Source organism: Salmo trutta, chromosome 7 (assembly GCF_901001165.1).
Source record: "Salmo trutta chromosome 7, fSalTru1.1, whole genome shotgun sequence".
Lineage (NCBI taxonomy): Eukaryota > Metazoa > Chordata > Actinopteri > Salmoniformes > Salmonidae > Salmo > Salmo trutta.
Window position 1 is genome coordinate 20736214 of NC_042963.1, and position 144179 is coordinate 20880392.

Below are 144179 nucleotides of genomic sequence, written 5' to 3' on the forward strand. Positions count from 1 at the left end.
CATGCATGTTAACATTAGAAGCCTCCTCCCTAAGTTTGTTGTATTCACTGCTTTAGCACACTCTGCCAACCCGGATGTCCTAGCCGTGTCTGAATCCTGGCTGAGGAAGTCCACCAAAAACTCTGAAATCTTCATTCCTAACTACAACATTTTCAGACAAGATAGAACGGACAAAGGGGGCGGTGTTGCAATCTACTGCAGAGATAGCCTGCAGAGTTCTGTCCTACTATCCAGGTCTGTACCCAAACAATTTGAACTTCTACTTTTAAAAATCCATCTATCTAAAAACAAGTCTCTCACCGTTGCCGCCTGCTATAGACCACCCTCGGCCCCCAGCTGTGCTCTGGACACCATATTTACATTTACATTTAAGTCATTTAGCAGACGCTCTTATCCAGAGCGACTTACAAATTGGTGCATTCACCTTATGATATCCAGTGGAACAACCACTTTACAATAGTGCATCTAAATCTTTTAAGGGGGGGGGGTTAGAAGGATTACTTTATCCTATCCCAGGTATTCCTTAAAGAGGTGGGGTTTCAGGTGTCTCCGGAAGGTGGTGATTGACTCCGCTGTCCTGGCGTCGTGAGGGAGCTTGTTCCACCATTGGGGTGCCAGAGCAGCGAACAGTTTTGACTGGGCTGAGCGGGAACTGTGCTTCCTCAGAGGTAGGGAGGCGAGCAGGCCAGAGGTGGATGAACGCAGTGCCCTTGTTTGGGTGTAGGGCCTGATCAGAGCCTGAAGGTACGGAGGTGCCTTCATCTATCTTCAGAGCTCGTGCTGCTAGGTGACCTAAACTGGGACATGCTTAACACCCCAGCCATCCTACAATCCAAGCTTGATGCCCTCAATCTCACACAAATTATTAATGAACCCACCAGGTACCATCCCAAAGCCGTAAACACGGGCACCCTCATAGATATCATCCTAACCAACTCGCCCTCTAAATACACCTCTGCTGTTTTCAACCAAGATCTCAGCCTCATTGCCTGCATCCGTAATGGGTCAGCGACCCACTCATCACTGTCAAACGCTCCCTGAAACATTTCAGCGAGCAAGCCTTTCTAATCGACCTGGCCCGGGTATCCTGGAAGGATATTGACCTCATCCCATCAGTAGAGGATGCCTGGTTATTTAAAAAAAAAAAACTTAAATGCCTTCCTCTCCATCTTAAATAAACATGCCCCATTCAAGAAATTTAGAACCAGGAACAGATATAGCCATTGGTTCTCTCCAGACTTGACTGCTCTTAACCAACACAAAAACTTCCTGTGGCATTCTGCATTAGCGTCGAGCAGCCCCCGTGATATGCAACTTTTCAGGGAAGTTAGAAACAATATTAACAGGTAGTCAGAAAAGCCAAGGCTAGCTTTTTCAAGCAGAAATTTGCTTCCTGCAACAAACTCTAAAAAGTTCTGGGACACTGTAAAGTCCATGGAGAATAAGAACACCTCCTCCCTGCTGCCCACTGCACTGAGGATAGGAAACTATCACCACCGATAAACCCACTATAATTGAGAATTTCAATAAGCATTTTTCTCAGCTGGCCATGCTTTCCACCTGGCTACCTCTACCGCAGTCAACAGCACTGCAACCCCACAGCGACTCACCCAAGCCTTCCCCATTTCTCCTTCTCCCAAATCCATTCAGCTGATGTTCTGAAAGAGCTACAAAATCTGGACCCCTACAAATCAGCCGGGCTAGACAATCTGGACCCTTTCTTTCTAAAATTATCTGCCGAAATTGTTGCAACCCCTATTACTAGCCTGTTCAACCTCTCTTTCGTGTCGTCTGAGATTCCAAAAGATTGGAAAGCAGCTGCTGTCATCCCCCTCTTCAAAGGAGGGGACACTCTTGACCCAAACTGCTACAGACCTATATCTATCCTACCCTGCCTTTCTAAGGTCTTCGAAAGCCAAGTCAACAAACAGATTCCCGACCATTTCGAATCCCACCGCACCTTCTCCGCTATGCAATCTGGTTTCAGAGCTGGTCATGGGTGCACCTCAGCCACGCTCAAGGTCCTAAACGATATCGTAACCGCCATCGATAAGAAACAATACTGTGCTGCCGTATTCATTGACCTGGCCAAAGCTTTCGATTCTGTCAATCACCACATCCTCATCGGCAGACTCAATAGCCTTGGTTTCTCAAATGATTGCCTCACCTGATTCACCAACTACTTCTCTGATAGAGTTCAGTGTGTCAAATCGGAGGGCCTGTTGTCCGGGCCTCTGGTAGTCTCTATGGGGGTGCTACAGGGTTCAATTCTTGGGCCAACTCTTTTCTCTGTATACATCAATGATGTCGCTCTTGCTGCTGGTGAGTCTCTGATCCACCTCTACGCAGACGACACCATTCTGTATACTTCTGGCCCTTCTTTGGACACTTAACAACCCTCCAGACAAGCTTCAATGCCATACAACTCTCCTTCCGTGGCCTCCAACTGCTCTTAAATACAACTAAAACCAAATGCATCCTCTTCAACCGATCGCTGCCTGCACCTGCCCGCCTGTCCAGCATCACTACTCTGGACGGTTCTTACTTAGAATATGTGGACAACTACAAATACCTAGGTGTCTGGTTAGACTGTAAACTCTCCTTCCAGACTCACATCAAACATCTCCAATCCAAAGTTAAATCTAGAATTGGCTTCCTATTTCGCAACAAAGCATCCTTCACTCATGCTGCCAAACATACCCTCGTAAAACTGACTCCTATCGATCCTCGACGATGTCATTTACAAAATAGCCTCCAATACCCTACTCAACAAACTGGATGCAGTCTATCACAGTGCCAGCCAAAGCCCCATATACTACCCACCACTGCGACCTGTACGCTCTCGTTGGATGGCCCTCGCTTCATACTCGTCGCCAAACCCACTGGCTCCAGGTCATCTACAAGACCCTGCTAGGTAAAGTCCCCCCTTATCTCCGCTCACTGGTCACCATACCAGCACCCACCTGTAGCACACGCTCCAGCAGGTATATCTCTCTGGTCACCCCCAAAGCCAATTCCTCCTTTGGCCGTCTCTCCTTCCAGTTCTCTACTGCCAATGACTGGAACGAACTACAAAAAATCTCTGAAACTGGAAACACTTATCTCCCTCACTAGCTTTAAGCACCAGCTGTCAGAGCAGCTCACAGATCACTGCACCTGTACATAGCCCATCTATAATTTAGCCCAAACTACTACCTCTTCCCCTACTGTATTTATTTATTTATTTAGCTCCTTTGCACCCCATTATTTCTACTTTGCACTTTCTTCTACTACAAATCTACCATTCCAGTGTTTTACTTGCTATATTGCATTTACTTTGCCACTATGGCCTTTTTGCCTTTACCTCCCTTATCTCACCTCATTTGCTCACATTGTATATAGACTTATTTTTCTACTGTATGTTTCTTTTACTCCATGTGTAACTCTGTGTTGTTGTATGTGTCGAACTGCTTTGCTTTATCTTGGCCAGGTCGCAATTGTAAATGAGAACTTGTTCTCAACTTGCCTACCTGGTTAAATAAAGGTGAAATAAAATTAAAATAAAAACATACATACACACTCAGCAAAAAAATAAATGTCCTCTCACTGTCAACTGTTTATTTTCAGCAAACTTAACATGTGTAAATATTTATATGAACATAACAGATTCAACAACAGACATAAACTTAACAAGTTTCACAGACATGTTACTAACAGAAATGGAATAATGTGTCCCTGAACAAAGGGAGGGTCAAAATCAAAAGTAACAGTCAGTATCTGGTGTGGCCACAAGCTGCATTAAGTACTGCAGTGCATCTCCTCCTCATGGACTGCACCAGATTTGCCAGTTCTTGCTGTGAGATGTTACCCCACTCTTCCACCAAGGCACCTGCAAGTTCCCAGACATTTCTGGGGGGAATGGCCCTAGCCCTCACCCTCCGATCCAACAGGACACAGACGTGCTCAATGGGATTGAGATCCAGGCTCTTCGCTGGCCATGGCAGAACACTGACATTCCTGTCTTGCAGGAAATCACACACAGAACGAGCAGTATGGCTGGTGGCATTGTCATGAGGGTCATGTCAGGATGAGCCTGCAGGAAGGGTACCACAAGAGGGAGGAGGATGTCTTCCCTGTAGCGCACAGCATTGAGATTGCCTGCAATGACAACAAGCTCAGTCCGATTATGCTGTGACACACCGCCCCAGACCATGACAGACCCTCCACCTCAATCCCTCTCCAGAGTACAGGCCTCAGTGTAACGCTCATTGCTTTGACGATAAATGCGAATCCGACCACCACCCCTGGTGAGACAAAACCGCGACTCGTCAGTGAAGAGCACTTTTTGCCAGTCCTGTCTGGTCCAGCAACGGTGGGTTTGTGCCCATAGGCTACGTTGTTGCCGGTGATGTCTGGTGAGGACCTGCCTTACAACAGGCCTACAAGCCCTCAGTCCAGCCTCTCTCAGCCTATTGCGGACAGTCTGAGCACTGATGGAGGAATTATGCGTTCCTGGTGTAACTCGGGCAGTTGTTGTTGCCATCCTGTACCCGTCACGCAGGTGTGATGATCGGATGTACCGATCCGGTGCATGTGTTGTTACATGTGGTCTGCCACTGCGAGGATGATCAGCTGTCCGTCCTGTCTTCCTGTAGCGCTGTGTTAGGCATCTCACAGTACGGACATTGCAATTTATTGCCCTGGCCACATCTGCAGTCCTCATGCCTCCTTGCAGCATGCCTAAGACACGTTTACGCAGATGAGCAGGGACCCTGGGCACCTTTCTTTTGGTGTTTTTCAGAGTCAGTAGAAAGGCCTCTTTAGTGTCCTAAGTTTTTATAACTGTGACCTTAATTGCCTACCGTCTGTAAGCTGTTAGTCTCTTAACGACCATTCCACAGGTGCATGTTCATTATTTGTTTATGGTTCATTGAACAAGCATGGGAAACAGTGTTTAAACCCTTTACAATGAAGATCTGTGAAGTTATTTGGATTTTTATGAATTACCTTTGAAAGACAGTGTCCTGGATTTTTCTGCTGAATATAAAAAAAAGATGGACACCTGTCTGATTCATGCATGTCTCGGTGGACTAATCCATTGGAGGCCGCAGGATGGCACACCAGTATCACCAGTTGTACATTTACCACTAATTCCGCTAATATTATTATTAGTATTTTACCGTTCTTATTGTCGGAGTGGACACGTTGTTTGCGGACCGCACAACCTAGGCTACACTTGTGAGGAACAAGTTTTGGTTTATTTCATTCCATTTACGAGTTGTCAATGTATTCATTGTATTGTATTTTATTTGTAGAACTCCGGTCAATGCTGAGTAAGGACTCGCACCTGATTATGCATAGAAGTTGGCCTAGGCTACCTGGCCTGCATCCAAATGTAGGCCTATAAAATGTGCCCATTTTTGGATCTGATAGTATTTCTGATTGTCTTAACGCAACACCACTGTGGAGCTTCTCAAAGTCATTGAGGATGACAATAGTTCCTCAACGTAGCCTATTTGAAAAATCGTTCCAGCTCTTTCGATAACCACTTGGTGTGAAAGGGGGGAAAAAATGTAATACTCTGATCCGGTGGAAACGTCATAAAATAGGCCTACTTGATTACTTTTTATCCCTTGCTCAAATAGCCTACAGCTGTGTCTGTCCGGAGATCAATGGCACTGGAAACTGAGGGCGCAGAATATTTTATACAATTTTGCAAGTGTAAGCTTCAGGCAAGACTAAGTTGATACAATGTTTCAAGTTCCTTACAGACAGGCCATGCGTAGCCAATGTGATTTATAGGATATTTATTATCAGGATATTTTCTACCTGCAGGCTTCAATGTTTTTATTTGTTGGCTTTATGTAGGCTATTTTTACATTGTTTCTAATGGCAATAGAGTCACTTTTGGAATTTTGATATAGGAAGAGTATTATAAATGAAACTGTTCCACGAAAATGTGCATATGACAATCATAACTGGCATGCAGATCAGTATAAATGTTAAGATAAATTGGCACTCCAAATGGAAAAGGATGCCGACCCTTGGTGTAGCCTATTACCGACAACTTCAGGAGCTTAAATGGCAGAACCTGCCAAGGCCAGCAGCTGCTGGAGGAGGGGGGAGGTGGGGGAAAATCGGGAACAGGTTTTTTTATTCTGGTTAGGCGATCTTGATCTCTGGCTCCCTCGAGTCATTGGTGTGCCTTAATTATTTAATCACAGTGTGGTAAAAGCATCAGACAAGCTCAGTAGCCTACATCTGGTTGATTTTATTAACACATAGAGTGTCTATTTAGGGAAAAATATGTGTTAAAAAATGTTGACTAATAGGTCGAAAGAACAGACTACTCTCAACCAACCATGATAATTGTTTAGTCGGGGACAGTCCTAGTGTTGATACAGTTGCATGTAACCTTTGTTGAGGTGTCACCTCTCCACGCCATAACAACTTTAGCCTGTCTTCCCTGCTGAGAATGACATCACTGTGGTATTTCATGAGGATTGACCAAGGCCCATAGCGACTCGACATGGGCTTTGAGAGGACTGTTGCTCAATGTCGCCAATTAAGAGTTGTTGGGGAATGTGGGTCTCTATGACCATGTCTTCCCTCACTATGAGACATTGACACAGTGTAGAGCAGAATACAAGCTAGGACTAAGGTACCATATTCCCTATAGAGGTAGGCCAAGTTTGGAGATCTCCTTCTGCAGTCACCTATTGCGCTCTTTGCTGAATAGCTTGATGGTTTTCCCCTTTAAGGCTCCTTGGGGGTTCAGGTTAATATCAAAAAATGTTAAACTAACCCATGTGCTTTGTAGAGTATGGACATGGTTCCTTACAATAAAATGGCATGATGCTATAATATAGTTACTATAGATAATGAATACATTGTTGCTCTGGAAAGTGCCGTTTCCCCCTCATCAAAACGCTTATGATGCCCATCCTGCAAGCATCTCCATACACCAAACGCAACCACACTGAATAAGCCCTGTTGACCAGTGGCAAATAACGCAGTGGCTACATGTGTAACAATACAAGTCAAAGAGTAATTACACCCCCACCCCCCACGACATGGAAGGCAACTAGTCAGATAAAAAGTAACTAAACCAAATGCGTCACGTTCACTGTTGCTTGTCCATTGAGAATGTGACACTGTATTATTATAACGTTACACGTTTGATAGGTGGGGTCAACAAATCTAACCGACCTAGTACCTAACAGTTTTGGGGAAAATGTGTTACGTTTCTGTTTTAAAACCGCAATCATGACATAATCAAAGGCAAAGGGGTGAAAACGATGATTTTTCGAGCCTGTTTGGGTGACTGAGCTAGTGGTTTTCGACCACACAAAGCAAACCTAAAGATAACCTGAATGTTGTCACGTTATTTTCTCGACGTAATAACGTTACTACCCTACCAAGAGTCTGTGTGTTGGAATTGAACGGCCACGATAGATGTGCCATTCAACGCTATGCAGCGAGACAGCAGCTTGAAAGAGCGATTTGACATTCGACTTGATGCCATTAGCCGTGCACAGGGACAGTTAGGTAGATTTGGTACTTGCCATAGACGATATAATCTATGCCCTCGTATGTAAAGTGTGAGTAACGTTATCAAACGGGTTTACCTCCACTGTTGCTTGAATCCACTCCTGTAGTCCAGCTCCCGATACCTTTTCTAATGAGGAAGGCGTGCGCTCCGTCTGCTTACAAATACACTACCGCACTCAAACCCATACTAATTCTCTTTCCACGAATGACAATGTGACTGCTTTCCAAACGGCACCCCCTGGTTAGCTTCTTCAATATAAATCTTACTCAGTACAGGTGTCAACTAGTAGAGAATCCAAATTTCCTTTCTTTTTTTTTCTCCAGAATATTGCGTATTTGAGAGCTTTGTGTCACGTCACCAGCCACCAGCTTGGTATTTTTCGTGTTAATAGGTGTAAACTTCTGAGCGCGCGCGACCTCTATTTTATCATTTCATTGTATCGTATTATGGGAGGTAGCCTACAGTTTGGTGGGAGGGAGTTGTGCTGGTAATGGGCGTCAACAAGGGAGGGGTCTCCAGAGTAATACAACCTGAAGATAGGGTACTGTATCATATACATTCTGAAAATTAAGAGTAAGCTTTCTGCTTTTGCTGTAGCCTATAGTATCCCAGGCATGTGATATGACTAGATATACACTCAGTGGCCAGTTTATTAGGTACACTCATCTAGTACCAGGTCAGACTCCCCTTTACCTCCAGAACAGCCTGAATTCTTAGGGGCATGGAAACGTTGCTCAGTTGGTATCAAGGGACCTAATGTGTGCCAGGGAGACATTTCCCACAGCATTACACCACCAGCCTGTATCGTTGACACCAGGCAGGATGGGGCCTTGGACTCATGCTGCTTACGCCAAATCTTGACTCTGCCATCAGCTAACGCAACATGATGATGACGCCGGAGGGTAGGGCTGCCGTCTTATCGGCTCTCAAACAAGCATATGATTTTCTTTGTTTTTTTGTGTTGTTCGTAACTAGTTTTGTACATTTTGTTGCTGCTACCGTCTCTTATGACCGAAAAGAGCTTCTGGACATCAGAACTGGGATTATTCACCTCAAATTGGACGAGGGGTTCTTCTTCAATGAGTCAGACGTGAGGGATATACTGTAGACACCTGACCAGGCCCCGATTCCAGTGATTTGCTGGAGAAGGAAACAGCAATTTTGAGGCAAAAGATCAGGGTGCCTTGCGAGGATCAGGTGACAAGTGGCTAATCTGCTTTTACCTTCCGTTCTGCTAGCTAACGTTCAATCGCTGGAAAATAAATGGGGTGAACTGAAAGCACGTATATCCTACCAACGGGACATTAAAAACTGTAATATCTTATGTTTCAATGAGTCGTGGCTGAATGACGACATTAAGAACATACAGCTGGTGGGTTATACACTCTATCGGCAAGACAGAACAGCCTCTGGTAAGACACGGGCGGGGGCCTATTCATTTATGTAAACAACAGCTGGTGCACGATATCTAAGGAAGTCTCCAAGTTTTGCTCGCCTGTGGTAGAGTATCTCATGATAAGCTGTAGACCACACTATCTACCAAGAGAGTTTATATCTGTATTTTTCGTAGCTGTCTACATATCAGTGAGGTTGGCACTAAAACCGCACTCAATGAGCTGTATTCCGCCATAAGCAAACAGGAAAACGCTCATCCAGAGGCGGTGCTCCTAGTGGCCGGTAACTTTAATGCAGGGAAACTTAAATTCGTTTTTCCGAATTTCTATCAGCATGTTAAATGTGCAACCAGAGGGGAAGAAAATTCTAGACCACCTTCACTCCACACACAGATACACGTACAAAGCTCTCCCTTGCCCTCCATTTGGCAAATCTGACCATAACTCTATTCTCCTGATTCCTACTTACAAACAAAAATTTAAGCAGGAAGCAGCAGTGACTCGGTCTATAAAAAAGTGGTCAGATGAAGCAGATGCTAAACTACAGGACTGTTTTGCTAGCACAGACTGGAATATGTTCCGGGATTCTTCCGATGGCATTGAGGAGTACACCACATCAGTCACTGGCTTTATCAATAAGTACATCGATGACGTTGTCCCCACAGTGACTGTACATACATACCCCAACCAGATGCCATGGATTACAAGCAACATTTGCACTGAGCTAAAGGATAGAGCTGACGCTGTTAAGGAGCGGGACTCTAACCCAGAAGCTTATAAGAAATCCCGCTATGCCCTGCGATGAACCATCAAACAGACAAAGCATCAATACAGGACTCAGATTAAATCGTATTACACCAACTCCGATGCTCGTCGGATATGGCAGGGCTTGCAAACTATTACAGACTACAAAGGGAAGCACAGCCGAGAGCTGCCCAGTGACACGAGCCTACCAGACGAGCTAAATAACTTCTATCCTCGCTTCAGGGCAAGTAACACTAAAACATGCATGAGAGAGTCAGCTGTTCCGGATGACTGTGTGATCCCGCTCTCCGCAGCCAATGTGAGTAAGACCTTCAAACAGGTCAACATTCACAAGACCGCTGGGCCAGACTGAATACCAGGACGTGTACCCCGAGCATGCGCTGACCAACTGGCAAGTGTCTTCACTGACATTTTCAATCTCTCCCTGTCTGAGTCTGTAATACTAACATGTTTCAAGCAGACCACCATAGTCCCTGTGCCCAAGAACACTAACGTAACCTGCCTAAATGACTATGGACCCATAGCACTCACGTCTGCAGCCATGAAATGCTTTGAAAGGCAGGTCATGGGTCACATCAACACCATTATCCCAGAAACCCTAGACCCACTCCAATTTGCATACCTCACCAACAGATCCACAGATGAAGAAATCTCTACTGCACTCCACACTGCCCTTTCCCACCTGGACAAAAGGAACACCTATGTGAGAATGCTATTCATTGACTACAGCTCAGCGTTCAACACCATAGTGCCTTCAACGCTCATCACTAAGCTAAGGACCCTGGGACTAAACACCTCCCTCTGCAACTGGATCCTAGATTTCCTGACGGGCCACCCCCCAGGTGGTAAGGGTAGGTAGCAACACATCCGCCACACTGATCCTCAACACGGGGGCCCCTCAGGGGTGCGTGCTCAGTCCCCTCCTGCACTCCCTGTTCACTCATGACTGCGCGGCCAGGCACAACTCCAACACCATCATCAAGTTTGCTGATGACACAACAGTGGTAGGCCTGATCACCAACAACGATGAGACAGCCTATAGGGAGGAGGTCAGAGACCTCACCTGGTGGTGCAAGGACAACAACCTCTCCCTCAACGTGATCAAGACTAAGGAGATGATTGTGGACTACAGGAAAAGGAGGACCGAGCATGCCCCATTCTCATCGACGGGGCTGTAGTGGAGCAGGTTGAGAGCTTCAAGTTCCTTGGCGTCCACATCACCAACAACCTATGGTCCAAGCACACCAAGACAGTCGTGAAGAGGGCACGACAAAACCTTTTCCCCCTCAGGAGACTGAAAATATTTGGCATGGGTCCTCAGATCCTCAAAAGGTTTTACAGCTGCACCATCGAAAGCATCCTGACGGGTTGCATCACTGCCTGGTATGGCAATGCTCAACCTCCGACTGCAAGGCACTACAGAGGGTAGTGCGTACGGCCCAGTACATCACCGGAGCCAAGCTTCCTGCCATCCAGGACCTCTATACCAGGCGGTGTCAGAGGAAGGCCCTAACAATTGTTAAAGACTCCAGGCACCCTAGTCATAGACTGTTCTCTCTGCTACCACATGGCAAGCGATACCAGAGCGCCAAGTCTAGGTCCAAGATGCTTCTAAACAGCTTCTACCCCCAAGCCATAAGACTCCTGAACAGCTAATCAAATTGCTACCCAGACTATTTGCACCCCCACCCCACCCCTATGCTGCTACTACTCTCTGTTATCATCTATGCATAGCTACTTTAATAACCTTACCTGCATGTACATAATTACCTTAACTACCTCGACACCGGTGCCCCTGCACATTGACACATTGACTCTGAACCGGTACCCCCTGTATATAGCGCCGCTATTGTTTTTTTTACTGCTGCTCTTTAATTATTTGTTTTTCTTATCTCTTTCTTTTTAATTTTTAATATTTTTTCGGTATTTTCTTAAAACTGTGTTGTTGGTTAAGGGCTCGTAAGTAAGCATTTCACTGTAAGGTCTACACCTGTTATTCGAGCATGTGACAAATAACATTTGATTTGATTTGAACTGGCAATTCGTCAGACCTGGTGATTGTTTTTCCACTCCTCAGCTGTCCAGTGTTGGTGATCGCTTGCCCACTGGAGACGCTTCTCCTTGTTTTTTGCTGATAGGAGTGGAACCCGGTGTGGCCGTCTGCTGCAGTAACCCATCCGTCAAAAAGGATTGACGAGTTGTGCGGACGCAATTGGGAAGGTGGAATCAATCAGTGACCAGGAGGGGTGTGGTGTTGATTTATTGTACGTCAGGAGAACAAAAGGAAAGTGCATTGTATCTCAGGGAATTTTCAGAAAAAGATGTCATCTCTAGCGTCGCGGTGTAAATTGTTATTATGCACCACATACCAGGAGTGGAAGCATGTCAATTGAACCATATGGTGAATGGAAGGAAAGAGGAAGTGCTAATTACACCATGAGATTCGGGGGTCTCTATTGAGTGCACGCACATTCTTTTCTTTATGGGCCTATTAATAAAGATGTAATTTAAACGGTAAAAATTTGGCATGAACATAATCAGTCATGATATTTTCGAGCGAATCACTTCAAAAAGGGCATGTTTGTCCACTCCCAAATAATTCCAGCATCCAAACTGCATGTACTGTATACTCACGCTATTTAATGAGTGGAAATAGACATCTGTTACAAAATGCCAAAATGTTTGCATAATGACTGCCTGTAGCTCAGGCCCTAAAGCAAGGATATGCATATTCTTGGTACCATTTGAAAGGAAACACTTTGAAGTTTGTGGAAATGTGGATTGAATGTAAGAGAATATAACACAATAGATCTAGTAGAAGAAAATACAAAGAATAAAACAATCGTTTTAATTTTTTCTACCACCATCTTTGAAGTGCAACAGAAAGGCCCCAAATCTAGCCATCACTCTGGTTGTAATTCCGATGCAGTACACAAGATGGCAGCAGTGTATGTGCAAAGTTTCAGACGGATAACTTGAAGTATGAGCAAACTACATGATATTTAGTGTGAAGTCACCCAGGTACATTTGGGCAAATTGTGAAGGAGACATTTACATTCAAATTACATTTTTCTGCAAGAATATCGTCAAATCTGTATACTTGGGCCTTGATTTAGCTTTTCCAGCATTAGTAGCCATTTAAGTTCAACATTTGGAAAACACCCAGTTTTCATAGCTTCATAACTCTCCATATTCTTATAATTTCTGTCCAAAAGGAAAAGGCTTGCTGTCGCACAAGGTTAGCAGCAACATTCTGCGACAGAGACGGGATTTGTTTACATCCCTGTTAGTGAGCATTTCTCCTTTGCTTTGATAATCCATCCACCTGACAGGTGTGGCATATCAATAAGTTGATTAAAAAGCATGATCATTACAGAGGTGCACCTTGTGCTGGGGACAATAAAAGGCCACTCTTAAATGTGCAGTTTTGTCACACAAGACAATGCCACAGATGTCTCAAGTTTTGTCGGAGTATGCAATTGGCATGCTGACTGCAGGAATGTCCACCAGAGCTGTTGCCAGAGAATTTAATGTTAATTTCTCCACTATAAGACACCTCCAACATCGATTTAGAGAACTTGGCAGTACATCCAACCGACCTCACAACTGCAGACCACGTGTAACCACGCTAGCCCTGACCTCCACATCCGGCTACTTCACCTGCGGGATTGTCTGAGGGGAGAGGGGGGTATTTTCTGTCTGTCTGTTGTGGGGAAAAATGTATTCTGATTGGCTGGGCCTGGCTCCGTAGTGGGTGGGCCTTTTCCCTCCCACGCCCACCCATGGCTACGCCTCTGCCCAGTCATATGAAATCCATAGATTAGGGCCTAATGAATTTATTTCAATTGACTGATTTCCTTATATGAACTGTAACTCAGTAATATTGTTAATTGTTGCATGTTGCGTATATATTTTTGTTCAGTATAAAACATTGAACTTGAACCCTGTATGAATCATGGATCTTGGAGATCTCAGAAAATGCGCTGCAAGTGTAACTATGCCTACATAACATTTAATTATGTTTAGCTGTGATTCAAAATTCAAATGGCACTCCCACATCTGAGATATCTTTCTTTCAGGTGCATGGTAACAATTGAATAAAATGAGAGAAAAAAGAAACCGCACACAGCTCTTGCTAGTATCACTGTTCTTAATTAAGCTTTACGTATCGGCCTCAAGGCCTTCGTCAGAGCTTCTGTGAGTGTTTTTAATGTGTACCCTTATGTAGACATTGCTCCACCCACATCCGTTCAATGCATCGAATGGGGTGTGGGTGGAGCAATGTCCCCCTTCATTCGCTATTTGCGGGGCTGGTAGGAGTGAGCCAACAAACGGAGGGTTACTGGCATCAATATCTCAGACAGATCTCAGGTGCCACCTACTGCCTGCCGATGTTCCCATGAGCAAGGAAATTAACCACCTAAACTGCTCGTTGGGTGCTGCACTGCGGCTGCCTTCTGATCCAGTGGTTCAAACCTGATGTGTGTGTGTATATCGGAGGGGTTGGGTTAAAAGCAGCGGAAAAATGTCCATCATGTATGGACTAATAAGGTATATCTCACTCTTATTTGTTGTGGACAATTTAACTGTATTGTCAATTTTTGGACACAGGTCCAACTTCCTAGCCGCTGGGGTACCTACCGGCCCTAATAGTAGTTCAATTATCAAGGATTATTATTATTGGCAATCCAAACAAACTGTCTCAGCCAGATGAAAATAGCAAATACTCATCAGCAGCAAGTGTCTAACAAAACTGGTTGTACTCTTGGATGTGTATTGACATAAGCGGAGGCTCCTCAGAAGAGGAAGGGGAGGACCATCCTCAGTGAATTTCATAAAAATTCAAGTAGTGAAACATTTAAAAATGATAATTTTTAGATAAAACTATTAAATATATTCACGTCACCAAATAATTGATTAAAACACTGTTTTGCAATGGTCTACAGTGGCCTCAACAGCACTCTGTAGGGTAACACCCTGGTGTAGCTGTAGGACAGCTAGTTTCTGTCCTCCTATGGTTAAATTGACTTCAATACTTCAATGTCTTCTCATGAGAGCCAGGTCTGCCTTCGACGGGCCTTTCTCAATAGCAAGGCTATGCTCACTGATTCTGTACATAGTCAAAGATTTCCTTAATTTTGGGTCAGTCACATTATTTGGTGTTTTACGTTGTACAGTACATGGAGGATATTTTTGCATAACTGCATGCAGTCTCAATTTAGTGATTGTCCCATTTTGTGAATTCTTGGTTGGTGAGCGGACCCCAGACCTATCAACCATAAAGGGCAATGGGTTCTATAACTTTCAAGTATTTTTAGCCAGATCCTAATTGATATGTCAAATTTTATTTTACTTTTGATGGCATAGAAGGCCCTTCTTGCCTTGTCTCTCAGATCGTTCACAGCTTTGTGGATGTTACCTGTGGCGCTGATGTTTAGGCCGAGGTATGTATAGTTTTTGTGTGCTCTAGGGCAACGGTGTCTAGATTGAATTTGTATTTGTGGTCCTGGCAACTGGACCTTTTTTGGAACGCCATTATTTTTGTCTTACAGAACTTTACTGTCAGGACCCAGTTCTGACAGAATCTGTGCAGAAGATCTAGGTGCTGCTGTAGATCCTCCTTGGTTGGGGACAGAAGCACCATATCATCAGCACACCTTAGACATTTTACTTCAGATTCTAGTAGGGTGAGGCCGGGTGCTGCAGACTGTTCTAGTGCCCTCACCAATTCGTTGATATGTTGAAGAGGGTGGGGCTTAAGCTGCATCCCTGTCTCACACCCCGGCCCTGTGGAAAGAAATGTTTTTTTGCCAATTTTAACAGCACACTTGTTTGTGTACATAGATTTCATAATGCTGTATGTTTTTCCCCCAACACCACTTTCCATCAATTTGTATAGTAGGCCCTAATGCCAAATTGAGTCGAAAGCTTTTTTGAGATCAACAAAGCATGAGAAGAATTTGCCTTGGTTTTGGTTTGTTTGTTTGTCAATTAGGGTGTGCATTGTGAATATGTGGACTGTCTTACGGTAATTTGGTAAAAAGCCAATTTTTACATTTGCTCAGTACATTGTTTTCGCTCAGGAAATGTACGAGTCTGCTGTTAATGATAATGCAGAGGATTTTCCCAAGGTTGCTGTTGACGCATATCCCACAGTAGTTATTGGGGTCAAATTTGTTCTAAATATTGCAGAATATGCCAGAGCTGAGGATAATGTTAAAGAGTTTTGTCATGGCTGTTAGAAGGAGCGGACCAAGATGCAGCGTTTTCGTAGTTCCACATATTTATTTAACCAGTGAAACCGAATGCAACAATTAAACACTTCAAAATATACACAAAACAACAAACCGTGACGCAGGAGGATCAAATACACTCACAACGAATAATCACCCACAAACACATGTGGGACAAACATCAACTTAAATAGGACCTCCAATTAGACACAATGACAACCTGCTGCCTCTAATTGGAGGTCATGCCAAAGAACACTAACATAGAAATGCAAAACTAGAAACTGAACATAGACATACAAAAACAGACAAACACCCCCTGTCACGCCCTGACCACTCTACCATAGAAAATAACCACTCACTATGGTCAGGACGTGACAAGTTTAAGTATAGCCAATTGGAATTTGTGGTCTGTATATTTTATCATTTAGGATACCATCAACCCCACAGGCCTTTTTGGGTTGGAGGGTTTGTATTTTGTCCTGTCGTTCATTCATTGTAATTGGAGAATCTAGTGGGTTGTGGTAGTTTTTAATAGTTGATTGTAATATTTGTATTTGATAATGTATATGTTTTGGCTGTTTGTTCTTTGTTATAGAGCCAAAAAGACTGGCGAAGTGGTTTATCCATACATCTCCGTTTTGGATAGATAACTCTTCGTGTTGTTGTTTGTTTAGAGTTTTCCAATTTTCCCAGAAGTGGTTAGATTCTATGGATTCTTCAATTACATTGAGCTGATTTCTGACGTGCTGCTCCTTCTTTTTCTGCCGTGTATTTCTGTATTGTTTTAGCGATTCACCATAATGAAGGCGTAGACTAAGGTTTTCTAGGTCTCTATGCCTAGGTTTGATTGATTTCTCAATTTCTTTCGTAGGTTTTTGCATTCTTCATCTAACCATTTCTCATACATTTTCTTAGGTTGTCTGCTTGAAATGTTTAGATTTGATAGGGAAGCTGAGATGTCAAATATACTATCTAGGTTTTCTACTGCTAAGTTTACACCTTCACTATTACAGTGAAATATTTTGTCCAGGAAATTGTCTAGAAGGGATTGCATTTGTTGTTGCCTAATAGTTTTTTGGTACATTTCCACTCTAATTTTCTTGCATCTATAGCATTTCTTAATAGTATTCAGTTCCCTTGTCTTTGATGACTCATGATTGAGCATAGCTCTGTTCAAGTAGTGTGTTATTTTGCTGTGATTTGATAGGGGTGTCAGTGGACTGACTGTGAACCCTTTGGGTTGAGGTCAGTGATAATGTACTCTTTTTTTATTTAACCAGGTAAGTTAACTGAGAACACATTCTCATTTACAGCAACAACCTGAGGAAAAATGACAGGGGAGCGATGAATGAGCCAATTATAAGGATTAGGTGGCCATGAAGGTATGAATGCCAGAGTGGGAATTACAATAAATGCCATGTGATCTTTAGTGACCACAGAGAGTCAGGACACCCATTTAACATCCCATCCAAAAGACAGCACCCTACACTACACATTGCAATATCCAAATTCACTTCCCTGGGAAAAATGTTTTATACCAGAGGAAAGGGTGCCTCTTACATGCCTTCCAACACCACTTCCAGAAGCATCTGGTCTCCCATCCGGGGACTGACCAGAACCAACCCTGCTTAGCTTCAGAAACAAACAAGCAGTGGAATTCAGGCTAGTATACAGTACTACTGCCAAATTGTGTACCTACCAAAGGAGTCCCCTTGAAGCCTACCATTGACTATGTACATACCCAGTGTCCGACAGAGCTGCAGGAGTTGTAACCCATTTCTGTTGGTTATGTTGTCGTGGTTGTGTCTAGGGGGGCATATGGGGGAGGGAATGTTGTCATCTCCAGGCAGGTGTTTGTTCCCCTGTGTGTTAAGGGTGTCAGACTAGTACATGTCCCTGGGGCTGGAAATGTTTTATCTCCCCCTCTCGGATGGAGAAGCTGTCATCGTTAAAGTATGGGGATTCTATTGGTGTGATATAGGTAGCACACATGAGGATATTTCTCTCTGTTGAAGTCATTTCCTTATTCATTTCTAGCCAGATGTAAAATGTTCCTGTTTTGACTAATTTAATAGAGTGGGTTAGGTCTGCTCTATGTCAAATTAGCATATCCCCTGAGTCTCTTCCCTGTTTCACACTTGATAGATATATACCATGTTTCTTCTCTCTCTCTCTCTCCACTATGTATGTATGTATGTACGTATGTATGTACGTATGTATGTATGTACGTATGTGTGATGTATGTGTGATGTATATATATGGTATATATATGTATATATATGACAAAATAAAGGAAACACTTTAGTAAATGAGAGATACAAAGTATATTGAAAGCAGGTGCTTTTAATTAAGCTATTAGCATCCCGTCATGTATAAATTATTTTGGCTACCATTGCTAGAAAAAGAGATCTCAGTGACATTGAAAGAGGGCTCTCAAAGGAGCATAAGGGGTTTAAAGTGTGTGTGTCAGTCATTCACCAGATCTCAACCCAATAGAACACTTATGGGAGATCCTGCAACTACGTTTTTCCACCACCATCAACAAAACACAAAATTATGGAATTTCTTATGGAAGAAAATGGTCACATCCCTCCAATAGAGTTCCACTTGTAGAATCTATGCCAAGGCACACTGAAGCTGTTCTGGTGGCTCATGGTGGCCAAACGCCCTATTAGGAAGCTTTATGTTGGTGTTTATTTTGGCAGTTACCAGTATATTTTATTGGATCCCTTGATAAAGATGAGCAAATAAAAATGGTATAAAACTGTATACGTATTGTACGGTCAAAATGTTATCAATTATACACTTTTATTTAATACAATTGCTTAGAGGGAGATTTTGATTTTGTTTATACAGTTTATACAGTTCATTGCACGCAGAGTCAGGGTATATGCAACAGTTTGGGCCACCTGGCTCGTTGTGAACTAATTTGCCAGAATATTACATAATTATGACATAACATTGAAGGTTGTGCAATGTAACAGCAATATTTAGACTTATGGATGGCACCCGTTAGATGAAATACGGAACGGTTCCGTATTTCACTGAATGAATAAACGTTTTGTTTTGGAAATGATAGTTTCCGGATTTGACCATATTTAATGACGTATTTCTGTGTGTTATTATATTATAATTAAGTCTATGATTTGATAGAGCAGTCTGACTGAGCAGTGGTAGGCAGCAGCATGCTCGTAAGCATTCAAGCCTATCAACTCCCGAGATTAGGCTGTCAATACTAAAGTACCTATTAGAATATTCAATAGTCAAAAAGTATATGAAATACAAAATGGTATAGAGAGAAATAGTCCTATGACTACAACCTAAAACTTCTTACCTGGGAATATTGCAAACTCATGTTAAAAGGAACCACCAGCTTTCATATGTTCTCATGTCCTGAGCAAGGATTTTAAACGTTAGCTTTTTAACATGGCACATATTCCACTTTTACTTTCATTTCCAACACTGTGTTTTTGCATTATTTAAACCAAATTGAACATGTTTCATTATTTATTTGGGACCAAATTGATTTTATTGATGTATTATATTAAGTTAAAATAAAAGTGTTCATTGTTCATTCAGTATTGTTGTAATTGTCATTTTTACAAATATATAAAAAAATATATATATAAATTTTTTTTTTTTTTTTTATAAAAAAACAAAAAAAAAACAGCCGATTAATCAGAATCGGCTTTTTTGGGTCCTCCAATAATCGGTATTGAAAAATCATAATCGGTCGACCTCTAGTATATACAGTTGAAGTCGGAAGTTTACACACACACCTTAGCCAAATACATTTAAAATCAGTTTCACAATTCCTGACATTTAATCCTAGTAAAAATTCCCCGTCTTAGGGTAGTTAGGATCACCACTTTATTTTAAGAAAGGGAAATGTCAGAATAATAGTAGAGAGATGTAACGGTTGTCGTCGGGAATGGAGGACCAAAACGCAGCAGGAATGTGGATGCTCATCTTGTATTTATTTTAAAATAAAGTGAACACCAAAATAACAAAAACGAAGAACTCACGAACAACAAAACAGTCTTGTCATGCTCACACAGGCAAAACAAGAAACAATCTCCCACCAACACTAAACCAAACACATACCCATATATAGGACTCTCAATCAGAGGCAACTAGAAAACACCTGCCAACCAATTGAGAGTCCAACCCCAATAAACTAGACAAAGAAATACAAAAGACTAGAGACCACATAGAAATACAAACCTAGAACATAACCCCAAAAACCCGGAAATAATAAATCAAACACCCTACTACATAAAACACCACCCCGAACCACATAAACAAAATACCCTCTGCCACGTCCTGACCAAACTACAATAACAAATAACCCTTATACTGGTCAGGACGTGACAGTACCCCCCCATAAAGGTGCAGACCCCGGATGCACCTCATAAATAAACCAAAAAAAACAAAACAACAACAAAAAATCCCCCTAAACTAAAGGGAGGGAAGGGAGGGTGGCTGCCGTCACCGACAGCACTTGTGCTACACCCCCCTCCCCAACCCACCTATACAGGAGGTGGTTCTGGCTCCGGCCTACTGTCCTCCAGAATGCAGACAGACTTGCTCAGTTTCGGCCGTAGGCAGACTCCCATCATTCCGGATCGTAGGCAGACCTCTTCCGTTCCACACTGTAGGCAGACTCATTTGATACACAGTTAATCATTTTAAGTTCCGGATCATCAACAGACTTACTAAGTTCCGGGTTGCTGATAGACTCCCTTGGTTCCGGGTCATAGGCAGACTCACCCGGTTCCGGGTCGCAGGCAGACTCCCTCGGTTCCGGGTCGCAGGCAGACTCCCTCGGTTCCGGGTCGCAGGCAGACTCCCTCGGTTCCGGGTCGCAGGCAGACTCCCTCGGTTCCGGGTCGCAGGCAGATTCCCTCGGTTCCGGGTCGCAGGCAGACTCCCTCGGTTCCCGGTTCGCAGGCAGACTCCCTCGGTTCCGGGTCGCAGGCAGATTCCCTCGGTTCCGGGTCGCAGGCAGATTCCCTCGGTTCCGGGTCGCAGGCAGACTCCCTCGGTTCCGGGTCGCAGGCAGATTCCCTCGGTTCCGGGTCGCAGGCAGTCTCCCTCGGTTCCGGACTAGACACTGGTGCCGGATACTCTGGACTGCACACTGGTGCCGGATACTCTGGACTGCACACTGGTGCCGGATACTCTGGACTGCACACTGGTGCCGGATACTCTGGACTGCACACTGGTGCTGAACTCTCCAGGCTGGGCTGACGCACAGGAAGCCTGATGCGTGGTACTGGTACTAGATGTGCCAGTCTGGGGACACGCACCTCAGGGCTAGTGCGGGGAGCGGGAACAGGCCGAGTCGGACTAGGTTGACGCACTGGAAGCCTGATGCGTGGTGCTGGTACTGGAGGTATCAGCCTGGGAACACGCACCTCAGGGCTAGTGCGGGGAGCGGGAACAGGACGAGTCGGACTGGGCTGACGCACTGGAAGCCTGATGCGTGGTGCTGGTACTGGAGGTATCAGCCTGGGAACACGCACCTCAGGGCTAGTGCGGGGAGCAGGAACAGGACGAGTCGGACAGGGCTGACGCACTGGACCGTAGAGGCGTACAGGCGGTCTCGAGCGCAGAACTGGCATCACTCTTACTGGCTGGATGCCCACTTCCCCCTGGCAAATGACCCTTATACTGGTCAGGACGTGACAAGAGAATGATTTAGTTCAGCTTTTATTTATTTAGTCACATTCCCAGTGGGTCAGAAGTTTACATACACTCAATTAGTATTTGGTAGCATTGCCCTTAAATGGTTTAACTTGGGTCAAATGTTTTGGGTAGCCTTCCACAAGCTTCCCACAATAAGTTGGGTGAATTTTGGCTCATTCCTCCTGACAGAGCTGGTGTAACTGAGTCAGGTTTGTAGGCCTCCTTGCTCGCACACGCTTCTTCAGTTCTGCCAACAAATGTTCAATTGGATTGAGGTCAGGGCTTTGTGATGGGCACTCCAATACCTTGACTTTGTTTTCCTTAAGCCATTTTGCCACAACTTTGGAAGTATGCTTGGGGTCATTGTCCATTTGGAAGACCCATTTGCGACCAAGCTTTAACTTCCTGACTGATGTCTTTGGATGTTGCTTCAATATATCCACAGAACTTTTTGTTGCTTCTTCCTTGCTGAGTGGCCTTTCACGATATGTCGATATAGGACTCGTTTTACTATGGATATAGATACTTTTGTACCTGTTTCCTCCAGCATCTTCACAAGGTCCTTTGCTGTTGTTCAGGGTTTGATTTGCACTTTTGGCACCAAAGTACGTTCATCTCTAGGAGACAGAACGCGTCTCCTTCCTGAGCAGTATAACAGCTGTGCGGTCCCATGATGTTAATACTTGCGTATTATTGTTTGCACAGATGAATGTGGTACCTTCAGGCGTTCGGAAATTGCTCCCAAAGATGAACCAGACTTGTGGAGGTCTACAATTTCGTTTCTGAGGTCTTGGCTGATTTCTTTTGATTTTCCAATGATGTCAAGCAAAGAGGCACTGAGTTTGAAGGTAGGCCTTGAAATACATCCACAGGTACACCTTCAATTGACTCAAATGATGTCAATTAGCCTATCAGAAGCTTCTAAAGCCGTGACATAATTTTCTGGAATTTTCCAAGCTGTTTAAGGTACAATCAACTTAGTGTATGTAAACTTCTGACCAACTGGAATTGTGATACAGTGAATTATAAGTAAAATAATCTGTCTGTAAACAATTGTTGGAAAAATTACTTGTGTCATGCACAAAGTAGATGTTCTAACCGACTTGCCAAAACTATAGTTTGTTAACTATAAATTTGTGGAGTGGTTGAAAAATGAGCTTTAATGACTCCAACCTAAGTGTATGTAAACTTCCGACTTCAACTGTATGTCCTGGATGGCAGGAAGCTTGGCCCCAGTGATGTACTGGGCCGTACGCACTACCCTCTGTAGTGCCTTACGATCAGATGCTGAGCAGTTGTCATACCAGGCGGTGATGCAACCAGTCAGGATACTCTCGATGGTGTAGCTGTAGAACCTTTTGAGGATCTGGGAACCCATGCCAAATCTTTTCGGTCTCCTGAGGGGGAAAAGGTGTTGTCGTGCCCTCTAACAACTGTATTGGTGTGTTTGGACCATGATAGTTTGTTGGTGATGTGGACACCAAGGAACTTGAAACTCTCAACCTGCTCCACTACAGCCCCGTAGATGTTAATGGGGGCATGTTCGGCCAACCTTTTCCTGTAGTCCACGATCAGCTCCTTTGTCTTTCTCACATTGAGGGAGAAGTTGATGTCCTGGCACTACACAGCCAGGTCTCTGACCTCCTCTCTATAGGTTGTCTCATCGTTGTCGGTGATCAGGCCTACCACTGTTGTGTCGTCAACAAACTTAATGTTGGTATTCAGTCGGGGACTAAATACACACCCCTGAGGTGCCCCAGTGTTGAGGATCAGCATGGCAGACATGTTGTTGCCGACTCTTACCTACCCTACCCTTGTTCTGTCTATTCTGGTGGATTAAACAGAAATTGCAACCAACTTCGCATTGCTTGTTTTTTTGTTTTTTTTATTGACATTTTGGAGATTATTTCATTTTCAAATAACCAAAAGTGAGAGGTTGTATCTAAATAAAGGGAAAAGGGCATTCTTGAACATGGGGTGAGACATTCTTACTAATCTGCCAGAGAACTTTTGTATGACTGAAGCCTTTAGTGAGAGGTATAACGCTTTAATATTTAATCATTTCTGCCCTCTGAATTCATATTCATGATATAAATAGGCCTGTTAGTTTTTTTTGTCTGGTTTGCCATTCCAAATATACTGGAGTCGCTAGCTGTAGGCAAGGCCGTCAGCAAATAGGTAAACTGGGATATGACTAAAGAGTTAATCAGGGTGATTTTTTCCCACAAATTGACAGGTATATTCCTTTCCATGGTAACAAGATCTTATATATACTCCTCACAAGTCCTCAACTGGCGCTTCATTAAATAGTACCCGCAAAACACCAGTCTCAACGTCAATAGTGAAGAGGCGACTCCGGGATGCTGGCCTTCTAGGCAGAGTTCCTCTGTCCAGTGTCTGTGTTCTTTTACCCATCTTAATCTTTTCTTTTTATTGGCCAGTCTGAGATATGGCTTTTTCTTTGCAACTCTGCCTAGAAGGCCAGCATCCCGGAGTCGCCTCTTCACTGTTGACGTTGAGACTGGTGTTTGCGGGTACTATTTATTTAATTTATTGATGGCCCCTAACTATCCCCACAGATATCCAAAGTGAATCAGTCGATATAATCGAGAACTATTAGAAATCACACGATATGAATCAGACACATGGGCGTAATGCAGTTTCTCTGGACCCCCGCGAGGTCGGAACTCACCCCTCCCCTAAAAAAATAAATAATGCGTCAGCCAATCACAAAGTTGGCCTATAGACTACCAATCACTGTCCATGGTGCTGAAACGTGTCTATGATGCTGCATGCCTATCGAATCAATGATAGGCTCTCTGTGTTGCCAGGGTTTATATAGCTTTGCTTTAGCAAATGGATAAATGTTTATTGGTAGGCCTATATGGTCATAATTTTCTCCATGTTAAGCATAACATAGCAATGGTGTCATTTTTAGACTGCTGCTTACTTGCTCAGTAATTAAAGTTGGAGATGCTCATGTACATCGCAGATTGTACATGAGCATGACTAAGCCGTCTGTGGTCAACAATGCGCACCTCTTCTCTGAATCGATATTTGGTTTTAATGCAGACGAGAGCACTGAATCCAGCTTCACACAGATATGAGCTGGTGAAGGGTAGCCTACCATGAGTTTTATGGTGCTTTCAAGACCCCTGGAAACTGAAAAATACTAGATCAAATCATGATGTCAGTGATCTTTAGGTCGGAAAGTCAGAGCTCTAGAAACAGGTCGGAGTTCCTGAGTTGGAGTTCCGAGTTGGATAATCGTTCAAAAATATTTTTTCCAGTTGGAGCTCGTTTCTTTCAGAGATCCCAGTCATCTTGAACGCACTGAAGTCAAAGTTCCGAGTTCCAAGTTGTTTTGACAGCAGGGTGTTCCGTTTTGAGTCAGGAACCAAAACTCCTCCATAGTGACCTGTGAATGCGTTCTCTGCAGCATTCGATCAACTGTTCGATTTCACTTACCGGCATATCAACTGAGCCAGGATCACAGCCAAACGGATTTGGAAGTAGGTCCCAAAGTGCTATTCCAAGCGAGGGAGAAGAGCAGTCATCACTCGTGTGGGTCACTTACTGATGCATCTCCCAAATATATAGTGAACAAAAGTCAATGCTTCGGCATCTCTGCCCTCACAGCCAACGTCCACTTGGAGAGCATAAGCCAGAGAGTTTGAGTCATTAAGTCATAGCATAAGTTCTTTCTTTAACAGTGTTATGTGAAAAAGGTATTGATGTGAGTTTCTGTGCCTCTGCCTTCCCCACACATTGTTTTCACCATATCAATTGCGGCCGGTATTATCAAAGTCTCTGCAATTATCAGACCTCAGGATAAGACCCAAATGCAGACAGTTTGAAGTAACAAAAGTTTATAACAAAAACAGGGGGCAGGCAAACGACAGGTCAAGGGCAGGCAGAGGTCAGTAATCCAGAGCAGAGTCCAAAAGGAACAGAACAGCAGGCAGTCTCAGGGCAGGCAGAGATCAATAATACAGGGTAGTGTCACAAGGTATAGAATGGAAGGCAGGCTCAGGGCAGGCAGAATGGTCAAAACTGAGAAAACAGGGACTAGAGCAAAAACAGGAGTACGGGAAAACCACTGGGAGGCTTGACGAGACAAGACAAACTGGCAACAGACAAACAGAGAACATAGGTATAAATACACAGGGTGTAACGGGCATCGTAAGGATTGGACCAAGGTGCAGCGGGAATGTGTATACTCATCTTCTTTATTAATTAAAAGGAAAAAACAAACAAATCACGTATACAAAACAACGAACGACACTAATAGTCCTGTCAGGTGCAAAGACACAAAACAGGAGACAACTACCCACAAATCCCATCACAAAAACACCCCTCTTAAATAAGACCTTCAATTAGAAGCAACGAGGAGCAGCTGCTTCCAATTGAAGGTCAACCCCATTAACTAAACATAGAAAGACTAGAACTAACATAGTTTATTTCTAACAAGAACATAGCCCAAAAACCCCGGAACACTCTACAAACACCCCTCTTACATAATAACATAACCCAACAAACCCCGAACCACATAAAACAAACACCCCCTGCCACGTCCTGACCAAACTACAATAATAAATAACCCCTTTACTGGTCAGAACGTGACAGTACCCTCCCCCCCAAAGGTGCAGACCCCGGATGCACCTAAAACAACAAAACAAAACCTAATCCAATAATTCTAAACATAAACAAAAAAAGAATCCCCAACTAAAGGGAGGGAAGGGAGGGTGGCCACCGTCACCAACGGTTCTTGTGCTACACCCCCCCCCCCTCCCCAACCCACCTACTATGGAGGTGGCTCAGGCCTTACTCCCCAACCTAACCTGTCCACCCCCGCTAAATACTTATTAAATTTTACCCCTCCCGAAGTCTCTGGGCTATGGCGCGTCGCTGAAGACCTCGGGCTGATGTACGTTGCTGAAGACCTTGGGCTGATGCGCATCGCTGGAGACCCCGAGCTTAAGGGCGACTCTGGCTGTGCCGATTCCAGACTGTAGGGCGACTCTGGCTGCGCCGATTCCAGACTGTAGGCCGTCTCTCTCGGTTCCGGACTGTGGGCCGTCTCTCTCGGCTCCGGACTGTGGGCCGTCTCTCTCGGCTCCGGACTGTGGGCCGTCTCTGCTGGCTCCGGACTGTGGGCCGTCTCTCTCGGTTCCGGACTGTGGACCGGCTCTGGAAGGGACACTGTCGCCGGACGCTCTCGGCGAGAAACTGTCGCCGGACGCTCTGGGCGAGGCACTGTCGCCGGACGCTCTGGGCGAGGCACTGTCGCCGGACGCTCTGGGCGAGGCACTGTCGCCGGACGCTCTGGGCGAGGCACTGTCGCCAGACGCTCTGGACGAGGCACTGTCGCCGGAAGCTCTGGACGAGGCACTGTCACCGGAAGCTCTGGATGGGGATTGCGCACTGAAGACCTGATGCGTGGAGCTGGCTTAGGAAGTGCCAGACTAGGGACACGCACCACAGGGCTAGTGCGAGGAGCAGGAGCAGGACGAGCTGGACTGGACTGACTCACTGGAGGCCTGGTGCGTGGGGCTGGTAGTGGAGGTACCAGACTGGAGACACGCACCTCAGGGCTAGTACGAGGCGCAGGAACTGGATACACCGGGCCATGGGTAAGCACTGGAGGTCTGGAGCGCACCTCCTGCACAACTCGTCCTGGCTGGATGGTAACAGCAGCCCTGCATGAGCGGAGGGCTGGCACAGGGCGAACTGGGCTGTGCAGAGGCTTGATGGTTGCCGTGCATAGAGCAGGCATAGGGTAGCCTGGGCCTAGGAGGCGCACTGGTGGCCAGATGCGCTGCGCAGGCATCCTCCTTCCAGGCTGGATGCCCACTCTAGCACGGCACTTGCGAGGGGCTGGGATCACTCGCACCGGACTGTGCGTGCGCATGGGCGAGATCGTGCGCACTTCCGCATACACCGGCGCTCTCGTCTCCACGCTCCCCATAATAAGCACGGGGAGTTGGCTTAGGGCTCACCCTTGGCTCAGCCAAACTACCCGTGTGCCCCCCCAAACATTTTTCTTGCGGGTGCCTCTCGTGCTTCCCAATCGGTGCGTATAAAGCCTCATAACGGCGCCGCTCCGCCTTGGCTGCCTCTATCTCATCCGGTGGGCGACGGTATTCACCAGCCTGGTGCCATGGTCCAGCCCCATCCAGAATTTCCTCCCATGTCCACGACTCCCTGTAGTCCACCTGCTGCTCCTTCCTCCGCTGCTTGGTCCTTTGGTGGTGGATGGTTCTGTAACGGGCGTCGTAAGGATTGGACCAAGGTGCAGCGGGAATGTGTATACTCATCTTCTTTATTAATCAAAAGAAGGAAAAACAAACAAATCACATATACAAAACAACGAACGACACTAACAGTCCTGTCAGGTGCACAGACACAAAACAGGAGACAACTACCCACAAATCCCATGACAAAAACACCCCTCTTAAATAAGACCTTCAATTAGAAGCAACGAGGAGCAGCTGCTTCCAATTGAAGGTCAACCCCATTAACTAAACATAGACATAGAAAGACTAGAACTAACATAGAAATAAACTAACAAGAACATAGCCCAAAAACCCCGGAACACTCTAAACAAACACCCCTCTTACATAATAACATAACCCAACAAACCCCGAACCACATAAAACAAACACCCCTTGCCACGTCCTGACCAAACTACAATAACAAATAACCCCTTTACTGGTCAGAACGTGACACAGGGGATAATGGGGCAAATGGGCGACACCTGGAGGGGGGTGGAGACAAGCACGAACACAGGTGAAACAGATCAGAGTGGGACAGCAATAATGTGTGGTTTCATAGCATAGCGGGCCTAGCAATTTACCATGGGAATGATTTAAGTGTAACGGACAATTGCAGCCTTTTCCCATGATCTAATAGCGCTCTCTGGTTGAATTTAATCTTTGAGATTTTAATCATTTTCATTTAGATTTTTACGTGTTCAGTATATATCTGTCTGATCTTGTCTTGTGAAGTATGTCATGTGATATGTGTTGTATTTAGGTGAAGTGTTTAATGTCATGTGATGTTACATGTGACATTATTCCTAAACAAATACCGCTATGGAACAATGAAGTATGAATGAATGAATGAATTCCATTCATGCACTCCCCACGCCTACCCCTTCCCCTTGTCTAGCTATCAGAGAGATAGGACTTCAAATTCATGAAAAAATAAGAGGCAAATCCTGGATCCTATTCTCTGCTGTTGTGATAATGTTGATTAATCTTATGTTATTTAACTTTTCCCAGTAGCTCTTTGTGTTTTGCCTCTAGTTTCATAACCCCTCACTGCCCCTCTGGTTGTGACACAATTTAGATAAATCACAGTGGTGAGTCTCTATAAGGGCTGCTTTTTCAATCATCTGCAAGATAAAAAAGTGTTGCAAGATAAAAAGCTTGGTCGCAAATGGGTCTTCCAAATGGACAATGACCCCAAGCATACTTCCAAAGTTGTGGCAAAATGGCTTAAGGACATCAAAGTCAAGGTATTGGAGTGGCCTTCACAAAGCCCTGACCTCAATCCTATAGAAAATGTGTGGGCAGAACTGAAAAGCGTGTGCGATCAAGGAGGCCCACAAACCTGATTCAGTTACACCAGCTCTGTCAGGAGGAATGGGCCAAAATTCACCCAACTTATTGTGGGAAGCTTGTGGAAGGCTACCCGAAACGTTTCACCCAAGTTAAACAATTTAAAGGCACTGCTAACAAATACTAATTGAGTGTATGTGAACTTCTGACCCACTGGGAATGTGATGAAATAAATAAAAGCTGAAATAAATCATTCTCTCTACTATTATTCTGACATTTCATATTCTTAAAATAAAGTGGTGATCCTAACTACCCTAAGACTACCCTAATTTTTACTAGGATTAAATGTCAGGAATTGTGAAAAACTGAGTTTAAATGTATTTGGCTAAGGTGTATGTAAACTTCCGACTTCAACTGTATATACCAGAGGTCGACCGATTATGATTTTTCAACACTGATACCAATACCGAATTAACTAAACACATTTATGTGATTCAACAATGAAATAACTGTCCTGCTGCATTTAAGCAAGCCTAAAGTGGAACTGACAGCGTTTTAGCAACATGAAATGTTATTCAAATCTGTTCAAAGAATGTATTCAAAACATTCATAGAATGTTTGGGAATGACAGAGTAAGGCATTTGTGAAAATTCGGTTAACTGATTGTGTCAGTGTGTGCGGCCGAGTTGATGGCCATGATTCTAGGTTTGAGATGGATGGAGGAGGTGAAACCACTCAGAGTTGTGATATGTTCTGATTCGGCTGCAGTGTTGAGGAAGTGTGAAAATGGGCAGGTCGGATAGGGGAGACTCGTTTGTGGAGATGATGGTGCTGGTAATGGGATTGGAGGTAAGCTTTTGCTGGGTTACCGCCCATGTGGGTGTGGAGGGTAATGAGAAGGCTGATGTATTGGCTAAGAGTGCATTGAGGAGAGAGGGGGTAGATATTAAGGTCCCTCTGGGCCGCAGGGAAGTCAAGTCCTTGATCCGGGCAAAAGGGCTCGATCTTTGGCAAAGGGAGTGGGATGCTAGTAGTAAGGGGAGGCAATTTTATCGCATGCATCAGTCAGTAAAGGAGGAGGTGGGGAGTATGGGATCTAGGAGAGAGGAAGTTGTGCGGAGTAGACTACAGTTGGGGCACACAGGTTTGAATGCCACAGTGTGAATGATAGGGAGACATGAAACAGTTCTATTTGTTTAGTGGAGGAAACAGTGGAGCATGTGTTATTTTGTGAACTGTATGACGTAGATAGGGAGAGATTGTGTGAAAGGGTTAGAAAGGCTTGGACGGGGTTGGGGTTTGGGTGGTGTAGTGGGGGGAGGAAAGTGGTGTCTAGGGCTCTATTTCCCTTTCTTCAGGGAACAGGGATAATGAAGAGAATTTAATGTACAGTAAGTGGGGGTGTATGCACCTTAAAAGTTGGATGCGATCTGCCAAGAAGAAGAAGAATCTACGCAGATGTTCCATAGCCAATCAGAGCTACAGTAGTAGTGATTTGCAGTAATAATCAGTAATAATCAATTTGCTACATGGGCCTGCGATCATTCATTTGAACTGGACTGTGTGTTTACAGGCAGAAGCAACAGAGTGAATTTAGATGATTAGAGCGTATTCGTCAAAAGCCACAAAAATCACCTGAATATATTTTTGCAAATATGTAACTCCCACGGGAATCCTCTTACATTTGGGAACTTTACAGTCCTATTGATCAAACAACCATGAAAAGGTAGACTCTCTCCCTCAGTTATGCACATCAACAACAGCTAACGCTAGAGCGAGATGAGCTCAAATCTAACGAGGGAACACTATATAACCCCAATCAAACTTTTTCAGCTAGTTGGCCGTCAAAATGGCACTAATAAACTATGAGGAATAGTAGTAGCCTGCTTGTCCTGCAGCTTGCCTGCCAATGCATGCTTGTTCCAACCAGGGGTGAAAGTAAATGTAATTTCTTACCGTATGTGACACCCAAGCCTAGGTGTAATCATGGAATTACATACATATAGAATCCCTATTAATTTCATATACAATCTCTGTGCCTCAAAGATTTGTCATATCACATTTAACATGCAATACCTTTTAACATAGGCCGTGCGTGGGTTTGAGGTTTGGGAAACTAATTTTCCCCATAAACATGTGTCATTTTATTAAAGCATTCCATGCATCCTTGCCTACTATTCATAATGTGATTGATTGATGATTAGATCACATTAGATGGGAATGTCTTCTTCTTTAAGGTTTAATTGGCTGTCCTTTGGGTGGTAGACTTTTCCTGATACACACTGGAAACTGTTGAGTGTGAAAAACCCAGCAACATTGCAGTTCTTGACACAGTGCGCCTGGCACCGACTACCATACTCTGTTCAAAGCACTTAAAACTTTTGTCTTGACCATTCACCCTCTGAATGGCACACATACAAAATCCATGTCTCAATTGTCTCAAGGCTTAAAAATCCTTCTTTAACCTGTCTCCTCCCCTTCATCTACACTGATTGAAGCAGATTTAACAGGTGACATCAATAAGGGATCATAGCTTTCACCTGGATTCACCTGGTCAGTCTAAGACAAGTGTATAAAATCGACCTCACAGCCATGCAATCTCCATAGACAAACATTTGCAGTAGAATGGCCTTACTGAAGAGCTCAGTGACTTTCTACGTGGCACCATCATCGGATGCCACTTTTTCAACAAATCAGTTCGTCAGAGCGCTGCCTTGCTAGAGCTTCTCTGGTCAATTGTAAGTGATGTTATTGTGAATTGGAAACGTCTAGGAGCAACAACGGCTCAGACGCTCGCAAAGTGGTAGGCCACACAAGCTCTCAGAACGGGACCGCCGAGTGTTGAAGCGTGTAAGAATCATCTGTCCTCGGGTGCAACACTTACTACAGAGTTCCAAACAACCTCTGGAAGCAACGTCAGCACAAGAACTGTTCAACACGAGCTTCAGGAAATGGGTTTCCATGGCCGAGCACACACACACAAGCCTAAGATCACCGTGTGCAATGTCAAATGTTGGCTGGAGTGGTGTAAAGCTCGCCGCCATTGGACTCTGTGTAAATGTGTTCTCTGGAGTGATGAATCACGCTTCACCATCTGGCAGTCCGATGCCAGGAGAATGCTACATGCCCCAATGCATAGGGCCAACTGTAAAGTTTGGTGGAAGAGGAATAATGGTCTCGTGCTGTTTTTCATGGTTTGGGTTAGGTCCCTTAGTTCTAGTGAAGGGAAATCTAACGCCACAGCATAAAATGACATTCTAGACGATTCTGTGCTTCCAACTTTGTGGCAACCGTTTGGGGAAGGCTCTTTCCTGTTTCAGCATGACAGTGCCCCCATGCACAAAGTGTGGTCCATACAGAAATGGTTTGTCAAGATCGGTGTGGAAGAACTTGACTGGCCTGCACAGAGCCCTGACCTCAACCCCATCAAACACCTTAGGGATGAATTGGAACGCCGACTGCGAGTCAGACCTAATCGCCCAACATCAGTGCCCGCCTCACTAATGCTCTTGTGGCTGAATGGAAGCAAGCCCCTGCAGCAATATTCCAACATCTAGTGGAAAGCCTTCCCAGAAGAGTGGAGGGTGTTATAGCAGCAAAGGGGGGACCAACTCCACATTAATTCCCATGATTTTGGAATGAGATTCGACGAGCAGGTGTCCACATATGTATGATATACATTTATAATTATATTAATGACATATGCAGTGAAAGAGCAGCAGTGAAATTTGTCTTCAACTACATTTGGCAATTAAATTATATGTAATACATACACAGTAAAATCGCAAGATTTTCTAGTCTAGCAACCTTGCTAGTAGGCATGCCAGCTAAGACTTGATTGATAGCCTTAAATGGTTTTGTAGCTATGAGTTTGGGAGATTGGGAATCTGTCTAGCTGGCTAGCTAATGCCAACTTCATAAAATTGTTAGGTGGCTAGTATTACAGAGAAACAACAAAACATTTTAATTGTATTTATTCATCAAGAAGGAATCAATAGGCTACATAACTTGATCTAATTCATTTACAAACACAACGCAAGTCCTGCCCGTCAACGGAAGCTAAAATCAAATGATGTGCGTGTCACTTGACACTCTCTCTCCTCCTCCACTGACAATACTGTCTATATACACTAGAGAATCTAGCTTCCTGCTTGACGGAATGTCGACGTGACATTATAAATTCTAATCAAAATCCCATGTATTATTCACTTTCACTTTCTTCCTGTAAACAAAGCAGTTACATGTTGTTAATTGTGGTGCAGGCAGCAGCAGTGGATCTGGACCTCCCTTTCCTGGCTCCCAGCCAATCTCAGCCCAGGAGAACAATGTGCGGATATGATTATTTGTGGTAATCCCAAGGTCAGTTTACCAAACTTTGACATATAGTTTACATAAAAAGAACAGGGGTTATTGTGTGGATAAAGCACAAGAGCCCCGAACACGGCTGGTTATAAGAACATGAATAGGCTTTGGGTTTGATTTTGTTTAAGTAGGGCCGGAAAATACTCTCTTCTCTGGAACGCTTCTGAAGACGGCTGTTGTTCGATAACAAGTGTTTGTCAGGCACAACCAGTGGAGACTGCTGAGGGGAGAACGGCTCATAATAATGTCCGGAATGGAGCAAATGGAATGGCATCAAACACCTGGAAACCATGTGTTTGCTGTATTTGATACCATTCCACTGAACCCGCTACAGTCATTACCACGAGCCCGTCCTCCCCAATTAAGGTGCTACTAACCTCCTGTGGTCACAACGTGGTTGACCCTACGCAACCATGGTTATGGGAACATGAAGCTGTGGGGTAATGTCAAAATGGTACTGGATTACGAAGCAAAACACCCTCTTCTCTACCACGTTCTGTGGTCTTCTCAATGTGACGATGGTGTTGTTCAGTAACAAGAGTTTGTGGGGCTCGAGATGGTTGAGGACACGGCTGGCTTTCTAGCGTCATGTTCCGAGGGCGCTATGAGCATCAACAAGCTGTCATGGTGTCTCTCTTCTCATGTCTGTTTCCTACAAGACGAGGTGTGAACTAGGGGACTGGACCACTTTGACCTCTGGTGGTGGGGGTGTGTAGTGCTATGAAAGGATAAGAAACCCCCCATAGGCCCAGAGTGACATGTTCCTCTGGTGAGAGTTGTGAGTCTAATGGATTTTACTTGTAGCTTCACTTGTTTCATCATACCCAGCACTCAATATCACAACTGTGATATTTTCAACCCTAAACTCTGCCGTGTCTACTGTTGCTGCTCCTTATTGACAATACCCAGCAGTGGAGGCTCCTCAGAGGAGGAAGGGAAGGACCATCCTTCTCAGTGAATTTCATAAAAATAAAACATGTAAAACACTGAAAAAGTTATACTTTTTTTATAACACATTGTTTTGCAAAGAAGGGTCTACTGTAGCCTTAATAGCGCTCTGTAGGGTAACACCATGGTGTACCTGGAGGACCGCTAGCTTCCATCCTCCTTTTGGTACACTGAGTTCAATACAAAACCTAAGAGGCTTTTGGTTCTCACCCCCTTCCATAGACTTACACAGTAATTACGACAACTTCTAATTAGGACGTCCTCCAACCTATCAGAGCACTTGCAGCATGAACTGACATGTCCTCCACCCAATCAAAGGATGAGAGAATGAATCCTGTACTGAAAGCATAAGCTACAACTAGCTAGAACTGCAGTGCATAAAATGTGGAGAGTAGTTGACTCAAAGAGAGAGAAAGACAACAACAAATGAATTTCTGAGAGAGAGATTGTGTTCTTTTTTCCTCTTTCAGTTTCACTTACTTAACTTGCAAATGCAGCTTGCTAGTTTAGCCTACTGAAACACCCTGCTCAAACAGAGGGATGCTATGTTAGCTAGCTGGCTATGACTATCCAATACAACAATGGAACTCTTCCAAGTCAAGGTAAGTTTTATTAATTAATTGCCACCGGGGCCCTCCGGTCTAACTGCTTACTGAATATACACTGTAACGTTACTGCATGATTGTAGCGGGTTTACTTATGCATTAGTTCTATTAGCTATGTTGACTAGGACGTTACTTTAGCTAATATGGGGACAACGACATAGGCTGTGTGCAGTGGTTATGACATGGTTTGGCTTGGAAAGGTTTTTTCGCTTGGTCACATACAGCTGATGTGTTGTTCACTGAAGTCCTCAAATGAAGCGAAAAGGTGAGAGGAGAGTGCATAGAGGCTAGAATGACTACCACGTGGCTGCTATGAAAGTGAACTGTGATGCGTGATCAGGGGTGTATTCATTCCTCCGATTCTGTTGAAAAAAATGTTTCTTAAACGGAAGCAAACGAAACGGGGATAAAATACCTGAATTTGTCCAATAAAAACTCTTGTTTGCAACTGTTGGACTAATGATTACACCTTAGATAAGCTAGAAGCAGGCAAGAGTGTGCAAGGTGGTATTGAATGTGTCACTGTCTGTTCATGCGTCACTGTCTGTCACCTCAAAAACACTCAACATGTGTGCACCTACGTTGTAAACTTTCATTCATAGGCTAGGTTGTAGCAACCTCATGATGGGTATAGGGAACATTTGAGTGTCATATAGTAGCCTAAACCTATCGATGTTATATGAATGGAATTTGAATGACAGTCATCCAACATGCTGTAAAAGAAATAAGGCCATGCTCATGAGAAGAAAAAAAAGTGTCCTCCCTCATCATAAACGGCACTGACCGCCACTGATACCCAGCAATACCACAACCAAACTGTCACAGTAAGACCTCAAGGGTTTTGCTGCTTCACATTTGTGTATTTACTCTCCAGGCTAGGGAGCTAGAATACACCTGTTGTCCGCAGACAGACAGTGTGAGAAATCCGGTATGAAAGAGACTGTCAGGAACTCTCCCAGAGCGCTAAGGGAAGTTGGATACAAAGGGATTAAGTCCTGTACAGGAGTTATGTTAATGACATTTACCACCTAAGTGAAGATTGACACATGATGGTGTGCTGGGAAACCAGTCTCCACACTTGAGGCTCAAACACATGGCTCATACCAAAATCATAAGCCTCTTGCTGACATCAGTTAGGCTCCTCCTAAATGTGATTTACTTTTCCTGGAAGCCCGATTTAACCAAAGTCCTCCTTCCTTTGATGAGATCTGTGGTCTAGTAAACACACAACCAGCTTTGAACCCCGGTGTGTAAATAATTGCCTCATTCCAAGAGACAAGAAACGTTACAATCAACTCCACATGTGTCACGGCCAATGGCTGAGCATCGTGGGAAGCCGTAATGTGGGTGAGACGACAGAAGATCTTTCTCATCTGCAGACCTGTGTTCAAATACTATTTAATATTTTTCAAATATTTTTAGCGTTTGCTTAAGTCTGCCTGGAGTGCCAGATGGGTAGGGATTGCATATTTGCTACTAATCTATAGGTTCCATTGCGCCAGGAAAGCTCAAGTATTTGAAATTATTTTCGGGTCTGCTCCCTTGCTACACTCAGCCCTCTGCTAGCACCTTGTCCCTGTCAAACACACCCACGGAGGGTGTTTATACAAAACAGGTGCCTTGGACTCGAGTCCCTTGCACGAGGACATGGGTACTAATCGTATCCCCCTTTCCCTTTTCTTTGCCCCCCTCCGAAAAACACATTGCCTCTCAAATCAATACCCTAGTTAAAGACTGTGCATAAATTCACAGGCCCCAACCTATTTTTAGGGATGCACGATATATCGGTGAACATATCGGAATCAGCCGGTATTAGCTAAAAATGCCAGCATCGGTATCGGCCCGATGTCTAGTTTAACGTCGACGTTAAAAACCGATGTCAAAGCTACAGTGCATACCTAATGACGCCAGCAAAAATTTTCCGCAACACGTGCAACACAGCATTCCTAACCTAGCCCACAACGACTGCTGTGTGGATCGAGCAGTCAACAAGTCTAGCAGTCATTTCAAAGAGTAAGACATTTTCAGCGAGAATCCATTAAAGCCAATATAATGGAATTCATTGCCCTTGACAATCAACCATTCTCTGTTGTGGGTGATGTTGGCTTTCGCCGACTGCTCGAACATAGGTACGCACTACCAAGTGTGCTATTTTTCAGATGTTGCCCTACCGGAGTTACACAGTAATAGTGTTACTGCTATTAGCTTCACGATATACATACTATGGAATGCCGTTTGGGTATTTGTGTGTCAAAAAAGATACAGTAGCACTGTCAAAGCTGTACAAAAAAGTCTGCAAACAAGCAAACATCGGCCACGAATGATGTGTTTACAATACCGCGTTGGTAATAAAGAATCATTTAACAGACGCCCTCAACTGGCAACTTCATTAAATAGTACCCGCAAAACACCAGTCTCACTGTCAACAGTGAAGAGGCTAGTCTGGGATGCTGGCCATCTAGAGTTCCTCTGGCCAGTGTCTGTGTTCTTTTGCCCATTTTAATCTTTTATTTTTATTGGCCAGTCTGAGATTTTTCTTTGCAACTCTATAGATATTCCATTCAAAATCAGCCATTTCCAGCTACAATAGTCATTTACGACATTAACAGTGTCTACACTGTATTTCTGATCAATTTGATGTTATTTTAATGTACTAAAAATGAGCTTTTCTTTCAAAAACACTGACATTTCTAAGTGACAACAAACTTTTGAACGGTATGTGCAAATCAATTTATAACATTTTTGCCATGCGTTTTTCTGGATTTTTTTGTTGTTTATTCTGTCTCTCACTGTTGAAATAAACCTACCATTAAAAGTATAGACTGATCATTTCTTTGTCAGTGGGCAAAGGTACAAAATCAGCAGGGGATCAAATACTTTTTTCCCTCACTGTATGTGGCAGGGACTCCAGACAATCACGGATTACAATGGACTTGCTTCTACCAAATAGGGCTATCTTCTGTATACCAAGCCTACCTTGTCACAACCCAACTGATAGGCTCAAACGCATTACGAAGGAAAGAAATTCCACAAATGAACATTTAACAAGGCACACCTGTTAATTGAAATGCATTCCTAGTGACTACCTCATGAAGCTGGTTGACAGAATGCCAAGCGTGTGCAAAGCTTTCATCAAGGCAAAGGGTGGCTACTTTGAAGAATCTCTAATATAAAATATATTTTGATTTGTTTAACTATATATATAAAAAAAATAAAAAATGGAATGAGTAGGTGTGTCCAAACTTTTGACTGGTACTGTATATATATAATATTCCTGACTCTGACATTGCTCATTCTGATATTTTGCATTTTCTTTCATTCAACTTGGATAATTTGGATTATGTGCGTATTGCTAAGTATTATTAAGGTCCTGTTGGAGCTAGAAACACAAGCATTTTGCTACACCGACGATAACATCTGCAAATCTGGGTACCAATAAACTTTGATTTGAAACCTTCGGTTGGAGTCTGTACCGTGTTCGCTTCACTCTAAGATGGGTGGAAAGAATTTAATATATTCCAATGCCTTGAGCATATCTCATTTGCATTTTCTAATTTATACAAGAATATAGCCCAGTAGGCCTAGGCTAAAAAGAAAGGGAAATAACATTCAGAATTGCTTTGCAACCAACCCAGCGTAGAGACAGAAATGACACACACACTGATCTGTCTATGGTCATATGTAGTAACTATCACGAGTGTGATACAACATACCTCCATAGCACCCATGGGTCACTGCCTGAGGTAATTTGTTTAGGACATGTACTCCTCCGACACCTCTCACTCTCTCTCTCCAGCAGGTGGTGTTCATTAGCATGTGGTGACAGGCGACCAGGTGCTGCAGGTTCGAGTTCCCCTGTCTCTGTCGCCACTTGCGGCCTTGGCGCCTCCACAGTCTCAGGATGGGGGGGGGGGGTCTGGGGTGGAGGGATGTGGACTAGAGATCCCAAACGGCACCCTATTACTTACATAGTGCACTTCATTTGACCAAGAGCCCTGTGGGCCCATTTGGGACACAGACTAGAGGGTCTGTAGAAAATTCATTAATGCCCTCTGAAAGGTAGAGCTCTCTGCGGGTGAATTATGGTTAGAATTAGACAGCTTTAATATGAGGAAACAGTCCAGTTCCATGGCTGACGGCTCGTCGACTACCTCGCCAACCCCCCAAACCCCCAAACGTCTCTCCCCATTAGGCATATCGAAAGCAGCAGAAATGGGCCCCGCACACAGGCAAATGCACCTCAGCTATGATCAAGTGCCTTGAGGTGTGTGTGTGCGTGATCAGTTGTTGGAAGGCATGTTCTCTCCTAATTAATCGTTCTTTATAACTTTCACTCAATTTCATGCGTCCCAATCCCCCCCTATGCCCCCCCCCCCACACACACACATACGCACACCTCAGCTATGATCCAGTGCCTTGAAGAGGTGTGTGCATTGCTGCGCATGAGCACATGTGCGTGTGGACGGACGGGAGGAAAGGCATGTTCTCTCCTGACTGTATCACTCAACTTCACCCGTCCCAACACCTCCACGCCTGCCCTCTGGTTTTTCTAAGGCCTCGAACCGGGTTTAGAGATTTCAGAAGAGCTTGAGGAGCCCCACATTCAGCCATGTATGTGATGGAAAACACATTTCAGAGACCACGTGCCGACGCTACAGTCAACGGCTGAACACATGTGCTCCACATAACATCCACACATTAGAGGAACGTCTATTACGTAAACATGAGATCAGATTCATCATTTGAAAACCGTTGCTGGTCGTCGCATGCTTTTCACTCTCATGCTTCTGCTGCCAAGAAAAACCGAAAGGCCTTTTTTTGTCCTTTGCTCCCGTAACTGAACAAGAGCCCCTATAAAATCAAACAGTTACGTTATGTTCCTGTTATGGTCCAGCTTGAGACATCTGATTGGTTAATTTACACTCACAGAACAGAACACTGTGGACATAGGATGTACAACTGCTTTAAACACAAAGAATCTGCCCAAATATCCCGGAGGCACTATTTATTTTCAGGCATTCGACTGTAAGACAAGGCAACACTTCGTTCTGGAGGATAGAGAGGTATCTTCTTGCTAGATCTACATCAGGAAAATAAATACGCCAGAAAAGACCCATGTTTATCATAGAGCTGAGGGGGGGGGGGGGTGTTTGCAGCTTTTCGGCTGCCCATAAGTGTCCCAGCGTCTGCTGTATTCCTGTGGAAAATGATAGAATAGAACAGGGTTCCCCAAACTGGGGATTTTTTTTTTTACCCCCCACCCATGTTTTCTGAGCAAAAAAAAACTGTAAAAACACTAGCAAATCAGCACCAAGGGATTTTAATTTTGAAAATCTGTTCCAAAGTATTCCCACGCATAACAGAGAGATATGGGATCGTATACAAATGTAAGCAAGGTTTGAAATGATTATGTTTTAGTCAAACATATCTGTTTGGGCTTCTTGCGGTCAATTTGCAGTCTACAAATTATTTGTAATTATGTTCCGGCCCCCTGAACATCCGCTTAAGAAACAAATCTGCCCCGCGGCTGAATCTAGTTGATTATCCTTGGAGTAGAAGAAACAGGGCATGACTCTGAAGCAGTCAGGCTTTTACATCACCATGGGTCATTCTGTTATACAGAGAAACGCATCATTTGGATTTTATTTGATGTGTTTAGTAAAGGACCCTGAAAGAATACCAGTAAGGAAATACTTTACAGTAAGCTTTGTGTGTCCATTACAGTTGTGCGAATTGACTAACTTTATCATCGTATATATAATATATGGAGCATCCCCTGCTGGCCTGGTGGTCTTTAAGCTGACGGTTGACTGGCTTATCAGGGAATAGTTTACCAGCAGGGTACTTTTGAGAAGAAAATCCTCCATTACACAACCCTTCTTTCAAAATGAGTTCAAGTGCCCCTATAATACTGATCCTTGACCAGATGTATCACTTTGAGGCCCTTTTACTGGGGCCTAAGCCTTTTCATTTGTTACCCATATACGGGTTGAAAATGGAGTGCAGTGCCTGTACAGTAACATGCTATACATGACGTCAGAGCTCTGGCTCTGAGCTTCACAGCGCTTTATGGGTTTTGACTAACAGCCGTTCTGAACTTGAGCACCTCATCCCACCCACTAACTGGGCAACTTTAGCACATTTTTTGTTGTCTGAGTGCGGGGACATGTTGTAAATTAAGATGACTCTACGTATTTTGAAAGATGAGACACTGAGGATTATAAGCATTTCGCTACACCAGCAATAACATCTGCTAAACACATGTATGTGACCAATAAAATTGGATTTGATGGGATTTGATAATATATATACCGCTTTGATGTCAATACAAGCAAGCCAAGCACCCGTGAGTCCAAATGTGCACCTCACATTTCCATATCATAAAACTCATGTCATATACAGTGTCAACGTTTGTGATCAGTATGTTTAATGTACAGTTAGTTATAAGATGACATGGTGTCATACCATGGGTTGTTCTGAACAGAATGAGCTTATGTTTGTGTATTGTGAAGAACATTTGCCACGGCACGCACACCTGAATGCACTCAGGACTCCTTTCTATGCACACCAAGCGTATCAGTTTCCTTGAATTGCATTGTGAAAGCCTAACACTGGAATATTGTATTTTCTAACTTAGCTAGTCATGTTGGCAATAGAACAGGCTTACAAATTATGCCCACCTGACCCAGATTGGGATTTATTTGCGTAAACAACGACAGTCATTGTGTGATGGTGGGGATGCAGGGCTGTGTTCCAAACAAAACAACTGCAAGTGCTCTCTAGTTCCTCAACGGCACAGCTAGGAGAGCTCAACACAGTACCTGATAGTTGAAGACTCTTCTTTGAGTTATAAAAGTGCATTGAAATTACTTAGGAACTGTGCACACTTTGGAGAGCTGTGCGGCCAATTGGAGACACCAGTTAGTCCTCTCACTCAAACCCTTTGTGATTTTTTTTTGGTTGGTCTTATGTTGCATCTACCCGACATTGTCCAGGAATATTCTTATCATGTTACTGAATGTATCCAGAGTATTTTCAGATTTCGTTATAAAGAAAATGTGGCGAAAAGTACAGTAAATGTAAAATGTACATTACTTCTTGTTCAAGGTGAACTGTTGTGTCCTCACCTTTGGTAAAATCATTTCCCCATGATCTCCAAACTGTTCCCTTTCAATTGCTACCATGGTTATGCATATGCATTTCATAATTCTTCTGTAAAAAAAAACATTTAAATGTAGCCCTATCCATATAAGCCAATTTCAGGGTCTGACAGGTGTATAAAATCGAGCACACAGCCATGCAATTTCCATAGAAATACACTGGCAGTAGGATGGCCTCACTGAAAAGCTCGGTGACTTTCAACATGGTTTTGTCATAGGATGCCAACTTTCCAACAAGTCGGTTCTAGGTGCTAGAGCAGCCCCGGTCAACTGTAAGCTCTGTTATTGTAAAGTGGAAACGTCTAGGAGCAACAACTGCTCAGCCGTGAAGTGGTAGGCCACACAAGCTCAGAGAACGGGACCGGCGAGTGCTGAAGCGTGTAGGGTGTAAAAATCATCTGTCCTCGGTTGTAACACTCACTACAGACTTCCAAACTGTCTCTAGAAGCAACGTCAGCACAAGAACTGTTCGTCGGGAGCTTCATGAAATGGCTTTCCATGGCCGAGCAGCCACACACACAAGCCTAAGATCACCATGCGCAATGCCAAGCGTCGGCTGGAGTGGTGTAAAGCTCGTCACCATTGGACTCTGGAGCAGTGGAAACGCGTTCTCTGGAGTGATGAATCACCATCTGGCAGTCTTACGGACAAATCTGGGGTTGGCGGATGGCAGGAGAACGCTACCTGCCCAAATGCTTAGCACCAACTGTAAAGTTTGGTGGAGGAGGAATATGGTCTGGGGCTGTTTTTCATGGTTCGGGCTAGGCCCCTTAGTTCCAGTGAATGGAAATCTTAACGCTACAGCATACAATTATATTCTAGTGTATTCTGTGCTTCCAACTTTGTTGCAACAGTTTGGGAAAGGCCCTTTCCTTTCAGCATGACAATGCCCCCATGCACAAAGCGAGGTCCATACAGAAATGGTTTATTGAGATCGGTGTGGAAGAACTTGACTGGCCTGCACAGAGCCCTGACCTCAACCCCATCGGACACCTTTGGGATGAATTGGATCGCTGACTGTGAACCAGGCCTAATCGCCCAACATCAGTGCTCAACCTCACTAATACTCTTGTGGCTGACTGGTCCCCGTAGCAATGTTCCTACATCTAGTGGAAAGCCTTCCCAGAAGAGTGGAGGCTGTTATAGCAGCAAAGGGGGGACAAACTCCATATTAATGCCCATGATTTTGGAATTAGATGTTCGCAGAGCAGGTGTCCACATACTTTTGGTCATGTAGTGTATGTGCGCTGATTTGGTTCATTCTGGTGTATTGTTTCTTCACCACTTGTTCTAAATGGAAGAGAAAGACTGAGACGGTGTCAGGCATTTAATCTGTCATCCGCTGTCTCGCCCACGGCTGCCTCATCTTGTACAGACAGACTGAGCAGAGCAAAGGTCCCTGGAAGAACATTCCAGAGGCTGAAGGGACTCCGGGGAGAGCTAGAGGCCGAGTCGAGACTTCCATCTGCTGAGTCAGCACATTCCCCATTCCCGAGCGGCACTGTGTTGCCTCTATCCACTGATCCTGAAACAGCCAGGCCTCACACAGATACTAGTATGGCTCGACACAAACACAAAAATGGATCTCAGTTCAGTTAGTTTCTACATAGATACCATCATAGATAGACACAGATCCCATGTCAGACAGACTCCCTGCAAGGAAACAGGCACTGTCAGGTCATGGATAGTTAACCCACAGACATGGTTGTCCTCCCTGGTTGTTTTCCCGTTTTATTGAATTTGTGGCACGTGCTGCCCCCCACACTGAGGTGTGTGTGTGTGACCCCTGGCTCTACAGCAAATTACACCCAAGGGCCACATTGGCTGCAGCATGCATGGTATTTTTCCTTCGCTTCATTGTTTGTCTGGACAGCGGTGTTTGGAGCATATCTGGCCTAACTACTTTAGCCCCATGGTACTCAGCCCAAGGTCTAGACTCTCAACAGTGGTCAGTGCCCAAGAACACTAAGGTAACCTGCCTAAATGACTACCGCCCCGTAGCACTCACTTCCGTAGCCATGAAGTGCTTTGAAAGGCTGGTCATGCCTCACATCAACAGCATCATCCCGGATACCCTAGACCCACTCCAATTCACATATCGCCCCAACAGATCCACAGATGATGCAATCTCAATCTCACTCCACACTGCCCTTTCCCACCTGGACAAAAGGAATGCCTATGTGAGAATGCTATTCATTGACTACAGCTCAGCGTTCAACACCATAGTGCCCTCAAAGCTTATCACTAAGCTAAGGACCCTGGGACTAAACACCTCCCTCTGCAACTGGATCCTGGATTTCCTGAATGGCCGCCTCCCAGGTGGTGAGGGTAGGTAGCAACACATCTGCCACGCTGATCCTCAACACGGGCACCCCTCAGGGGTGGCATGGGTCCCCAGATCCTCAAAAGGTTCTACAGCTGCACCATCAAGAGCATCCTGACTGATTGCATCACTGCCTGGTATGGCAACTTGCTCGGCCGCAAGGCACTACAGAGGGTAGTGCATACGGCCCAGTACATCACTGGGGCCAAGCTTCCTGCCATCCAGGACCTCTATACCAGGCGGTGTCAGAGGAAAGCCCTAAAAATTGTTAAAGACTATAGCCACCCTAGTCATGGACTGTTCTTTCTAATACCGCACGGCAAGCGGTACCGGAGCACCAAGTCTAGGTCCAAAAGGCTTTTTAACAGCTTCTACCTCCAAGCCATAAGTCTCCTGAATAGCTAATCAAAGGGCTACACAGACCCTTCTTTTACCCTGCTGCTGCTCTCTGTTTATTATCGATGCATTGTCACTTTATCTCTAACTACATGTGCATATTACCTCAACTACCTCGATTAACTGGTGCCCCCGCACATTGACTCTGTCGTTTGGTCAAGTCTTATATAGAATGGGAAAAAGAAGGTTGAACACGACACCCACCCAGACATCCTCCACCACTGATGGTTGGTTGCCCTCCACTTGCTCTGCTCTCCTCCAGAACGCCCCCACCTCCCTGGGGAGAGGCTCATAAAGACTGTCCTCTGAACCCCAGCAGCCATTAGCCACCCGGCAGGAATGTCCTAGTCAAACTCCCTCCCAGTGCATATTAACTGGAGAGGAGGAGGAAGGAGGGGTGAGGAACCCTATACTGTCCCCATCACCACCCACACACAGTCCCAGCCCCATTACACAGCTTCTCGCACATCCACACATGCACTAACTACCCTCTGGCTCCTACCGAAAAGCTAAGGTGGATACAAATACTAAATCATACAGACCCTTCTGACTGTACAGTCGCCTCAACCCACCTTGTCATGTTGATATTAGGAGTGTTCCTGGAGTTGCGCAATCTCAAATCCAGCCCTAGAACCTATGCACCTATGAAGATATGAGAGGATTTGAAGTGTGTAAGCAATATGGTAATACGTTTCACCCTATTGCTTATAGCTGTCCTATCCCCTCCGGTATCCACAAGCGCATCAGGCGTAGGGTCTAGCAGTGAATTTGGAATCGGGGCAATGGGACTGCTGTAGATTTATCAGCAGAGAAGCAGATATATGTTCATAGCAGCATCTCCAGTTCCTTTCTGCGCAGAGCTGTGTAGTTGTTGACCATGAGAAGAGGCCTCGAGTCTGGTAGACGGGAGACTAGTAATGTAGCATAAACATCAACGTCCGTCATAAATCTACCGACGTGAACCTCAGCTTCACCTGTGCATATCTGAAAACATTTCTCACTACAAGTGGGAGAGAATCCCAGGAGGTTTTTGAAAGATTATTATTTATTTTTTTAAATGTATAAAACTTTGACAGCGCACCCTGTTCTTTGTCCGGTGGTACGTCTATCATTCCACGAAACATGCTCCATAATCGTTCTTTATACAAACAGCGGCAGGTTACCGCCCTAGGTATCCTCTTGCTCACCTCCAAGAAAAATGACCTGTTGAATAGTTGTGTCACGCAGATAGTTAATAGGTAGGGAGAGTTATTTTTGACATATCTTGATACTGCTCGGGCAAAACACAAGATCGGAGAAAGCACAAGTGAGCATAAAAACAAAAATGACAATTGATGGACACAGTGCATCTACTGATCTAAAACATAGATAAGTAGATATCCTTCTGGAGAAATGCTTTGAGGAGAATGAGATCTATTTTAGTGGGTCAATTTCGATGGTCACTCCTCTAATTTCTGTGTTATTTCTTCTATGTGGATGGAAACAAATATGAACTCTTGCTTGAATGAAGTGACCTCTACTGTACAATCCCACTACTTGACCACTCAGACAACCAGGTAGACTCCCCTCACAGGTATGCTTTAACTTAGCGTGTAGTGTGTGCACAGGGTGAAGTTTGTAAACAAAGACGGGTTTGACTGAATCCTGGCCATAGTGCGGTTCTTTTTGCGATGATAAGAGATACAAGCAACTTCACACAAGTAGGCTGGAAATGTTTGCTCCAAATACTGTTGCTGCTTGCAGTATTACCAATGGACTGCAGACAGTAATTCATAAAACCCAGAGCTGTACTTGACTCCGGATGAATTTTCTACAGCTAGAAACCATAGAACAGCCAACAACCAAGTCTAGATTTACCACTGAACTTTCCATAAGCCCATAACAATAACTATCTATATCAACTATATCTACTTAGTTTGGGTCTGTTTTTGCTGAATAATATAATAATATACGTCCACAGAAAATGGGGATCGGATTTCCATTGGGTATGCAATGTTTTGTAACCAATAGCGAAACTCCAGCTATTTTCCCTCTACTTTGTCAGTGGTGCCTCTCCCAATGTGTAGCCAGTGTCATGGGTGTATCAGCAAAAAACCTTCTGTACATCCCCCATCAAAGGCTCCCATTGACTGAGGTGAAGATCCCTTTATTGGTCATTGCATCCAAGGACCAACCGACATTTAACTTCCACTTTTAATCCAACCCCTCCAAAAGAGAGACACAATTTGTGGGGGGAGAGGTGCGGGGGTGTTCCACACTGGGCACCCTGGGAGCTGTTGTTGTGGGGGGTTAAGTGCCTTGATCAAGGGCATAACGGCAGGCAATGGCATCTAGGATTTGATACCAGCAACCCTTTGGTTGCCAGCTCCCTTCCCAACCAATTTATTTCCAATTGTACCCGGGATTCGAAATGGCAACCCTCCTGTTGCTTGCTTGCCTCTCTTACCGCTAGGCTACCTGGGGGGGGGGGGGGGGGGGGGGGTCACACCAATAGTCACACCAATCTGGCTCTTTCGCTGGGAGAAAAATACATGTAGAGTAGAATCTGACACTGTTAATATCCAATAGGGTTTCTTGAAGTCCAACACAATCCAAAAACTCATGAGAGAGAGACCATCTGATTGTATGGAGTAAGTAACACGGCCTATGTGCCTCCCCTCATAGACAATCAGCTCTTTGTCTTATCCATAACGTATTGCTGAGTAACCCAAACAGATTTGTTGCATACAATGTTATGAAGTAGTAGTACTTTAGTAGTAGTAGTAGTAATGTACAGTGCCTTGGGAAAGAATTCAGACCCATTGACTTTTTCCACATTTTGTTACGTTACAGCCTTATTCTAAAATGGATTAAATAAAAATGTTCCTCGGCAATCTACACACAATACCCCATAATGACAGAGCGAAAACAGGTTTTTAGCTTTTTTGCAAATGTATTAAAAACAAAAAACAGATACCTTATTTACATAAGTATTCAGACCCTATGCTATGAGACTCGAAGTTGAGCTCAGGTGCATCCTGTTTCCATTGATCATCCTTGAGATGATTCCAAACTTTATTGGAGTCCACCTGTGGTAAATTTAATTGATTGGACATGATTTGGAAAGGCACACACCTGTTTAAATATGGTCCCACAGTTGACAGTGCATGTCAGAGCAAAAACCAAGCCATGAGGTGGAAATAATTGTCCGCAGAGCTCTGAGACAGAATTGTGTCGAGGCACAGATCTGGGGAAGGGTACCAAAAAATGTCTGCAGCATTGAAGGTCCACAGGAAAACAGTGGTCCCAATTATTTTTAAATGGAAGAAGTTTGGAACCAACCACTCTTCCTAGAGCTGGCTGCCCGACCAAACTGAACAATCGGGGGAGAAAGGCCTTGGTCAGGGAGGTGACCAAGAACCCAATGGCCACTCTGACAGAGCTCTAGAGTTTCTCTGTGGTGATGGGAGAACCTTCCAGAAGGACAACCATCTCTGCAACACTCCACCAATCAGGCCTTTATGGTAGAGTGGCCAGACGGAAGCCACTCGTCAGTAAAAGGCACATGACAGCCCATATGTAGTTTGCCAAAAGGCACCTAAAGTCTCTCAGACCATGAGAAATAAGATTCTCTGGTCTGATGAAACCAAGATTGAATTCTTTGGCCTGAATGCCAAGCGTCATGTCTGGAAGAAACCTGGCACCATCCCTACAGCGAAGCATGGTGGTGGCAGCATCATGCTGTGGGGATGTTTTTCAGCAGCAGGGACTGGGAGACTAGTCAAGATCGAGGCAAAGATTAATGGAGTAAAGTACAGAGAGATCCTTGATGAAAACCCGCTCAGGACAGACTGGGGCGAAGGTTCACCTTCCAACAGGACAACGACCCTAAGCACAAAGCCAAGACAACGCAGGTCTCTGAATGTCCTTGAGTGGCCCAGCCAGAGCCTGGACATGAACCCGATCGAACATCTCTGGAGAGACCTGAAAATAGCTGTGCAGCAACAGTCCCCATCTAACCTGACAGAGCTTGAGAGGATCTGCAGAGAAGAATGGGAGAAACTCCTCAAATACAGGTGTGCCAAGCTTGTAGCGTCATACCCAAGAAGACTCGAGGCTGTAATCGCTGCCAAATGTGCTTCAACAAAGTACTGAGTAAAGGGTCTAAATACTTATGTAATGTGATATTTCACTCTTTTACTTTTAATATGTTTGCAAAAATGTATAAAAACCTGTTTTTGCTATGTCATTATGGGGTATTGTGTGTAGATTGATGAGGGAAACATGTTTTATAATCAATTTGTGAACAAGGCTGTTGCATAACAAAATGTGGAAAAAGTCAAGGGGTCTGAATACTTTCCGAATGCACTGTACGTATTAGAACACATCTGCAAACAATAAATACATACATTTAACCCTCTGATACATAAAAAGGGAGTGGACATTTCATCACTGTGTTTACCATAGTCTCTCCCAACTAAACTAACATCCCACACACTTGTAATAAAGTAACCCCTGCAAGGTAAATAGGCTGTAGGTCAGTAGGGGGAAGACCTAGTGTTGATGTTCCTCCATTATTTCTTCCAGATGTTTCCATTTTCAGTGTTGGGATCCAGTTATATGAGGTGGAAGGTCATAAGAGGCACGGGCAAGGAAGTGTGTGCACAAGAGGTCAAAGGTCACAAGAGGCACGGGCAAGGAAGGCTGTTTATTAGTCACTGCTGTCTCACAGTTACGCATGGCACTGCTGTGACTCCAGCCCTACTGCAAGACAGGGTCGTATTCATTAGGGCACGATTGGACAAATCCAAGTAGTTCATTTCAAATCATTTTTTCCCCCCATTTTGTGCAAACTGAACACGACCCATGTCAGAAATACGGCAGTGAACAAACACCCATACCGACTCACTAAAAACAACATGCCTTTCTGACTTAGTACAAAATTGCACACAAATAAATACATACAGGCTCTAGTAGTAAATACACTCTAGTCTATACAATTCTCTCTGCCCAGCCTCGGATACGCTTTAAAGGTGCACCTAGTAGCTGAAGTGGAGGCCATATTTTTCCACGCCATGGATTACATAAATACATAATCTCCTATGAAATGCATGATTAGGTTTCAAGTACTGTACAATCTCAATAGTACACACCTCCACATGGAACATTAAAGAACAAGTGAACAACAACGACATTCACTGTCAACCTGCGTCTCTCTCAATACCTTCACTGCTTTACTCTGCGTTAGTTCCACTCCATCGATAAACATCCATGCAACAATGTCACAGACAATGGCTTTACAATTCAGTCAATATCTAGTATTACATTACATGCAGGCATCGTTTGTCAGGTGGTGAAGATGCACGCTACCTTGAGATAGTCCTAGACACTTGTTAAGTTGCACACATAATGTTGAAAACACTCATACACACATAAACACGCACCCACACCGACACACACACACACGCGCACCTTTCACTTCATGACTTGTCGACCTCACCTGACACACACGGTACCATGTTTTCAGTTTGCATGACAACACCGCTATAATTCAGCCGTAACGCTAGCATATCATCTCACAATTCTGGCAGACAGATAAAGTTCTGATAATAATGTCTATTGAAATAGTTTCTTCATTAGGGTACAGGAGAGTTCGTGCCTTAGTGACCGTGCTCAGTAAACCGGGTGGGCTGCGGTGGGAACTGTTTACCCAGGTCAGGTTTGAGTTCCTGATCGGAATGGAATGCCTTGTCTTCGGTCTCTCTGGCAGCAACTCTCCACAAAAGTGTACACAAAAACCCACACTGTTGTCTGTTCCTGTTGAAAAAGTCTCTGGGGAAAAAAAGGCTCTAGTCTCTGAAATCCTGAATGCGAAAGTGTCTGATTAGTCGACTGGAATTGTAATTCCTTGGCAGTAAAATAAGGACATTGAGGTCAAAGGTCAAAATCAGGTGAACTTGGTTGGCACGGCCCTATTGACATCTACTCTGTAGTCCTCTACTTCCAATCCTCCTACATTCTCCTCATTACATCCTAGTCTCTTGTCCGAGGGGTCCATAGTCTTTCTAGGGAATGACAAGAGGATTATTGACTCACTGGCACCCCCTACTAGGCTGTCTGTTTAAGTGCAGTTTTTGCCTCAGGTCTTGGCTTTTCTCAAGTCATTGTCTTCTCATTGGACCAGCAGGGCACTCCTCCACACCTACATAGTGGGACAGGTAAATGAACCGAGTCTCTGTTTGCCAAATCATCAGGAGAACCTCCGTGACTGACAGGACATCTGTCCAATGGGGACGCAGCATACAGCAAGTGTTACCTGGGAGGAGACAAACATGCACGTTGGCATAGCAATAACACTATCTGATCTTGAAGTGGGAATATAATGTTATATCTAGTAAAATATGACTATACAGCAAATATGACTTATCAAAGCATTCAGCACTCTCTTGAGATAGGAAATGAGCAAAGGGACTGGGGGACAAAGATTAAGACAATATTTGAACAGTTTTCAACAAATTAATTTATTGAAAAATTAAGGAGAAGCAGCAGAGAGAGAGAGAGAGAGAGAGATAGTTACTAGTTTACCTTTCACTAACCTAATGTGGCAGGTGTAGAAAGACGCCGTTCCGTTTTTCAGGGGAAACAGAAGTTACGTTGCAAATACTGTATCCCTGAAAAACGTATGTTAGCATTTTCTGGTGACGCCAGGAGAAGAAGCATAGTTTATCTTTCACTTACTTAGCTAATGCAGCTAATTTAGCCTATTCACCAACCTGAATCAAACAGAGAGGAATGCTATTTATGTTAGCTAGCTGGCTAAGGCTATCCAACACTGCAACTCTTCCAAGTCAAGGTAAGCTTTCGGGCTGTATTTATTCCACCGATTCTGTCGCAAAACATTTCTGAACGAAGGGACCTAGGGCTGGGCGGCATACCGTTTTTTTGACTATATACCAGTATTGATGCACATACCAGTTTGGGTTTTTACTTGTATTACGGTATTTCAATGTATGGTTGGTTGGTTTAATGTGTTATTTTTATTTTATTTAACTAGGCAGGTCAGAACAAATTCTTATTTTCAATGACGACCTAGGAACAGTGGGTTAACTGCCTTGTTCAGGGGCAGAACTACAGATTTGTACCTTGTCAGCTCGGAGATTTGAACTTGCAACCTTCCGATTACTAGTCCAACGCTCTAACCACTAGGCTACGCTACCACTCCACCATGAGTAATGACATTTTTTTATAGTTTACTCATTTTGCCACTTGAGTCGTCTCTCTCCCGCTCTCCTTCCACACACGCCAAGCCCCACCCCCTGTCACCCAAGGAGAGTGCTCTACCACGAGTCACAGCCACTTCACTTGCTGTGACTGTCTGCATGGTCAATGCTGCAGATGCAACAAGATGGTGACGGCGGCGCTGCTTTCCACTTCGCTTCTTAACATACTGTAAATCCACAAGCCTTCTATGATGACACTATTAGTTTGTGTATCTTACTGTCTGCAAACAACTAGTTTGCCTTTTCTTAGCAAGTTGTGGCTAAAATAAATTGTGTTAGCCACTAATGCTCATCGATAGTTAGCTGGCTAAATGTGCTAAGTCAGAGCAAACGTAGCTAGCTAGCTAGAAAATACAGCCTGATACCAGTGCTGGTGTAGGCCTAGATCAGCATGTCATTTGTGCAACTTTATATTCTAAATCAGAGAGGAATAGGCAAAACATTAATACTTTAGCTACATCAAGTAGATACCTATAATGTAACCTCTAATTAGGGTCCACTGGGAAACACTGACCCTCACTTTGGTTCCAACCCGGTTAAAATAACCCCTCCCTGGATTTTTCATTCGTTGTCATGTCAAACAACACTGTATCCAATATATTCCAACTTTTGGTTGAAGTTTGATTGAACAATATAAAACAATTAGAATGTAGAAATCCCCATGAAAAACATTTCAAATGTATGTGTTGCCACCCTAGGGTTATGCATTACTCATGAAACATATTTAGAACTTGTATTATACAAAAACCTAAAATACCGTCATATCGTAATAAATTTGACAAATATCGTGATATGATATTTTGGCCATATTGCGTAGCCCTAGAGGGACCAACCTGAATTTGTCCAATAGAAGCTCTCCTTTCAGTTGCAACGGTTTGGACTAATGGTGACACTCCAGATCAGCTAGATGCAAGCAAGAGTGTGCAAGGTGGTATTGAATGTGTGTCACTGTCTGTCACCTTGATTACTCCAGTTTGTCTCTTGACCTGTTCACCTACGTTATAAACTAATTTTTAGGCTAGGTTGTAGCAACCTCATGATGGGTATAGGGCAAATTTGAGTATCATGTAGTAGCCTAAACCTATCGATGTTACATTGAACTGGGTGAATGGAATATGAATGACAGTCATCCAATATGCTGTAATAGAAATAAGGCTAAGCTCATAAAAAAAGAAATCGCCCTCACTCATCTTGAACGGCACCGACTGCCACTGCTGTGCATGTGTGTTCAGTGTGTGTGTGTGTGTGTGTGTGTGTGTATAAGTGTGTGCCCATGCCTTTATGTGTGTGTGTTTGTGTGTATGAACCAATGCACGTGTATGTGTGTGCCCGTGCGTGTCCCTCACCTCTCTCTCATGTGCACTGTCGGGTGTGTATTGAGGAAGGACAGCTGCTGCTCCAGACTACACACACGGAAGGCCAGGTAGCAAGAGGACATGATGAGCAGAATGATACTGAGGGAGACAGGAGACATACACTTTCACCACACAATTACCACATTGTTTTCCACACACGTGTACACCGACAGCTATAATAAAAGGCCTATGGATCATTATGTGAGTGACGTGCCATGAGCTTCAACATAGTTTTTTCCCCCAAGCATGCTATAAAATTCATAAAAATCTTAACAGCCATGAAAAATAACAGCGTAATACCATTTACACAAAAGACAAATGTCTAAATGTAAAGAGATGCAAATGTAATATGTACAGTAAGTGTAATATGAACTGGTCAGAATTACTATGACCAGCAGGTGGCAGTATGACAGCAAGGGAGAATCGCAATTGCATCGCCTTGATTCCTCACATCTTCGCTCCTCGTGTTTCTCAATACCCATGGGACGAGAAGGTCAGAGGGGAGGGACCTCTTAACTTCTCAACCCATTGGATGAGAAGGTCCAAGTGGCGGGACCTCTGACCTTCTCATCCAATGGGTTTTGAGAAGGAGGTTGAGGAGAGGGAACACCAGGAAAGAAGGCAATGCAATTTATATTCTTCCTAAGTGCATAGTAACAGGACATTAGCCCTGTGTGTGATGTGAGTGCATTGTGGTCCGTCCGAAGCCTGGTCCCAGATCTGTTTGGGCTGCCTTGCCAACTCCTATGGTGATTGTTACGCCACGAGAACACAAACAGCACCAGGTTAGTTTGTCCAGTACTCACAGAAGGATGAAGAACTTGAGCAGCTGGTACTCCATGTGGCCTAGCTCTGGCACTGGCTCTGTCAGGAGGATCTTCTCTGTCTCCAGACTCCGCTCTGCACACAACACAACAGACCAAAATGGGTTAGCGTTAGCGTTGAGCTATTGCTTCTCTATAGACAACACCACAAGAGAGAGCAATGCTAATTAGTGTTAGCATTAAGCTATTCTATCTCTATAGACGGGTTGGCTGACAACGTCACAAAAAAATGATGCGCGCACATCGATGAGGCAGAAGGCTGTTTGGCGTTGTGATTCTGAATGGTCAGATAGCTAGCAACAATGACAAGACGCTGCCATGTGGGGAATCGTTGGTGGCTTGTTACAGCTCGTTGTATCTTGTTACTGATACCTTGTCTTGTTTTGCTAATATGGTAAAATAATTGCTTGCTAGCTAACCAACAACTGTAACAATATATTTGAGAGACAACAAGTGCTCACATATGTATTTATGTTTTCAGTAAGCATTGCGCAAGTGCCGGTTTTGTTGCTAAACAACCAACCCGTCTATAGACAACACACCAGAGCATAATGGCATTAGTGTTATCATTGAGCTTTTCTTTCTCTATAGACTACACAGTGAACACAGCGCTGAGTATGTGGGTGGCTAACAGCTAAGCGCCACTGTCTGTCTCCTATCCCAAGTCTGACACCAATGCAGCAGGAATTAAACTTGACGGCAGACACGTTGGAGAAACTCAGGGGATCCATTTACAACCTTACTTATTTACAACCTTACTTAGCCTACACAAGACCCTTTAAACCATAATCGTTGCTTTAAAGTGGTGCTTCCACATAGAAAGTAACAATACTAGTCTCGGAGCTAGTCTTACAGTAGGATATATTTTGTACATTTGTATGTGTTGATTGTGCTAACGTTTCATTCTACCCATCTTTTTTAACAGGGCTGGGGTTGGCCTCTACAGGGTCTTGTTCATTATGTCACGCTATGGAAATTGTTTCAAAATGTTTTGCAACGGCAAACAAAAAACGTAGTCCCTCCACTTTTCAGTCCACTTTCTTCCATTTGGTGCCTAATGAACAGGACCCTGCTAAAAACTCCACACAGCAGGGCTTTTAATGATCTGAGAGAAGGTACAATTATGTATGAAAGGAGCGTTCTGTGTTTTTCCCGCCACTCTGAGGGCACCTCTCATACTTCTAGAACTACAGGCATGCCCTAAGTACAACCAGAGATACTGGAAATAATGACGAGATGCTTGTGTCTTCGCCGTAACAATGGGATTTGTTGTCCACAGAGCGGAACAGCGGGCTGTCAAGCTCCCGCCTATTCCTGTCTTTGGATTGGTGGATACATCTCGCTATTCGAATACTTTTTTGAACTCTTCGATGAGGGGTGTTGACGTCAACCGCCTGTATTCAATGGAGAGTGAGATGCTAAGCTAGCCTCATGAATATGTACAGAACGTCTCGAATTTCAACAGGGACAACTCCGATGTCAAGTGTTTTTTTTTCTCAAAGTTGCCGGGATGTCACGTGCATCACACTTATATCAGTACACTCGTAACAACCTAAGCATTATGTTCCTTCTATAAGAGTAAATATGCCCCGCGTATCAAAATGGCAATAAAAGTTTATCTTGACTAAATTCGACTCTCAAAACTCCTCACTGGCTTAATAATTAATGCTATAATCCTGCTATCCTACACATTTTGCCATGGGGCGGAGAGAAGACTTTGCTATTTTCTAACTCATTTCAAGCAATTCTTCTCATTTTGCCACGGGGCGGAGAATTTTTCTTCTTCAGTTTTACAGCTAATTTGCTGCAATTCTACACATTTTGCCTATAGGGTGGAGGCAAACGTTTGCAGTTTTAACGATCTAAACTGCTTACTAGAAGTTTAGATAGCTGGCCACTAGACTCATTTACCAAACTGCTGATGCACGACCAAATTTCGAAATTGCACCTTATGTACTCTACTACTCTAACTCTCAAGGAAAAGTATGTTGAGTTCAAATTTAAAAAAAAATATTTTACTCTTATTAATTGGTCCGCGGGCCTAATAAAAAGGGGTGGAAGGGCACCAGTTGCCATCCCTGCTCTAGCCAGTAGAAGGGGAGAAGAAAAAAAATTGGGCTCATACAAAAATCAAGAGTTCAGGTAGTTTATTGGAGAACGTACATGGCTCTATGCACACTGGTTAAAAAAAAGACTATCAGCTGGGTAATTAGTAGCCATAGATCCCTACTTATCAGTGTGTGAGTCAATAGCGTGTGACTTTTGGCCCAAAAGGTGACTCCAATGGCTACATTAGCAAAACAGCTTGCGTGTGGAGGAAGGAAGAGATATTGGCTAATAGTCCTCTTTTCTGTCAAGAATTATCTCGGTACCCGTCTGTCATGAGAGACTACGTCAGGCATAGAGAACCAAAACAGAGCCTAGCTTACATTTAAATGTTAGTCATTAAGTATGCATAATTTAGTCATTTAGCTAAGTTCGCCTGTTTCTGTTTTAGTTAGCTTGTCGTTGCCCGTCTTGCCAAGGGTATGTTGTTGGATAAATAAAACAAATCAGTCAGTCAGGCACCGATGCAAGCTACCACTGAGCTGGGTCTATTCAGAGCCTGCCACCGCTGTGTGTGTGTGTGGGAAGTGAGAGGGAAAGAAACATGACAGGCTGTTTGTGAAAGTCCTGACAGTGTGATGGATGAAAGGTTGCCTCCATGGATCAGATTACCATCATCCCATTCCTAACCTAAGCCATAAAAGGGCTGGAAAATATCTGACCTTGGACCAGTGGTTAGGTTATTGTCCACTGTTTTAGGATACCTGCTGTATGATTTAGGCTTTGAACTCAGACCTGACAGAGGTCCTAAAACATGTACACCATTTGTAGGACTTGACAACAGCAACCCTCCAGTTGCCTGCTCACTTCCTTTTAGATTTTCCCCATAAGACCCGGGATTCAAAGTTTCGAACTGGCAACCCTCTTGTCGCCGGTTTACCTCTCTTACCTCTAGGGGCAAGCAACATCGAGGGTTTGATGGCCACATAAAGATTGAAAAAGTCAAAAGGAAGGTTGTGAATACTTTTGTTTGGACTGATTTGTTTGTCAAAATCTATTTGTGGGCTGAAAAAAGGGCCGTTATTTCCAAATATATAGGTCCATTATAATTTCGACATACTTTCTATCAGGTTGTAGGCGTTTATGTGCAGCCTGGAGTAATTGTTTTATCCAAAATAATCCTTTCCAACCCCAAAAATTACTACCTGTCGCCCCATGATGATTAATGATCGAGCGGGGCTTACCTTTGATCTTACTCTTCAATGTCAGTGGAACCTCAGTGGGTAGGTAGGGGGTGTCCACTGCACTCAGGCTGCTGGTGGAGTTCCCCAGGAGGTCTGGGAGAGATGAGGACACGGACGGAATGGACGGCTTTCTCCTCCACTTCAACACTGGAGGGAAGTCATTGACCACAGGGAACTCATCCTGAATGAGGGAGGAGAGGAGCAAGGGAAAGAGAGGAGAGGCCAGCAGAGGAAGAGAGGAGATGGAGTTGAGAGAGGTTGAAAGGAAAAGGTATCTTTAATTAAGTTTAGGTGATATAATCACAATGTTTTGGTTGACACGTTAGGGATTGTATTGCCTAAGCTTTATTAAATTATGACATTTGGGAGAAGCGAAACAGTGAGTGGGCATTCTCTTTTTCTATACATTGGCCTTAATTTTTCCCCAGCGGCTGTTATTAATTTGGATATACTTAAAAAAGAAACGAATTGGAACCTACCATTATGCCAGTGAGTAAAAAGATCAAGAGGAGAAAAGGCTGGAAGTGCAGTTTGAGTTTGAGGTCCCTTTTAAGCACTCACATCACTGAGTGGATTATTATTGCTTTAGTAGCTCTAAAAAACATTTGACTTTCGCCTGAGTAAAATACCAGCATGCTAAGCATCTTAACCCATGATGCCCTTAATCCATGATGACGTCAATCACAAAAGGGTCTACTAAAGGATTAAAAACAGATGCAAAAAACAGAAGTTTGAGGCACTCCGCTTATCTTATTCTTAATAGGACTTACAATTGACAAGGAAGGCCAGAAGCATGCTTCAGTGTATATACACCAAACAAATATATTAAAGTGTTGGTCCCATGTTTCATGAGCTGAAATAAAAAATCCCAGACATTTTCCATATGCACAAAAAGCTCATCGATCGAAATTTTTCAGCACAAATTTGTTTACATCCCTGTTAGTGAGCATTTCTTATTTGCCAAGATAATCCATCCACCTGACAGGTGTGGCATATAAAAAATCTGATTAAACAGCATGATCATTACACAGGTGCACCTTGTGCTGGGGAAAATAAAAGGCCACAGGTGTCTCAAGTTTTGAGGGAGCGTGCAACTGGCATGCTGACTGCATGAATGTCCACTAGAGCTGTTGCCAGAGAATTTAATGTTAATTTCTCTACCATAAGCCGCCTCCATCGTCGAAATCCATAGATTAGGTCCTAATGAATTTATTTCAATTGACTGATTTCCTTATACAGTATGAACTGTTACTCAGTAAAATCTTAGAAATGATTGCATGTTGCATTTATATTTTTGTTCCGTATAGTAGTGCAATTTACTACTATGAGAGTCACGTTGAGTAATGTGTAGGGGCATATTCAAAACACTTAAAGTTAGCACTCCAGTCTCCTTGCAGTAGTGTCTAAAAAAACAAACATTTTGCTCAAACATTTTTTTTTTACCATAAAGTGTGTGTACTTTACTGTGCTCATACTTGGGATATTGCTTTTCAACACTAAAAGTTAAAAAATAGACATCTTTAACAAATGCCTAACTCTGACTTGCATAACGCTAATGCTACACTACATTACCCCATCTATCTCTTTGACCCTACACACACTTACTATAAAGTACAGGGATGCTGTAAATTGCACATTGCCAAGTTCAATTTATGGTCCTTGGCAGCTGGTCAACAAACAGTAGCAGATGGATCTAGACTGTTATGTAAAGCAGGGTTGGTTGCACCACAACTGTATCCTGGGTGCGGGTCTGTGTTTGATCTCTTGTTAACTCCTTGTCACTCATTCCCTGAAGAGTTGGTAAGAGAGCAGAACCGCCTATCACCCAGGCTACCATATCTATCCTACTGTACTGCACCCAGAGTAGTGTAGTTTAGTGTACTGGCTGGGCTTACCATAGATAGTGAGCTAGGCTCCTCCATGTACTGCTTCAGGCTAAGGCTTTTCTTCCCATTCACCTAAGGAGGAAAATAAGGTTACATTGTAACTGCAGTAATTATTAGTTCTCTATTGTGTAACTACAATGTAACTTCACTACAGTGTTGATATCCACGATATCTGCTCAATCTTGCAGACCATAGATGAGGTAAAGAGGTCAATGGAACTCGACCAAAACAATGGAAATGCCATGGAAACGGGTGGGGGAAAGATCCCGAATCGCCTCATTGCCCCCAAGCAAAATTAGCCCATTTAAGCTATTGTTTATGTGTATTTCACACTATGTTGAGGTAGAAATCGGTGTATAATGCTTGTGTGGATGTCAACCCCAATACATGTACATATCATCATCACCAATCATCTACATTTCAGTAAAAAACGTTTGACTGCCACCAACAATTTCTGTATGCTAGCTATGCCATCAGCTTATACGAACGGGAGCTAGCATTTACCAACCACTTTTTCTAAACCTGAAAAGGCACAACTTTCTAAATGTTATGCACTGAAAACAGCCAAATGTATCCAAATGGGACTTTAGTAACCACATTGTGGGCCCGTTACAATACAGCAACCATGATGGATTTGGCAAATATCAACCTGGTTAGTGTGCGCCAATCCGGCAAACTTCTTCTCTCCCCCAAGGTCTGCGTTCCATTGACCTTTTTACCCCATCTATTGGTATACCTTTGACAATGGCATATTGTGAGGTTATTTCGCACCTGAAGGTGTGTACAGATCCTCCTGAGGACATCGTAGACACTGTCTCGGGACAGCAAGGACACAAACACATACTGCAAGACAGAACAAGACACTTGGGTAAAAAAAAAAAAAAAAACTTTAGCTCCACTATCTTTGATAGTCTATTACAGCAAATCTGAAGATGCACAGGTTATCAACAAAGTTAGATTTCTCGCTTGTCAACTGACATTTTTATGACATGCAATGGCTGAGTAGCTTCAGCCAATCCAGCTGTGCACTAGATAAATGAAACAGTTATCTGAGAGCTGTCTCTGCCACTCAGTTTCACTAATTCATGAAAGACAAAACAAAGCCAGGTGGCAGCCAGCAGCTTTAGCCATCATCACTAAGGACCAAAAAACCCCATAAAAGGTGTTTGCTGTGTCAGGAGCCCTGTTACAGCACACCACTAACTTGTACAAGAACGAGAACAGACTATTGAGTTACCGTTTGAAACAAAACACAAGCACCCTGATCGCTGTACATTCCTTTTTATGATCAAATGTTTTTATTTATAATAATAACTGTTAGAAAACAAGAATACAGATACACAGAATGAAGTTACAACCCCCCCCCAACCCAATCCCACCACACCGATGACCCAATGGATCTAATTAAATAAAGAAAAACAAACAAAACCAAAAAACAAGCAATACATCACAAAGTGATTAAGTAGCAAGAAGCCATTGGGTCAACGTGTCTTCTTTAAGCTCTGTGAATGCGAGCTGTAGACTACTCCATATAAATCACATCCAAAAATATTAAGATTCATTCAGTGTGGAAGCTTTCATCATACAGCAAGAAGAATGGGATTCTGACACAGAGATAAATTAAGTACAGAAACAGCTGTTCATTACTTTACAAATAAACTACTCATATCCTCAAAGCAAACACCTCTGAAGAACTGTATATTGTCAATACGGTGAACATGGATGTGACCTTTGACCTTTCAAGGTCCAATAGCACCATTTTTATCTCAATATCAAATCATTTCTGAGTAACAATTAAGTACCTTACTGTGATTGTTTTCCATTAAAATAGTAAAAAAGGAACAAAAATAGCTTTGAGCAAAGAGCAATTTTTCAAGCAAGAATTTTGCTAGGACTGTCTGGGAGTGGTCAGAGTGGGGAGGGGAAACCTAGCTATTATTGGCAGAGAGGTTTGGAACTCTTTCTTATTGGTATATTAACAAATGTAATGCCTGGTCACAAACTCCATCCCACAAAAACAGGCTGAAATTTCAGGCGGTCTTCACACAAATGTTCACAATTTCACATTATTATTCCTACCTCATAGTGTGGAAAATCAGGTAAATCACGTTTTTGACTGAACTAGGCCTTTAACCTGATATGTTGTATGTTCTCAAATCAGAGCAGTGTCTGTTGAGAACAAACTACAGGTACAGTAACTACCAAAATAAAGGACACACCAACATAGTGTCTTAACCACCTAGAGTCGATTTCCGATCTCCATAAAAAGATGTCAGTTTAAGCTAAAGATATCTGATATTTACATGGGACGCGCCTCAATCCACCACATCCGCCGATGTCACACTTCCACATCTGCGGTGAAAGGTGACAGACCTAGAGCGGTGTTTGTCAGACCATGAGACATCCTGAAAATTGGACTTCTCACAAAATCGTCTGTAGTTTCTGAACGGTTAGGCCTACAGACTATTATGGTGAGACTCACAAACATGATGGTGTTCTCCGTTTTGCTCAACGACTCCCACAAGCGTTTTGGGATTCGTCTGAAGTCGGCACAGCCGATCTGCCAACTTCTGTCTGCAGCGTCCGAACAGTTTGACCTACACACTATGACCCCTAGTTTATTTGGCTCTAGGATGCCCACAGGCCTCACAAGACTCGTCTGAAGGTCACCCAGTACCAGTAAAATAAAATTATGGAAGTACAGTACAAGTCAAAAGTTTGGACACCCCTACTCATTCAAGGGTAATTTCTACATTGTACAATAATAGTGAAGACATCAACACTATGCAATAACACATATGGACTCACGCAGTAAACAAAAAAGTGTTAAACAAATCAAATATATTTCAGATTTTAGATTCTTCATAGTAGCCACCCTTTGCCTTGATGACAGCTTTGCAAACTCTTGGCATGCTCTCAATCAGCTTTATGAGGTAGTTACCTGGAATGCATTTCAATTAACAGGTGTGCCTTGTTAAAAGTACATTTGTGGAGTTTCTTTCTTTTCTTAATGCGTTTAAACCAATCAGTTGTGTTGTGACAAGGTAGGGTTGGTATAGAGAAGATAGCCCTATTTGGTGAAAGACCAAGTCCATATTATGGCAAGAACAGCTCAAATAAGCAAAGAGAAGCAATTTGACCATGAAGGCCTGATTCATGCAGTCTCCTCTGAACAGTTGATGTTGAGATGTGTCTGTTGCTTGAACTCTGAATAATTTATTTGGGCTGGTAACTCAAATGAACTTATCCTCTGCAGTAGAGGTAACTCTGGGTCTTCCTTTCCTGTGGCGGTCCTCATGAGAGCCAGTCCCATCATAGCTCTTGATGTTTTTTGCGACAGCACTTGAAGAAACTTTCAAAGTTCTTGAAATGTTCCGCATTGACTGACCTTCATGTCTTAAAGTAATGATGGACTGTCATTTCTCTTTGCTTATTTGAGCTGTTCTTGCTATAACATGGATTTGGTCTTTACCAGATAGGGCCAAATACAATTTTTCCATCAAATAATTTTTTATATATTTATTTTCATACTTCAAGGGGTCTTCAAATTCAAAATCAAATAGCTAGATGATCCTCGGTATGACCTTCTTAAAACAGCATCCCGGAGTTGCCTCGTCACTGTTGACGTTGAGACTGGTGTTTTGCAGGTACTATTTAATGAAGCTGCCAGTTGAGGACTTGTGAGCCGTCTGTTTCTCGAACTAGACACTAATGTACTTGTCCTCTTTCTCAGTTGTGCACCGGGACCTCCCACTCCTCTTTCTATTCTGGCTAGAGACAGTTTGCGCTGTTCTCTGAAGGGAGTAGTACACGGCGTTGTACGAGATCTTCAGTTTCTTGGCAATTTCTCGCATGGAATAGCCTTTATTTCTCAGAACAAGAATAGACTGACGAGTTTCAGAAGAAAGTTATTTGTTTCTGGCCATTTTGAGCCTGTAATCGAACCCACAGATGTTGATGCTCCAGTTACTCAACTAGTCTAAAGAAGGCCAGTTTTATTGCTTCTTTAATCAGGACAACAGTTTTCAGCTGTGCTAACATAATTGCAAAAGGGTTTAATAATGATCAATTAGCCTTTTAAATTATAAACTTGGATTAGCTAACAACGTGCCATTGGAACACAGGAGTGATGGTTGCTGATAATGGGCCTCTGTACACCTATGTAGATATTCCATTAAAAAAAATCTGCCGTTTCTAGGTACAATTTGCAACATTAACAATTTCTACACTGTATTTCTGATCAATTTGATGTTATTTTAAATGGACAGAAAATGTGCTTTTCTTTCAAAAACAAGGACATTTCTAAGTGACCCCAAACTTTTGGACGGTAGTGTATATACAGTATATATATTTGAATAAATATTTTTTTATACTGTTTGGACATAGGTGTCCCGAAAAAACACTTACCCGGCCTGCTCAAGACTCCTCTATGTAGAAAAAACTCTTAAAGTGTTAGGGTTAACACCTAGATAATGTGTTAGAGTGATAGAGTTGTAGAGCCATATTGCATTGTGCTGCTGTACTATGCTGAGCCATACCTTCTGGCTGGTGTCCACAGTGATGGCCAACCCGTTTGGTACTAGGCCTGCTGTCCTGTGTTTCTTCACCAGCCGTACTGACACCACCGGAATGGCCACCTGTAGAGGAAAAGCAAACATGTTTAGCACCTGCACTTCATAGCATAATAGCGTAGCATCCCTTTACTCCCGTAGCACTAGGAGAGCCAAGAGTGTCATGTTGACTAAAAACAAGTAAACTTTTTAAATGACTCTGCCATTGTTAAAGTCCCCCCCATCCTTGAAAATTCCAAAAAAATACTTTCCCCCAAAAAAATACTTGAATTCGCAACACTCAAAGCACAGTAATATATTTCACTCAAAAACCATAGCGGCCGTCAACAGCCTTTCTTATCTAACAATAATATTTGTGTCAGCACCGCTAAATTGACTTACTAATAAACCTGTTGTCATATTCGCGTGGCTATTGTCATCAAGTAGAAACCGGAAACAGGGTATTCTGTCATTTAATTTGTATATATTTGGGGCAGAAGAGCGATGATGTCGAGGTGATTGACATAAGTAAACAGCAGATAAATGTTTGGTGTTGTCGATGTTTAATGCTGTGAAACTTGTGGATTCGTTCTCAGATTAGCAAGTCATGTCATGATAACTTGGTTGGTACAGGTGAGAGCATCAGCGGTGGAGCTCGAATGATTGCTCTCTGTCTCTGAAATAGTTACAGTGTTTAGCTGTGTATAGTGTAGTCAGCTAACTAGTTGGCTGTTTTGTCTTGAAGAGGAACATGGAGGAAGAGGAAGTGGAAAAGGGACAGGAGGAGGAAGAGGGAGAGGAGGAACCAGAGTGAGAGAAGGAGGAAGAGGGAGAGCACACCCGAGAGGGGAGCCTACGTTTCCATGAAGTTTGTCTGCCCCAAGTCACAACATTCACCCTTGTACCACACAGCATGTGCCTAAAGTGAAAGGCAGGGGGTTTGGAGTTGTTTTTAAAAGTGGTAGAAACTTCTATCTCTTCCAGACCTTGTAATGGATTACAACAAGAAAATGAGGAGTGTGGTTGACCATCTTGACCAACTGAGGAGCAATTACAGTGTTGGATCCACAGGCAAAAAATGGTGGAAGAATATGTTTTGGGGATGCTCAAAATGTCCATCATAAATGCGTACATTGTTTGCAGGACCCTGCAAAGGCCCCTTCCCAGAAACTGCAGGTGCTGGTCCCTGAAGGCATTCAAAATGCAGCTGTGCATTCACTTTGTGATATGACTACAGTGGAAGGAAGAGGGGACCCAAGAGGCGTGTGGACCGAGTTGTAACTCATCATTTAAAAGCAGGTGAAGTTTGAAGGGCTTTTTACTTTTTAAAATTGGCTCTGAACAGTTGTTTGCATTTTTACAAAAGTAGGAATAGTTGTTAATCAAATAGCTTACTTTGTGTTTCTTGTCTCTACCTAATACTTGTTGCATTCACTGAATTGTTGTAAAAGTAGGCTACTATTTCTACATTTTGTGTCCAGCCTGGTCTGTACTAAATCTTATTGAGAGAGGTTAATTTTGAAATAGTCTCTGAATAGTTGTTTGCATTTTTACAGAAGTAGGAATAGTTGTTAATCAAATAGCTTACTTTGTGTGGGTTTTGAAATACTTTCTGAATATTGTCCTCTGTAAATAATATGTATAAGTATAATATATTATACCTGGTACATTTTCAGCAGCATTCTAGAATTGTATTGGGGTCACACACACACAAACACACATCATCATCATGACACTATACTATATATAATATATATTTTTTATGAAGCCCTTAGTGGCCAGATTATGAACTGGGAAACAATGTCCATCAGACTGATGGATAATCAGACAGGAGAGAGTACACGAAAAAGACGTTCATGAAGCCACCGGTCCTGTGAGGCTCAGTTGGTAGAGCATGGTGTTTGCAACGCCAGGGTTGTGGGTTCGATTCCCACGGGGGACCAGTACGGGGAAAAAAATTATGAAATGTATGCAGTCACTACTGTAAGTTGCTCTGGATAAGAGCGTCTGCTAAATGACTAAAATGTAAAAAAAAATGAATATGTTCATAGATGGGTCAGGTTATAAACATAAAGGCTATATAGGGTACACACTTCAATACCCATGGTCAGATTACTTTTCATAGATGGTAAGAGGTCAAAGTATGTGGTACAGAGTTCGCCAATGTTAGCTGATTAGTTACGGAGCTGTGACAGATTCCAGACGTTAATTGCATCGGTAGAAACACAACAACAAAACAAGCAACTTGCTAGCTGGCTACGTAAACAAATATCACTGCAACTCAATATTATATGAGCTCAACTGCGCGGGCATCTACCTTAACGCGACACGTAAACTGTGAAATAGTAGGAAAACTAGGCAATGTATAGCCTATGAATATCTGTATCTAGCAAACACGACAAACCATGACTTAAGCCCAACAGATAAATGCGAATTACTCTAATTTCAATGGCTAGTTAGCTGGTTGTCTGTAAGGCTAGCTAGTGAAAGTGACAACTGAGGTTGACGCTTTCCAAATTTACCGCCACACACAACTTTTCTTGCCTGACAGACTAGCTGGCTAGCTAGCTATATCAAGCCGCTTGAGCCGTTTACATCAGTAGAAACAAGACATAACAACAAATTAGTTAGCTGACTATATACAGATAAACCACTCCACTGCCCCTTGTGCCCCCTACTGCTGGCCAGGTGTATTTATTTGAAGGATCGGTATGATGTGCAATTAAAAGATTGTTTAAATGTGAAATTAACATGGTTGATTTTTTTAAGGTTAGGGAGAAGTGCTGTGAATAGTGCCACTTTTTAGGATGTCAATATAAATGACTGTATTTATAGTTGTTTGTAATTTTGTCTTGTCTTTTAATCATTTGTGTTGTTCTTGAAAATCGAGGACCACATTGGAAACAAGCGTTTCAATGAATACTTTCAAGTGATATCCTCATTTCGCTGCATATGTCTGTTGCCCAAAATAAATTCCATTCAAACACCGCACTATTTCCATGAGAGAGCAATCATTCAAGCTCCTGCTCCACCGCTGATGTGCTCGACTGTACCAAGCAAGTAATCATGACAGGATTTGCTAATATGAGAGCTATTCCCCAAGTTTCATAGCATCAAACGTCAACAACACCAAACATCTGCTGTTTACTTATTTCACTCACCTCGACATCATCACTTTCAAAGTGCAAGGACGTGTCCGAATTCTTATCACCAACCAACATAGATAAAGCCTCTTCCACAGTGAAAAGTCGTGGCCACTTCAGTACCGTCATTTTGAGTAATTAAGTGATTTTTTTCCTATAAAAAGTCAAATGACAGCATACTCTGTTTCCGGTTGATGACTACAGCTACGCGAATACGACAATTGGTTGTTAGCAAGTTAATTTTGCGATATTGACACAGATATTATTGTTAGAAAAACAACGCTATAGTAATTTGAAGAAAGACGGCTGATGGCCACTATGGGTTCTTAAGTGTTACATTGATGTGAATTTTTGGTGATCCCTTTCTGAAGTACCCAAGACTACTTTATTTCAACATTTCAGCATGACAACGAAACATAAGACCAAAAATACGACTTTGGGAAAAGCCGGCCTACAAGTCTCAGCTTCATCACAGAGTGAATTGTTTAGTTCTAATGTCATTCTGTAGTTTTTTTCTGTACTTTTCCCAAGTATTTTACACCACACATTATTACTCAGACAAATGATCTTATTTTGGGGTATTCATTGCTTTTTCACTTAGTTCTAATGACAGGGGGTATAACGGGATTGCTCAGGGTGGCCAAAATAATACCATCAAGTACATTTCGTGGAGCGTCAAAGGGGTTAACAACCCTGTGAAATGTAAAAGGGTGCTGACAAGTGCACGACAACGCCCAAAAGTTGGGACACACCTACTCATTCAACGGTTTTTCTTTATTTTTACTATTTTCTACATTGTAGAATAATAGTGAAGACATCAACACTATGAAACAACACATATGGAATCATGTAGTAACCAAATAATTGTTAAACAAATCCAAATATATTTTATATTTGAGATTCTTCAAAGTAGCCACCCTTTGCCTTGATGACAGCTTTGCAAACTCTTGGCATTCTCTTTCCCAACAGTCTTGAAGGAGTTCCCACATATGCTGAGCACTTATTGGCTGCTTTTCCTTCACTCTGCGGTCCAACTCATCCCAAACCATCTCAATCGGTTTGTGGTTGGGTGATTGTGGAGGCCAGGTCTGATGCATCACTCCATCACTCTGCTTCTTGGTCAAATAGCTCTTACACAACCTGGAGGTGTGTTGGGTCATTGTCCTGTTGAAAAACAAATGCTAGTCCCATTAAGCGCAAACCAGATGGGATGGCATATCGCTGGTTAAGTGTGCCTTGAATTCTAAATAAATCTCAGACAGTGCCACCAGCAAAGCACCCCCACACCATCACACATCCTCCTCCATGCGTCACGGTGGCAACAACACATGCGGAGATCATCCGTTTACCTACTCTGTGTCTCACAAAGACACGGCAGTTGGAACCAAAAATCTCATCAGACCAAAGGACAGATTTCCACCTGTCTAATCAAATCAAATCATATTTGTCAAATCAAATTGTATTTGTCACATGCACTGAACACAACAGGTGTAGACCTTACAGTGAAATGCTCACTTACAAGCCCTTAACCAACAATGTAGTTTTAAGAAAATACCTAAAAAAAGCAAGCAATAAAAATAACAAATAATTAAATAGCAGCAGTAAAATAACAATAGCGGGGCTATATACAGGGGGTACCGATACAGAGTTAATGTGCGGGGGCACTGGTGTCAAGGAAATTGAGGTAATATGTACATGTAGGTAGAGTTATTAAAGTGACTATGCATAGATAATAACAGAGAGTAGCAGCAGCGTAGAAGGGGGGTGGGGGGGCAATGCAAATAGTCTGGGTAGCAATTTGATTAGATTTTCAGGAGTCTTAAGGCTTGGGGGTAGAAGTTGTTTAGAAGCCTCTTGGACCTAGACTTGGCCCTCCGGTAACACTTGCCATGAAGTAGCAGAGAGAACAGTCTATGACTTGGGTGGCTGGAGTCTGACAATTTTTAGGGCCTTCCTTCCTCTGACACCGCCTGGAATAGAGGTCCTGGATGGCAGGAAGCTTGGCCCCGGCGATGTACTGGGCCGTACGCACTACCCTCTGTAGTGCCTTGCGGTCGGAGGCCGAGCAGTTGCCATACCAGGCAGTGATGCAACCAGTCAGGATGCTCTCGATGGTGCAGCTGTAAAACCTTTTGAGGATCTGAGGACCCATGCCAAATCTTTTCAGTCTCCTGAGGGGGAATAGGTTTTGTCGTGCCCTCTTCACGACTGTCTTGGTGTAACGTCGATGAGAATGGGGGCGTGCTCGGTCCTCTTTTTCCTGTAGCTCCTTTGTCTTGATCACGTTGAGGTAGAGGTTATTGTCCTTGCACCAAACGGTCAGATCTCTGACCTCTTCCCTATAGGCTGTCTCATCGTTGTCGGTGATCAGGCCTCCCACTGTTGTGTCATCGGCAAACTTAATTATGGTGTTGGAGTTGTGCCTGGCCGTGCAGACATGAGTGAACAGGGAGTACAGGAGGGGACTGAGCACGCACCCCTGAGGGGCCCCCATGTGGAGGATCAGCGTGGCAGATGTGTTGTTACCTACCCTTACCACCTGGGGGCGGCCCGTCAAGAAGTCCAGGATCCAGTTGCAGAGGGAGGTGTTTAGTCCCAGGGTCCTTAGCTTAGTGATGAGCTTTGAGGGCACTATGGCGTTGAGCGCTGAGCTGTAGTCAATGAATAGCATTCTCACATAGGTGTTCATTTTCTCCCGGTGTGAAAGGGCAGTGTGTGGAGTGCAATAGAGATTCCATCATCTGTGGATCTGCTGGGGCGGTATGCAAATTGAGTGGGTCTAGAGTTTCTGGGATAATGGTGTTGATGTGAGCCATGACCAGCCTTTCAAAGCATTTCATCGCTACAGACGTGAATGCGCTGAATACAACAGGTGTAGACCTTACAGTGAAATAACTACTTATTGGTCCTTAACCAACAATGCAGTTAAGAAAAAAAAGTTAAAGTATTTACTCAAATAAAAAAATATTTGGCCATTGCTCGTGTTTCTTGGCCCAAGCAAGTCTCTTCTTCTTATTGGTGTCCTTTAGTAGTGGTTTCTTTGGAGCAATTTGACCATGAAAGCCTCCTCTGAAAAGTTGATGTTGAGATGTGTCTGTTACTTGAACTCTGTGAAGCATTTATTTGGGCTGCAATCTGAGGTGCAGTTAACTCTAATGAACTTATCCTCTGGGTCTTCCTTTCCTGTGGCGGTCCTCATGTGAGCCAGTTTCATCATAGCGCTTGATTGTTTCAGCGGCTGCACTTGAAAAAACGTTCAAGGTTCATTTTCTCCATTTACTGACCTTCATGTCTTAAAGTAATGATGGACTGTCACTTCTCTTTGCTTATTTGAGCTGTTCTTGCCATTATATGGAATAGGTATTTTACCAAATAGTGCTATCTTCTGTATACCACCCCTACCTTGTCACAACACAACTGATTGGCTAAAACGCATTAAGAACAAAAGAAATTCCACAAATTAACTTTTAACAAGGCACACCTGTTAATTGAAATGCATTCCAGGTGACTACCTCATGAAGCTGGTTGAGAGAATGCCAAGTGTGCAAAGCTGTCATCAAGGCAAAGGGTGGCTACTTTGAAGTATCTCAAATAGAAAATATATTTTAATTTGTTTAATACTTTTTTGGTTACTACATAATTCCATATGTGTTGTTTCATAGTTTTGATGACTTCACTATTATTCTACAATGTAGAAAATAGTAAAAATAAAGAAAAACTCTTGAATGAGTAGGTGTGTCTGAACTTTTGACTGGTACTGTATATGAAATGTATTTACTAGAATGTTGACGTTCAAAAGACACGTCATTGGCCCGAAGGGGGGACCAATGGGGCCAGGCTTTTCTAGTGTTAAGCGTAGCATCCCTTCACTCCCTTAGTGATCAGTCAGTCAACAAGGACACATTAAGGTAACATTGTTATTTGCACATTCTCATTGCAATGGCATTATTGTTGCATATTGAGAGCCACTAACATGGACATTATATTCTACCCAATCCATTCATACATGGGGAATCTGAGCCGGATGACTTGCAAACATTTCAAACAAGCATTTTATTCTGTACAGAACAGTGTTTGGGATGCCATTAGGTTAGTTAAGAGTAGACACACGGCACATGACAAAAATGAGCTGTGTGACCTTTACGCTACATAACTAACTATGCACCCCAATCTTGGGACTTTGTGCCCATTTAAAGAAAGGGGGAGTGGAACGGGTCAAAACAAACAGTGTGAGAAAAGGAACAAATAAAGGTCTATTCCAGCGGGAGTGTACACACAGTGAGTGCTTGATAGTTGGGTTCAGGGTGAGTTGACACCGTGCTTAATCTTCAGTCACTTCAAATGACTGGCTGGTTAATGGGTCTTTGAGCCTAAAATAGCCTTGTTAGGTTTATGCTTTATCAATTCAATAGAATTCTGTTATTTCATAGGAATACAATACAAATATTCTAGAATTGGTGCCAAATACCCTTTCCTCTTGAAAACATTTTTACACTTGACTGACCAACAATTGTATTATTCATAACTTATTATCCCTTTCACAACTACATTTTATGTTGTATTCCGTGATGTCATGGAAAGTAATGATTTGTAAATAAGGAAATTGGTGCTCAACTTAATTTCCTTTACTGTAAATGGACTCAACATCTTGTAAAACTGTTTGCTGTTCAATAAATAACCTGACTATCATGTCACTTTATTGTACTTATTTCAATACCTACATCAAACAGGCCATATCTCATGTTGAACGTTACTCTTGTAACATTTCATTTTTCAAGCGCAATTATCTGAACTAGGACACGTAAGCGAATAAGCAGTTTCAACGATGGACATAATAGAGGGAAACCTGCATGCAGTGCGATTCATTTGAATGTCTTTTGTGTTCAGGTTGTTAAGTGCAGAGGACAAAAGTCTCTATCAGACATCTCTATTTTAAAGGGAGAAACCTTCAGCAATTGAACAGAGAAACATCCATTTATGTTGAATGATCTCTAGTCAATGGAAAGTGTAGAGGTAAAAATGAGAACCTGTTATCAACGGGAATGATCATACCAACAATGCTATATAAACATTGATAGGTATGATGATGATAAGTCTATTATTTATTTTCAACACAGGTCTTCATATTTGGTGTGTTTGTAAATTAAATCTGCCAGAGTGCACTAGCAAGCTAATGTTGGCTAGCTTGCTAGCTACTTCCAGACTCAAATGAGAGAACACCTCACTCTGACCATTTTACTCGCCCGAGCAGAGCTGGTTAGGCTGTTTTCATGTTATCCAGAGCATTGGTGACTAACTGTGCTGCTGGCAACAACTTAATTACACTTTTTTACCGACGTTTACTGACACGGGCCATAAACAACGGGCGTTGAGCGTTCATAAATTCATCAGTTATTTTGCGCTCTGGCACACTCAAACGAGAGTGCTCTGAAATCGGAGTAGATAGCCAGAGTGAATTTACGAACGCACCCATTGTTAGAAGAGAGAAGCCATTTTGTGTCAAGGCTGAGGGCAGTTGCAATTCCTTCCCATTGTGAACCAGGCAGCATCAGCGTAACTGCTACCAGGGAAGACCCACTGGAGCCAATGAACCACCACATCACCAAAGCTGTTTGACACTCACCTTGATGTCCTTCCCAAAAAGGTTGGCATAGAAACACAGCCAGTTGCGGGAGATGTAGAGGCGGCCCTGAAGTAGGATGTCTCGGAGAAGAGCGCAGGAATACACTGGAAATGGGAGGGAAAAAAAACACAAATAAGACCAGGAATACCATAGAGATACAGTATAATAATGTTCTATTTCATTCTGTGGGAAATACACACCCCAGAGGGAGAATGCACAGAGCTGGAGACTAGCGTGGGATATATACGAGTTGGCTTCAAACCTACACATTGTGGCAGTGGGATACAGCTGAAGTGTATGGGATTGTGGACCACCATTGGCTAGTGATGATTCCCTTTAGTATAGAAACACAACTCAACTTGAAATATCATTATGTCATTTTCATTTTCCCGTAAATATTCTCTTTAGGGCATGCATACTAACACGTCAATCTGTAGACGCCCATACCACAAATTACGAAAGAACCAAAAACAAACTCACTTCTGTTCTAACACAGATTATGAACTAACGTCACAAAATATGACTCATGACTAAAACACAAACAAACAGTCCAAAATGGCAATGTGTGATTGGAGAGGCTTTTGATCATGGCCTCATTATGGCCCCCGCACCTCTCTGATTCAGAGGGCTTTTGGCTTAAATGCGGTTGAATGCATTCAGTTGTCCAACTTCCATTTCCAGCTGAATGCAGCAGGCTGGTACAGGGTTCCTCACAGAGAGGAGAAAAGGGAGAGTGGTCAAAAGAGAGAGAGAGAGAGATGGAAAGAGAGAACAGTAATGAAAGAGAAGGGAGAGGAAGACACTGTGGAGTGGAAAGCAGCTGGCTAGGAAGCACTGTGAAGCCTGCTGTAAGGAGATGAGGACGTGATTCTAACAGCCAGCTGACAGTGATTTGCAACGAAAAAGGAATTGATTGACTCTGGCTCAAGTCACATAATCCCAAATGAATTTGTAACCTAAAAATACCACTTTGCCGGCTTTTTAGCGACTAGCGGGTTTGGCGTGGTTTATGATAGTGTGAATGTCCATATGCGGCAGAAGAAGTAAGGCATTGCAAGTTATACTGTAGCTGCACAGCCATATCTAGTTTAGTGTCAAGTCAACCCTTGCACATTAGAGTGATGCAAACCCTATTCAAACAAAGTGCAGTTCAGCACTCCCAATTCAAATGGTATTTTCTTGCACTGTATTTGATCTTCCCACAAATTTCATGCACACATTCATCCCAAGCCATCAGATGGCATACCACCTTGTATGAAGCAATGTACTGGGCATGCATTCTAAGTACAGGAGTATTCTAGTATTATAGACAGAGTATATGATGTGTAGACAGTGTTCAATTTCCCCTGACTTACCTTTCATGAGGATCTCCTCCTTGGGCACGGTCTGGAACAGCTTGTGGTACTGGGAATTGTACTTGCTGACGGTCTGTAAGGGGAAGACGGGGGTGAGACGGGGATAGACAGGGGTGAGACAAGGGGGAGACAAGGGGAGACAAGGGGGAGACGCGGGAGGTTCCTTTCAGAAAATGTCCACTCACTTTTACTTCTCCCAAACGGAATCTTGTAATAAAGTTGATGGCCATGTGACTATATCACCTAAGCTTTATTAACAGATTATGATTCAGCTCCTGTTATTATTTTGGAAGTGCATAAAACCCCTTCCAATCAATTAGGTTCATCTCAGCCACGTGATCCTGCCCTGTCCTTTCCCTATGGGGGCTGGAGCTTTGACATGGTACCCTACAGGATCATAAACACACACACACACACACACACACACACACACACACACACACACACACACACACACACACACACACACATAAAAAATGCACTCTTCCGCACACCCATTCACACACACGTGCACACGCACAAACGCAGGCAAGCGCACAAAAACACACACACCTGTTCCCCTGGTGCTGGTCGATCACTATACACTAGTCCCACACCCTCTCTGTTACACTGAGTTGTTTCATAACTCAGACACACTTCCTATGTCACAATGTGTTCTGACCCAATTGTTTATCCTGCGTAACATCTAACAGTGTTCCCTTCCCTTCTCTGTTCCTCTGTAGTGGTGCCACAGACAATCCCTTCTCCTCTTAGCCTCAACCTGGGTTATAACTTATAATTGTCATGGTTCCACCTGTCACCAGAGGGCGGCAGAGATCGTCCTAGAGACATTAACAACACTCAGGTGTGTCCTATTTACTCGTTTTGATTTCCCTGTTTAAAAGAGGCGTGTTTTCTATTGTCCTTTGCTGAAGCTTGAGTTATGTGCCGTGTGCGTTTGTCGCCTGAGTGAGTTTGAGACTTTGTGTGTGTTGGTTTCCCCAGCGTTACTGTGATCCTTCTGTTACTGTTTCTCAGTAAAATATTATGTTCCTCCTTAACCACTGATTCCTCATTTGGTCTCTTCTCTGCACCTGGGTCCAACCTCACCATGTCACAATAATAGATAAAGACGGAAACATCTGTGCTGGAAACATCTGTGGGTTATTTCCAAGGGATAATTTTCGTCAGCCATTCTGAAGGGGAGTGATTGTTTGAATCAGTTCGATTGCAGGTGTGCGTGTGTCGGCGTGGGTCTGTGTGCGTATAAGACTGGAGAGACGGGTATTTAAATCAGAAGACATATGGTCTGATCCATTCAGAGCTTAATTTAACCCTCACATACTTTTTAAACCTGTATGTGAAGCTTGCACTAGAAAACCTTGGACAATAATAAACATTTGAAATCGTTTCAAATGCAAATCCCTGAAACTCATACTGTATGCATACAATATTACGTGGACTTGTGAGCGTGCTAAAATCATTGAAAATAATAAATACTTCATAAGATTTCAAATGCATTAGCTGACACTCATAATATGCATATACAATATTCTGTGGACTGGTGAACTTACTATTACCATGCTAAATAACTTGCCATAAACTCATTCCTTTGTTATGACAAAATACCACGTCTTGCTTACAATCGGGTAAAGAGAGTATTTCTGTGTGATAGTTCAAGTACAACTACACGCGTCCTTACTTTGTCTCTCCTATACTTAATATTGTAGTGGGTAGAATATTTTCTTACACATGAATGAAGCGCTCCATTACTTCTTTATGCTGACAATACCGTGTAAACGTCGACAAACAGTGGGAGTCCAGACACGGGAAAAACGACTCACCGAGCCCCTGTAGCATTTCTTGACATCTTCATAGGTCAGGTCATCAATCAGTTGCAGCCTGTAGAGGAGAGAAACACCGAGAAGTTTTAGGAGTGGTGACACAGTTTCTATGGTTTGTCACCGTCAGAAAAAGAAATATGTAGGAAAAAAAAGAATAATCTGACTGTTGTGCCATGTTCAGCTCAGTCCGGATGGTTACAATCCCCCCCCAAGTCTACAAGATACAGCACTTTCAGTACAGAGCAAAAGCTGTGATGATGATGATGCATTTGTTCTTAAATGTATCCTCCATATAGTCTTTAAGCAGAGGACGACTATGATAGCATGTACTGTTGAACTGCCGATGATGGACAAAATTAGCCTTATATTTGAGTGGCGCACACACACACACACACACACACACACACACACACACACACACACACACACACACACACACACACACACACACACACACACACACACACACACACACACACACACACCACCTAAACAATCATTACAACCATTAATCAAAGACAGGGACATGCAAATGGACACACACAGACAAACACACACACACACACACCTCAAACAGGTCATCGGTGTGAATGTAAATGCTTAGGTAATATGAAAAGTCTGTTTATGTAAATTCAGATTGTGAAAGTCAAGTAAAAGACAAACAGTTTAGCAGATGTCTCTATTGGCCAAGTCCTGACCCGACACACACACGCACGCACGCACACACGCGCGCACACACACACAGACGGACGGACGGACGGACACGCACACACACACACACACACCTAAAGTGGTTGATACTGACCACTAGAGCCCAAAGTAGACTCTCTCTAATATCCCTAAGGGCCTATTATAGCTTGGAGAGGCTACTTCCCATTCACAGCTCAAGCCTGGCACATTGTACTGTTTGTGTTTTCGGGGCCACAATACTACTACACAATGAGGACGAGGAAGTAATTTGCTGTTCGGGTAAGTTTTTCAAAAACATGAAATCACACAAAAGGTGTCTGGACCCTTCTATAACATGCCATTTAAATCAAAAACAGAGATTTGGTTGTAAAAAAAGAACTTCTCCTAAACCGTAATAATAATTTCAGCTCTATCGATTTTGGACGGTGGTCAATGAGGGAGAATAAAGCCTTCAGACAGGTTGTGACTGGTTTTCATTGATAGGCCACTGTGTCATTATCACTCTCTCCAGGTATTCTATTGTGGTTCAGGGGCTAGACTAGAGTGTCATAGTGACAATCTAATGTGACAGGGAACCACCTACTGTATATGCAAACAGAAAACATGCTGAATGGTTTCTACATGATACCAAAACAAACTGCACAATAATTGGTTTTCACTAGATGTAGGCTACTATAGAAACAAACAATAAGGCCTGAAGGGGCGTGGTATATGGCTAATATAATATACCACGACTAAAATGCCACGGCTAAAGACTGTTCATATGCACAACGCAACGCGGTGCCTTATTGCTATTATAAACTGGTTACTAACACAATTAGAGCAGTAAAAAAAAAGTTTTGTCATACCCGTAGTATACGGTCTGATATACCACGGCTGTCAGCCAATCAGCATTCAGGGCTCCAACCACCCAGTTGATAATATATATTCTATTAAGGAAACAGCAGCACTATAATATACCTAGATCTCTGCGTGTCCAGCTTTCCTTTCCCTATATGGCTAGTGTTGTGGTCTGATTCTGTCACTCCCCTTCACCACCGCAACAACTGAAGCAGGCCCCAAAATAGCATCTTCTAAAGAGCAGTGACAGTGTTTAACCCCATGTTGGGACAATCCTGTCTGTCACGTGCCATCGGATACCTGCCAGTCAGCTGGTGTCAGGCCACATGCACCCAGTCGGGGGTCATTTTCTCCATCTGTCTCTCTGTCAGCCAGGAGGTGAGGTGAGGCCCCCTCTACCACCAATGAGACAACGTATGTTGTAAGTGAGTCACTGTCGTAAGTGACTTTGGCTAAAAGCGTTTGCTAAATCGCATATACAGTATTATTATCAGAGGAGAGCGGAGAGAAAGAAATGTGTACAGGAGCCAAGGACCAGAGAGGACAGCAGGGGCTGTCTAACGGAGGGGGGTCAACAGTAGCTGATTGACAACATAGTCAAGGTGACAGGTTGAGTCTGTCTCTGACTGAAACCAAGAACACTATCTAAGAATGCAGAATATAAAAAAATATATTCAAAAAGATTTGACTCTGGTACCAGCAAGGTGCAGGCAGGGTCACATGATTCTGTATAATAATATTGTGTAAATAATGGTTTTGAATTTGATCCTAAATGGTTTTAAAATGTGTGTCTGTCCTCAATTGGAACAGCTTTTTTGTTTATTTATATTAATTATCCAATCAAATCATATCAGTAAGGCATAGTCACGTGCAAGGTCTCGGTTCAAGCCCTATATAACCGATTTGATAACTGCCAGGGTTTGAATTACATACTGACTCCTAAAAGTGACCTAAAAATAGCGTTCCAATCCAATGTGGATATTTTTACAGTTTTTGGGGTTGTCCATGTTGATGTTACAATGCAACAGAAAACTGTAATTTATACTGTAATTTGGGGTATTCTAATTTGGGGTATTGATGGGAGACAAAATCGACACAGTTACATATCGGGATATTATTTTTGAGGATATATCGCAACATTCTTCTTTACAACGTCACAATATCATTTTTGCGCTAGTTGGCTATACCTTTTCCAAAACGCAGGTATTTTTTTAAACAGTGAGTCAATATGTTTTCAGCACTTTTATAACCGTGACTGATCAAAAATAGTTTTCTCATGTGTCTCTCTTGTCCCTCTGCAGCAGACCCATAGTGGGTAATATGTTTGGAACGTTGAATTGCAATAAAATCACAGTATCAAATCACAATACATATAGAATCATGAGAATAGCAATACATATTGTATCGGCACCTAAGTATTGTGATAGTATTGTATCGTGAGGTCCCTGGCAATTCCCAGCCCTACCTTGTAAGACACTATATTTTTTGCCCCCGTGAGTGAGAATGCTGTACCAATTTAACCCCTATGTGGTTATAGTGCCCCATCAATTTAAAATGTATACAGATTGGAGTGGCAGCAAGTCTTAAACCTTAAATGATTGAGCATTTTACCATGTCCTTTTGGTCCGTTTTTCCCTGTAGTAGCTGCCAGTTTGGAAGTCTATGTTAAGGCCTCTAAAGTGCAAGCAATATAAAACACCAAATATGAATTAATATGCTTTAATGTATAAGCAGTTTACCTATCTGCTAACCTGCTTGCACCAATCCCTTGTAATTACAGTTAAATACAAACCCCTCCCCTCAATGAATTTAAACCCCTCCCCTCAATGAATTTAATTCATTCATCCAGTCACTCATTCAGATTACGGTCGCATTTACATTTTTACAGTATAATACAGTCAATTTTACAGTATTGTACTGTGTGTCATAACAACAGTACTTGCTTTGATGCCATATTTATAATAAAGTAGGTGTACTGTCATATGAAATAAAGAATTTGAGATAATGTGAGATAATTACCCATATTGTCCCATTTACATTGTGTAATTTATTGACTGTCCCTAACTAGCCCCACAGATAGGCTATCCAAAGTAAAAACCAACTTTGCCACAGTCGCACACCGGCCGGCTGAACTAATTGGCAAAATTATTTGGCTAGCTTGCTAGCTAGTATAGGCTACTTCCAGACACAAGACCTGGTTAGACTGTTTCAGTTTATCTAGAAGGGTGAGTGACTGTAACTGTGTACTGTTTTGGCAGAGTGAAAGTTCAAACGCTTCCCACGTTCGAACACACACACACAAAAGATCCCCACATCAAAGCACACCTCCAAGACCCAAATCTTGTTCTCAGGCGCATTTCCTAATGAGGAGAATTGAAACAGAGGCTAAATCAGGAAGTTCAGCCTCCCTTTAAGTATTTTATTATTTATAAACATTAATATACACGTAAAGGCATTTATACTTTTTATAATCATTACAATTCATAAGCATTTAAACGTTCATGAGCTTTTAAATGGCTTATTTGTGAACGCTATTATTATAAAGTGTGACAGAAAGTCTCTATATTCCCTGGATTTCTGAGGCCAACTGCAGTTTGTTTGTTGCTTGCGGAGATGCCTTCCTTTAAAGAAATGCCAACCGTGGATCACGAGGCTAGGTAGGTATGATGACACCACTTTGGGCCGTGCCAACATTGCCAGACCAGACCTCCCCCCACTCCCTGCCTTCAGGCAAAAGAGAAGGCTGATCTAAACTGAAACAAGTATTAAACGGCTTCCTTTCACCACAGTCCTCTGTAATGTATTCCATTTATGAGACACACTACAGTATATACGGTGCATTCGGAAAGTATTCACAACCCTTGACTATATCCACATTTTGTTACGCTACAGTCTTATTGTAACGTTCGTCGTGAGGAATGGACCAAGGCGCAGCGGGTTGAGTCCTCATAATGAACTTCAAATGTGAACACTTATTAACAAACAAAAACGATGAATGACAAAAAAACAGTCTTGAAGGCAACATACAGCAAAACAAGAACAACCTCCCACAAAACCCCCATGAAAACAAACTCCTAATTATAGGACCTTCAATCAGAAGCAACGATTACCAGCTGCTTCCAATTGAAGGTCCAACCCCAATAAACTAAACATAGAACTACAATAGACTAGACAGAACATAGAACTATACTAACATAGAACAATACAAAAAACCCCGGAATACATAAACCAAACACCCCTCTACATACACATACAACCGAACCATATAAAACAAATACCCCCTGCCACGTCCTGACCAAACTACAATAACAAAATAACCCCTTATACTGGTCAGGACGTGACACTTATTCTAAAATTGAATAAATTGGTTTTTTTCCTCATCAATCAACACACAATACCCCATAATGACAAAGCAAAAACAGGTTTTTAGAAATGTTAGCAAATGTAGTCAAAGTAAAGGACCGCAATATCACATTTACATAAGTAATCAGACCCTTTACGCAGTACTTTGTTGAAGCACCTTTGGCAGCCTCGAGTCTTCTTGGGTATGATGGTACAAGCTTGGCACACCTGTATTTGGGGAGTTTCTCCCATTCTTCTCTGCAGATCCTCTCAAACTCTGTCAGGTTAGATGGGGAGCATTGCTGCACAGCTATTTTCAGGTCTCTCCAGAGATGTTCGATGGGGTTAAAGTCAGGGCTGTGGCTGGGCCACTCAAGGACATTCAGAGACTTGTCCCGAAGACACTCCTGCATTGTCTTGGCTGTGTGCTTAGGGTCATTGTCCTGAACCTTCGCCCCAGTCTGAGGTCTTGAGCGCTCTGGAGCAGGTTTCATCAAGAATCTCTCTGTACTTTGCTCCGTTAATCTTTCCCTTAATCATGACTAGTCTATCAGTCCCTGCCGCTGAAAAACATTCCCACAGCATGATGCTGCCACCACCATGCTTCAACGTAGGTATGGTGACAGGTTTCCTCCAGACGTGATACTTGGCAGTCAGCTCAACGAGTTCAATCTTGGTTTCATCATGGTCTGACTCCTTTAGGCGGTTTTTGGTAAACTCCAAGCAGGCTGTCATGGGCTTTTTACTGAGGAGTTGCTTCTGTCTGGCTACTCTACCAGAGTGGTTGGTGGAGTGCTGTAGAGATGGTTGTCCTTCTGGAAGATTCTCCCATCTCCACAGAGGCACTCTGGAGCTCTGTCAGAGAGACCTCCCAGACCAAGGCCCTTCTCCCCCGATTGCTCAGTTTGGGCGGGTGGCCAGCTCTAGGAAGAGACTTGGGGGTTCCAAACTTCTTCTATTTAAGAATGATGGAGGCCACTGTGTTCATGGGGACCTTCAATGCTGCAGACATTTTTTGGTACCCTTCTCCAGATCTGTGCCTCGACACAATCCTGTCTCGGAGCGCTACGGACAATACCTTCAACCTCATGTCTTGGTTTCTGCTCTGACATGCACTGTCAACTGTGGGACCTTATATAAACAGGTTTGTGCCTTTCCAAATCATGTCCAATCAATTGAATATACCACAGGTGGACTCCAATCAAGTTGTAGAAACATCTCAAGGATGATTAATGGAAACAGGATCCACCTGAGCTCAATTTCGAGTCTCATAGCAAAGGGTCCGAATACTTATGGAAATAAGGCATTTCTGTTTTTTATTCACTTTGTCATTATGGGGTATTGTGTGTAGATTGATGAGGAAAAAAATAATTTAATCAATTTTAAAATATGGCTGTAACGTAACAAAATGTGGGAAAAGTCAAGAGGTCTGAATACTTTCCGAATGCACCGTACATACAGTATATATACACAACAGAGAAGTTCTCTCTCTCTCTCTAACACAAACACACACACACACACTCACACACAAACGCACACCTCCACCTAAGCACACTCTTATTCATATGCAGAAACCATTGTTAATATTCTAATCTAGTGCAAACAGAGACCAGGAGAAAATCAAAGTAGAACAATACTAAACACCAGAGGATAAATAGATAGTCAGCTTTAGAGTTCCCAGACACTGTGTGTGTGTGCGATCAGAGTTCTCAGACACTGTCAACAGGAGGAGTGCACAGACTAACAAAGTTATTGGACACAGACCCTCAGGTAAGGAATTGATGTCAGGTGGTCTGAGAGATAGACTCCAGTCTCCAGTTCTTATGTGGGTTATACAAGATGTAAACTGCATTGCATAATGAGGTTAGTTCCCACAACATAGAACTGTGTTCAGTATGACAGGGAATTATTTACTCTCCTCTTTTCTGTTGTTGCAAGGGTGCTTTTCTGTGTTTGCTTTTTTGTGTTTGTGAGAGGTGTGAAGGGGTAAAAGTGTGTGTTTTTGTGTGTATATGTGTGTTTGCGTGTCAGTCTGTGTGTGCCTATCTGTCGTGTGTGTGTGTGTGTGCGTGCGTGTGTGTGTGTGTAGGCCACAGCCTGAGTGTGGGTGAGTAAGCGGCGTCAGTTTGTCCGTAGTGGTGAATGCAGCATTTGTTGTCCTCAGGAACTTTTGGGTGGCCTACATGTTGTTCTCACAGGAGACAATTTCTGGTACACACACACACACACACACACACACACACACACACACACACACACACACACACACACACACACACACACACACACACACACACACACACACACACACACACACACACACACACACAGCCCTAGAGCTGTTCTACTGCCTATTCACTGAGGCTCTATAGCCCTGAGTACTGAGAGGTCATTCACTCACACTGCCCTTCACAGACTAACTGTCCCTCCTGTAATTCCTGCAATTAACAACTCACTTCCAGTAAACTGATGTGTACCGTTATCTGTGTATACTTTCAGTTGGAGTTCCACCACAAATTAACGACACATAACAGAGGGGCCTTAAGTTGAACCGGCGGACAGGAATAGCAAGCATTTGCACATTTCATATGATTTTCTTCTTGTTGGTAGCACACGGCGGACCTCGATTTCCAGGTTGTCGAACTTTCGTTCTAAGAATAACAGAGCGAAAACGAGCCATTCAATTATGGTAATGGAAGACTACGAGAATACACAGGGGAAAAAGCTACCTCGGATATTTATATACAAATAAGAATAGAGTTTCACTCAGCCTAGTATTTTTTTCCTGGTTTAATAGACAGGTATACTGTATATACCGGTAGTAGGGGATATAGTGAGAAGGGAGACATAAGAGGAAACAGGGATGGAACCGCAGTCTCCAGTGGGGAGGCATATGCAGATTGGGCCGGTAGTGTTACCCACTAAACCACGGCTCTGCACAACATAGCTAGGATACAAGCTGCAGTACTGTGGTTCTCTTGTCTAGTCCAAGGGTTTTCAAACCTCTCCTCAGGCACCCTCGGCAGTTCCATGTGTTTGAACAATTCGACAGCGGGCACACCTGATTCAACTTGTCAACTAATCGTCAAGCGCTTGAATAGGTGAATCGGGTGAGCTAGTTAAGGGCTACGACAAAATGGTGAAATGTCTAAGGGTTCCCGAGGAGAGGTTTGAAAACCACTGGTCTAGTGAAAGAGATGAGAGGGAGCCAGTTAATCCCAAACTGTTTGTTTGTCCACCCGTTCTGCAACCCGCTGGCTTCTATAATGAGGGAGTAGCAGAAAGACAGCAGAGGAAGAGAAGAGAAGATATTTCTGCAGGCAGTGGCATCAGGCCGGCCCAAGACAAACAGAGACTGGCTGTACTCTAGCCCTGTGGCCCAGTACAGAAGTCCCAGTGAGACAGAGATGGCACTGTGTGTATATGTGTGTGTACGGAGAGTGTGTGTTTGTCTGTGTGTATGGGCACGTGCAAGTGTGTGTGAGTGCATTTATTCATTCCTCATGTCACTATTTCTATATACAGTGCATTCGGAAAGTATTCAGACCCCTTGACTTTTTCCACATTTTGGTATGTTACAGCCTTATTCTAAAATTGATTTCCTCATCAATATACACACAATACCCCATAATGACAAAGCAAAAAAAGGTTTTTAGAAAGGTTTACTCATTTAAAAAAATAAAAACTGAAATATAACATTTACATAAGTACTCCTTCGACCTCATGGCTTGGTTTTTGCTCTGACATGCACTGTCAACTGTGGGACCTTATATAGACAGGTGTGTGCCTTTCCAAATCATGCCCAATTAATTGAATTTACCATAGGTGGACTCCAATCAAGTTGTAGAAACATCTCAAGGATTATCAATGGAAACAGGACGCACCTGAGCTCAATTTCGAGTCTCATAGGAAAGAGTAAGAATACTTATGTAAATAAGGAATTTCTATTTTTACTTGTAATAAATGTGCAAAAATGTCTAAAAACCTGTTTTTGCTTTGTCATTATGCGGTAGTGTGCTGAGGAAATGTTTTTATTTAATCCATTTTAGAATAAGGCTGTAAAGTAACAAAATGTGGAAATTGTCAAGGGGTCTGAATACTTTCCCATGGCACTGTATATAAGTAAGTGTTTCACTGTTAGTCTACACTTGTTGTTTTACGAAGCATGTGACTAATAACATTTTATTTGATGTATGTGTGGAGGGTGTGTGTGTGTGCGCGCGCGCGCGCTCAGGCAGGCGCGTGTGTAACCCAGCCTCACGTGGCACACTCTCATTAGAGGGAAAGGGAGAGAGTGGCCGTTGCAGCAGTGTGCCCTCTGGCTCCCTGGTAGTACAAAGACACTTTAGTACAAAGACACTACACCAACAGACACCCAGCCACACACAGCTACAGAGAAAGCGAAAGAAATAGAAAGGAAGGAAAAAAGGAGAGAAAGGGAGGTATAGGGAGGGGGATGAGAGTCAAAAGGAGAGGGAGAGAGGGGGGGTATAGCAATGGCTATATATGAATGGACAAAGCCATCGATCACGTAACACCATTCATTCCTATGTGAAGACTCAACAGCGCATTGAAGCAAAATTAAGTCGGTTAAGATGGCGTCTCATGGAGACATAACATGCGCAGTTTGAGCTACTCCAGGAAGTGACGTTGCAGGCTAGCTCAGTGCTGTCCCCCCTCATTAACTTCTTGGTGACAGGGGGCAGTATTCGGAAATTCAGATGAATAACGTGCCCAAATTAAACTGCCTGCTACTCAGTCCCAGAAGCTAAGATATGCATATCATTAGTAGATTTGGATAGAAAACACTCTGAAGTTTCTAAAACTGTTTGAATGATGTCTGTGAGTATAACAGAACTCATATGGCTGGCAAAAACCTGAGAAAAAATCCAACCAGGAAGTGGTTTGTAGTTTTTCAACTGATTGTCTTTCCAAACTACAGTGTCTGTGGGGTCCTTTTGCACTTCCTAAGGCTTCCACTAGATGTCAACAGTCTTCAGAACCTTGTTTCATGCTTCTACTGTTACTGGGAAGAGAATAAGAGCTGTCTCAAGCCTGAGACCAACAAGTTGTTTACTGCGCGGGCACACAGGCGCGCCGCCGTTCCTTCATTTTGGCGGGTAACTGTATAGCTTGATTTGATGGCTGAGCTCTGTACTCAGAATATTGAACAATGTGTTTTCGCCGTAAAGCTATTTTGAAATCTGACACAGCGGTTGCATTAAGGAGAAGTGTATCTATAATTCTTTCAATAACAGTTGTAAATTTTATCAACGTTTATGATGAGTATTTTTGTAAATTGATGTGCTCATTCACCGGGGGTTTTGGAGACAAAACATTTTCTGAACATCACGCGCCAGTACGGAGAAGAAGAAAAAAAATAAAAAATGTATGAAATGTATTCATTCACTACTGTAAGTCGCTCTGGATAAGAGCGTCTGCTAAAATGACTAAAATGTAAAAAATGTAATGTAAAATGGGGTTTATGGATATAAATATGAACTTTATCGAACAAAACATACATGTATTGTGTAACATTGATTCCTGGGAGTGTCATCTGATGAAGATCATCAAAGGTTAGTGATTAATTTTAGCTGTATTTCTGTTTTTTGTGACGCCTCTCCTTGCTTGGAAAATGGCTGTGTGGTTTTTCTTGTTTAGGCGCTGTCCTAACATAATCTAATGTTATGCTTTCGCCAAAAAGCCTTTTTGAAATCGGACAATGTGGTTGGATTAATGAGAAGTGTATCTTTAAAATGGGATATAATAGTTGTATGTTTGAGAAATTTGAATTATGAGATTTCTGTTGTTTTGAATTTGCCGCCCTACTATTTCACTGGCTGTTGAATAGTGTGTACCGCGTGTACCGTGTACGCTAGCGTCCCACATGTCCCAGAAAGGTTATTAAGTAACTCCAGCTGAAGGCCGGCCGGGGTACTGCAGGCTGAATAGCAACTAAATTATGCTTATAACTTCTTCTGTATGCAATTTTTTATAATTGGTTCAAGGACATACAACTGGTGTAATAGAAGCAATTATTGGTACGAAGATTGCCATTTTGATTATCTATCCCGTTGCTTAGTCACTTTATCTCTTCCTACACAGTATATACATCTCTACCTCAATTACCTCGTAGCCTGCTACTTTGAAGAATCTCAAATATAAAATATATTTTGATTTATTTAACACTTTTTTGGTTAATACATGAATCAATATGTGTTATTTCATAGTTGTATATACTGTATATATATTTTGGGGATTTGATATTCCATTCACTATAATGGGGGATCCTGTTTTCTGCTAACAATGCCTGCAGTACCGCGGTCGGCCTTGAACTTCTGTGGCTTAAATGCGAGGGGGCAGTCATTCTCCCCTGGGCTATAAATAGGAAGGGGAGGGAAATCGATGAGTCATTATTAAAGTCATTCTAATGTATTTGTTTCAATCAATTTGGGAACATGTTAAAAGCATTATCTAGAGTGGCTTACTTTGAGACGGGCGCTGAATCAGTCTTGAGGGTAGATAGAGACATTTAAATGCCAATGTATGACGTGTGAGAGAGTCAGTGGCATGTTTGTGCGGGTGTGTGGGACATGTGAGTGGTTTGTGTGTGTGAGAGTGAAAGATAGAGGAAGAGCGATAGAAAGAAAGAAAATGGTTTGTAAGTAGCAAAAGAAAGAAAGAAAATGGTTTGTAAGTAGCATGTAGGTGTGTGTGTGTGTGTGTGTGTGTGTGTGTGTGTGTGTGTGTGTGTGTGTCAGCCTGACTGATGTAATCCTCAACTGCTAAGGGACCACTGCCGCTGACGCAATGGGTCTGTGCCTGCGTGTGTTCTGTGCGCACTTGTGCCTCCATTTCTTCCGTGCTGTAAACAGGCAGTGCTAGGTCCCTTGCCAGTACCCAGGCAGCGCCGAGGCCGCTAATAGAAAAACACTGGCGCTCCGTGGGGACGAGTGAGCTGCATCGTCCTCCATTATTAAACAGCTTTTAATTAAGACTCGGCACAACCAACGCAACCTGGGCCAGCGTACCAAATGTTTCTCGGCACCCATGCTACTGTCAACTATGCTAGGAATGGTGTACAATAGATAGCGTGCTACCAGGATTTGAGTCCCCCATTCAAAATGCCACTGATATACCAAATCAGGTGTGGGTAAACATTAGAGAAACGCACACAGCCAATGGTTGTCCTTTTCTCATCATTCTGGCAGGAAAATCAGTGTTTACCTACATCAAAGCCAACGCTGTTCACTAGTAATACCATCTCTGATAGAATTCAGTAGCTAGCACAAAAAAAGATGTGATCATGACGACCCTCGTTGGGAGTGGAATTGGAAAATGACACTTTTGGGAACTCCCCAATGCAAAATAGAATAGTCCTATAGAATTCACTGTGAAAAAAAACTGTTTCACGTGTCAAAGTGATTTTCCTTAAGGTACTTGGTTCCCATGCTTTCCCAGCACCCCTGATATAGATGCTGAGCCATGCTTCTCGAGTCAAAAGCTGGCAGTTCTCTGTGTTCCCTGGCAGTGGATTAGAAGCAGGTGTATGGTGTCTAATCTCAGTGTGTTTGTGGTGTCTAATGTCTCTGTGTGTGAATGTGTGTGTGTGTGACAGGGCTATCATTACCTCCAATGGCATGGCTCCAGGCTCTCAGCTCTCACTGACTGAGATCTAACCAGCCGGTGAGTGGAGGCTCTTTGCTTTGTATTTGAAAGGTATGTAGCTGTGTGTGTGTGTGTGTGTGTGTGTGTGTGTGTGTGTGTGTGTGTGTGTGTGTGTGTGTGTGTGTGTGTGTGTGTGTGTGTGTGTGTGTGTGTGTGTGTGTGAGACTCATTCTCTCTCTTTCCCATATACAGTGCCTTCAGAAAGTATTCATACCTCTTGACTTATTCCACATGCTGTTGTGTCACAGCCTGAATTCAAAAAGGATTAAATATATTTTTTCTCTCTCCCATCTACATACTATACCCCATATTGGCAAAGTGAAAACATGTTTTTAGACATTTTTAGTAAATGTATTGAAAATGAAATAAGTATTTACACCCCTGAGTCAATATATTTTAGTATCACCTTAGGCAGCGATTACAGCTGAGTCTTTCTGGGTAAGTCGCTAAGAGCTGGATTGTACAATATTTGCGCATTATTCTTTTTTAAATTCCTCAAACTCTGTCAAGTTGGTTGTTGATCATAGCTAGACAGACATTTTCAACTCTTGCCATAGATTGTCAAGCCAATTTAAGTCAAAACCGTAACTAGGCCAGTCAGGAACATTCAATGTTGTGTATATTTGGCCTTGTGTTTTTGGTTATTGTCCTGCTGAAAGGTGAATTTGTCTCCCATGTGTCTGGTGGAAAGCAGACTGAACCAGGTTTTCCTTTAGGATTTTGTCTGTGCTTAGCCATATTCCGTTAATAAAATTAAAAAAACAGTTGCCGATGACAAGCATAGCCATAACATAATGCAGCCAACACCATGCTTGAAAATATGAAGAGTAGTACTAAGTGATGTGTTGGGTTGTATTTGCCCCAAACATAACGCTTTCTATCCAGGATATAAAGTGAATTTCTTTGACACATTTTTTGTAGTTTGACTTTAGTGCCTTATTGCAAACACAATGCATGTTTTTTTAATCAAGGATTAGAACTTTCAGCTATCTCCCTCTCCAAATTCACACAGAAATGTAATAAAATTTGTTTCACAGACGTTTTCCCGCCGAAACTGTAACACATTCTAAAGCGAATACTGGAACAATATTTCTAACATAGAACGTGGAGAATGGTCAGAAGCGATCTAAAGAATAATAATGTCATTTCGGTTGTTATTTTGTGATGTCATTAAAAATGTTATAAAGGAAATACTGTAACTTGAAAAGTATACACACTACATGTATGAAGTCTGTATCCTCAACATTGTGTACGAAATATGAACAATTATGAAAGTGTTTTTGTTAAGAGAGGGATATGATCTTAGAAACTACAAGAGGAAATTGTTTCTATAACTTTGGACAAGTGAGTAGTCACCGCCCCTTGAGTGAGGTCAGAGAGCATTTTTGAATGAACTGTATAAAACAGTGGGTTAAGAATTAACATACCAGGCCAGAGAGGCGTTGAGCTGCAGCTCACGTCCAAAGTGGTTAGAACTCTGAAATCTCAACACGAGGTAGAAACGATAATGTCACCTCTCGGACAATCACTGGTATGACTGAGTAGCTGGGATCATTCTACTACTCTTCAAACCATCGTATGTATTCTACTACTCTCATCACACCACTGAGAACCATCGATACGGCTGGCTAGCCTATCTTCAAAGAATCATCTTCCAGAGCGAGTGGAAGCAGAGTGAGCTCTGTTGTTCTGTTCAGGACTACACGATGGATCGCAGGATGCCGGGCGACGGCAGAGGAAAGCAAAAAATGCCTAAGAGATGGGTGGGGATCCCTTTTGGACAATCAGAGCATTACAAGCGTGCCGCGGAAAGGCCCAACCAAACACCTTTCAAAGAAGGCTTGGTTCCCGACAGAGATACCCGGCGAACCAAGGCATTTATATGTAAATACATTCATGATTTATTACTCCAAATGGGCAGCGGTTCGTGTGCAAAGTATATGATTACTGTGGGAGTAGTTTCTAAATGTACCAAAGTATTATGTCTCTGCCCCTCTCTCTCTCTCGCACTCTTCATCTCCTTTGTAACAAAATGCCATATTGTGTCAGTCCGCTAGGGACCTGTTTTAATGTATTAAATGTGTATGTTTATCCTGTGTTATCATTTAGTTCGCTAGTAAATAAATAATTTAACCAATTTGTGTAGTACTGAATCATAAGTAAGGCTGGGGTTTATGCAGATGCAGGAGGTTACGACCGTTCAGAAGGATGATAAGATAAGAGGTTATAATTAATGAGTTGACTGTTTATGGATGTAATAGGTAAAGACCTTTAGTTTAATCGGGAGATGGTAACTCTTTAAAAAAAAACACTCTCGTGTTGCCATAAAATCCTAATGAGTTAATAGTTACATTATGTATTTAATCGATTAACTTTTAAAGAGTTAGTTGATTAGATAAATAACAGTCATCAGATTAATGAAAGTAAAGTCACAACATAGGTTAGTATTGTGGAGTAACTACAATGTTGTTGATCCATCTTCAGATTTCCCCTATCACAGCCATTAAACTCTGTAAATGTTTTAAAGTCACCATTGGCCTCAATTCCTGAGCGGTTTCCCTCCTCTCCGGCAACTGAGTTAGGAAACACGCATGTATCTTTGTAGTGACTGGGTGTATTGATACACCATCCAAAGTGTAATTAATAACTTCATCATGCTCAAAGGGATATTTGATGTCAGTTTTTTTTACCCATCTACCAATAGGGGCCCTTCTTTGAGAGGCATTGGAAAACCTCCTTGGTCTTTCTGGTTGAATCTGTGTTTGAAATTCACTGCTTGACTTAGGGACCATACAAATTGTATGTTTAGGATACGGAAATTAGGTAGTCATTCACAAATCATGTTAAACACTATTATTGCACAAAGAGTGAGTCCATTGAACTTATTATGTGACTTGTTAAGCAAATTCCTATTCCTGAACTTATTTAGGCTTACCATAACAAAGGGGTTGAATACTTATTGACATTTCAAATTTTTATTTGAATAAATTTGTAAAAATTTTGAAAAACATAATTCCACTGGGATATTGTGTGTAGGCCAGTGACACAAAATCTCAATTTAATCCATTTTAAATTCATGCTGTAACACAGCAAAATGTGGAAAAAGTCAAGGGGTGTGAATACTTATGCAATTCTCACTCCTTCTCCCTCTCTTTGCCATATATCTTTCTCCCTCCTAGCCCCTCTTTTCCATAAATGTCTCTCCCTTTCCCCTCTCTTTCCATTATTTATCTCTCCTCCCCCTCTCTTTCCCATCTATTTCTCCCTCAATCCCCTTCTATCCATCTCACACTTCCTCTTTCATCTAACTCTTCCTCTTATCCTCCCCCCTCCCCCTAGATATGTGTTACATAACGGGGTCTCCACTCTTCTCTAGTAAACATGTGCAGGCTGCACGTGCGCTGGGCTGCAGCACTCTCTGTCTCTCTCCATCTCCTCCTGTGATCCTCTCGCTCTGCCTCTCCCAGCACTCTGCATCTCCTGCAGCCTCTTGGGTGCTGCGTGAGAGGAGAAGAGGGTGAGGAGTGTGTGTGTGGTGTGTTTGTAGGGGTAGGATCTATCTTAGGGAGGTGTTTTTGAGCTCTGCTGGGGCCCAGTTCAGATCACACCACAGCCGCACTGATATGGCGTTTAAGTGTGCGAGCAGCTCGAAGATGACATGGCTCCTGTCTGCACATTTTTTAGGAGATGTGTGCAGTGTGCATGTATGCACACACTTTCAGCCCTGCTAATATGCTTGCATGCACACACATGCAAACATCTATTTCAATAAGTACTAGCTAATTTACATAGACAACAGACAACATATACACATTTAAATAGATGTTGACAACATAGACAACATTACAGCCTTATTGTCAAATTCATATATATTCAAAATATTTTTATTCCTCATCAATCTACACACAATACCCCATAATGACAAAGCAAAAACAGGTTTTTTAACATTTGTTGCTAATTTATAAAATAATTTAAAAAAACTGAAATACCTTATTTACATAAGTATTCAGATCCTTTGCTATGAGTCTTGAAATTTTGCTCAGGTGCATCCTGTTTCCATTGATCATCCTTGAGATGTTTCTACAACTTGATTGGAGTCCACCTGTGGTAAATTTATTTGATTGGACATGATTTGGAAAGGCAGATCCCACAGTTGACAGTGCATGTCAGAGCAAAAACCAAGCCATGAGGTCGAAGGAATTGTCCGTAGAGCACAGGATTGTGTCGAGGCACAGATCTGGGGAAGGGTACCAAAAAATGTCTGCAATATGGAAGGTCCCCAAGAACACAGTGGCCATTCTTAAATGGAAGAAGTTTGGAACCACCAAGATTCTTCCTAAAGTTGGCTGCCCAGCCAAGTTGAGGAATTGGAGAAGGGCCTTGATCTGGGAGGTGACCAAGAACCCGATGGCCTTTATCAGGCCTTTATGGTAGAGTGGCCAGATGGAAGCCACTCCTCAGTAAAATGCACGACAGCCCACTTGGAGTTTGGAAAAAGGACTCAGACCATGAGAAACAAGATTCTCTGGTCTGCTGAAACCAAGATTGAAGACTTTGGACTGAATGCCAAGTATCACATCTGGAGGAAACCTGACACCATCCCTACATTGAAGCATGGTGGTGGCAGCATCATGCTGTGAGGATGTTTTTCAGCGGCAGCGACTGGGAGACTAGTCAGGATCGAGGGAAAGATGAACGGAGCAAAGCACAGAGAGATCCTTGATGAAAACCTGCTCCAGAGCGCTCAGGACCTGAGGCAAAGGTTAATCTTCCAACAGGACAACGACCCTAAGTACACAGCCAAGACAACGCAGGAGTGGCTTCGGGACAAGTCTCTGAATGTCCTTGAGTATTCCAGCCAGAGCCTAGACTTGAACCCGATCGAACATCTCTGGAGACCTGAAAATAGCTGTGCAGCGACTCTCCCCATCCAACCTGACAGAGCTTGAGAGGATCTGCAGAGAAGAATGGGAGAAACTCCCCCTAATACTGGTGTGCCAAGCTTGTAGCGTCACAGCTAAGAAGACTTGAGGCTGTAATCGCTGCAAAAGTTGCTTCAACAATGTACTGAATAAAGGGTCTGAATTCTTATTCAAATATGATGTTTCAGTTTTCTTTTTATACATTTGCAAAAATGTATTTTTTGCTCTGTCATTATGGGGTATTGTGTGTAGATTGATGAAGGGGGGGAAAAAACTATTTTATCAATTTTAGAATAAGGCTGTAACGTAACAGAATGTGGAAAAAGTCCAGGGGTCTGAACACTTTCCGAATGCACTGTACATACAGGTAACTGCCAAAATAATGGAAACACTTCAGTGGTCACTGAATGGTTTGATAAGCATGAAAACAATGTAAACCATATGCCATTGCCATCTCAGTCAATAGATCTCAACCCAATTGAACACTTATGGGAGATTCTGGAGCGCTTGAGACAGTGTTTTTCCACCACCATCAACAAAACACCAAATGATGGAATTTCTTGTGGAAGATTAGTGTCGCATCCCTCCAAGAGTTCCAGCCACTTGTAAAAAGTGCATTGAAGCTGTTCTGGCTCGTGGTGTCTCAATACCCTATTAAGACACTTTATGTTGGTGTTTCCTTTATTTTGTCAGTAACCTGTATTTACATAGACAACATTTTCATGGGTTGCACATTACATCACAATATTGTTTTGAACGTTCGTTTTAGGCCTGATGTCCAGCTGAGCATTCTACTCAATGCAGTCTCAATGGGTGCTAGTCTAAAGTGCATTACTGTGGCTTGGAAACACGATGACATTTCAAAAGGAGGCAAATCATTTGTAGGGCAAGCTTTTGTGATCATTGCGATATCTCCAAACAACTGACTTTAGATGCAGTATAACTTTAGCTAGCTAGCTAAGATTGAGGGGAGAGCGCTGAAATGTCAGCTCGCTAACGTTAGCATTGCTAGCTATTTCTGACTAACTTTGAAGCAACATTGCCACTCCTCTAAATTAAACTTGACGACATCACAATGATGGCAACGTTGTTTTCTACTCTTTATTTGTCTATGTTAGCAATGATCATATTTCCAGGCCACAATAGTGTACATTTTACGAAACAGCCATTAGCCCCCGTTCAGAAAGACTTGGTATTAACCATCAGTCACACATCAATAAGCTGCAGCAAGCGGATAACAATGGCAACGATGCGACCGAGTGACGGAGGTGCAACATAGACAACATATTTACCTAGACATAGACAACATAGACAATGGACAACAAAGTCAATAGACATCATAGACAATAGACTACATAGACATAGACAACATATTTACCTAGACATATCCAATAGACAATAGACAACATAGACAATGGTTTTGCCCACTTATTTCCCTCTTAAAGAGCTAGCTCGTCTCTCTGACCAGGTCTGGTTTTCCCTCTTTGGCTCAGTGCAGTGAGCAGACAGTATCACCACAGGGATTCTCTTTACACGTGAGACTCTCTGAGTGAGCAGAGACACAACGCCTTTGTGTGTGTGTGTGTGTGTGTGTGTGTGTGTGTGTGTGATAGCGTGCATGCGTTTTGAGTGTGTGTGCCTTTTCTGTTTGTGTGATGTGTGTGTGTGTGTATGGGGCGGAGGGGGGGGGGGTCCATTTTCATATCTAATGATCCTAACTCCCTCTGTATTTTCTCCCTCAGCACGCACCCTTCTAGGCTTTCATGTGCTGCCAGAGAGCCTGTTTATCAGTCACACTCCCAGAACAGCACAGACTACTGCTGCCTCACCGTTAGTACTGTTATTATGAGCGCTTCAGACAGATCTCCGATCACCTGAAGGGTAAATGAGCCCTATAGCATCACTTACTAACATTAAGGTGCTAAGTGGGTAGTTATCTGTAAGGAAACTCAATAGAGTCTAGCTGGTATTATAAATTCTGCCTCAACTCGCTGAAATGAACTGAATCTGAACCAAAACAACACTGGGGCAAAAGAGCTGATGTTTCATAATTCATATAATAACATAGCTGTTAAAAACAAGGTTCATTATTGGTTATACATATTATAGCCCAAGTTCTCCAAGCAGTGTATACTATAGCCACAGCACATGATATGGTATGATAGGCTGATGGTATGGATGAATTTTAGGACTATCGCGTTGTATTGTATGCTCAAGATGTAATTCAAATCAAATCCAATTGTATTGGTCACATACACATGGTTAGCAGATGTTAATGCGAGTGTAGCGAAATGCTTGTGCTTCTAGTTCCGACAGTTCCAACAATTTATGTCATTGCGAATTTGTACTCTCACTGATGCCTTCAAAATTGCTCCTGGAGGGATTTATTAAGTTATATTGTCATTGATTTCTATTGTATTATATTGTGTTGTATTGTATAGCATAGCATAGCAATGTACAGTATTATTGGACAGACAGTTAAAACCAGGACACTGTGTTAAAAGGCCTGATGTGATCTCTGACTCTGTTGGCTGTGTTCCTGACAGAGAGAATGTGACTGTCTGTCTGTTCGTCTCTGCCAGTGAGAGGTTATCCCAGGTCTGACAGTGACTGGGAGTCACAAACCAGGGTAGGTACGGGTCTATGTCAGGACATTACTCTGTAACAGTCTGTCTGTCTGTCTGTCTGTCTGTCTGTCTGTCTGTCTGTCTGTCTGTCTGTCTGTCTGTCTGTCTGTCTGTCTGTCTGTCTGTCTGTCTGTCTGTCTGTCTGTCTGTCTGTGTGTTTGTTCTGTGCACTTGAGATTCGTCACACCCATAGACAAGTTCAACTATACTGTATCAAAAGACTATGATGTAAACGGCATGTTGACAGATGGGTACAATATAAAAATGAGATAGCATTAGGAAAAGAGAGATTTTCCAGAAATACTATATAATAATTGCTAGGATAGCATGTGAAAGCTAATCCTCATCCTGAGTCAAGGAAAATGTCACAATAATTACATTTTGGGAAAAGGGTGGGTCCCAGACCTCAAGACAGCATTCGCACCTAGTCATCAACGTTGAATTACGAGGTGTGATTCTATTCTGCTCAATACCAATGTAAAACTAAATAGACCATAGAGACCTTTAACTGTCTTTGTATGCCAGGCTGCCGGCGTTTTCCAGACTTTTATTGTGTCCTAAGCCATTGGCAATTATAGCACTCCTGTATGCAGAGGAGACTGCAAGGTGGGGCAGAATGCAAGTGGGGACGTGTAGGCTACTGAAGAGGAGAAGACAGTGTTGTTGAATATGGTGATAAGAGGTGGAGATACTTTACATTTTAGTCATTTAGCAGACGCTCTTATCCAGAGCGACTTACAGTAGTGAATGCATACATTTCATACATATTTCTTTTTGTTTTTTTTGTTTCCTTACTGGCCCCCGTGGGAATCGAACCCACAACCCTGGCGTTGCAAACACCATGCTCTACCAACTGAGCCACACAGGACCATATCACTGCACATCATACTGCTAGTTGCTCATTTGCCTCCCTGTCCTTAGTCAGCGCAGCAAAGCAACGGCGGCAGACGGCAATGGCATCTTAATTACATTCTTTTCTGGTTGAGAATTGGTTTTCTGATTCAGAAGATGTCATATAAACAGATTACAATGTGATTTTCTGGTTGCTAAAAAGATGTTAAGGAAATGTCCTTATGCAACCAGTATACAACCATGATAATGACGTCATTGCAACTAGTTTTGCTCGCTGGGGGTGCGGTGTGACCAGAGTAGCCACATTAACCATGACTGACAGAGTGTGTACATCGTGACAGCATGAGGTGACATTATCCATCTGTTTATCACTCTGGAGTCTGCAGGGAGGCTGGCAACTTTCACACTACCAGTCGGATGTCTCTTCTATTTGCCCTAACAACTGCTAAAAGAACAGGGGCGGACAGACATTTTCTTGACCACTCAAAGGCAATGGACTATATCATATCCAGGATCCTTATAAGTGTCCTGCATTTTATTTTTAACCTTTATTTAACTAGGCAAGTCAGTTAAGAACAAATTCGTATTTACGATGACGGCCTACCCCGGTCAAACCCTAACCCGGACGACTCTGGGCCAATTGCACGCCGCCCTATGGGACTCTCAATCCCGGCTGGTTGTGATCAGCCTGGAATTGAACCAGGGTCTGTAGTGACGCCTCTAGCAATGAGATGCAGTGCCTTAGACCGCTGTGCCACTCAGGAGCTGTGTATGGGAAGGGAGTAGGTTGAAGTGACCCTAGTTCAGTTTTATAACCCAACAATTAAGATTAGGATTGAGAGGGTAGGGGGTTAGCTGATCCTAAATCTGTGCCATAGGTAGTGGAGATGCTTCACCTGAACTGTGGTTGGCAGTGTCCATCATCCTCCTTGGCGGCCTCTGCCAGCAACTCCAGCGGGCTCAGGACACTGATGTCATCACTCTGCTCCTGGTGTTCCATCATCTTCAGCCTGAGGGGACAGAACAAAACACAAAACCCATTCACACACTGACTAAATTATCAACAGAAACACTTCACTCAAGTACATACACATACCCTTTTCTAACTATAGTGCTGACTGGAGACAAACTGTGCTGGCAAGTGATATTTTCCTTTCACATTGCCTTTTTCAGCTACAATGGTGGATGTGTTACAGGGCCAGCTTGGTACAGCTTGGTTTCACTCTGCTCAGTGGTGTGAAAGGGCCTATAAACCCACTTTCCCAGGATATTGTCCACAGCTTCAGCTAGGTGCATAATTATTGGCACCATTGATAAAGATGAGCAAACAAGACAATATAAAATAAGCTGTATAAAATAAATAATATATTGCATGCTCTAAACAATTTGAAATGTATTTTATATTAATACAATTGCTCAGAGAAAGAGATTGTGTTTAACAAGTAATATATATATCAATTTGTTTTTAAGATAGGGGACAAAATTATCAACACCTGTTTTCAGTACTCCAGCACCCTACCCTTTGATAATGACACTGAGCCTTTTTCTAAAATGTTTTATGATATTGGAGAACACGCTGGGAGGGATCTTAGACCGTACCTCCATACATAATCGTTCCAGGTCCTTGACATCCTTCGTCTGCGCTTATGGACTGCCTTCTTCAATTCAAACCACAGGTTTTCAATGGGGTTCAAATCCGGAGACTGAGATGAATACTGCAAAATGTTTATGGTGGGTTTGGCGTTGAAAAACAGAAGCATATGCAGAAAAGTATCTCATATCTACGGTAAAATATGGTGGTGGATCTTTGATGTTATGAGGCTATTTTGCTTCCACTGGTCCTGGGGCCCATGTTAAGGTCAATGTGAAATTTACCAAGTACCAGGACATTTTTGCCAAAAACCAGGTAGTAGTATTTATTGGGTTCCCCAATTAGCTGCTACCAAGGCAGCAGCTACTCTTCCTGGGGTCCAAACAGGAAATAAAACACAACAAATAAAATACATATTAATACTTAATCTCCTGACTCTGCCTCACTCTTCAGAAACAGGAGATGGCTCCTGCCCTATGAGCCATTCGGGCTCGCATAAGCCAAGGATTTGTGCAAGGCCACCCACCTACATAATACAATACATAATACAGTGTAAATTACAATACAAAAATATATACAAATGTCTGTGTCTCTTCAAAGTCCCTTTTGTGCCATAAGGTGTTATTTTATCTGGTTTTTGAATCTGGTTTTATTGCCAGCTTGAGTTACCTGGGGTGGCAGAGAGTTCCATGTAGACATGGCTCTATTTTTTACTGTGCGTTTCCCAGCCTCTGTTCTGAACCTGGAGACTGTGAAGAGACTTCTGATTGCCGATGAGTGTCCGAACTGTGTGCCAACTGCTTGAACAGACAGTTTGATACCTTCAACACATCAACATCTAAGTGCAATATGTGCTACCCTGTTCTGGACCAACTGCAACTGACCTATGTCCCTCTTTACCGCACACAACCAGGCCTGTAGGACCTGTCTGGTCAACATAAATGTCAAGAAAGCAGAGCATGGATAGGTCTCTTACCATTTTTGCAACCATAGAGTCTATGTTTTGGTTACCTCTGTCAGGATGCTGACATTTGGCCGCAAGTGGATAACCCCAAGCACTAATCAAAATCCACAAAGAAATGGTTGACTTGTTTAATATGCTCATCTTTATCAAGGATGCCAATAACTATTTAGAAAGTGGGAAGGGTGCTAAAAATGCGAGAAAAGCACTTCTGAGGAAGAGCTAGTGACACCCACTCTCCTTAATATGTGTGGGTTATGCAATTTTACCCAGACACAATTTCCCACTTGCGCATTTCCCTTGCTGTCCCTGGACCTTTCCATTCATAAACAGTTTCAAAGGATTAGTACTCTCTGTACTCTTAGCAGATCTGAAGTCAGTGACAAATGTCGCACTGTGCAAAAGACTACTAGTGAAGGGGGGTAATCAGTTACATATCGGGATATTCATTTTAACAATATATCGTATCGTTTTGACAACATCACAATATTATTTTTCTGCTAGTTGGCTGTACCTGTGCCTAAAATCCAGTATCTTGCCTTCATAGCTTGTTCTCCATCTTCTTTTTAAATCGGGAGCCAGTTTGTTTTCAGCACTTTCATTCCCATGACTGATCAAAACTCGTTTTATTTTGTCTCTCTCTCGTCCCTCTGCAGTAGGCATATGGTGAGCAATATGATTGGAACATCGAATCACAATAAAATCACAATAATTCTATATGTATTGGAATTGCAATACATATAGAATTATTGTGATAATATCATATTGTGAGATCCCTGGAAATCTCCAGCCCTAATTGTAAAATGATGAGATCATTTTGCTTTCAAAATACATTTGCAAAAACTGCTTTCAAAACTGTTTTCACGCGATTGTATTAAGAATTGTTTAGCCAAGACTGCTTGTCTAAAAATACTACATGTTTCCCTCCATATCTATGGCTCTCGCAACTTGAATGCGCCTCGAGGAACATTTTTCTCGCATACAGCACACAACAACAGGCCGACTAGGTAAATAGTTAAACTACTCTACTATGGGGTTGCCTGATTTTGTTTTAATAACAACATTACATGGAAGAAATAGTATCACTGGAAAGTTGCATCCTAAGTGATACAGTACAGGCTTTGAATTACTTTGGACCAACTGCCAAGTGTTTTCACTGACATTTTCAACCTCTCCCTGACCGAGTCTGTAATACCTACATGTTTCAAGCAGACAACCAAAGTCCCTGTTCCCAAGGAAGTGAAGGTAACCTGCTTAAATGATTACCGCCCCGTAGCACTCACATCGGTAGCCATGAAGTGCTTTGAAAGGCTGGTCATGCCTCACATCAACAGCATCATCCCGGATACCCTAGACCCACTCCAATTCACATATCGCCCCAACAGATCCACAGATGATGCAATCTCAATCGCACTCCACACTGCCCTTTCCCACCTGGACAAAAGGAATGCCTATGTGAGAATGCTGTTCATTGACTACAGCTAAGCGTTCAACACCATAGTGCCCACAAAACTCATCATTAAGCTAAGCACCCTGGGATTAAACACCTCCCTCTGCAACTGGATCCTGGACTTCCTGACGGGCCGCCCCAGGTGTTAAGGGTAGCAAAAAACACGTCTGCCACGCTGATCCTCAACACTGGGGCCCCTCAGGGGTGCGTGCTTAGTCCCCTCCTGTACTCCCTGTTCACCCACGACTGCATGGCCAAACACGACTCCAACACCATCATTTATTTAGCTGACGACACAAAAGTGGTAGGCCTGATTATCGACAACGCTGAGACAGCCTATAGGGAGGAGATCAGAGACCTGGCAGAGCAAGACAAAGGAGCTAATTGTGGACAATAAGAAAAGGAGGACCGAACAGGCCCCCATTAACATTGACGGGGCTGAAGTGGAGCGTGTCGAGAGTTTCAAGTTCCTTGGTGTCCATATTACCAACGAACTATCATGGTCAAAACACACCAAGACAGTCGTGAAGAGGGCACGACAACACCTCAGGAGACTGAACAGATTTGGAATGGGTCCCCAGATTCTCAAAAAGTTCTACAGCTGCACCATTGAGACCAACCTGACCGGCTGCATCACCGCCTGGTATGGCAAATGGTCGGCATCTGACCGTAAGGCGCTACAGAGGGTAGTGCATACGGCCCAGTACATCACTGGGGCCAAGCTTTCTGCCATCCAGGACCTATATACTAGGCAGTGTCAGAGGAAAGCTAAAAAAATTGTCAAGGACTCCAGTCACCCAAGTCATACACTGTTCTCTCTGGTACAGCACAGCAAGCAGTACCGGAGCGCCAAAGTCTAGGACCAAAAGGCTCCTTAACAGCTTCTACCCCCAAGCCATAAGACTGCTGAACAATTAATAAAATGGCCACCGGCACTATTTACATTAACACCCCCCCCCCACCCCCCCATTTGTTTTTACACTGCTGCTACTCCCTGTTTATTATCTATACATAGTCACTTTACCCCTACTTACATTTCCAAATTAGGCAGAGTTGCAAAGAAAAAGCCATATCTCAGACTGGCCAATAAAAAGAAAAGATTCAGTTGGGCAAAAGAACACAGACACTGGACAGAGGAACTCTGCCTAGAAGGCCAGCATCCCGGAGTTGCCTCTTCACTGTTGACGTTGAGACTGGTGTTTTGCGGGTACTATTTAATGAAGCTGCCAGTTGAGGACTTGTGAGGCATCTGTTTCTCGAACTAGACACTAATGTACTTGTCCTCTTGCTCATTTGTACACTGGGGCCTCCCATTCCTCTTTCTACTCTGCTTAGAGCCAGTTTGCGCTGTTCTATGAAGGGAGTAGTACATAGTGTTGTACGAGATCTTCATTTTCTTGGCAATTTCTCGCATGGAATAGCCTTCATTTCTCAGAACAAGAATAGACTGATGAGTTTCAGAAGAAAGTTCTTTGTTTCTGGCCATTTTGAGCCTGTAATCGTACCCACAAATGCTGATGATCCAGATACTCAACTAGTCTAAAGAAGGCCAGTTTTATTGCTTCTTTAATCAGGACAACAGTTTTCAGCTGTGCTAACATAATTGCAAAAGGGGTTTCTAATGATCAAATAGCCTTTTAAAATGATAAACTTGGATTAGCTAACACAACGTGCCATTGGAACACAGGAGTGATGGTTGCTGATAATCGGCTTCTGTACGCCTATGCAGATATTCCATAACAAAATCAGCAGTTTACAGCTACAATAATCATTTACAACATGAACAATGTCTACACTGTATTTCTGATCAATTTTATGTTATTTTAAATGGACAAAAAATGGGCTTTTCTTTCAAAAACAAGGACATTTCTAAGTTACCCCAAACTTTGAATGGTAGTATGTGTCAGTTCAGTTCAGTTTACACAGCGTAACAGAGAAAGCAATTTTTGAGAATACATTTATTTGGGAATATATTTCGTAGAACAGACATGTATTCAGCTTTGTCACCTCCAAACCAAACGTTTGGTTAGTGAGAGTCACACACCTTGATGGACCCCTAATGAATTGGTTTGGCTGAACAGCTTTGGGTATCCACGCGCTAATAACTGTGGGATTCCAATTGTTCTGCTCACGAGTCGAGACAACCGCAACAACGTGTGGTTTTCTGCTTGTCATTAGTGGTTTCCTGTCAATCCACTAAACTGGCCCTGACCTGAAACAACAAAGCCCTCTTTCATTAGCTAATACCATTCTCCAAGAGAGCAGAAAGTCACTAATGAGAATAACAACAGCAGACTAGGTGGCTGTCTGAGGGAAGACAGGCATGCTAACAGTTGATTGGCTAGCATGGAATGGAGAGACAAGGTAGGTGACAGTTGATTGGTTGGCTGGGAATGGAGAAAGAAGGTAGGTGACAACTGACAAGACGGGTGGAGAAGTGACGTGAGGATCGGGCTGTCAGTTCAGCTAACAGCCCAGCTTATTGAAAAGGTGGGAAGGGGAAGGAGGGAGGGAGGGAGTGTGGGAGATAACGACTAAATATAGAGGTTGGACCATCGTTAAAAGGCTGCAGAGAGAAAGGTTGAGGCGTGGGCGCTCTCACAGTTTCAGAACCGTTAGCTTGGCAAAGCACATAGACTCCTTCGACTGGGTGAACAATGAACACATTTAGAAACAGTAATTAGCGGGCGCATCAAACAAAATACCATTGTTCCAACTTCCCTTCAGTGTTCTGAAGGAATTACACAGTTCAAACAGACGAGGAAGGCTGATTAGATGGAAGTGAATCTGAGATAAGACCACCACTGAGCTTGACCTGTCTCCATTCCATCCCATGTTTCATACATGCTTGACGCACACCAAGAACAAGGTCTTTCAACCTCCCCCTGCTGTAAAATCCCATATCACCCTAAAGCCTTTCAAGGACTTCAACTTTGTTCCTCTGAAGATGCTGAAGACCCCACATTCTTCATTGGTGTACACGATAAACACCCATTCTCGAGATATTCTTTCAAGCATTCAAAGGACAACAGTTAACACTGAAGGTTCAACCGGGGATGCCAGGCAGCGATGAGTTTACATTGAGACAGATAGGCCGACAGAGGATTACATGGCATGACAGCTAGTTGACAACGAGAGATGACAAACACTGTGACAGGTGGTGATGCAGAGTGTAAATAGCGTGGTGGCAGCAAACGGAGAAGCAGCAGAGACACAATGAGTGCCAAAAGTAACTAGGTTGATGAGTCTGTATGTGTGAGCCTTATGACATGAGAGAATGACAAATGCACACACACACACACACACACACACACACACACACACACACACACACACACACACACACACACACACACACACACACACACACACACACACACACACACACACACACACACACACACACGATTCAATGTGAAAAGTAAGTAACTACGCTCACATTCGAATTCAAAGGGCTGAATCAGCCCTACTTTAACTAGGGAGACGAGGCATTCACAGCTCTTGGTCTATCAACCCCAGATTCTGTATTCTGTACTTAGTCAATTATATCTTGCCAGGTTCCCAATCCTCACCAATGCTACCTCACCCAAGGACACTGAAGAGGAGATAATTGTGCTTTTGGAGGATGTCCAAAATGCAGCACAGGGAAAAGCTCAGGGCTGGTCCGGAGGACTAGCTGGCATTGTGTTTTCTTTAGTTGCGATGTGACTGGAGTTGGGACTGCCATGGGATAGAGTTGGCACCAGACACTGCCTGCCCGGACTGTCCGGACACAAAGGGAGTTTCATATCCCCACCATGACCTCAAAAATAGAGAAACGGTAAAATGAGACGGAATAGTGATCTTATTGTTTGAGGGAAATATTACAGGAGATGACGTTGCGGGAGGATGATGTTTTTTAATAATGGCAGTGAAAAGAGAATGGAGCAATATAAGGAACTTCCTCTCTACTGCATGCCAAGCCTGGCTCATTATTCTCTGTCCAGTGGCCCTGCACAATGGATCGACAAAGGCTTCCTTACTCGACAAAGACCAAACGCATCACCACAAAAAAAGCTCTTGGCAGTTCCGTGACAGTGATGCACATATTTTGCACATATTGTCAGTGGGCTTTCTTTTGTCCCCAGTGCTTGCAAAATCTCACTCTGCCACACAGTCACGTACGGTCGCTATGCATGCAGGTATTTTCCTCTCTCAGTCGCCATGGCAACAGCCTGAGAAAAGGCCATTCGAGGCGGGCATTTTCTTCTTCTTGTTACCGAGTTCCAAAGTGGACATGAGGAGACACCTTGTTTAATGGTCAACCGATAGAAACCCAGTGCAAACACAACCTGGGCTATATGAAGAGCGCAGGTTAACTCACGAAAGGTCAGGTAGCACACAAAACAGAGGACCTTGGGAGTGTTGCGAAACAAATCATCTGTGAGCAAGTGTAGCCTTTCCGTTCCCTTAGACAAACATGAATGCCTTCAAAAGGGAGTCACAATAAAAATTGTGCTAAACAGAACAAAGACCCACTTCTAAAAATAAATACATAGGAACAGAATTCTGATAGTGTTGAAATAGTGGATAGAAATAGTAGAGTGAATATGCCGAAATGTATTTCAGAGTAAAAACATGGGATAAGATGTGAAAAATATATAAGTCAGTCTGTTGTCGTACTATGTAAGTGTATCTGGTTTCCTGTTCCTGTCGGCTTCAGCTGTCATTAAAGTGATGCTCCAGAGCTTTTGTATATTGTCATCCAGTAGTTTTGGAAGTAGTGCTCAAAGGCGAAAACAGGTCCCTCGAAAATTGTGCACGACTGTCATCCATTTCGTATGAAATGTTCCGTACAATATGTTATGAAGTAAGTTAAGGTCCCGGACAGCATCTTTAATAAGAACAGTTGACGCCTCTCTGTCCCTTCCTTTCCTTTCTCTCCAGTCCACCCTTTTCACCCATCTCCTGATGTGATCCTATCTGCAACAGCTGCGGACATCACACACACTGCCTGAGAAGACAGGTACAAGCTCCATCGAGACAAACCATGACTACGGTTTCCATGGCTCCCTGATTCTTGGAAACCCATTTCCTGTGATGTGGCTGGGAACATAAATAGATCTAATTAGTCTCATCCCAATTTATCTTCTCTAATCACAGTGGCGTAGGGTGAAGGTGGTTTATTGGTTGATTTGGCCTTGAGTGCGGAGATCTAGGAGAGTGTCTAAGCACGGCTTTATCGATCGCAGCTTCCACAGTCATGCTGCTGGTGATGCAGGTTGACGTGTGACCACTGAAGTGTGATCGCTATGATACAGGAACTAGTTGTGTGAACATTAAAACTTTGAAACGAAATTGGGATCCTTAACGTTAAGAAAAATCCCTAAACGAAAAACACAGTGCCGTTATCACAAAACATATTATTTAAATTTGTTTAGCCTAACTAGACGATAGGCTATAAAGGGAAAGATGCGTAATTTAAATGTAGACTCAGCGATATTAAATAATTATTTATTTTTTGTTTATATTTAACTAGGCAAGTCAGTTAACCTGCAGGACCAGCAGCATGAATGTGGAAGCTGCGATCAATAAACCACCTTCACCCTACGCCACTGTGGTTAAAGAAGATAGAAAGTAAACAGTATAGTGGGTCAATTTCCGTAGCAACTAAGAGTGTCGAAGCACGAGGCTCTGGTGTCCTGGCTACCACGCTGTGAACAGCGTGAAGCAAACCCGTGCACTTGCGCAGATACTGTGTGTGACTGGGAGAGCGAAGTGTTGCATCTCAATATCCTAGCCTATTCATTGATGATAGGCCCTGCTTGACTGAAGTTGCGAGACATTGCAAGCCAAAAAGAGATACAGCTGTCCATTGCGAGAACCAGCTTTTGATTGTCCATAGATGGGCCTCGTGCACAGTTCTGACTCAGTCTGCCTGGTGGTCTACCTGCCTATACTGTGTCCCTCCCCTCTCCCTCTTTGTCCCTCGCTAGCTCGCTATGAAAGATGCAAGTGTTTCTGTTTTCAGAAGTACGGCAATGTGATCAGTCTCCTCCATTCCAAAAATACTGAATCTTAGAAGTGGAGTCCTAGCGGAATTGAATCTTGAAACTCAGAAATGAGAGTTTACACCGGGAGTCAGCATGAAAGGAGTCGAGAAATCAATTCAATTGGAGTCGACTCTCCACCACTACGTCATCGTCGTTAACAGTTGGAAAAATGGCAGAAAAAGGCAAGGGACAGCGGTGAAATCCTGTATGACAATACTTTGAGAAGGTAAATGAGAAAGAAATGCAAACTTTGCAAGGTGGAATTGAGGTATAGTAATGGTAGCACAGGTTCAATGCTTAACCACCTGAAAGGGATGCACCGTGAGGCCCAAACTGTTGCTGGCAGAAGCGCAGCTGCATTGTGAATTCATTTGGAAAACCGATTTAAAAAAAATTGTGGTTTAAACATTTTAATTTGTTACATCCCTAGCATTAACAAACTATCATTCAACTTGTCTGTGCCTGCACCTGTCTGTTCCCTTCGGATTTAATCAGGAAATACGGCTTACAGCAACGCATTCCCCTTTGAGAAATCAAATCAAAGTTTACTTGTCACGTGCGCCGAATACAACAGGTGTAGACCTTACAGTGAAATGCTTAGTTACAGGCTCTAACCAAGAGTGGAAAAAAAGTATTAGGTGAACAATAGGTTAGTAAAGAAATAAAACAGCAAAAAGACAGTGAAAAATAACAGTAGCGAGGCTATATACAGTAGCGAGGCTATAACAGTAGCGAGGCTACATACAGGCACCGGTTAGTCGGGCTAATTGAGGTAGTATGCACATGTAGATATGGTTAAAGTGACAATGCATATATGATAAACAGAGAGTAGCAGTAGCGTAAAAGAGGGGTTGGCGGGTGGTGGGTGGCGGGACACAATGCAGATAGCCCGGTTAATCAATGTGCGGGGGCACTGGTTGGTCGGGCCAATTGAGGTAGTATGTACATGAATGTATAGTTAAAGTGACTATGCATATATGATAAACAGAGAGTAGCAGCAGCGTAAAAGAGGGGTGGGGGGGCACACAATGCAAATAGTCCAGGTAGCCATTTGATTACCTGTTCAGGAGTCTTATGGCTTGGGGGTAAAAATTGTTGAGAACCTTTTTTGTCCAAGACTTGGCACTCCGGTACCGCTTGCCATGCAGTAGTAGAGAGAACAGTCTATGACTGGGGTGGCTGGGGTCTTTGACAATTTTTGGGGCCTTCCTCTGACACCGCCTGGTGTAGAGGTCCTGGATACACTGAGTGTACAAAACATTAGGAACTCTTTCCATGACATAGCCTGACCAGGTGAATCCAGGTGAAAGCTATGATCTCTTATTGATGTCACTTGTTACATCCACTTTAATCAGTGAAGATGAAGGGGAGGAGACAGGTTAAGAATCATTTTCAAGACTTGTGACAATTGAGATGTGGATTATGTGTGTGCAATTCAGAAGGTGAATGGGCAAGACAAAATATTTAAGTGCCTTTGAATGGGGTATGGTAGTAGGTGACAGGTGCACCGGTTTGAGTGTGTCAAGAACAGCAACACTGCTGGGTTTTTCATGCTCAACAGTTTCCTGTATGTATCAAGAATGGTCCACCACCCAAAGGACATCCAGCCAAATTGACACAACTGTGGGAAGCATTGGTGTCAACATGGGCCAGCATCCCTGTAGAACGCTTGACACGTTCTAGGGTCCATGCCCCGACTAATTGAGGCTGTTCTGAGAGCAAAAGGGGTGCAACTCAATATTAGGAAGGTGTTCCTAATGTTTTGTACACTCTGTGTATATGCTGCGCTTGGTAAGACTTTCCTTTTATTAGTTACACAACCTTGCTCTCTCCATCTTTCCTTTCTAGAACTTTCTCCTAATTTGCCAGTCAGGTAGTCAGGTAGGAAGAACTGGATCTGAGGTCAGTGTAGGTGAATGCCCGGTTACTCCCCAGACCAGGTATCTCCTGGTTTCATCTGCGAAACATGCTCTTCTCTTCCCACTTTTATTCAAAGCGTCATGTTCTCTGACGTTCAGTAAGCCCCTTGGTGACTGACTGGCTGTCTGGCGTCCTAGCTCCGCCAGGACCAGAGTGACATGCACTGAAATGGCCTGGTCCCAGATCTGTGTGTGCTGTCTGGCGTCCTAGCTCCGCCAGGACCAGAGTGACATGCACTGAGATGGCCTGGTCCCAGATCTGTATGTGCTGTCTGGCGTCCTAGCTCCGCCAGGACCAGAGTGACATGCACTGAGATGGCCTGGTCCCAGATCTGTGTGTGCTGTCTGGCGTCCTAGCTCCGCCAGGACCAGAGTGACGTGCACTGAGATGGCCTGGTCCCAGATCTGTGTGTGCTGTCTGGCGTCCTAGCTCCGCCAGGACCAGAGTGACGTGCACTGAGATGGCCTGGTCCCAGATCTGTGTGTGCTGTCTGGCGTCCTAGCTCCGCCAGGACCAGAGTGACGTGCACTGAGATGGCCTGGTCCCAGATCTGTGTGTGCTGTCTGGCGTCCTAGCTCCGCCAGGACCAGAGTGACGTGCACTGGGATGGCCTGGTCCCAGATCTGTGTGTGCTGTCTGGCGTCCTAGCTCCGCCAGGACCAGAGTGACGTGCACTGAGATGGCCTGGTCCCAGATCTGTGTGTGCTGTCTGGCGTCCTAGCTCCGCCAGGACCAGAGTGACGTGCACTGAGATGACCTGGTCCCAGATCTGTGTGTGCTGTCTGGCGTCCTAGCTCCGCCAGGACCAGAGTGACGTGCACTGAGATGGCCTGGTCCCAGATCTGTGTGTGCTGTCTGGCGTCCTAGCTCCGCCAGGACCAGAGTGACGTGCACTGAGATGACCTGGTCCCAGATCTGTGTGTGCTGTCTGGCGTCCTAGCTCCGCCAGGACCAGAGTGACGTGCACTGAGATGGCCTGGTCCCAGATCTGTGTGTGCTGTCTGGCGTCCTAGCTCCGCCAGGACCAGAGTGACGTGCACTGAGATGGCCTGGTCCCAGATCTGTGTGTGCTGTCTGGCGTCCTAGCTCCGCCAGGACCAGAGTGACGTGCACTGAGATGACCTGGTCCCAGATCTGTGTGTGCTGTCTGGCGTCCTAGCTCCGCCAGGACCAGAGTGACGTGCACTGAGATGGCCTGGTCCCAGATCTGTGTGTGCTGTCTGGCGTCCTAGCTCCGCCAGGACCAGAGTGACGTGCACTGAGATGACCTGGTCCCAGATCTGTGTGTGCTGTCTGGCGTCCTAGCTCCGCCAGGACCAGAGTGACGTGCACTGAGATGGCCTGGTCCCAGATCTGTGTGTGCTGTCTGGCGTCCTAGCTCCGCCAGGACCAGAGTGACGTGCACTGAGATGGCCTGGTCCCAGATCTGTGTGTGCTGTCTTGCCAACTCGCATCGTCACTGTCACACAGTGATCGAAAGACATCTAGGACCAGGCTAGCATTGAGATGATGGTTAAAAATGATCTAGATACAATATTAAAAACAACCACTGGATGTTCAAAAGTATATTTCATTCAGAGACTTTATCAATAATCCAGCCTCACTTGTGCTGTTAAAGGAAAGGCTGCACAATATATATTCCACAAATCTAAAACAACGTTGACTGATTATATTCCTTCAAAACGGTCTTTAAAAAATACGTCTGTTTTCGCAATTTGAATTACATTTATCAAAAACTCGTATACCAACAATACACTGCAGCTTTGAGGTCAAGAAAGGAACAGCCTGCTGGTGGCTTCGGTGATGGAGGCGAATCGGGGAAGTAGGTACTAAAGTGCCCAAAGAGTTTTGTCATGTTATGTTGCTAGTGGATGATAAAAAAAACGTGCCATGCAAAATAAACTGGCCCACTCGGATTTAGCATGGTGTATGGGGATGGAATAAGCTAGCTAGCTAGCTAGCAAGCAAGCTACAACAACTCCATCAACACTGCAGGTTTTGCAGAAATGAACGGTCAAATACCAATTGGGTTAATGTCAATGTTTATTTCAAGATATGTCTTTATTATTGCTCAACTGCCTGATCTTTATTGGCTGATATAACTTGCAGGATATTATGGTAGCCACTTACATGCACACCAATATCCCATTATTATTCGGGATACTCAAGTATTCTGTTTTTGAGTTGACGCATATAAACATCATATCCCATTTACAATAACATATCCCATTTACAATAACATATCCCATTTACAATAACCCAAAAAATCTTGTATCCCGGTTATGAGAAACCCGGATAAGATGCCTGGTCTTAGACGGGATACTGTTGCATGTAAACAACTTATCGCATTTAATGTTGTTTTTTGTGGTCTGTGCAGGCTCAGTTTCACATATCATGGTTGTTGTGTGATGTTTTCATCTGATTGTCAAACAAATCACTTTGAAAAGTAGGGCACCTGTGCAGTTAAATCCACCATAATAATTCCATAATCATTTATTTTGCTGATACTCCGTACTGGACTGTAAAGCCTGCTGGCTACTTACACCCCTATTTTAGAAACGTTTCTGCTTATAATTTCCGACATTTGGTAGGCCATATTATAATACAACAAGTGTTGACATTACAGTGAAATGCTTACTTACAAGCACTTAACCTACAGTGCAGTTCAAGAAGAGTTAAGAAAATATTTACCAAATAAACTAAAGTAAAACAAGAAAAAGGAACACAATAAAACAACAACAACGAGGCTATATACCAAATTTCCAACACTTGGTAGGCCATTTGTTTGTCAGCTATAGTTAGATACATGCAGCTTCTCTTCTGTCATAACTTGTTGCCCCAGAAGACAAAATAAAGTAGTGCTCACCTGAAGAATGTCTTACATCGATAGAATTAATGCATTAGTAATCTAGTTAACACCGGTAAAGTTGTCTGTTTCGTTTAGGTCGGCGTATAGGGACCGGCAAAAAAGCAATAACTCCAAAACAGTGGAAAGACTGGGTCCTCTGAAAAATGTCCAAATGTCATCAGTTTGACCGGTTTTAAGGAAATGGAACGCTGAGAAAACGATGAAACGCGCTTCTGATAAGACTTCAGTTCATCTTGGGTGCATAATTTATGTGGTTGAAATACTGTCTGCTTGCATAACAGTGTCAAAGATAATACATTACGCGCGCATTTTCTGAAGAGATGCCGAAACAAATAAATAATATTTCTCCAATCCTGTTCCCGAGACAAAATTAACATTTGTTCTATCGTTTTACTGCAAGAAATGCATAATTCTGATGGAGTTAATATTATATTCGACTACATGTGAGAGGTTATAGGCCCTACAGTCAGTGTCCAGATTTGAGTTACTATTCTATTTAACCCATATGAACTTAAATTAGAAATATTCTGTTTATTAATGGTTAAAGGGATACTCGTGAGTGGGATATCAAAAGGTGCATGTAAACAGCTTATCCTGAATAAGACCTTAATCTGGATATGAGCTACTGTCCGGAATACTGTGCGTATGTAAATGTGGTCAATGTTTGTGTTAGCCATTATACCTGGATTTACTGTTACTGCTGCTAGTAATGTTGGTGACGTTAGAACTCAAGTTAACATGTGTAGATATAGCTACCATCGGCCAACAACAGAGTTTTAGCCAGTTTGGTTATGGATGTTTAATGTCTTCTATGATGGTAAAGGTTTATCTTGATTTTGCGTAACAGTACGACAAACGCTGATGTGCTGAACTGCTAATAAGTGACGATGCAAAATGTTTCCGAAAATAATATTCCCCTCTCGCTGGAATCAACACCCATCTACATGCACTGAAATTAAATTGATTCGATCTTTGAGTCCTGTTCACTGTTATTTGACAGACGATAGAATGATAGATAATGGCTGCTCTTCGGGAGTTCTAACGAGTAGTAACTTTGAGTCCAAAAGACATTCAAGGGGCGGCGGTTTTACAACTAAACAAACACAAACAGTTATATTGTGTAGTGCTGCTACTGACTCCAAATCAGAGCCAAAATGCTTCTAAACCTCCTCAATGGGTCTCTTGTTTAAGTGTCCTTGAGTGATCTCATCCCTTCAGTTGTTCCCTGTCCCCAAACGAGGAGTCCAATCCGAAACAACGCTAGGGGAAACGACCACATTGTGCCTGTCTCAACTCTGTGGAGGGGAACCATTTCCCACTAGAAAAAGATTTTGGCTTAAGCCTAGTGGACCGGAAACTTGTAAACAACATCACACCAGGCCACACAGTAAATCAGTCATTATGGGAGATGCATACCAATAGACAGGGAGCATGTGTGGTGGATAGGTCTTAGGAAGTTGCATGACAACCAATAAGGAATGTATCCACATTATCCAATATCAGAAGTAATGAATTCAATAGTTTACTAGTAAAGTAATATCTTCGCCTACGAAGTCCATTTTACGGTTTGGTTTAGTTGAGGCTGATCTGTCCAACTTGACTTTCAGACAGCCGTTATTATCTACAACACAAACAGATACAGAACCTTGAGATGTAAATTACCTCGCCGCCGAGAGCTGTGTCCACAGTTTTATAAATAGGTTCTCTTTGAAGCTCCCAACCTACTTCACTTTAGAATATTAGCCTGGCCAAACATAGCCAGGCCATGCTCAATTAGCACCTTTCATTTCCAACACAAGTCTAATAAAACGGACTATTCCCCATTATAATGGAACATAATAATTGATCCATCTCTTTCAAACACTCACAATAGAGGTTGGGCCATATGCAATGTTAACATGGTCCAACCTTTCAATAAAGAGGGCTTCACAATTCTGATGGCTGTAATTGGTATTGTGTTTGGGCGATATACAGTATATACCGTACACCGTGGTATTTGGAAAAAGCCACAGGATGGTTTTTCAATACCGTCAAAATGATTTATTTGAAGTTTTTACATAATATGCAAGCCCAAGGGAGCACTAGGCAAGATGTTGCAGCTGGATAATACATTGTGTCAGATGGGGCAAATAATAATCATGTGGTTCAGTCGATGAGTGGTTACATGGAGATCAGAGAGGAAGCTACACTATATATACAAAAGTAGGCCAAATGGATTCAAACACACTTGTGTCTAATTATTAACCACTCTCTGGAATGTATGACCTGTTTGATACTAACAATTAGAAAATGCATGTCATTACCTTTCAGACAGACACTAAATGTACATGGGCCTGTTGGCTAAACTAATCATAATACCCCAACTACATATCTGACATACCCATGAGTGGAACATCATGTGCTGGGTGACAAGTTTCCATTCCCAAAGTAGAAACTACTGAGATCCTTGCAGTCTATTTTAGCAGCCATGATTTCATATTGTCAGCACACTGGAAATCTCTCTGCACACCTCTTTCATTGTTCTAGAAGAATACTGCACAAAGTTGGCACAGAAGAATGACTTATCAGTTTTTAGTTTCCTTTGTAATTATGTATAGCTAAACGGGCAGGATGAGTGCAGACTACCACAGCACAGTGGCACGAGTGTCGAAGATTTGCATTATGTAATTCAAATGGATAATTCAATGACCAAGCACTAACCTATCAGTTATGTAATAACATAATAATAATAATGTCACTGTCCGACTTGAATCATCTGTTCATTACCTTCAGCTGTCGTGTCATATTTCCAATTAACTTGTCTATCTCGTAAAATAACGGGTAAATACAGTACCAGGACCGCGAAGCAGAAATAAATCTGCCTCTCGTTGACAATGTCTGCGGTCTCGACATGGATAAAAACCTACCGTGGAAACTGGGTAGATATGCTGTCGAGTATATCATTTCCGCGGCGGACTCAGAGAGGAGAAATAAGGGTCGAACGTCCACATAATCGTATTCTAAAGTAAGAAGTCCGTGGGTAAAGGGAAAATGGTAGACAAGATTGGAAGAGGGGAAAGCGGTTGTCAGAGTTGTCGAGCTGTCAACACAAAGGCAGGAGCACCGAGTAGATGAAATTTCGGCTGACTAAAAAGCTAACTTGTTGCGCCGAGCATCCACGAGCGCTGTGGCAATGGGCACTGGCTTATTTATTTACTGTTCCCGCCTCCTGCATTTTTTTGTGCCTTACTACTGTGATCTCTACCGTCCAGCTACTACGTGCACTCGTGCAGAGAACGCGGAACACATAACTTCTAGTGGTTGATCAACTGTACTGCAAGCAAATATTGTTATTTGGGGGAAAATTGAGGTGTTTTAATGCACGGGAGTTATAATCATGTTTGGCTAATAAAAACATTCAAATGTAGGCCTAACAGATGCATTTACCGTTGGTTACAGTACTGCTTTGTGATAGGAGCCGACATCATAGCATATTTAATCTCAGAGCCTACTGAATACTAAGGCAGGAGATAGTAAAACACATTAGGGCAATTTTAGCATGTACATCTTGGTGGGGCAGAAAATATATATATTTGATGCATGCCAGCAAAGGCACTACACAACACAACACTAAAACAATACATTAATTGCACTGTAATGGTGACAAACGGCGCCCACAAATTGTTGTCCCAACAGCAGAGCTTTCCTTTCAGCACCATGGAGTTAATCCTTACCACTGCTACACCTGGCTATCAGTGGAGCCTTGTCTAACAGCGAAACAGTTCATTCAGCCTCATTTACTGCCTTTTTAAAAAACATAGCTGATATTGCTGACTTGCTTAAACAAATGGGGTTTCTACTGACAATTGAGATGTGCAAACTATGGTATAAGGGAAAAATGAGCGGATAAGAGGCAATCCAAGCTAGGACGGACGTATTCAATATAACTATTGGTTCAGCACTTTTGAAATGTACAGTGACAGAATTCAGAACATGGGCCGTTCTTACAGTATTTCCCCTGTACACCAAGTCAAAACTGTAGGATAAATAAATGTGATGATTAGATTTCTCTAAAACAGGCTATAGGCTACATGTGCACCACCAAGTCAGAACAGTAGGCTAAGTTATGAGGGGGGAAAGGGACCAAATTATTAGGGTGAGGCACATGGGCTACTAACAGCTTACTACACAACATACACTTAATATTACTTTCTTGGCTACAGTATACAGTGGCAAGAAGAAGTATGTGAACCCTTTGGAATTACCTGTATTTCTGCATAAATTGGTCATAAAATGGGATCTTATCTTCATCTAAGTTACAGCAATAGACAAACACAGTCTGCCTAAACTAATAACACACAAACAATTATACGTTTTCAGGTCTTTATTGAACACACCGTGTAAACATTCACAGTGCAGGGTGCAAAAAGTATGTGAACCCTTGGATTTAATAACTGGTTGACCATCCTTTGGCAGCAATAATCTCAACCAAACATTTTCTGTAGTTGCGGATCAGGCCTGCACAATGGTCAGGAGAAAGTTTGGACCATTCCTCTTTACAAAACTGTTTCAGTTCAGCAATATTCTTGGGATGTCTAGTGTGAACCACTCTCTTGAGGTCATGCCACAGCATCTCAATCGGGTTGAGGTCAGAACTCTGACTGGGCCACTCCAGAAGGCGTATTTTATTTTGTTGAAGCCATTTTGTTGTTGATTTACTTCTGTGTTTTGGGTCATTGTCCTGTTGCATCACCCAACTCCTGTTGAGATTCAATTCACAGACAGATAGCCTTACATTCTCCTGCAAAATGTCTTGATAAACTTGGTAATTCATTTTTCCATTGATGATAGCAAGCTGTCCAGGCACTAAGGCAGCAAAGCAGCCTCAAACCATGATGCTCCTTCCACCATACTTACAGTTGGGATGAGGTTTTGATGTTGGTGTGCTGTGCCTTTTTTTCTCCACACATTGTGTTGTGTGTTCCATCCTTCCAAACAACTTTTGTTTAATCTGTCCACAGAATATTTTGGAACATCCAGATGCTCTTTTGCAAACTTCAGACGTGCAGCAATGTTTTTTGTGGACAGCAGTGGCTTCTTCCGTGGTGTCCCCCCATGAACACCATTCCTGTTTTACATATCGTGGACTCGTCAACAGAGATGTTAGCATGTTCTAGTGATTTCTGTAAGTCTTTAGCTGACACTCTGGGATACTTCTTAACCTCATTGAGCATTCTGCGCTGTGCTCTTGCAGTCATCTTTGCAGGATGGCCACTCCTAGGGAGAGTAGCAACAGTGCTGAACTGTCTCCATTTATATACAATTTGTTTTAATGTGGACTGATGAACATCAAGGCTTTTAGAGATATTTTTGTAACCGTTTCCAGGTTTATGCAAGTGAACAATTCTTAATCTTAGGTCTTCTGAGATCTCTTTTGTTTGAGGCATGGTTCACATCAGGCAATGCTTCCTGTGAATAGCAAACTCAAATTTTGTGAGTGTTTTGTATATGGCGGGGCAGCTCTAACCAACATCTCCAATCTTGTTTCATTGACTGGACTCCAAGTTAGCTAACTCCTGACTCTAATTTTCTTTTGGCGAAGTCATTAGCCAATCAATAAATCCATTTTTATTTATAAAGCCCTTTTTACATCAGCCGATGTCACAGAGTGCTATACAGAAACCCAGTCTAAAACCCCAAACAGCAAGCGATGCCGATGTAGAAGCACGGTGGCTAGGAAAAACTCCCTAGAAAGGCAGAAACCTAGGAAGAAATCGAGAAGTAACCAGGCTCTGAGGGGTGGCCAGTCCTCTTCTGGGTGTCACGCTTGTGTGTAGTGGGTGAGGAATCAAATGCAGGAAGCTGCGATGCAGGGTAGTGGCTTTAATAAGCACAACGGAAAAAATACAAGCCTTCCCAAACACAGCGATCAAAGCGCACAACAAAACAAGGTGCCCCAAACACAGGGGGACAAAACACTGTTGGTGCAAACACACGCACTACTGAAAATTACAAAAATCAGAGTGTCACCAAGCAAGCAAACAGAGAAACACAATCACGTACAAAAAACCATACATCCTACGCTAACCTAAATAACCCCCCCACTAATGACTAACCCAAAACAGGTGCGTGCCTACCTAGACCTAACCAAACGAAAGTGAAACAAAACAAGGATCGATGGCAGCTAGTAGTTCGGCGACGACGACCGCCGAGCCCCGCCCGGCCGAGGAGGGGCGCCACCATCCGTCACAGTCGTGACAGTACTCCCCCCCTGACGCGCGGCTCCCGCAGCGCGCCGTCGCCGACCTCGAGGACGCCCCGGAGGTCGAGGCGCAGGGCGATCCGGATGGAGGCTGTGGAACTCCCGGGTGAGCGCTGGGTCCAGTATGTCCTCCACCGGTACCCAGCACCTCTCCTCCGGGCCGTACCCCTCCCAGTCCACGAGGTACTGCAGGCCCCTCGCCCGGCGTCTGGAGTCCAAGATGGATCGAACTGTGTACGCCGGGGCCCCCCCGATGTCCAGGGGGGGTGGAGGGACCTCCCGTACCTCATTTTCCTGCAGCGGACCAGCTACCACCGGCCTGAGGAGAGACACATGAAACGAGGGGTTAATACGATAATAAGAAGGAAGTTGTAATCTGTAACACACCTCGTTTATTCTCCTCAGGACTTTAAATGGCCCCACAAACCGCGGACCCAGCTTCCGGCAGGGCAGGCGGAGGGGCAGGTTCCGGGTCGAGAGCCAGACTCTCTCCCCTGGGGTGAACACGGGGGCCTCGCTGCGGTGCCGGTCAGCGCTCGCTTTCTGTCGCTCCCTGGCTCGTCCCAGGGATTCCTGCACAGCGTTCCAGGTCTCCCTTGAGCGCTGCACCCATTCCTCCACCGCAGGAGCCTCCGTCTGGCTCTGATGCCATGGCCCCAGGACCGGCTGATAACCCAACACACATTTGAATGGTGACATGTTGGTGGAGGAGTGGCGCAAAGAGTTCTGAGCCATTTCGGCCCATGGCACGAACCTTGCCCACTCCCCTGGCCGGTCCTGGCAATAGGACCGCAGGAACCTGCCCACTTCCTGGTTTACCCTTTCCACCTGCCCATTACTTTCGGGGTGAAACCCCGAGGTCAGACTGACCGAAACCCCCAGCCGCTCCATAAACGCCCGCCACACTCGGGACGTGAACTGGGGGCCTCGATCTGAGACGATATCCTCGGGCACCCCGTAGTGCCGGAAGACGTGGGTGAATAAGGCTTCCGCGGTCTGCAGGGCCGTAGGAAGACCGGGTAACGGAATCAGACGGCAGGACTTAGAAAACCGGTCCACAACGACCAGGATTGTAGTGTTGCCCTGAGACGGCGGGAGATCGGTCAAGAAATCCACTGCCAGGTGGGACCATGGTCGTTGTGGAACCGGGAGGGGTTGTAATTTCCCTCTAGGCAGGTGCCTGGGAGCCTTACTCTGAGCGCACACCGAACAGGAGGAGACATAGTGCCTCACGTCCTTCACCAAGGTGGGCCACCAGTATCTCCCACTAAGACCACGCACTGTCCGCTCAACCCCTGGGTGACCCGCGGAGGGAAGCGTGTGAGCCCACCGAATCAGCCGATCGCGAACACCGAGCGGAACGTACTTACGACCCACTGGACACTGCGGAGGAGTAGGCTCCGTCCGTAACGCCCGCTCGATGTCCGCGTCCACCTCCCAGACCACCGGTGCCACCAGGCAGGAGGCTGGAAGGATAGGCGTGGGCTCGGTGGACCGTTCCTCGGCGTCATGGAGACGAGACAGTGCGTCGGCCTTAGTGTTCCGGGAACCTGGGATATACGAGATGTTAAACCGAAATCTCGTAAAGAACATCGCCCACCTGGCTTGACGCGGGTTCAGTCTCCTCGCCGCCCGGATGTACTCCAGATTGCGGTGGTCAGTCCAGATGAGAAAAGGGTGGCGCGCCCCCTCAAGCCAATGTCTCCACACCTTCAGGGCTCTGACCACAGCCAACAGCTCCCTGTCCCCCACATCATAGTTACGCTCCGCCGGACTCAACTTCCTAGAGAAGAAGGCGCAGGGGCGGAGCTTGGGGGGGGTGCCCGAGCGCTGGGACAGCACGGCTCCTACCCCAGCCTCGGACGCGTCCACCTCCACTATGAAGGGCAAAGAGGGGTCCGGGTGCGCCAGCACCGGGGCGTCGGTGAACAAAACCTTCAGACGACTAAAAGCCCTGTCCGCCTCCGCGGACCACTGCAACCGCACCGGGCCCCCCTTCAACAGTGAGGTAATGGGAGCCGCCACCTGCCCAAAGCCCCGGATAAACCTCCGGTAGTAATTGGCAAATCCCAAAAACCGCTGCACCTCCTTCACCGTGGTGGGAGTCGGCCAATTACGCACGGCTGAGACGCGGTCACATTCCATCACTACCCCTGATGAGGAAATGCGATACCCCAAGAAAGAGACGGCTGGTTTGGAAAACTCACATTTCTCAGCCTTGACGTATAGGTCATGCTCCACCAGTCGCCCAAGCACTTTACGCACCAGAGACACATGCTCGGCGCGTGTAGCGGAGTAGACCAGAATGTCATCGATGTACACCACTACACCCTGACCGAGCAGGTCCCGGAGAATCTCGTCCACAAAAGATTGAAAGACTGCGGGAGCATTCTTTAACCCATACGGCATGACGAGGTACTCATAATGGCCAGATGTGGTACTAAATGCAGTTTTCCACTCGTCCCCTCCTCGGATACGCACCAGATTATATGCGCTCCTGAGATCCAATTTCGTGAAGAAGCGCGCCCCGTGAAATGACTCCATCGCCGAGGCGATGAGAGGTAGTGGGTAACTGAAACCCACTGTGATGGCATTTAGACCTCTATAGTCAATGCACGGGCGCAAACCTCCCTCCTTCTTCTTCACGAAAAAGAAGCTCGAGGAGACGGGTGAGTGAGATGGCCGAATGTATCCCTGCCTCAAGGATTCAGTGACGTATGTCTCCATAGCCGCTGTCTCCTCCTGAGACAGGGGATAAACGTGACTACGAGGGAGGGCAGCGCCCACCTGGAGGTTTATCGCACAGTCTCCTCGTCGATGAGGTGGTAATTGGGTCGCCTTCGTTTTACTGAAGGCGATAGCCAAATCGGCATATTCTGAGGGAATGTGCACGGTGGAGACTTGGTCTGGACTCTCCACCGTAGTCGCACCGATGGAAACTCCTATGCACCTGCCCGAGCACTCATTTGACCACCCCTTAAGAGCCCTCTGTCCCCACGAAATCTTAGGGTTGTGATTGGCTAGCCAGGGAATCCCTAGAACCACTGGAAACGCTGGGGAATCGATGAGGAAAAGACTAATCTGCTCCTCATGACCCCCCCGCATTACCATGACCAGAGGTACAGTGACCTCCCTGACCAGCCCCGACCCTAGTGGTCGACTGTCTAGGGCGTGTATGGGGAAGGGTTGGTCCAACTGGACCAAGGGAATCCCTAACCTAGCCGCGACCCCACGGTCCATAAAACTCCCTGCTGCGCCTGAATCGACTAGCGCCTTAAACCGGGAGTGAGGGGAGAAACAAGGGAAAGACACTGACACATACATGTGACGTACAGGGGGCTCTGGGTGAGGCTGGTGCTGACTCACCTGAGGTGTCAAAGGAGCGCTCTGCCTGCCGTCTGGACTCCTAGGGGAGTCTCCCCAGCACCGGTCCACAGTGTGCCCTCTGCGACCACATGAGGTGCAGGAGCGACCCCCCCCTCCAGTCTTCCTGGCTGCTGCCCCCCCTATCTCCATAGGCGTGGGAGCAGGAGGGCTGGAGGGTGGAATGAGCAGGGCCCGGGTCGGACGTCCGCGGGCGGCCAGCAGATTGTCCAGTCGGATGGACAGATCCACCAGTTGGTCCAGTGTGTGAGTCGTGTCCCGACAGGCTAATTCCCGGCGGACGTCCTCCCTCAAACTACAACGGTAGTGGTCTATAAGGGCCCTCTCATTCCACCCTGCTCCCGCGGCCAGGGTCCGGAACTCGAGAGCGAAATCCTGCGCGCTCCTCGTCTCCTGCCTCAGGTGAAACAGCCGCTCACCCGCCGCTCTCCCCTCCGGGGGATGATCGAATACTGCCCGAAAGCGGCGGGTGAACTCTGGGTAGTTGTCCCTGGCTGAGTCCGGACTGTCCCACACGGCGTTTGCCCATTCCAGGGCCTTACCCGTGAGACAGGAGACGAGGACGCTGACGCTCTCCTCCCCCGAGGGAGGGGGACGAACGGTCGCCAGGTATAACTCCAGCTGGAGTAAGAAGCCCTTACACCCAGCGGCCGTTCCATCATACTCCCTGGGGGGGGCGAGCTTCACCCCACTGGTACTGGGAGCTGTGGGTGCTGGGGGGGGCGCAGGCTGTTGGACTGCCGCGTTCGAGGGGCCGAGAGCGCGTCGGTCCCAGCTCTCCAGGCGCGCCAACACCTGATCCATGGCGTTACCCAGCCGGTGGAGCAGGGTAGAGTGTTGATCCACGGTTTCCTCCATGGACAGGGCTGGCGCTGAAGCTCCTGCTGACTCCATTACGTTTTTGGTACGTGATTTCTGTCACGCTTGTGTGTAGTGGGTGAGGAATCAAATGCAGGAAGCTGCGATGCAGGGTAGTGGCTTTAATAAGCACAACGGAAAAAATACAAGCCTTCCCAAACACAGCGATCAAAGCGCACAACAAAACAAGGTGCCCCAAACACAGGGGGACAAAACACTGTTGGTGCAAACACACGCACTACTGAAAATTACAAAAATCAGAGTGTCACCAAGCAAGCAAACAGAGAAACACAATCACGTACAAAAAACCATACATCCTACGCTAACCTAAATAACCCCCCCACTAATGACTAACCCAAAACAGGTGCGTGCCTACCTAGACCTAACCAAACGAAAGTGAAACAAAACAAGGATCGATGGCAGCTAGTAGTTCGGCGACGACGACCGCCGAGCCCCGCCCGGCCGAGGAGGGGCGCCACCATCCGTCACAGTCGTGACACTGGGTGTGCCGGGTTGAGATTATAAAAGTACGTGGCGTACATGCGAAGATATTCAAACGTTCATAGATGACCAGCAGGGTCAAATAATAATAATCTCAGTGGTTGTAGAGGGTGCAACAGGTCAGCACCTCAGGAGTAAATGTCAGTTGGCTTTTCATAGCCGATCATTCAGAGTTAGACAGCAGGTGTGGTAGAGAGAGAGTCGAAAACAGCAGGTCCGGGACAAGGTAGCACGTCCGGTGAACAAGTCAGGGTTCCATAGCCGCAGGGAGAACAGTTGAAACTGGAGCAGCAGCATGACCAGGTGGACTGGGGACAGCAAGGAATCATCAGGCCAGGTAGAGTTGAGGCATGGTCCGAGGGCTCAGGTCCTCTGAGAGAGAGAGAAAGACAGAGAGACAAAGCGAGAGACAGGGACAGAGAATTAGAGGGAGCATAATTAAATTCACTTACAGGACACTGGATAAGACAGGAGAAATACTCCAGATATAACAGACTGACCCTAGCCCCTGACACATAAACTATTGTACCATAAATACTGGAGGCTGAGACAGGATGGGTCGGGAGACACTGTGGCCCCCTGTTACGATACCCCCTGTTGCGAACCGGCTCAGAGTTCGCAACAAAAGGGAGACAATGTGGAGACAAGGAGTATCAAAAATATATATTTATTAGATACCACAACTAGCACAACCAAAAACAACAAGGTGTCTGCATGGAGAGAGTCTCCCCAATGATTGTGGAAGAGGTCTATTTATCCTGGGACACAGCCGGGCCCAGGTGCTTCCCATTTAGCTGACGACCCTTCCAACTCCGCCCACCGGCATCCTAATAAGGAAACAAGAACAAAGAGAGAGAATACGGCAGACAGAGTGGGAGGGTCGTCACACACCCCCCCATAAAACCGGGGACCAACAAGGGCCCCGGAACAACGTACCAGCCTCTGCGTCCCAAATTGACACAGGCCTCTGCGTCCCAAATTGACACAGGCCTCTGCGTCCCAAATTGACACAGGCCTCTGCGTCCCAAATTGACACAGGCCTCTGCGTCCCAAATTGACACAGGCCTCTGCGTCCCAAATTGACACAGCCCTCTGCGTCCCAAATTGACACAGCCCTCTGCGTCCCAAATTGACACAGCCCTCTGCGTCCCAAATTGATGAGGGGTTACATGTTCACCTTCCACTTGCCCCAGCCAACCTCCTTCTCCCCAGACCTCAGCAACCTTTGCACACAGGAAGCAACATTTAAGAGGAAAGGAGAACACAAGACCAGGAGGGAACAGACAGGAAAGTTAGAACATGACAAAACCAAACAATGGTCAGTCACAACACTCAGGAACAGGGCACACAAGAGACCGTATCATCTACAAACGCAAACAACATCTCCCAACGGTTCATAGTCACTTCTCAACGGTTCAGTCATTTCCCAACGATTCTTAGTCACTCCTCAACGGTTCTTAGTCACCCCAACGGTTCTTAGTCACCCCAACGGTTCTTAGTCACTCCAACGGTTCATAGTCACTCCAACGGTTCTGCTCAGCACACCAGACCACAAGAGAAAATACAATCACACCGGGCACCACAGAAAAGAGATGAGATATGGAGCTTCCCCAAAACCTACAATAACTCAACCCTAGTCTTCATGCAGCTTTGCGGTGGGTAATTATGCACTGTAGCCCGCTGGCAAGGAAGTAACCCCCCAGCACGCTGGTAGATTCCACCAAGCAAGAAAAACAAGAAAATAGCGAAAACACAACAGGAAACAGTTTTGCAGGCTATAACTACAAGCAGTGCAAAAACAACTACCCACAATCAAACAGGTGAAAACAAGCTCCCTAAATATGACTCTCAATCAGGAACAACGATGTACAGCTGTTCCTGATTGAGAGCCACACAGACCAACAAAGAAATACACATACTAGAAAAACCTAGAACACCAACACAAGAACATATACCAAAAACCCCGGAACACATAAATACAATACCCTTCTACATACACATAACCCCCCAAACCATATAATAACAAATAACCCCTATTACTGGTCAGGACGTGACAGTAGCCCCCCCCCCCCCCCCCCCCCCCAAAGGTGCAGACCCCGGATGCACCTCACAACAAAACCCCAAAATAAACACCTAACTAAAGGGAGGGAAGGGAGGGTGGCTGCCGTCAAAGACGGCTCCTGTGCTACACCCCCTCCCCAAACCTCCTACAGTGGAGGTGGCTTAGGCTCGGGCCTAAGACCACCCCCTGACCAGTCCATTCCTCCCACATACCTAGGCCTGACTCATGTCCCTGTAGACCCTGGACTGTACTCTCGGAGCTCCGGACTATAGGGAGATTCTAGGAGCTCCGGACTGTAGGGTGACTCTAGGAGCTCCGGACTGTAGGGCGACTCATTCGGTTCCGGACTGTAGGCAGACTCATTCGGTTCCGGACTGTAGGCAGACTCATTCGGTTCCGGACTGTAGGCAGACTCATTCGGTTCCGGACTGTAGGCAGACTCACTCGGTTCTGAGCTGTAGGCAGACTCACTCGGTTCTGAGCTGTAGGCAGACTCATTCGGTTCCGGACTGTAGGCAGACTCACTCGGTTCTGAGCTGTAGGCAGACTCATTCGGTTCCGGACTGTAGGACATCTCACTTGGTTCCGGACTGTAGGCTGTCTCACTTGGTTCCGGACTGTAGGCCGTCTTACTCGGTTCCGGACTGTAGACCCTCTCACTCCGTTCCGAACTGTGGGCCGTCTCACTCAGCTCTGAACAGTGGGCCGTCTCTCTTGGTTCCGAACTGTAGGCCGTCTCACTCAGTTCTGGGCTATACACTATTACCGGATACTCTGGACGGGGTACTGTTGCCGGATACTCTGGACGGGGCACTGTTGCCGGATACTCTGGACGGGGCACTGTTGCCAAACACTCTGGACGGGGCACTGTTGCCGGACACTCTGGACGGGGCACTGTTGCCGGACACTCTGGACGGGGCACTGTCGTCGGAAGCTCGGGACTGGGCTGATGCACTGGAAGCCTGATGCGTGGTACTGGTACTGGATGTGCCAGTTTGGGGACACGCACCTCAGGGCTAGTGCGGGAACAGGCTGAGTTGGACTGGGCTGACGCACTGGAGGCCTGGTGCATGATGCTGGCTGTGGATATACCGGGCCGTGGAGGCGCACAGGCGGTCTTGATCACCCCTCCTGCACAACCCGTCCTGGCTGGATGGAACTAGTAGCCCTGTACGAGCGGAGTGCTGGTACAGGGCGAACTGGGCTGTGCAGGGGCCTGATGGTTGCCGTGCATAGAGCAGGCGTAGGGTAGCCTGGACCTAGGAGGCGCACCGGTGACCAGATGCGCTGTGCAGGCATTCTCCTACCAGGCTGGATGCCCACTCTAGCACGGCACTTGCGAGGGGCTGGGATCACTCGCACCGGACTGTGCGTGTGTATGGGCGAGATCGTGCACACTTCAGCATACCTCGGCGCTCTCCACTCCATACGTTCCCCATAATAACCACGGGGAGCTGGCTTAGGGCTCACCCTTGGCCCAGCCAAACTACCCGTGTGCCCCCCCCAAATAAAATTATTGGGGGTGCCTCTCCGGCTTCCTCGCCAGCCGTGCTCCCCAGTAGCGTTCCCGGTCCTCACCAGACTTCCTCCATGGGCCCTCTCCGGCCAGAATCTCCACCCAAGTCCATGACTCACGACAGTCTACCCGTTGCTCCTTCCTCCGCTGCTTGGTCCGTGTTTGGTGGGTAGTTCTGTCACGGCTGTCATATAGATTAGACCAAGGCGCAGCGGGTTGCGTGCTCATCATTATCATATTTTATTAAACACGTGAACACGGAAAAACAAGAAAATAGCGAAAACACGACAGGAAACAGTTTTGCAGGCTTTAACTACAAGCAGTGCAAAAACAACTACCCACAATCAAACAGGTGAAAACAAGCTCCCTACATATGACTCTCAATTAGGAACAACGATGTACAGCTGTTCCTGATTGAGAGCCACACAGACCAACAAAGAAATACACAAACTAGGAAAACCGAGAACACCAACACAAGAACATATGGACAGAACTCTGCAGGCTATCTCTGCAGTAGATTGTAACACCGCCCCCTTTGGCCATTCTATCTAGTCTGAATATGTTGTAGTTAGGGATGAAGATTTCAGAGTTTTTGGTGGACTTCATAAGCCAGGATTCAGACACGGCTAGGACATCCGGGTTGGCAGAGTGTGCTAAAGCAGTGAATAAAACAAACTTAGGGAGAAGGCTTCTAATGTTAACATGCATGAAACCAAGGCTATTACGGTTACAGAAGTCATCAAAAGAGAGCGCCTGGGGAATAGGAGCGAAGCTAGGCACTGCAGAGCCTGGATTCACCTCTACATCACCAGAGGAACAGAGGAGGAGGAGGATAACGGTACGGCTAAAAGCTATGAGAATTGGTCGTCTATGACGCCCAGAATAGAGGGTAAAAGGAGCAGGTTTCTGGGGTGATAAAATAGCTTCAAGGTATAATGTACAGACAAATGTATGGTAGGATGTGAATACAGTGGAGGTAAACCTAGGCATTGAGTGATGATGAGAGAGATATTGTCTCTAGAAACATCATTGAAACCAGAAGATGACATAGCATGTGTGGGTGGTGGAACTGAAAGGTTGGATAAGGTATAACCTCTCTGGGCCAGTGGGACGCTTGCGTCCCACCTACTCAACAGCCAGTGTAATCCCGTGGCGCGATATTCAAATACCTTAGAAATGCTATTACTTCAATTTCTCAAACATATGACTATTTTACACCATTTTAAAGACAAGACTCTCGTTAATCTAACCACACTGTCCGATTTCAAAAAGGCTTTACAACGAAAGCAAAACATTAGATTATGTCAGCAGAGTACCCAGCCAGAAATAATCAGACACCCATTTTTCAAGCTAGCATATAATGTCACATAAACCCAAACCACAGCTAAATGCAGCACTAACCTTTGATGATCTTCATCAGATGACAATCCTAGGACATTATGTTATACAATACATGCATGTTTTGTTCAATCAAGTTCATATGTATATCAAAAACCAGCTTTTTACATTAGCATGTGACTAGCATGTGACTAGCATTCCCACCGAACACTTCCGGTGAATTTACTAAATTACTCACGATAAACGTTCACAAAAAACATAACAATTATTTTAAGAATTATAGATACAGAACTCCTTTATGCACTCGCTATGTCCGATTTTAAAATAGCTTTTCGGTGAAAGCACATTTTGCAATATTCTGAGTAGATAGCCCGGCCATCACAGGCTAGCTATTTTGACACGCACCAAGTGTGGTACTCACCAAACTCCGATTTACTATTAGAAAAGTTTGATTACCTTTGCTGTTCTTTGTCAGAATGCACTCCCAGGACTTCTACTTCAATAACAAATGTTGGTTTGGTCCCAAATAATCCATAGTTATATCCAAATAGCGGCGTTTTGTTCGTGCGTTCAAGACACTATCCGAAGGGTAAAGAAGGGTGACGCGCCGACGCGTTTAGTGACAAAACATTTCTAAATATTCCATTACCGTACTTCGAAGCATGTCAACCGCTGTTTAAAATCAATTTTTATGCCATTTTTCTCGTAAAAAAGCGATAATATTCCGACCGGGAGTTGTTGTTTTCGTTCAAAGAGAGAGAAAGTTAACATGGTGTCGGCTCGTGCACCCGCCTCAGTCTCATTGTCCTCTGATCGACCATTATCCAAATGCGCTAATGTTTTTCAGCCATGGCCTGCAAAGCCACCATTCATTGTTCTGGCGCCTTCTGAGAGCCTATGGGAGCGTTAGAAAATGTCACGTTATGCCAGAGATCCCCTGTTTTGGTTAGAGATGATCAAGAAGGCCAAGATATAGTCAGAGAGAGCGCTTCCTGTTTGGAATCTTCTCAGGTTTAGGCCTGCCAAATGAGTTCTGTTGTACTCACAGACACCATTCAAACAGTTTTAGAAACTTTAGGGTGTTTTCTATCCAAATCAAACAATTATATGCATATTCTAGTTACTGGGCAGGAGTAGTAACCAGATTAAATCGGGTACGTTTTTTTTCGGCCGTGCAAATACTGCCCCCTTTCCCCAACAGGATAATGAGCAGGGCTAGAGGCTCTTCAGTGAAATAAGCCAATAAACACTAACCAGAACAGCAATGGACAAGGCATATTGACATTAAGGAGAGGCATGCTTAGCCGAGTGATCATAAGGGTCCCGTGGTATTCAGACAGCTAGCAGGGCCATAGGTAGAAAGCTGGCAGAAGATGGAGGGAGGTCTGTTTTTAGCCACCTCGTGCGTTTCCGTCTGTAGATTAGTTGGGTTCCGTGTGGTAGGGGGGACCAGTCCAATTGGCAAAATAGTTATAGTGGCCCAAGAAAATTGTCCGATAGACCTATTCAGATAGCAGCCGATAAGACAGCTAACGATTAGCGGGCCGCAGATGGGTGTTCAGGTTACGTCGCGACGGAGGGGCCAGTTGAATAACTCCCTCGGGCAGATAACGTCGGTAGTCCAGTCGTGAAGGCCCGATGGGGCTCCGCATCGGCAGTAAAACGGTTCCGGATAGGTGATAGTAGCCCAGGAGTGGCTGATGGAACTCTTCAGCTGGCTCGCTCCGGAATAATTGATGTTAGCTCCGGGACCAACGTTAGCTAATAGTCACTCGGGTAGCAGCTAGCTAGCTGCAAGATCCAGGTGTAAATGTCCAGAGCCTGCGGTATAAATCCGGGGATATGGAGAGAAAATAGGTCCGGTATGCTCTGGTCTGAGTCGCGCTGTACAAAACTGGCGATAGCTTTTTGAGCTAAGGGATAGCTGATGACCGCCAACCGTGGCTAGCTGAACTCCAATGTTTGCCAGTGAACTGGCCAGCCTCTGGCTAACCTCTGGCTAGCTTCTGTTGTGGATTTCAGATTTGAGGTAAATAATACTTGTTTTTTTTAATTGGTGAGGCGGGTTGCAGGAGAGTGTTTTGAAGTTGAGTTTTTAGAAAAAAATATATAAAAAGATATGCGAAGAAAAGATGTAAATATATATATACATGGGACACGACAAGACGAAGGACAAACACTGCTGACTGCTACGCCATCTTGGACTAGACTATATATATTGGACTAGACTATATAACTCCATCCACTTTGCACAGCCCCCACACCACTAGAGGGATATCTTCAAACCACCAACCTACTACCCTAAGACAAGGCCAAGTATAGCCCACGACAATCTCCCCCGTGGGGGGCCCAGGCAGAGACAGCAAGGCAGAAACAGCAAGGGTGGTTCGCTGCTCCAGTGCCTTTCTGTTCACCTTCACACACCTGGGCCAGACTACACTCAATCATAGGACCTACTGAATAAAGACTTAAAGGTCGAGACAGAGTCTGCGTCTCTCACATGGACAGGCAGACCATTCCATAAACATGGAGCTCTATAGGAGAAAGCCCTGCCTCCAGCTGTTTGCTTAGAGATTCTAGGGACAATAAGGAGGCCTGCATCTTGTGACCGTAGCGTACGTGTAGGTATGTACGACAGGACAAAATCGGAACGATAGGTAGGAGCAAGCCCATGTAATGCTTTGTAGGTTAGCAGTAAAACCTTGAAATCAGCTCTAGCCTTAACAGGAAGCCAGTGTAGTGAGGCTAGCACTGGAGTAATATGATCAAATGTTTTGGTTCTAGTCAAGATTCTATCAACCGTATTTAGCACAAACTGAAGTTTATTTAGTGCTTTATCTGGGAAGCCGGAAAGTAGAGCATTGCAATAGTCTAATCAAAAGAGAGATCAGGGTCCAGAGTAACGCCGAGGTCCTTCACAGTTTTATTTGCAACGACTGTACAACCATCAAGATGAAATGTCAGATCCAACAGAAGATCTCTTTGTTTCTTGGGACCTAGAACTAGCATCTCTGTTTTGTAAAAGTAAAACATTTGCCGCCATCCACTTCATTATGTCTGAAACACAAGCTTCCAGGAAGGGTAATTTTGAGGCTTCACCATGTTTCGTCAAAATGTACAGCTGTGTATCATCCGCATAGCAGTGAAAGTTAACATTATGTTTAAGAATGACATCACCAAGAGGTAATATATATATATATATATATATATATATATATATATATATATATATATATATATATAGTGAAAGCAATAGTGGTCCTAAAACGGAACCTTGAGGAAAACAGAAACTTACAGTTGATTTGTCAGAGGACAAACCATCCACAGAGACAAACTGCTATATTTTCAACAGATAAGATCTAAACCAGGCCAGAACTTGTCTGTGTAGACCAATTTGGGTTTCCAATCTCTCCAAAAGAATGTCATGATTGATGGTGTCAAAAATAGCACTAACGTCTAGGAGCACGGGGACAAATGCTGAGCCTTCGTCTGACACCATTAAAAGGTAATTTACCACCTTCACGAGTACAGTCTCAGTGCTATGATGGGGTCTAAAACCAGACTGAATCGTTTTGTATACATTGTTTGTCTTCAGGAAGGCAGTGAGTTGCTGCGCAACAGCTTTTTCTAACTTTTTTGAGAGGAATGGGAGATTCAATAAAGGCCGATAGTTTTTTTAATATTTTCTGGGTCAAGGTTTGGCTTTTTCAAGAGAGGCTTTATTACTGCAACTTTTAGTGAGTTTGGTACACATCCGGTGGATAGGGAGCCATTTATTATGTTAAACTTAAGTGGGCCAAGCACATAAAGTAGCTCTTTCAGTAGTTTAGTTGGAATAGGGTGCAGTATGCAGCTTGACGGTTTAGAGGCCATTACTATTTTCATTAAAGTGTCAAGAGAAATAGGATTAAAAAACTTGAGTGTCTCCCTTGATCCTAGGTCCTGGCAGTGTTGTGCAGACTCAGGACAACTGCGCTTCGGAGAAATATGCAGATTTAAAGAGGAGTCCATAATTTGTTTTCTAATGATCATGATCTTTTCGTCAAAGAAGTTCATGAATTTATCACTGCTGAAGTGAAAGCCATCCTCTCTTGGGGAATGCTTTTTAGTTATCTTTGCGACAGTATCAAAAATAGCAGTGGAGGCTCTTCGATATTGTATGGTACTGTCTTTCCAAGCTAGTTGAACGACTTTCAGTTTGGTGGAGCGCCATTTCCGTTCCAATTTTCTGGAAGCTTGCTTCAAGGCTCTGGTATTTTCTGTATTCCAGGGAGATAGTTTCTTATGACAAAGGTTTTTTGTTTTTAGGGGTGCGACTGCATCTAGGGTATGACACAAGGTAAAATTTAGTTCCTCAGTTAGAGGTTAACCGATTTTTGTACTCCGGCGTCCTTGGGTAGGTGAAGGGAGTCTGGAAGGGCATCTAGGAATCTTTGGGTTGTCCGGGAATTTATAGCACGGCTTTTGATGATCCTTGGTTGGGCTCTAAGATTATTTGTTGCAAACGTAAAAAAATTGGTGGTCCGATAGTCCAACATTATGAGGAAAAACATTAAGATCCACAATATTTATTCCACGGGACAAAACTAGGTCCAGAGTATGACTGTGACAGTGAGTAGGTCAGGAGACATGTTGGACAAAACCCACTGAGTCGATGATGACTCCGAAAGCCTTTTGGAGTGGGTGTGTGGACTTTTCCATGTGAATAATAAAATCACCAAAAATTTGAATATTATCTGCCATGACTACAAGGTCCGATAGGAATTCAGGGAACTCATTGAGGAATGCTGTATATGGCCCAGGAGGCCTGTAAACAGAAGCTATAAAAATGTATTGAGTAGGCTGCATAGTTTTCATGACTAGAAGCTCAAAAGAAGAAAAGTATTTTTTTTTTTATTGAAATTTGCTATCGTAAATGTTCGCAACACCTCCGCCTTTGCAGGATGAGCGGAGGATACGGTCACTAGTGTAACCAGGAGTAGAGGCCTCATTTCACACAGTAAATTCATCAGGCTTAAGCCATGTTTCAGTCAGGCCAATCACATCAAGATTATGATCAGTGGTTAGTTCATTGACTATAACTGCCTTGGAAGTGAGGGATCTAACATTAAGTAGCCCTATTTTGAGATGTGAGATATCACAATCTCTTTCAATAATGACAACCTATTGAAACATTCTAGGAACCTTTAAAGAAAAGATTACGTTTTTGTAACATCAGGCAAGTGTTTTATACAAACATTGTATAATCATCAACACGACTTGACAGTTGTTGTGTTATGAGAACATTTGACAGCAACCTAACAAATGTTCTGGGAACAGTGGCTATCTGAAGAAGTTCACATTCCGTATGTTTACGTTCAATGTGTTGCCTCGCTCTATTTGTCGAGGCGACTGGTTCACATCAGTCAACATGCAGGACTTTTTTTCTTCATATAAGCATCCTCCCAGGACACACACAGGTTTCTAAGGTTTGCTTTTCAAGGAACAGCCAACAATTATCTCTCTGTTCCATTCGGGCTATCACTAGCTCCCTGAAAGTTCAGCAATGTGTAGAGGCAGCTTTCACACCCCTGAGAAGCGGTATGAGACACGACTTCCCCTGTAACCCACCTCTCCAAGCTAGGGTTTAAGAATAGAATAGATGTAGATGTAATGCTGGATTCTTTCTCTTATCAGGCAACACTCTCAGGCAACCGCATAGCGTGGGTGTTTGCCCAACGGCTGTGTACACGGCGTCACCTCAATCGTCAGATACTAGCTGTTAGATATGCTATTTACTCTACTGTGTGTGGGAGGGCTCAGAGGCTGCCAGTGGATCGCCATGCATATTTAACAGGAGGATGAGTACAGTACATACACTGGAACCATACCAGATTACTAGTATTAAAACAACATATCCTGCATCATACAGTACTTTTAGCCGCTTGTAATACGAAGCTCGCCTTACCAACCATGGAGGACGGTTTGAAGACAAAGGTACAGTGCCTTCAGAAAGTATTCATACCCCTTGACTTATTCCACATTTTGTTGTGTTACAGCCTGAATTCAAAATGTATTTTTTCTCACCCACCTACACACAATACCCCATAATGACAAAGTGAAAACATGTTTTTAGAAATGTTTGCAAATTTAATGAAAATGAAATGCAGAAAGATCTAATTTACGTAAGTATTCACACCTCTGAGTCAATACATGTTAGAATCACATTTGGGAGCAATTATAGCTGTGATTCTTTCTGGCTAGGTCTCTAAGAGCTTTGCACACCTGGATTGTACGTTATTCTTTTCTAAATTCTTCAAGCTCTGTCAAATTGGTTGTTGATCATTGCTAGACAACCATTTCCAAGTCTTGCCATAGATTTTCATGTAGATTTAAGTCAAAACTGTAACTCGGCCACTCAGGAACATTCACTGTCTTCTTGGTAAGCAACTCCAGTATAGATTTGGCCTTGTCTTTTTGGTTATTGTCCTGCTGAAAGGTGAATTAATCTCTCAGTGTCTAGTGGAAAGCAAACTGAACCAGGTTTTCCTCTAGGATTTTGCCTGTGCCTAGCTCCATTCAGTTTCTTCTTTATCCTGAAAAACATCCCAGTCCTTAACGACTATAAGCGTACCCATAACATGATGCCACCACTATGTTTGCAAATATGGAGAATGGTACTCCGTGATGTATTGGATTTGCCCTAAACATTTGCATTCAGGGCAATAAGTGAATTGCTGTGCCACGTTTTTTTGCAGTATTATTTAGTGCCTTGTTACATTATACAGGCTTCCTTCTTTTCACTCTGTCAGCTAGGTTATTATTGTGGAGTAACTACAATGTTGTTGATCCATCCTCAGTTTTCTCCTATCACAGCCATTAAACTTTGTAACTATTTTAAAGTCACCATTGGCCTCATGGTGAAATCCCTGAAGAGTCATTCAAAAATCATGTTAAACGCTATTATTGCACACAGTGAGTCTATGCAACTTATTATGTGACTTGTTAAAAACCCCTAAGGTTGATGTCCGCGCCCCTGCGGAAATCAATTGGCATAATAAAACAATCCCCATAAAAATCTGTCAGTTTTGGTATTTTATTAGGATCCCCATTAGCTGTTGCAAAAGCAGCAGCTACTCTTCCTGGAGTCCACACAAAACATGAAACATAATACAGAATGACATAATACAGAACATCATTAGACAAGAACAGCTCAAGGACAGAACTACATACATTTTTAAAAAGACACACGTAGTCTACATATCAATGCATACACACAAACTATCTAGGTCAAATAGGGGAGAGGCGTTGTTATTTGAGCAATATGTGTAACAATGCCTTCTAGTAGGAGGGGGGGGGGGGGTGTAGGAATCAGGAGCAGGAGAGCAAAGAAGTTCCAGTGACACAAAATGTTTAATCAGGCGGTCCTGAACTCACAATACAAACAAGTGGGAAAAACACGCACAAACGTAGTCGCCACCCACAGGGAAACTAAATACACACACGGAGGAGAAACCTCGACTCCAAAAACAATGTCTCGATAACACACGGTAACATTGCCCGAAAAAAAATTGAAACCCCGTGGTGCAGGCACGCACCCCTAACATGCAATATACACAAATAATCCCGCACAAAGCCTTGCATGCAGTGGGGTGTAGATAAACCCACCGAAATCAACTAACTGAACACAGGTGTGAAAAAACAGACAGACACAAACGAAAAGGAAAATGGGATCGGTGGCAGCTAGTACGCCGGCGACGACGACCGCCGAGCACCGCCCGAACAGGGAGATGAGATGGAACGGAGTTCCATAAAATAATGGCTCTATATAATACTGTACGTTTTCTTGAATTTGTTCTGTATTTGGGGACTATGAAAAGACACCTGGTGGCATGTTTGGTGGGATAAGTGTGTGTGTCAGAGGTGTGTGTAAGTTGACTATGCAAACAATTTGGGATTTTCAACACATTCATGTTTCTTATTAAAAGAGTGATGCAGTCAGTCTCTCCTCAACTCTTAGTCAAGAGAGACTGGCATGCATAGTATTTATATTAGCCGTCTGATTACAATTAAGAGCAAAACATGCCGCTCTGTTCTGGGCCAGCTGCAGCTTAACTAGGTCTTTCTTTGGCACACTGGACCACACAACTGGACAATAATCAAGATTAGACAAAACTAGAGCCTGCAGAACTTGCTTTTTGGAGTGTGGTGTCAAAAAAGAAGAACATCTCTTTATTACGGCTATACCTCACCCCATCTTTGCAACCATTGAATCTATATGTTTTGACCATGACAGTTTACAATCTAAGGTAACGCCAAGTAATTTAGTCTCCTCAACTCCTCAACTTGTTCAACAGCCACACCATTCATTACCAGATTCAGCTGAGGTCTAGCACTTAAGGAATGATTTGTACCAAATACAATGCTCTTAGTTTTAGAGACGTTCAGGAGTAGCTTATTACTGGCCACCCATTCCAAAACAGATTACAACTCTTTGTTAAGGGTTTCAGTGACTTCATTAGCTGTAGATGCTGATGCGTGTATGGTTGAATCATCAGCATGGACAAACTTGCTTTGTTTAATGCCAGTGGCAGGTCATTGGTAAAAATAGAAAAGAGTAGAGGGCCTAAAGAGCTGCCCTGCGGTACACAACACTTTACATGTTTGACATTAGAGACGCTCCATTAAAGAAAACCCTTTGATTTCTATTAGATAGACAGCTCTAGGTTGAAAAGCCATAGCACTTAAGTTTTTTCAACAACTGTCATGGTCAATAATATCAAAGGCTGCACTGAAATCAAACAGTACAGCTCCCACAATTTCTTTCAACCAATCATCAGTCACTTGTGTCAGTGCAGTACATGTTGAGTGCCCTTCTCTATAAGCATGCTGAAAGTCTGTTGTTAATTTGTTTACAGAGAAATAGCATTGTATTTCGTCAAACACTATTTTTTCCAACAGTTTGCTAAGAGCTGGCAGCAAGCTTATAGGTCTGCTGTTAGAACCAGTAAAAGCAGCTTTACCACTCTTGGGTAGCGGAATTACTTTGGCTTCCCTCCAGGCCTGAGGACAAAGACTTTCCTCTAGGCTCAGATTAAAAATATGACAGATAGGAGTGGCTATAGAGTCAGCCACCATCATCAGTAGCTTTCCATCTAAGTTGTCAATGCCAGGAGGTTTGTCATTATTGATCGTTAACAATAATTTTTCCAGCTCTCCCACACCAACTTTACAAAAAAACTTGCACTGCTTTTCTTTCATTATTAGTTTTTTTATGCATGAATATAAATCACTGTTTGTCGTGGGCATTTCCTGCCTAAGTTTGCCCACTTTGAAATAATAATTAAAATAATTGGCAACATCAAATGGTTTTGTGATGAATAAGCCATCTGATTCAATGAAAGATGGAGTTGAATTTGTCTTTCTGCCCATAATTTCATGTAAAGTACTCCAAAGTTTTTTTCCATCGTTCTTTATATCATTGATCTTGGCTTCATAATGAAGTTTCTTCTTATTTTTGTTGAGTTTAGTCACATCATTTCTCAATTTGCAGTAAGTCAGCCAGTCATATGTACAGACAGACATACTAGCCACTCCTTTTGCCCCATCTCTTTCAACCATACAGTTTTTCAATTCCTTATCAATCCATGGAGCCTTAACAGTTCTAACAGTCAGTTTCTTAACAGGTGCATGTTTATCAATAACTGGAAGAAGCAATTTCATAAATTCATCAAGTGCAGCATCTGGATGCTCCTCATTAATCACATCAGACCAACAAATCATTTTTACATCATCCACATAAGAGTCACAGCTAAATCTTTTGTATGATCTCTTATACAGTGAGGGAAAAAAGTATTTGATCCCCTGCTGATTTTCTACGTTTGCCCACTGACAAAGAAATGATCAGTCTATAATTTTAATGGTAGGTTTATTTGAACAGTGAGAGACAGAATAACAAGAAACAAATCCAGAACATTTTTGACATGCGCTTTTCTGGATTTGTTTGTTGTTATTCTGTCGTCTCTCACTGTTCAAATAAACCTACCATTAAAATTCACACATATTATTTAGATACTAGCACTTGGTGGCCTATAGAAACACCCCAAAAGAAAAAGGCTTTAGATGTGCCAAGGGAACCTGCAACCACAACACTTCAATAACACTTGACATAAGATCTTCTCTAAACATTACAGGGATATGGCTCTGAATATATACAGCAACTCCTCCCCCATAAGCATTTCTGTCTCTTCTATAAATGTTATATCCTTGTATTGCTACTGATGTATCATCAAATTAATTATCTAAGTGAGTCTCAGAAATGGCTAACATATGAATGTTATCTGATGTTACCAAGTTATTGATTTCATGAACCTTATTTCTAAGGCTACATATATTAATATGGGCTATTTTCAGCCCTTTCCTGGGTAACTTATCAGAGATATACATAATATTGAAAAGAGCAGACAAAGCAAGAGCAAAAAATTTACATTAAGCAATCAATTGGTGTGTGTGTGTGCTGCGGGGTTGAGGCTACAAACGCATAGGCTTGGCTCTCTCATTCCTTCCAAGCTTCTGGGAGGGAGTCTGGACAATGTGTCTGTCATAGCGGATGTACACAATGTCCCCACGGGCTCTGGCTGCTTTCATGGCTGGGATCAGTTCGTTCCTCTTCTGGCACACAGCTTCAGTATAGTCCTCGTTGAGGAAGATATACATTCCTCTCAAGTTCTTGGTTCTTTCCAGAACAGCTATCTTGTCTTTGAACCTCAGGAACTTGACCACTATCGGCCTGGGCCGGTGGTGGGTTTTCCAATCCTGTGGGCACGCTCCACCTCAATCTTCCTTTGGTCCATCTTCAATTTGTCAGAGATCATTTCCCTCACTTTGTCCACAGACTCCATCCAGGTCTCATGTGGAGATTCTGCAATTCCGTCCACAACCATGTTGTTTCGCCTTGATTGTCCCTCGAGATGGTCTGATTTATCTGTCATTGTTATCATGGATTCACACACAGAACTGATGTCCTCTCTCAATGACTGACAGATTGCTGTCATCTTGCCGTTCTCCTGTTTCAACTCGTTGAGCTGACCCTGAGAGAACTGCAAACTGTTCTTCAGGTCCTGGACCTCTCTGGTCAGGTCGTCCATTATTTTATTATTAGAATCCATAAGTATTTGGACAAAACACCTGAAACTATTTTCTTGTTGTAACAACTGCTTATAGGTCTGTTTTTGTTTGTTTAACCTGTTGGGGCTAGGGGGCAGTATTTGCATGGCCGGATAAAAAAACGTACTCAATTTAATCTGGTTACTACTCCTGCCCAGAAACTAGAATATGCATATAATTAGTAGATTTGGATAGAAAACACTCTAAAGGTTCTAAAACTGTTTGAATGGTGTCTGTGAGTATAACAGAACTCATATGGCAGGCCAAAACCTGAGAGGATTCCATACAGGAAGTGCCCTGTCTGACAATTTGTTGTCCTTCTGTTGCATCTCTATCGAAAATACAGCATCTGTGCTGTAACGTGACACTTTCTAAGACTCCCATTGGCTCTCTAAAGCCGCGAGAAAGTGGAATGGGGTGTCTGCTGTCTCTGGGCAAAGTACAACAGCTCTGTTTGTTAGTGGTAAGCCTGGGGACAGTGACACTGAGATGCGCGCTCATGAGAATTCTCCATTTTTTTCTTTCTGCCTTTGAATGAATACAGCGTTGCCCGGTTGGAATATTATCGCCATTTTACGAGAAAAATAGCATAAAAATGGATTTTAAACAGTGTTTGACATGCTTCTAAGTACGGTAATGGAATATTTTGATTTTTTTTTCACGAAATGCGCTCGTGCGTCACCCTTCGGATAATGACCTGAACGCACAAACAAAACGGAGCTATTTGAATTTAACTATGCTTTATTTGGAACCAAAACAGCATTTGTTGTAGAAGTAGAAGTCCTGGGAGTGCATTCTGACAAAGATCAGCAAAGGTAATCCAATTTTTCTAATAGTAATTCTGAGATTAGGTTGTCCCAAACTTGGTAGGTGTCAAAATAGCTAGCCGTGATGGCCGGGCTATGTACTCAGAATATTGCAAAATGTGCTTTAGCCGAAAACCTATTTTAAAATCTGACACCGCGATTGCATAAAGGAGTTCTGTATCTATAATTCTTAAAAGAATTGTTATGTATTTTGTGAACGTTTATCATGAGTAATTTAGTAAATTCACCGGAAGTTTGCGGTGGGTATGCTAGTTCTGAACATCACATGCTAATGTAAAAAGCTGGTTTTTGATATAAATATGAACTTGATTGAACAAAACATGCATGTATTGTATAACATAATGTCCTAGGAGTGTCATCTGATGAAGATCATCAAAGGTTAGTGCTGCATTTAGCTGTGGTTTTGGTTTTTGTGACATATATGCTTGCTTTGAAAATGGCTGTGTGATTATTTTTGGCAGGCGACTCTCCTGACATAATCTAATGTTTTGCTTTCGTTGTAAAGCCTTTTTGAAATCGGACAATGTGGTTAGATTAATGAGAGTCTTGTCTTTAAAATGGTGTAAAATAGTAATATGTTTGAGAAATTGAAGTTATAGCATTTTTGAGGTATTTGTATTTCGCGCCACGCGATTCCACTGGCTGTTGACTAGGGTGGGACGCTTAAGTTAAAAGATCCTTCACGTGTGATAGAGAGACACCACTGGAACTGTCCTCAACGGGACTCCCGCTGGCTTTGGTCTTTGTCATGGTACATAGCAACATATGTTAGGTTGTTACTCTTTGCAGTTCCAGACAGGGCAGGTCACGGGGAAAATTGAAAACAACAAACAGCAGGGATCTAGGACAGCCACAAACCTGGGACAATTCACGGTCCCAGCCATAATGGCTAACCGCGTTGTGGGCTGCGTTCAAGAACACCTTGCTAGCTTGATGTCCAGCTAGCTAGCAGCTAGGCTAGCTGCGACGCCAAATGGCTCCTCAGACCTGTCTTTGATCTAAAGTCCTAGCAGTCCTAGCAACTGATGCAAACTGCGTCGCGAGATCCAACATAAGAAGCTAGGTAGCTACCAAGAACTTTCCAATAACAAACTTGAAATCAAACAAAACCAAGCTCTTCCTCATTCCGTGTACAGTTTAAGCTAGAGATATCATTTTTTGCATTGGATGTGTCTCAATCCACAGCATCCGCTTATGTCGCACTTCCACATCTGCAGTGAAAGGTGGAAGAGCTAGAGCGTGTTTGTCAGACCATGAGACATCCCGAAAATCATTCTTCTCACAAAAGCGTCTGTAGCATCTGGACGGTTTGTCCTACAAACTATTATGACCCCTCTATGGAAAGATGACTCTCTTTATTTTGGGGGAGGGTACCATCTGTTGTTCCATGGAGTTCATCTGTTATTCAATGAGTTTGTATGGGCTGCTAGCAGTAAGGCCAAATAAACATTTTCAAAAAGTATATACTTTTTATATATTTTTTTATACATCAAAGGGTCTTAAAATTCCAAATGAAATAGCAAAAATATTAAAACTATTGCATATAGCTTAATGACCAGTGTTCCATGTTTATGTACGTGCCTTCGGAAAGTATTCAGACCCCTTAACCTTTTCCATGTGTTGTTACGTTACAGCCTTATTCTAAAATGGATTAAAAAAAATCCTCAGCAATCTACACACAATACCCCATAATGACAAAGCAAAAAAACATTTTTGGAACATTTTTGTAAATGTATTGAAAATAAAAAACTGAAAAACATTATTTACAAAAATATCCAGACCCTTTGCTATTAGACTTGAAATTGAGCTGTTTCCATTGATCATCCTTGAGATGTTTAAACAACTTGATTGGAGTACACCTGTGATAAATACAATTGATTGGACATGATTTGAAAAGCCACATACCTGTCTATACAAGGTCCCACAGTTGACAGCACATGTCAGAGCAGAAACCAAGGCATGAGGTCGAAGGAATTGTTCGTAGAGCTCCGAGACAGGATTTTGTCGAGGCACAGATCTGGGGAAGGGTACCAAAACATTTCTGCAGCATTGAATGTCCCCAAGAACACAGTGATCTCCATCATTCTTTTTTGCACCCCTTTTTCTCCCCAATTTCGTGGTATCCAATTGGTAGTTACAGTCTTGTCTCATCGCTGCAACTTCCGTACGGACTCGGTGGAGGCGAAGGTCGATAGCCGTACGTCCTCCAAAACACAACCCAACCAAGCCACAGTGCTTCTTGACACAATGCCAGCCGCACCAATGTGTTGGAAACACCGTACACCTGGCGACTGTGTCAGTGTGCACTGCGCCGGCCTGCCACAGGAGTTGCTAGTGCGTGATGGGACAAGGACATCCCTGCCGGCCAAACCCTCGCCTAACCCGGACGACGCTGGGCCAATTGTACGCCGCCCCATGGGTCTCCTGGTCGCGGCCGGCTGTGACATAGCCTGGACTCGAACCCAGAATAGCTGGACTGTTTGTATTCAATCATATTCCCAGTCACCTTGCCATGGTTAAATGTGGTGGTTTGCCCTTTCAGCTTTGCGCGAATGCTGCCATCTATCCATGTTTTCTGGTTTGGATAGGTTTTAATCGTCACAGTGGAAACAACATTCCTTATACACTTCCTGATGAACTCAGTCACAGTGTCAGTGTGTCACGACTTCCGCCGAAGTCGGTCCCTCTCCTTGTTCGGGCGGCATTCGGCGGTCGACGTCACCTGTCTTCTAGCCATCCACCTTTCATTTTCCATTTGTTTTGTCTTGTTTTCGCGCAAACCTGGTTCACATTCCCTCATCAGACTAAATGTATATTACCCTCTGTTTCCCCATGTCTGTGTGTGGACTTGTTCTTTGTGTAGGGTGTTACGATACAGGCTGGCTTGCGCTAGGTTTGTTTCAAACCTAGGTTTGTTTGTTTTGTTTAATCTGGTTCATGTTACCGTGGTTGTGCTTTGTGCTGCCTCGCCTGTGCCTTTGGGCCAGGGTGTATATTAAAGTTCTCCTGTTATCACCCATCTCTGCTCTCCTGTGCCTGACTTCCCGGCAACCAGTCACTCACCCCGTTACACAGTGTATACATCAATGTTATTCTCAGAGGTATCCTGGAACATGTCCCAGTCCGATTGGTCAGACTAGCATTGAATAGACCTTTGCACAGGCACTTCTTGTTTGAGTTTCTGCTAATAGGAAGGGAGGAGCAAAATGGAGTCATGATCTGATTTTCCGAAGGGATGTTAGAGGAGGGCCTTGTAGCCATCCTGGAAGGGGGAGAAACAATGGTAGAGAATCTTTGTAGCACGAGTGCTGCAGGCGATGTGAAGATGGAACTTCGGTAGCGTTTTCCTCAGATTTGCTTTATTTAAATTCCTAGCTATAATAAATGTGGCCTCAGGATATGCAGTTTCCAGTTTGCACAAGGTCCAGTGTAGTTCCTTGAGAGCCATCGTGGTATCGGTTTGAGGGAGAATATGCATGGCTGTGACGATAACCAAATAAAATTATCTTGGGAGGTAGGGAGGCATTCTAGGGAGGCATTTGATTGTGAAATATTCTGGGTTGGGTGAACAAAAGCACTTGAGTTCCTGTACGTCACCACAATAACACCATGAAAGGTTCATCATGAAACATACAACTCCTTCTTTCTTCTTCACGGAGAGTTCTTTATTCCAATCTGCACAATGTATTGAAAACCCAGCTAATCCCCCCGATTGCGAGGCAAGCTCTGGATAGCAGAGATCATTATCCTGCTGTATGACAAACCCTGGCAACTCCCGTTACTCAGAGATCTTCTGACCAAAGCAAACAGACATACTTTCCACCCTTACCCAGAAACTATGGCCCTCTGGGCCTGGTCCGTGAAAAGTTAAATCTGGATGTGACAGGCATGCCTCTTGGAGTCATTGAGACTATCCAGAGTGCCAGGGCTCCTTCTACACGCTCACTGTATGGAATCAAGTGGTGCATTTTTGAGAAGTTGTGTGACCAAAAACAGATTATTCCTTACCAATGCTCTGTATCAGAGGTGTTTTGTTTTTTGTAGGACCTGATGGACAGAGGGAAGACTTTTTACAGCCCTTGTTATGTTGTTTCATGAAGGGGGTGAGTTGCTGTGTTGCTTAGGTCCAGTTTTCAAGCCTTTAGTCTCATCTTGGGATTTGTCTATTGTGCTTGAGGCTATTTCACAGCAGCCTTTTGACACACTGGAAAATATGGAGATCAAATATGTATCCGTTAAGAGGGCTTTACTGGTCACACTTATGTCCCCGCAAAACGAGTGAGTGAGCTGCATTCATTGTCAGTTCAGCATTCATGCCTACAGTTTGTCCAGGGTTTTTCCAAGGTTTCCTTGTTGCACAACCCCACCTTCATGCCTAAGGTCAGCAGCAATTTCAATTGTAGCGCCTTGGAGCTTGTGGCATTCCACCTACGGCCCTTCCCTTTTAGGGAAGAAGAGCGTTTCCATC

General features: G+C 43.7%; 2 protein-coding genes across 4 annotated transcripts in view; both read right to left on the reverse strand.

Annotated features, from left to right (window-relative positions):
- Positions 1–8034, reverse strand: part of myo9ab (myosin IXAb) — a 234826-nt gene extending 226792 nt beyond the window's left edge. Inside the window, exon 1 of the mRNA XM_029758347.1 lies at positions 7608–8034. The gene's annotated coding sequence lies outside the window, so the exon portion shown is untranslated. The remainder of the gene's footprint in view (positions 1–7607) is intronic.
- A 41601-nt stretch (positions 8035–49635) lies between these two features.
- gramd2ab (GRAM domain containing 2Ab) lies at positions 49636–115050 on the reverse strand. Of its 3 annotated transcripts, XM_029758352.1 has the most exons (13): positions 114746–115050; positions 98616–98731; positions 97913–98026; positions 76076–76133; positions 74253–74325; positions 72898–73001; positions 64120–64218; positions 60353–60424; positions 59591–59653; positions 57696–57876; positions 54388–54481; positions 53573–53680; positions 49636–51262 (listed from the first exon to the last, which is right to left on the reverse strand). In XM_029758352.1, exons 2-13 carry the CDS (start codon positions 98645–98647, stop codon positions 51259–51261), a joined length of 1002 nt encoding a protein of 333 aa, XP_029614212.1. In that variant the 5' UTR covers positions 98648–98731; positions 114746–115050; the 3' UTR covers positions 49636–51258. The 3 variants fall into 3 exon arrangements, with proteins under 3 accessions (XP_029614212.1, XP_029614213.1, XP_029614211.1); XM_029758353.1 differs by lacking the exon at positions 98616–98731; XM_029758351.1 differs by lacking the exon at positions 114746–115050 and having other exon boundaries at positions 98616–100182.
- Between the last annotated feature and the right edge of the window lie 29129 nt (positions 115051–144179).

Coding starts and splice junctions, on each gene's coding strand:
- gramd2ab (XM_029758351.1), bottom strand. CDS start 98,776: ATGCTTCTGTTTTTCAACGCCAAACCCACCATAAACATTTTGCAGTAT. Junction 57,877..59,590: donor AGCCTAGCTCACTATCTATG/GTAAGCCCAGCC, acceptor TCCCTCATTCAG/GATGAGTTCCCTGTGGTCAA. Junction 54,482..57,695: donor ATTGAAGAGTAAGATCAAAG/GTAAGCCCCGCT, acceptor TGTTGTGTGCAG/AGCGGAGTCTGGAGACAGAG.